This window comes from Microcebus murinus, chromosome 20, assembly GCF_040939455.1.
Source record: "Microcebus murinus isolate Inina chromosome 20, M.murinus_Inina_mat1.0, whole genome shotgun sequence".
Lineage (NCBI taxonomy): Eukaryota > Metazoa > Chordata > Mammalia > Primates > Cheirogaleidae > Microcebus > Microcebus murinus.
The window spans coordinates 1,591,981-1,697,859 of record NC_134123.1 but is presented as its reverse complement, the minus strand read 5'-3'; the positions used below and the strand labels follow the sequence as shown (position 1 = coordinate 1,697,859).

The 105,879-nt window shown below is 61.8% G+C and overlaps 2 long non-coding RNA genes, 1 other non-coding gene and 23 pseudogenes across 15 annotated transcripts; all 26 read left to right on the top strand.

The window, feature by feature from the left end:
- The first annotated feature begins 1,177 nt into the window (after positions 1-1,177).
- LOC142862932 (uncharacterized) lies at positions 1,178-1,296 on the top strand (annotated as a pseudogene).
- Positions 1,297-4,849: 3,553 nt separating this feature from the next.
- On the top strand, positions 4,850-4,968 carry LOC142862931 (uncharacterized; annotated as a pseudogene).
- Positions 4,969-8,521: 3,553 nt separating this feature from the next.
- LOC142862930 (uncharacterized) lies at positions 8,522-8,640 on the top strand (annotated as a pseudogene).
- Positions 8,641-12,187: 3,547 nt separating this feature from the next.
- Positions 12,188-12,306, top strand: LOC142862929 (uncharacterized; annotated as a pseudogene).
- A 3,546-nt stretch (positions 12,307-15,852) lies between these two features.
- LOC142862927 (uncharacterized) lies at positions 15,853-15,971 on the top strand (annotated as a pseudogene).
- A 3,551-nt stretch (positions 15,972-19,522) lies between these two features.
- On the top strand, positions 19,523-19,641 carry LOC142862926 (uncharacterized; annotated as a pseudogene).
- Positions 19,642-23,185: 3,544 nt separating this feature from the next.
- On the top strand, positions 23,186-23,304 carry LOC142862925 (uncharacterized; annotated as a pseudogene).
- Positions 23,305-26,854: 3,550 nt separating this feature from the next.
- LOC142862924 (uncharacterized) lies at positions 26,855-26,973 on the top strand (annotated as a pseudogene).
- A 3,550-nt stretch (positions 26,974-30,523) lies between these two features.
- Positions 30,524-30,642, top strand: LOC142862923 (uncharacterized; annotated as a pseudogene).
- A 3,547-nt stretch (positions 30,643-34,189) lies between these two features.
- On the top strand, positions 34,190-34,308 carry LOC142862922 (uncharacterized; annotated as a pseudogene).
- A 3,550-nt stretch (positions 34,309-37,858) lies between these two features.
- On the top strand, positions 37,859-37,977 carry LOC142862921 (uncharacterized; annotated as a pseudogene).
- Positions 37,978-41,532: 3,555 nt separating this feature from the next.
- On the top strand, positions 41,533-41,651 carry LOC142862920 (uncharacterized; annotated as a pseudogene).
- Positions 41,652-45,201: 3,550 nt separating this feature from the next.
- LOC142862919 (uncharacterized) lies at positions 45,202-45,320 on the top strand (annotated as a pseudogene).
- Positions 45,321-48,869: 3,549 nt separating this feature from the next.
- Positions 48,870-48,988, top strand: LOC142862918 (uncharacterized; annotated as a pseudogene).
- A 3,551-nt stretch (positions 48,989-52,539) lies between these two features.
- Positions 52,540-52,658, top strand: LOC142862916 (uncharacterized; annotated as a pseudogene).
- A 3,553-nt stretch (positions 52,659-56,211) lies between these two features.
- LOC142862915 (uncharacterized) lies at positions 56,212-56,330 on the top strand (annotated as a pseudogene).
- A 3,553-nt stretch (positions 56,331-59,883) lies between these two features.
- LOC142862914 (uncharacterized) lies at positions 59,884-60,002 on the top strand (annotated as a pseudogene).
- A 3,553-nt stretch (positions 60,003-63,555) lies between these two features.
- LOC142862913 (uncharacterized) lies at positions 63,556-63,674 on the top strand (annotated as a pseudogene).
- Positions 63,675-67,229: 3,555 nt separating this feature from the next.
- On the top strand, positions 67,230-67,348 carry LOC142862912 (uncharacterized; annotated as a pseudogene).
- Positions 67,349-70,901: 3,553 nt separating this feature from the next.
- Positions 70,902-71,020, top strand: LOC142862911 (uncharacterized; annotated as a pseudogene).
- A 3,546-nt stretch (positions 71,021-74,566) lies between these two features.
- Positions 74,567-74,685, top strand: LOC142862910 (uncharacterized; annotated as a pseudogene).
- A 3,539-nt stretch (positions 74,686-78,224) lies between these two features.
- LOC142862872 (uncharacterized) lies at positions 78,225-78,343 on the top strand (annotated as a pseudogene).
- A 3,545-nt stretch (positions 78,344-81,888) lies between these two features.
- LOC142862909 (uncharacterized) lies at positions 81,889-82,007 on the top strand (annotated as a pseudogene).
- Positions 82,008-82,059: 52 nt separating this feature from the next.
- On the top strand, positions 82,060-87,637 carry LOC142862597 (uncharacterized). 12 transcript variants are annotated; one of them, XR_012913659.1, is made up of 4 exons: positions 82,060-83,166; positions 83,331-84,169; positions 84,231-86,335; positions 86,470-87,637. It is a non-coding gene; the product is annotated as an uncharacterized LOC142862597 (long non-coding RNA). The 12 variants fall into 12 exon arrangements; XR_012913655.1 differs by having other exon boundaries at positions 83,331-84,911; positions 85,032-86,335; XR_012913661.1 differs by having other exon boundaries at positions 83,331-86,335; positions 86,456-86,547; positions 87,103-87,637.
- A 2,407-nt stretch (positions 87,638-90,044) lies between these two features.
- LOC105881802 (uncharacterized) lies at positions 90,045-98,193 on the top strand. 2 transcript variants are annotated; one of them, XR_012913650.1, is made up of 4 exons: positions 90,045-90,290; positions 92,037-92,192; positions 97,743-97,789; positions 97,897-98,193. It is a non-coding gene; the product is annotated as an uncharacterized LOC105881802 (long non-coding RNA). The 2 variants fall into 2 exon arrangements; XR_012913649.1 differs by lacking the exon at positions 90,045-90,290 and adding an exon at positions 90,357-90,656.
- A 6,103-nt stretch (positions 98,194-104,296) lies between these two features.
- Positions 104,297-104,415, top strand: LOC142862906 (5S ribosomal RNA). Its single transcript, XR_012913847.1, has one exon. It is a non-coding gene; the product is annotated as a 5S ribosomal RNA (ribosomal RNA).
- Positions 104,416-105,879: the final 1,464 nt, after the last annotated feature.

Sequence of the window (105,879 nt, the reverse complement as noted above, 5' to 3'; positions counted from 1 at the left end):
GCTTCGCATTCCCACAGCAGCCAGTCGTGGGCTGAGGACACCTGGGGCCTTGGGAACTCCCTGGCTTCTCTTTGGATTACCATTTGGAGCTGCTCGGGAATCCTGCCGCCACACACACCCGAGTGCAGGTGTCTTCTGCACAGACTGCGGGCCTCGCGCTTCTGAATGCCACTGGCTCGCCACCCACCCACGGGTGAACCTGGTCAGGGTGCTTTCTCTAAGGAGCAGACTCTGATCCGGGCGGGCTACCGGTGTCTCTGTTTGCTCGTTTCTTTCTTCCATTTCGGGAAAGTCTTCCTTACTGGGTGTGGAAATCTCCTATGCCTTTCCTCGCCTATTCTGTCAGCTTTAAAATTCTCTTTCAGTTGCCACCCTCACAGATGGATTAGGAAACTCTTTTCGGTGCATTCATTAGTGAAATGACCTCAAGGAAGCTCGAATCCAATATCTAATCGCCGGCTTTTAGCAAGTCCACACCCGAGGGTGGTTGGGGTCCAATCCAGCCCCGGGCCAGGCCCAGGCCCCTTGGACTGGGCCACAGGAGGACACAGAGCAGGGTCCCGGCCGCCACGGGAGCGGTGCCGGCAGTTCTCCAAGGGCTTGGGGGTTTTCCAGAGGTAGGAGATGGAGGGGACTGATTTCTCCAGCGCCCCCCAAACCACCCCGCCCCGCCCCACCCCAGCCATGGGACACATCCCGAGAGACGCCCCTACACTCGCTCCCCTCCCCCATGCGCTGTGCCCCAGCCCTGGCCCTGGGGAATAGGCGGCAGCCCACCCACAGGGCGGGGGCGCAGCTGACAGGGGTTGTGCGGGAGGGCGGCCCCTGGCTGGGGTCAAAGGGTGAGCGCGCGTGCGCAGTCAGCGGCCGCGCGCTGGGGGTGGGGGCGGGTAGGTGAAGGAGGCGAGGTGAGGAGAGGAGGGGGGCTGGAAGGTCTCCACCTTGGCGGGTCCAGCCGTGGAGGCGCATCGTGTCTGTGTGTGTGTGTGTGTGTGTGTGTGTGTGTGTGTGTGTAGACAGCCCCCCACCCCACCCCGCCCCGCCCCGTCCCTCACCTCAGTCCTCCGGAGTCCGCCCGACCGGGCCGGCGAACTCCACAGGCCCGGCGCGGGTCAGCGCTATCGCGGGGAAGCGCGGTGAGGCTGGCCTCTTGAGCGGGGCAGGGGCGCCCTCCGCGGTCTACGGCCACACCACCCCGAACGCGCCCCATCTCGTCTGCTCTCAGAAGCTAAGCAGCGTCGGGCCTGGTTAGTACTTGGATGGGAGACCGCCTGGGAATCCCGGGTGCCCTAGGCTTTTTTTTTTTTTTTTTTTTTTTGCCTGTTGCTCTGTCCCCTTGCTGGGAGCGCGGCGGCGGGGCGGCCGTCCGGCGGATCACCCCCACCCTCAGCGCCCGCCGCGGTGCCTGCCGCCCCAGCCCGCACCGTGGGGCCTCCTCTTGTCCCAAGCCGGGACACCGCCGCCACGGGGCAGCATGCGTGCCATCTGGACTGTCAGGTCTCAGACCAAAGGTCTGGTCTGTGGGAACCGCCACGCTGGAGGAAACCTCGAGAGTCTGAGAGGGGAGGGGGTTCCGGAAGGATTCCAGGATGTCACTTTGAGCGAGTATGTGACCAGAACTCGTCCCGTTGCTTTTGGGGTTCTATGGGCTACACGCAGGAATCTCTGGTGGTGGCACTGGAGGTTGGGGGATCCGGAGTCACACCCAGACCTGCTCGACAGGCCTCCTTTTACTTTTCTTTTCGGATTCATTTTCTTAGAAAGTGTCTCTTATCTCTATGATTGCATTTTCTTTTCTCTCTCTTTTCAAGCAGATGATGGGAGTACAAGTATTGAGGTGACATGTGTTGCCCGTGCCCCCCTCCCCCCTGTCTCCTTATTTATTTCTCATTTTCTCCCAGCGTATTGTGGGGGTACCAATGTTCAGGTCGGGTGCATTGCTCTTTCCCCGCCTCCCCCCTCGGGTCAGAGCTTCAAGTGCGCCCATCCCCCAGTCGGTGCGCACCCACCCCCTCCCTAATGGATGTGTATGCCCACCCCCTCCCCACGCCCGCCCGACACCCACCCGATGAAGGTGATTCCTCGCTGTCCACTTAGGTGTCCATCCGTTCGTACCAATTTGCCGGTGAGCGCGCGCACGTGGTGCTCGTGTGTCCGTTCTTGGGATACCTGGCCTACTGGAACGGGTTCCAGCTCTGGCCAGGAGAACACGAGAGGCGCCCTCTCACCGCTGCTCCTCATAGCCGAATGGCACTCCGTGGTGTCCACGCGCCGCATGTTATTAATGCACTCCTGGATGGATGGGCACTCGGGTCGCTTCCACATCTTTGCGATTGTGAATTGTGCCCTAACTGTCACCCCACCCCTTACCCAGCCCGTCTCCTCTGCCCCTGCCTGACGCGCTCCTCCCCCGCCAGGCCCGTCACTGTCCTCGGCCCCTGCCCCTGCCTGACCGGCCCCATCCCGCCCCGGCCCGTCACCGTCACCGTCACCGTCACCGTCACCGTCCTCTGCCCCTGCCTGACAGGCTCCTCCCCGCCCGGCCCACCACCTGGGCCACTGCCTGACTCGCTCCTCCCCGGCCAGGCCCGTCACTGTCCTGGGCCCCTGCCTGACCGGCTCCTTCCCGCCCGGCCTGTCACCGTCCTCGGCCCCTGCCTGACACGCTCCTCCCCGCCCGTCACCGTCCTCGGCCCCTGCCTGACCGGCTCCTCCGTCGCCTGGGCCTTCCAGGGGCTTGGTGTGGACCCTGCTTCCAGGAAGCCCTCCAGGAACCCGGCAGCAGGGCGGCCGCAGCAGTCTGGCGCGCAGGCATCGCTAAGTCCCCTGCCGGGGACGGGGACGTGCCCCGCTGTGCCGCGGGGGCCCAGCCTGGTGTCTTCCCTGAGGCCCTGGGGCTGCCGCTCCCCGCAAGGGGAGAGCCTCGGAGGTGGGGACCGCCTCCTGATGGGGACGTCCACGCAGCTCTCCTCGTCGGATTCCGGGGCTCTCTGTCCTGCCTGAAGGCCCAGCTGGCCTGCGGGTCCTTAGAGTGGCAGAAACATCCTCAAACTGATATTGCGAGTCCGGTGGTCGTCTGCACTTTTGTGCTGGGCACCCCAGGGAGGCCCAGGGGCTGGCTGGACAACGCGGTCTGCTCGGGGGCTTTGGAGGAGCACCCGATGCCCTTTGGACTTTGGTAGCAGCGTCTCAGGTGTCTCTGAGCCCTGCGCCATGTCGGGGAGGAGGCGGGAGGGGCCGCGACCTGCAGTCGTGTTCCCGGGGTGGCACGGCATGTGGCTTCTTCCACAGGCTGCTTGGCCTGGGCTCCCTGCACCTGGGCCTTTGGGGGACTGGCCCTGTGCTTGCCAACGCTTCCTGCAGGGACCCGGAGCTGGGAGGTGGCATCTCCCAGCCCTGGGCCGGGCAGAGCCCCAGCGGGCCATGCCCACAACCTCTCTCAGCACGGGTCCCCCAGAAGGCTCCTTTGGGACCAGGATTCTCCTGCGGGTGACTTCTTAAAGTCTGGCCCCTGGATGGAGGGGCACCGGGAGTAGAGGAGCCGGAAGCGGAAGGGGGTGCCCATGCGAGGGGACATTTTCAGGCCAAGTACCAGCTTCAGCCTGATCCTCCTGGGAACCCCGGGGTGTACGTCACACCTCCTGGTTGTCCCGCTCTGAGACAAGGAGCCGGGCTTCGCATTCCCACAGCAGCCAGTCGTGGGCTGAGGACACCTGGGGCCTTGGGAACTCCCTGGCTTCTCTTTGGATTACCATTTGGAGCTGCTCGGGAATCCTGCCGCCACACACACCCGAGTGCAGGTGTCTTCTGCACAGACTGCGGGCCTCGCGCTTCTGAATGCCACTGGCTCGCCACCCACCCACGGGTGAACCTGGTCAGGGTGCTTTCTCTAAGGAGCAGACTCTGATCCGGGCGGGCTACCGGTGTCTCTGTTTGCTCGTTTCTTTCTTCCATTTCGGGAAAGTCTTCCTTACTGGGTGTGGAAATCTCCTATGCCTTTCCTCGCCTATTCTGTCAGCTTTAAAATTCTCTTTCAGTTGCCACCCTCACAGATGGATTAGGAAACTCTTTTCGGTGCATTCATTAGTGAAATGACCTCAAGGAAGCTCGAATCCAATATCTAATCGCCGGCTTTTAGCAAGTCCACACCCGAGGGTGGTTGGGGTCCAATCCAGCCCCGGGCCAGGCCCAGGCCCCTTGGACTGGGCCACAGGAGGACACAGAGCAGGGTCCCGGCCGCCACGGGAGCGGTGCCGGCAGTTCTCCAAGGGCTTGGGGGTTTTCCAGAGGTAGGAGATGGAGGGGACTGATTTCTCCAGCGCCCCCCAAACCACCCCGCCCCGCCCCACCCCAGCCATGGGACACATCCCGAGAGACGCCCCTACACTCGCTCCCCTCCCCCATGCGCTGTGCCCCAGCCCTGGCCCTGGGGAATAGGCGGCAGCCCACCCACAGGGCGGGGGCGCAGCTGACAGGGGTTGTGCGGGAGGGCGGCCCCTGGCTGGGGTCAAAGGGTGAGCGCGCGTGCGCAGTCAGCGGCCGCGCGCTGGGGGTGGGGGCGGGTAGGTGAAGGAGGCGAGGTGAGGAGAGGAGGGGGGCTGGAAGGTCTCCACCTTGGCGGGTCCAGCCGTGGAGGCGCATCGTGTCTGTGTGTGTGTGTGTGTGTGTGTGTGTGTGTGTGTGTGTAGACAGCCCCCCACCCCACCCCGCCCCGCCCCGTCCCTCACCTCAGTCCTCCGGAGTCCGCCCGACCGGGCCGGCGAACTCCACAGGCCCGGCGCGGGTCAGCGCTATCGCGGGGAAGCGCGGTGAGGCTGGCCTCTTGAGCGGGGCAGGGGCGCCCTCCGCGGTCTACGGCCACACCACCCCGAACGCGCCCCATCTCGTCTGCTCTCAGAAGCTAAGCAGCGTCGGGCCTGGTTAGTACTTGGATGGGAGACCGCCTGGGAATCCCGGGTGCCCTAGGCTTTTTTTTTTTTTTTTTTTTTTTGCCTGTTGCTCTGTCCCCTTGCTGGGAGCGCGGCGGCGGGGCGGCCGTCCGGCGGATCACCCCCACCCTCAGCGCCCGCCGCGGTGCCTGCCGCCCCAGCCCGCACCGTGGGGCCTCCTCTTGTCCCAAGCCGGGACACCGCCGCCACGGGGCAGCATGCGTGCCATCTGGACTGTCAGGTCTCAGACCAAAGGTCTGGTCTGTGGGAACCGCCACGCTGGAGGAAACCTCGAGAGTCTGAGAGGGGAGGGGGTTCCGGAAGGATTCCAGGATGTCACTTTGAGCGAGTATGTGACCAGAACTCGTCCCGTTGCTTTTGGGGTTCTATGGGCTACACGCAGGAATCTCTGGTGGTGGCACTGGAGGTTGGGGGATCCGGAGTCACACCCAGACCTGCTCGACAGGCCTCCTTTTACTTTTCTTTTCGGATTCATTTTCTTAGAAAGTGTCTCTTATCTCTATGATTGCATTTTCTTTTCTCTCTCTTTTCAAGCAGATGATGGGAGTACAAGTATTGAGGTGACATGTGTTGCCCGTGCCCCCCTCCCCCCTGTCTCCTTATTTATTTCTCATTTTCTCCCAGCGTATTGTGGGGGTACCAATGTTCAGGTCGGGTGCATTGCTCTTTCCCCGCCTCCCCCCTCGGGTCAGAGCTTCAAGTGCGCCCATCCCCCAGTCGGTGCGCACCCACCCCCTCCCTAATGGATGTGTATGCCCACCCCCTCCCCACGCCCGCCCGACACCCACCCGATGAAGGTGATTCCTCGCTGTCCACTTAGGTGTCCATCCGTTCGTACCAATTTGCCGGTGAGCGCGCGCACGTGGTGCTCGTGTGTCCGTTCTTGGGATACCTGGCCTACTGGAACGGGTTCCAGCTCTGGCCAGGAGAACACGAGAGGCGCCCTCTCACCGCTGCTCCTCATAGCCGAATGGCACTCCGTGGTGTCCACGCGCCGCATGTTATTAATGCACTCCTGGATGGATGGGCACTCGGGTCGCTTCCACATCTTTGCGATTGTGAATTGTGCCCTAACTGTCACCCCACCCCTTACCCAGCCCGTCTCCTCTGCCCCTGCCTGACGCGCTCCTCCCCCGCCAGGCCCGTCACTGTCCTCGGCCCCTGCCCCTGCCTGACCGGCCCCATCCCGCCCCGGCCCGTCACCGTCACCGTCACCGTCACCGTCACCGTCCTCTGCCCCTGCCTGACAGGCTCCTCCCCGCCCGGCCCACCACCTGGGCCACTGCCTGACTCGCTCCTCCCCGGCCAGGCCCGTCACTGTCCTGGGCCCCTGCCTGACCGGCTCCTTCCCGCCCGGCCTGTCACCGTCCTCGGCCCCTGCCTGACACGCTCCTCCCCGCCCGTCACCGTCCTCGGCCCCTGCCTGACCGGCTCCTCCGTCGCCTGGGCCTTCCAGGGGCTTGGTGTGGACCCTGCTTCCAGGAAGCCCTCCAGGAACCCGGCAGCAGGGCGGCCGCAGCAGTCTGGCGCGCAGGCATCGCTAAGTCCCCTGCCGGGGACGGGGACGTGCCCCGCTGTGCCGCGGGGGCCCAGCCTGGTGTCTTCCCTGAGGCCCTGGGGCTGCCGCTCCCCGCAAGGGGAGAGCCTCGGAGGTGGGGACCGCCTCCTGATGGGGACGTCCACGCAGCTCTCCTCGTCGGATTCCGGGGCTCTCTGTCCTGCCTGAAGGCCCAGCTGGCCTGCGGGTCCTTAGAGTGGCAGAAACATCCTCAAACTGATATTGCGAGTCCGGTGGTCGTCTGCACTTTTGTGCTGGGCACCCCAGGGAGGCCCAGGGGCTGGCTGGACAACGCGGTCTGCTCGGGGGCTTTGGAGGAGCACCCGATGCCCTTTGGACTTTGGTAGCAGCGTCTCAGGTGTCTCTGAGCCCTGCGCCATGTCGGGGAGGAGGCGGGAGGGGCCGCGACCTGCAGTCGTGTTCCCGGGGTGGCACGGCATGTGGCTTCTTCCACAGGCTGCTTGGCCTGGGCTCCCTGCACCTGGGCCTTTGGGGGACTGGCCCTGTGCTTGCCAACGCTTCCTGCAGGGACCCGGAGCTGGGAGGTGGCATCTCCCAGCCCTGGGCCGGGCAGAGCCCCAGCGGGCCATGCCCACAACCTCTCTCAGCACGGGTCCCCCAGAAGGCTCCTTTGGGACCAGGATTCTCCTGCGGGTGACTTCTTAAAGTCTGGCCCCTGGATGGAGGGGCACCGGGAGTAGAGGAGCCGGAAGCGGAAGGGGGTGCCCATGCGAGGGGACATTTTCAGGCCAAGTACCAGCTTCAGCCTGATCCTCCTGGGAACCCCGGGGTGTACGTCACACCTCCTGGTTGTCCCGCTCTGAGACAAGGAGCCGGGCTTCGCATTCCCACAGCAGCCAGTCGTGGGCTGAGGACACCTGGGGCCTTGGGAACTCCCTGGCTTCTCTTTGGATTACCATTTGGAGCTGCTCGGGAATCCTGCCGCCACACACACCCGAGTGCAGGTGTCTTCTGCACAGACTGCGGGCCTCGCGCTTCTGAATGCCACTGGCTCGCCACCCACCCACGGGTGAACCTGGTCAGGGTGCTTTCTCTAAGGAGCAGACTCTGATCCGGGCGGGCTACCGGTGTCTCTGTTTGCTCGTTTCTTTCTTCCATTTCGGGAAAGTCTTCCTTACTGGGTGTGGAAATCTCCTATGCCTTTCCTCGCCTATTCTGTCAGCTTTAAAATTCTCTTTCAGTTGCCACCCTCACAGATGGATTAGGAAACTCTTTTCGGTGCATTCATTAGTGAAATGACCTCAAGGAAGCTCGAATCCAATATCTAATCGCCGGCTTTTAGCAAGTCCACACCCGAGGGTGGTTGGGGTCCAATCCAGCCCCGGGCCAGGCCCAGGCCCCTTGGACTGGGCCACAGGAGGACACAGAGCAGGGTCCCGGCCGCCACGGGAGCGGTGCCGGCAGTTCTCCAAGGGCTTGGGGGTTTTCCAGAGGTAGGAGATGGAGGGGACTGATTTCTCCAGCGCCCCCCAAACCACCCCGCCCCGCCCCACCCCAGCCATGGGACACATCCCGAGAGACGCCCCTACACTCGCTCCCCTCCCCCATGCGCTGTGCCCCAGCCCTGGCCCTGGGGAATAGGCGGCAGCCCACCCACAGGGCGGGGGCGCAGCTGACAGGGGTTGTGCGGGAGGGCGGCCCCTGGCTGGGGTCAAAGGGTGAGCGCGCGTGCGCAGTCAGCGGCCGCGCGCTGGGGGTGGGGGCGGGTAGGTGAAGGAGGCGAGGTGAGGAGAGGAGGGGGGCTGGAAGGTCTCCACCTTGGCGGGTCCAGCCGTGGAGGCGCATCGTGTCTGTGTGTGTGTGTGTGTGTGTGTGTGTGTGTGTGTGTGTAGACAGCCCCCCACCCCACCCCGCCCCGCCCCGTCCCTCACCTCAGTCCTCCGGAGTCCGCCCGACCGGGCCGGCGAACTCCACAGGCCCGGCGCGGGTCAGCGCTATCGCGGGGAAGCGCGGTGAGGCTGGCCTCTTGAGCGGGGCAGGGGCGCCCTCCGCGGTCTACGGCCACACCACCCCGAACGCGCCCCATCTCGTCTGCTCTCAGAAGCTAAGCAGCGTCGGGCCTGGTTAGTACTTGGATGGGAGACCGCCTGGGAATCCCGGGTGCCCTAGGCTTTTTTTTTTTTTTTTTTTTTTTGCCTGTTGCTCTGTCCCCTTGCTGGGAGCGCGGCGGCGGGGCGGCCGTCCGGCGGATCACCCCCACCCTCAGCGCCCGCCGCGGTGCCTGCCGCCCCAGCCCGCACCGTGGGGCCTCCTCTTGTCCCAAGCCGGGACACCGCCGCCACGGGGCAGCATGCGTGCCATCTGGACTGTCAGGTCTCAGACCAAAGGTCTGGTCTGTGGGAACCGCCACGCTGGAGGAAACCTCGAGAGTCTGAGAGGGGAGGGGGTTCCGGAAGGATTCCAGGATGTCACTTTGAGCGAGTATGTGACCAGAACTCGTCCCGTTGCTTTTGGGGTTCTATGGGCTACACGCAGGAATCTCTGGTGGTGGCACTGGAGGTTGGGGGATCCGGAGTCACACCCAGACCTGCTCGACAGGCCTCCTTTTACTTTTCTTTTCGGATTCATTTTCTTAGAAAGTGTCTCTTATCTCTATGATTGCATTTTCTTTTCTCTCTCTTTTCAAGCAGATGATGGGAGTACAAGTATTGAGGTGACATGTGTTGCCCGTGCCCCCCTCCCCCCTGTCTCCTTATTTATTTCTCATTTTCTCCCAGCGTATTGTGGGGGTACCAATGTTCAGGTCGGGTGCATTGCTCTTTCCCCGCCTCCCCCCTCGGGTCAGAGCTTCAAGTGCGCCCATCCCCCAGTCGGTGCGCACCCACCCCCTCCCTAATGGATGTGTATGCCCACCCCCTCCCCACGCCCGCCCGACACCCACCCGATGAAGGTGATTCCTCGCTGTCCACTTAGGCGTCCATCCGTTCGTACCAATTTGCCGGTGAGCGCGCGCACGTGGTGCTCGTGTGTCCGTTCTTGGGATACCTGGCCTACTGGAACGGGTTCCAGCTCTGGCCAGGAGAACACGAGAGGCGCCCTCTCACCGCTGCTCCTCATAGCCGAATGGCACTCCGTGGTGTCCACGCGCCGCATGTTATTAATGCACTCCTGGATGGATGGGCACTCGGGTCGCTTCCACATCTTTGCGATTGTGAATTGTGCCCTAACTGTCACCCCACCCCTTACCCAGCCCGTCTCCTCTGCCCCTGCCTGACGCGCTCCTCCCCCGCCAGGCCCGTCACTGTCCTCGGCCCCTGCCCCTGCCTGACCGGCCCCATCCCGCCCCGGCCCGTCACCGTCACCGTCACCGTCACCGTCCTCTGCCCCTGCCTGACAGGCTCCTCCCCGCCCGGCCCACCACCTGGGCCACTGCCTGACTCGCTCCTCCCCGGCCAGGCCCGTCACTGTCCTGGGCCCCTGCCTGACCGGCTCCTTCCCGCCCGGCCTGTCACCGTCCTCGGCCCCTGCCTGACACGCTCCTCCCCGCCCGTCACCGTCCTCGGCCCCTGCCTGACCGGCTCCTCCGTCGCCTGGGCCTTCCAGGGGCTTGGTGTGGACCCTGCTTCCAGGAAGCCCTCCAGGAACCCGGCAGCAGGGCGGCCGCAGCAGTCTGGCGCGCAGGCATCGCTAAGTCCCCTGCCGGGGACGGGGACGTGCCCCGCTGTGCCGCGGGGGCCCAGCCTGGTGTCTTCCCTGAGGCCCTGGGGCTGCCGCTCCCCGCAAGGGGAGAGCCTCGGAGGTGGGGACCGCCTCCTGATGGGGACGTCCACGCAGCTCTCCTCGTCGGATTCCGGGGCTCTCTGTCCTGCCTGAAGGCCCAGCTGGCCTGCGGGTCCTTAGAGTGGCAGAAACATCCTCAAACTGATATTGCGAGTCCGGTGGTCGTCTGCACTTTTGTGCTGGGCACCCCAGGGAGGCCCAGGGGCTGGCTGGACAACGCGGTCTGCTCGGGGGCTTTGGAGGAGCACCCGATGCCCTTTGGACTTTGGTAGCAGCGTCTCAGGTGTCTCTGAGCCCTGCGCCATGTCGGGGAGGAGGCGGGAGGGGCCGCGACCTGCAGTCGTGTTCCCGGGGTGGCACGGCATGTGGCTTCTTCCACAGGCTGCTTGGCCTGGGCTCCCTGCACCTGGGCCTTTGGGGGACTGGCCCTGTGCTTGCCAACGCTTCCTGCAGGGACCCGGAGCTGGGAGGTGGCATCTCCCAGCCCTGGGCCGGGCAGAGCCCCAGCGGGCCATGCCCACAACCTCTCTCAGCACGGGTCCCCCAGAAGGCTCCTTTGGGACCAGGATTCTCCTGCGGGTGACTTCTTAAAGTCTGGCCCCTGGATGGAGGGGCACCGGGAGTAGAGGAGCCGGAAGCGGAAGGGGGTGCCCATGCGAGGGGACATTTTCAGGCCAAGTACCAGCTTCAGCCTGATCCTCCTGGGAACCCCGGGGTGTACGTCACACCTCCTGGTTGTCCCGCTCTGAGACAAGGAGCCGGGCTTCGCATTCCCACAGCAGCCAGTCGTGGGCTGAGGACACCTGGGGCCTTGGGAACTCCCTGGCTTCTCTTTGGATTACCATTTGGAGCTGCTCGGGAATCCTGCCGCCACACACACCCGAGTGCAGGTGTCTTCTGCACAGACTGCGGGCCTCGCGCTTCTGAATGCCACTGGCTCGCCACCCACCCACGGGTGAACCTGGTCAGGGTGCTTTCTCTAAGGAGCAGACTCTGATCCGGGCGGGCTACCGGTGTCTCTGTTTGCTCGTTTCTTTCTTCCATTTCGGGAAAGTCTTCCTTACTGGGTGTGGAAATCTCCTATGCCTTTCCTCGCCTATTCTGTCAGCTTTAAAATTCTCTTTCAGTTGCCACCCTCACAGATGGATTAGGAAACTCTTTTCGGTGCATTCATTAGTGAAATGACCTCAAGGAAGCTCGAATCCAATATCTAATCGCCGGCTTTTAGCAAGTCCACACCCGAGGGTGGTTGGGGTCCAATCCAGCCCCGGGCCAGGCCCAGGCCCCTTGGACTGGGCCACAGGAGGACACAGAGCAGGGTCCCGGCCCCCACGGGAGCGGTGCCGGCAGTTCTCCAAGGGCTTGGGGGTTTTCCAGAGGTAGGAGATGGAGGGGACTGATTTCTTCAGCGCCCCCCAAACCACCCCGCCCCGCCCCACCCCAGCCATGGGACACATCCCGAGAGACGCCCCTACACTCGCTCCCCTCCCCCATGCGCTGTGCCCCAGCCCTGGCCCTGGGGAATAGGCGGCAGCCCACCCACAGGGCGGGGGCGCAGCTGACAGGGGTTGTGCGGGAGGGCGGCCCCTGGCTGGGGTCAAAGGGTGAGCGCGCGTGCGCAGTCAGCGGCCGCGCGCTGGGGGTGGGGGCGGGTAGGTGAAGGAGGCGAGGAGAGGAGAGGAGAGGGGCTGGAAGGTCTCCACCTTGGCGGGTCCAGCCGTGGAGGCGCATCGTGTCTGTGTGTGTGTGTGTGTGTGTGTGTGTGTGTGTGTGTGTAGACAGCCCCCCACCCCACCCCGCCCCGCCCCGTCCCTCACCTCAGTCCTCCGGAGTCCGCCCGACCGGGCCGGCGAACTCCACAGGCCCGGCGCGGGTCAGCGCTATCGCGGGGAAGCGCGGTGAGGCTGGCCTCTTGAGCGGGGCAGGGGCGCCCTCCGCGGTCTACGGCCACACCACCCCGAACGCGCCCCATCTCGTCTGCTCTCAGAAGCTAAGCAGCGTCGGGCCTGGTTAGTACTTGGATGGGAGACCGCCTGGGAATCCCGGGTGCCCTAGGCTTTTTTTTTTTTTTTTTTTTTTGCCTGTTGCTCTGTCCCCTTGCTGGGAGCGCGGCGGCGGGGCGGCCGTCCGGCGGATCACCCCCACCCTCAGCGCCCGCCGCGGTGCCTGCCGCCCCAGCCCGCACCGTGGGGCCTCCTCTTGTCCCAAGCCGGGACACCGCCGCCACGGGGCAGCATGCGTGCCATCTGGACTGTCAGGTCTCAGACCAAAGGTCTGGTCTGTGGGAACCGCCACGCTGGAGGAAACCTCGAGAGTCTGAGAGGGGAGGGGGTTCCGGAAGGATTCCAGGATGTCACTTTGAGCGAGTATGTGACCAGAACTCGTCCCGTTGCTTTTGGGGTTCTATGGGCTACACGCAGGAATCTCTGGTGGTGGCACTGGAGGTTGGGGGATCCGGAGTCACACCCAGACCTGCTCGACAGGCCTCCTTTTACTTTTCTTTTCGGATTCATTTTCTTAGAAAGTGTCTCTTATCTCTATGATTGCATTTTCTTTTCTCTCTCTTTTCAAGCAGATGATGGGAGTACAAGTATTGAGGTGACATGTGTTGCCCGTGCCCCCATCCCCCCTGTCTCCTTATTTATTTCTCATTTTCTCCCAGCGTATTGTGGGGGTACCAATGTTCAGGTCGGGTGCATTGCTCTTTCCCCGCCTCCCCCCTCGGGTCAGAGCTTCAAGTGCGCCCATCCCCCAGTCGGTGCGCACCCACCCCCTCCCTAATGGATGTGTATGCCCACCCCCTCCCCACGCCCGCCCGACACCCACCCGATGAAGGTGATTCCTCGCTGTCCACTTAGGCGTCCATCCGTTCGTACCAATTTGCCGGTGAGCGCGCGCACGTGGTGCTCGTGTGTCCGTTCTTGGGATACCTGGCCTACTGGAACGGGTTCCAGCTCTGGCCAGGAGAACACGAGAGGCGCCCTCTCACCACTGCTCCTCATAGCCGAATGGCACTCCGTGGTGTCCACGCGCCGCATGTTATTAATGCACTCCTGGATGGATGGGCACTCGGGTCGCTTCCACATCTTTGCGATTGTAAATTGTGCCCTAACTGTCACCCTACCCCTTACCCAGCCCGTCTCCTCTGCCCCTGCCTGACGCGCTCCTCCCCCGCCAGGCCCGTCACTGTCCTCGGCCCCTGCCCCTGCCTGACCGGCCCCTTCCCGCCCCGGCCCGTCACCGTCACCGTCACCGTCACCGTCCTCTGCCCCTGCCTGACAGGCTCCTCCCCGCCCGGCCCACCACCTGGGCCACTGCCTGACTCGCTCCTCCCCGGCCAGGCCCGTCACTGTCCTGGGCCCCTGCCTGACCGGCTCCTTCCCGCCCGGCCTGTCACCGTCCTCGGCCCCTGCCTGACACGCTCCTCCCCGCCCGTCACCGTCCTCGGCCCCTGCCTGACCGGCTCCTCCGTCGCCTGGGCCTTCCAGGGGCTTGGTGTGGACGCTGCTTCCAGGAAGCCCTCCAGGAACCCGGCAGCAGGGCGGCCGCAGCAGTCTGGCGCGCAGGCATCGCTAAGTCCCCTGCCGGGGACGGGGACGTGCCCCGCTGTGCCGCGGGGGCCCAGCCTGGTGTCTTCCCTGAGGCCCTGGGGCTGCCGCTCCCCGCAAGGGGAGAGCCTCGGAGGTGGGGACCGCCTCCTGATGGGGACGTCCACGCAGCTCTCCTCGTCGGATTCCGGGGCTCTCTGTCCTGCCTGAAGGCCCAGCTGGCCTGCGGGTCCTTAGAGTGGCAGAAACATCCTCAAACTGATATTGCGAGTCCGGTGGTCGTCTGCACTTTTGTGCTGGGCACCCCAGGGAGGCCCAGGGGCTGGCTGGACAACGCGGTCTGCTCGGGGGCTTTGGAGGAGCACCCGATGCCCTTTGGACTTTGGTAGCAGCGTCTCAGGTGTCTCTGAGCCCTGCGCCATGTCGGGGAGGAGGCGGGAGGGGCCGCGACCTGCAGTCGTGTTCCCGGGGTGGCACGGCATGTGGCTTCTTCCACAGGCTGCTTGGCCTGGGCTCCCTGCACCTGGGCCTTTGGGGGACTGGCCCTGTGCTTGCCAACGCTTCCTGCAGGGACCCGGAGCTGGGAGGTGGCATCTCCCAGCCCTGGGCCGGGCAGAGCCCCAGCGGGCCATGCCCACAACCTCTCTCAGCACGGGTCCCCCAGAAGGCTCCTTTGGGACCAGGATTCTCCTGCGGGTGACTTCTTAAAGTCTGGCCCCTGGATGGAGGGGCACCGGGAGTAGAGGAGCCGGAAGCGGAAGGGGGTGCCCATGCGAGGGGACATTTTCAGGCCAAGTACCAGCTTCAGCCTGATCCTCCTGGGAACCCCGGGGTGTACGTCACACCTCCTGGTTGTCCCGCTCTGAGACAAGGAGCCGGGCTTCGCATTCCCACAGCAGCCAGTCGTGGGCTGAGGACACCTGGGGCCTTGGGAACTCCCTGGCTTCTCTTTGGATTACCATTTGGAGCTGCTCGGGAATCCTGCCGCCACACACACCCGAGTGCAGGTGTCTTCTGCACAGACTGCGGGCCTCGCGCTTCTGAATGCCACTGGCTCGCCACCCACCCACGGGTGAACCTGGTCAGGGTGCTTTCTCTAAGGAGCAGACTCTGATCCGGGCGGGCTACCGGTGTCTCTGTTTGCTCGTTTCTTTCTTCCATTTCGGGAAAGTCTTCCTTACTGGGTGTGGAAATCTCCTATGCCTTTCCTCGCCTATTCTGTCAGCTTTAAAATTCTCTTTCAGTTGCCACCCTCACAGATGGATTAGGAAACTCTTTTCGGTGCATTCATTAGTGAAATGACCTCAAGGAAGCTCGAATCCAATATCTAATCGCCGGCTTTTAGCAAGTCCACACCCGAGGGTGGTTGGGGTCCAATCCAGCCCCGGGCCAGGCCCAGGCCCCTTGGACTGGGCCACAGGAGGACACAGAGCAGGGTCCCGGCCGCCACGGGAGCGGTGCCGGCAGTTCTCCAAGGGCTTGGGGGTTTTCCAGAGGTAGGAGATGGAGGGGACTGATTTCTCCAGCGCCCCCCAAACCACCCCGCCCCGCCCCACCCCAGCCATGGGACACATCCCGAGAGACGCCCCTACACTCGCTCCCCTCCCCCATGCGCTGTGCCCCAGCCCTGGCCCTGGGGAATAGGCGGCAGCCCACCCACAGGGCGGGGGCGCAGCTGACAGGGGTTGTGCGGGAGGGCGGCCCCTGGCTGGGGTCAAAGGGTGAGCGCGCGTGCGCAGTCAGCGGCCGCGCGCTGGGGGTGGGGGCGGGTAGGTGAAGGAGGCGAGGTGAGGAGAGGAGGGGGGCTGGAAGGTCTCCACCTTGGCGGGTCCAGCCGTGGAGGCGCATCGTGTCTGTGTGTGTGTGTGTGTGTGTGTGTGTGTGTGTGTGTGTAGACAGCCCCCCACCCCACCCCGCCCCGCCCCGTCCCTCACCTCAGTCCTCCGGAGTCCGCCCGACCGGGCCGGCGAACTCCACAGGCCCGGCGCGGGTCAGCGCTATCGCGGGGAAGCGCGGTGAGGCTGGCCTCTTGAGCGGGGCAGGGGCGCCCTCCGCGGTCTACGGCCACACCACCCCGAACGCGCCCCATCTCGTCTGCTCTCAGAAGCTAAGCAGCGTCGGGCCTGGTTAGTACTTGGATGGGAGACCGCCTGGGAATCCCGGGTGCCCTAGGCTTTTTTTTTTTTTTTTTTTTTTTGCCTGTTGCTCTGTCCCCTTGCTGGGAGCGCGGCGGCGGGGCGGCCGTCCGGCGGATCACCCCCACCCTCAGCGCCCGCCGCGGTGCCTGCCGCCCCAGCCCGCACCGTGGGGCCTCCTCTTGTCCCAAGCCGGGACACCGCCGCCACGGGGCAGCATGCGTGCCATCTGGACTGTCAGGTCTCAGACCAAAGGTCTGGTCTGTGGGAACCGCCACGCTGGAGGAAACCTCGAGAGTCTGAGAGGGGAGGGGGTTCCGGAAGGATTCCAGGATGTCACTTTGAGCGAGTATGTGACCAGAACTCGTCCCGTTGCTTTTGGGGTTCTATGGGCTACACGCAGGAATCTCTGGTGGTGGCACTGGAGGTTGGGGGATCCGGAGTCACACCCAGACCTGCTCGACAGGCCTCCTTTTACTTTTCTTTTCGGATTCATTTTCTTAGAAAGTGTCTCTTATCTCTATGATTGCATTTTCTTTTCTCTCTCTTTTCAAGCAGATGATGGGAGTACAAGTATTGAGGTGACATGTGTTGCCCGTGCCCCCCTCCCCCCTGTCTCCTTATTTATTTCTCATTTTCTCCCAGCGTATTGTGGGGGTACCAATGTTCAGGTCGGGTGCATTGCTCTTTCCCCGCCTCCCCCCTCGGGTCAGAGCTTCAAGTGCGCCCATCCCCCAGTCGGTGCGCACCCACCCCCTCCCTAATGGATGTGTATGCCCACCCCCTCCCCACGCCCGCCCGACACCCACCCGATGAAGGTGATTCCTCGCTGTCCACTTAGGCGTCCATCCGTTCGTACCAATTTGCCGGTGAGCGCGCGCACGTGGTGCTCGTGTGTCCGTTCTTGGGATACCTGGCCTACTGGAACGGGTTCCAGCTCTGGCCAGGAGAACACGAGAGGCGCCCTCTCACCGCTGCTCCTCATAGCCGAATGGCACTCCGTGGTGTCCACGCGCCGCATGTTATTAATGCACTCCTGGATGGATGGGCACTCGGGTCGCTTCCACATCTTTGCGATTGTGAATTGTGCCCTAACTGTCACCCCACCCCTTACCCAGCCCGTCTCCTCTGCCCCTGCCTGACGCGCTCCTCCCCCGCCAGGCCCGTCACTGTCCTCGGCCCCTGCCCCTGCCTGACCGGCCCCATCCCGCCCCGGCCCGTCACCGTCACCGTCACCGTCACCGTCCTCTGCCCCTGCCTGACAGGCTCCTCCCCGCCCGGCCCACCACCTGGGCCACTGCCTGACTCGCTCCTCCCCGGCCAGGCCCGTCACTGTCCTGGGCCCCTGCCTGACCGGCTCCTTCCCGCCCGGCCTGTCACCGTCCTCGGCCCCTGCCTGACACGCTCCTCCCCGCCCGTCACCGTCCTCGGCCCCTGCCTGACCGGCTCCTCCGTCGCCTGGGCCTTCCAGGGGCTTGGTGTGGACCCTGCTTCCAGGAAGCCCTCCAGGAACCCGGCAGCAGGGCGGCCGCAGCAGTCTGGCGCGCAGGCATCGCTAAGTCCCCTGCCGGGGACGGGGACGTGCCCCGCTGTGCCGCGGGGGCCCAGCCTGGTGTCTTCCCTGAGGCCCTGGGGCTGCCGCTCCCCGCAAGGGGAGAGCCTCGGAGGTGGGGACCGCCTCCTGATGGGGACGTCCACGCAGCTCTCCTCGTCGGATTCCGGGGCTCTCTGTCCTGCCTGAAGGCCCAGCTGGCCTGCGGGTCCTTAGAGTGGCAGAAACATCCTCAAACTGATATTGCGAGTCCGGTGGTCGTCTGCACTTTTGTGCTGGGCACCCCAGGGAGGCCCAGGGGCTGGCTGGACAACGCGGTCTGCTCGGGGGCTTTGGAGGAGCACCCGATGCCCTTTGGACTTTGGTAGCAGCGTCTCAGGTGTCTCTGAGCCCTGCGCCATGTCGGGGAGGAGGCGGGAGGGGCCGCGACCTGCAGTCGTGTTCCCGGGGTGGCACGGCATGTGGCTTCTTCCACAGGCTGCTTGGCCTGGGCTCCCTGCACCTGGGCCTTTGGGGGACTGGCCCTGTGCTTGCCAACGCTTCCTGCAGGGACCCGGAGCTGGGAGGTGGCATCTCCCAGCCCTGGGCCGGGCAGAGCCCCAGCGGGCCATGCCCACAACCTCTCTCAGCACGGGTCCCCCAGAAGGCTCCTTTGGGACCAGGATTCTCCTGCGGGTGACTTCTTAAAGTCTGGCCCCTGGATGGAGGGGCACCGGGAGTAGAGGAGCCGGAAGCGGAAGGGGGTGCCCATGCGAGGGGACATTTTCAGGCCAAGTACCAGCTTCAGCCTGATCCTCCTGGGAACCCCGGGGTGTACGTCACACCTCCTGGTTGTCCCGCTCTGAGACAAGGAGCCGGGCTTCGCATTCCCACAGCAGCCAGTCGTGGGCTGAGGACACCTGGGGCCTTGGGAACTCCCTGGCTTCTCTTTGGATTACCATTTGGAGCTGCTCGGGAATCCTGCCGCCACACACACCCGAGTGCAGGTGTCTTCTGCACAGACTGCGGGCCTCGCGCTTCTGAATGCCACTGGCTCGCCACCCACCCACGGGTGAACCTGGTCAGGGTGCTTTCTCTAAGGAGCAGACTCTGATCCGGGCGGGCTACCGGTGTCTCTGTTTGCTCGTTTCTTTCTTCCATTTCGGGAAAGTCTTCCTTACTGGGTGTGGAAATCTCCTATGCCTTTCCTCGCCTATTCTGTCAGCTTTAAAATTCTCTTTCAGTTGCCACCCTCACAGATGGATTAGGAAACTCTTTTCGGTGCATTCATTAGTGAAATGACCTCAAGGAAGCTCGAATCCAATATCTAATCGCCGGCTTTTAGCAAGTCCACACCCGAGGGTGGTTGGGGTCCAATCCAGCCCCGGGCCAGGCCCAGGCCCCTTGGACTGGACCACAGGAGGACACAGAGCAGGGTCCCGGCCCCCACGGGAGCGGTGCCGGCAGTTCTCCAAGGGCTTGGCGGTTTTCCAGAGGTAGGAGATGGAGGGGACTGATTTCTTCAGCGCCCCCCAAACCACCCCGCCCCGCCCCACCCCACCCATGGGACACATCCCGAGAGACGCCCCTACACTCGCTCCCCTCCCCCATGCGCTGTGCCCCAGCCCTGGCCCTGGGGAATAGGCGGCAGCCCACCCACAGGGCGGGGGCGCAGCTGACAGGGGTTGTGCGGGAGGGCGGCCCCTGGCTGGGGTCAAAGGGTGAGCGCGCGTGCGCAGTCAGCGGCCGCGCGCTGGGGGTGGGGGCGGGTAGGTGAAGGAGGCGAGGTGAGGAGAGGAGGGGGGCTGGAAGGTCTCCACCTTGGCGGGTCCAGCCGTGGAGGCGCATCGTGTCTGTGTGTGTGTGTGTGTGTGTGTGTGTGTGTGTGTGTGTGTGTAGACAGCCCCCCACCCCACCCCGCCCCGCCCCGTCCCTCACCTCAGTCCTCCGGAGTCCGCCCGACCGGGCCGGCGAACTCCACAGGCCCGGCGCGGGTCAGCGCTATCGCGGGGAAGCGCGGTGAGGCTGGCCTCTTGAGCGGGGCAGGGGCGCCCTCCGCGGTCTACGGCCACACCACCCCGAACGCGCCCCATCTCGTCTGCTCTCAGAAGCTAAGCAGCGTCGGGCCTGGTTAGTACTTGGATGGGAGACCGCCTGGGAATCCCGGGTGCCCTAGGCTTTTTTTTTTTTTTTTTTTTTTGCCTGTTGCTCTGTCCCCTTGCTGGGAGCGCGGCGGCGGGGCGGCCGTCCGGCGGATCACCCCCACCCTCAGCGCCCGCCGCGGTGCCTGCCGCCCCAGCCCGCACCGTGGGGCCTCCTCTTGTCCCAAGCCGGGACACCGCCGCCACGGGGCAGCATGCGTGCCATCTGGACTGTCAGGTCTCAGACCAAAGGTCTGGTCTGTGGGAACCGCCACGCTGGAGGAAACCTCGAGAGTCTGAGAGGGGAGGGGGTTCCGGAAGGATTCCAGGATGTCACTTTGAGCGAGTATGTGACCAGAACTCGTCCCGTTGCTTTTGGGGTTCTATGGGCTACACGCAGGAATCTCTGGTGGTGGCACTGGAGGTTGGGGGATCCGGAGTCACACCCAGACCTGCTCGACAGGCCTCCTTTTACTTTTCTTTTCGGATTCATTTTCTTAGAAAGTGTCTCTTATCTCTATGATTGCATTTTCTTTTCTCTCTCTTTTCAAGCAGATGATGGGAGTACAAGTATTGAGGTGACATGTGTTGCCCGTGCCCCCCTCCCCCCTGTCTCCTTATTTATTTCTCATTTTCTCCCAGCGTATTGTGGGGGTACCAATGTTCAGGTCGGGTGCATTGCTCTTTCCCCGCCTCCCCCCTCGGGTCAGAGCTTCAAGTGCGCCCATCCCCCAGTCGGTGCGCACCCACCCCCTCCCTAATGGATGTGTATGCCCACCCCCTCCCCACGCCCGCCCGACACCCACCCGATGAAGGTGATTCCTCGCTGTCCACTTAGGTGTCCATCCGTTCGTACCAATTTGCCGGTGAGCGCGCGCACGTGGTGCTCGTGTGTCCGTTCTTGGGATACCTGGCCTACTGGAACGGGTTCCAGCTCTGGCCAGGAGAACACGAGAGGCGCCCTCTCACCGCTGCTCCTCATAGCCGAATGGCACTCCGTGGTGTCCACGCGCCGCATGTTATTAATGCACTCCTGGATGGATGGGCACTCGGGTCGCTTCCACATCTTTGCGATTGTGAATTGTGCCCTAACTGTCACCCCACCCCTTACCCAGCCCGTCTCCTCTGCCCCTGCCTGACGCGCTCCTCCCCCGCCAGGCCCGTCACTGTCCTCGGCCCCTGCCCCTGCCTGACCGGCCCCATCCCGCCCCGGCCCGTCACCGTCACCGTCACCGTCCTCTGCCCCTGCCTGACAGGCTCCTCCCCGCCCGGCCCACCACCTGGGCCACTGCCTGACTCGCTCCTCCCCGGCCAGGCCCGTCACTGTCCTGGGCCCCTGCCTGACCGGCTCCTTCCCGCCCGGCCTGTCACCGTCCTCGGCCCCTGCCTGACACGCTCCTCCCCGCCCGTCACCGTCCTCGGCCCCTGCCTGACCGGCTCCTCCGTCGCCTGGGCCTTCCAGGGGCTTGGTGTGGACCCTGCTTCCAGGAAGCCCTCCAGGAACCCGGCAGCAGGGCGGCCGCAGCAGTCTGGCGCGCAGGCATCGCTAAGTCCCCTGCCGGGGACGGGGACGTGCCCCGCTGTGCCGCGGGGGCCCAGCCTGGTGTCTTCCCTGAGGCCCTGGGGCTGCCGCTCCCCGCAAGGGGAGAGCCTCGGAGGTGGGGACCGCCTCCTGATGGGGACGTCCACGCAGCTCTCCTCGTCGGATTCCGGGGCTCTCTGTCCTGCCTGAAGGCCCAGCTGGCCTGCGGGTCCTTAGAGTGGCAGAAACATCCTCAAACTGATATTGCGAGTCCGGTGGTCGTCTGCACTTTTGTGCTGGGCACCCCAGGGAGGCCCAGGGGCTGGCTGGACAACGCGGTCTGCTCGGGGGCTTTGGAGGAGCACCCGATGCCCTTTGGACTTTGGTAGCAGCGTCTCAGGTGTCTCTGAGCCCTGCGCCATGTCGGGGAGGAGGCGGGAGGGGCCGCGACCTGCAGTCGTGTTCCCGGGGTGGCACGGCATGTGGCTTCTTCCACAGGCTGCTTGGCCTGGGCTCCCTGCACCTGGGCCTTTGGGGGACTGGCCCTGTGCTTGCCAACGCTTCCTGCAGGGACCCGGAGCTGGGAGGTGGCATCTCCCAGCCCTGGGCCGGGCAGAGCCCCAGCGGGCCATGCCCACAACCTCTCTCAGCACGGGTCCCCCAGAAGGCTCCTTTGGGACCAGGATTCTCCTGCGGGTGACTTCTTAAAGTCTGGCCCCTGGATGGAGGGGCACCGGGAGTAGAGGAGCCGGAAGCGGAAGGGGGTGCCCATGCGAGGGGACATTTTCAGGCCAAGTACCAGCTTCAGCCTGATCCTCCTGGGAACCCCGGGGTGTACGTCACACCTCCTGGTTGTCCCGCTCTGAGACAAGGAGCCGGGCTTCGCATTCCCACAGCAGCCAGTCGTGGGCTGAGGACACCTGGGGCCTTGGGAACTCCCTGGCTTCTCTTTGGATTACCATTTGGAGCTGCTCGGGAATCCTGCCGCCACACACACCCGAGTGCAGGTGTCTTCTGCACAGACTGCGGGCCTCGCGCTTCTGAATGCCACTGGCTCGCCACCCACCCACGGGTGAACCTGGTCAGGGTGCTTTCTCTAAGGAGCAGACTCTGATCCGGGCGGGCTACCGGTGTCTCTGTTTGCTCGTTTCTTTCTTCCATTTCGGGAAAGTCTTCCTTACTGGGTGTGGAAATCTCCTATGCCTTTCCTCGCCTATTCTGTCAGCTTTAAAATTCTCTTTCAGTTGCCACCCTCACAGATGGATTAGGAAACTCTTTTCGGTGCATTCATTAGTGAAATGACCTCAAGGAAGCTCGAATCCAATATCTAATCGCCGGCTTTTAGCAAGTCCACACCCGAGGGTGGTTGGGGTCCAATCCAGCCCCGGGCCAGGCCCAGGCCCCTTGGACTGGGCCACAGGAGGACACAGAGCAGGGTCCCGGCCCCCACGGGAGCGGTGCCAGCAGTTCTCCAAGGGCTTGGGGGTTTTCCAGAGGTAGGAGATGGAGGGGACTGATTTCTTCAGCGCCCCCCAAACCACCCCGCCCCGCCCCACCCCAGCCATGGGACACATCCCGAGAGACGCCCCTACACTCGCTCCCCTCCCCCATGCGCTGTGCCCCAGCCCTGGCCCTGGGGAATAGGCGGCAGCCCACCCACAGGGCGGGGGCGCAGCTGACAGGGGTTGTGCGGGAGGGCGGCCCCTGGCTGGGGTCAAAGGGTGAGCGCGCGTGCGCAGTCAGCGGCCGCGCGCTGGGGGTGGGGGCGGGTAGGTGAAGGAGGCGAGGTGAGGAGAGGAGGGGTGCTGGAAGGTCTCCACCTTGGCGGGTCCAGCCGTGGAGGCGCATCGTGTCTGTGTGTGTGTGTGTGTGTGTGTGTGTGTGTGTGTGTGTGTGTAGACAGCCCCCCACCCCACCCCGCCCCGCCCCGTCCCTCACCTCAGTCCTCCGGAGTCCGCCCGACCGGGCCGGCGAACTCCACAGGCCCGGCGCGGGTCAGCGCTATCGCGGGGAAGCGCGGTGAGGCTGGCCTCTTGAGCGGGGCAGGGGCGCCCTCCGCGGTCTACGGCCACACCACCCCGAACGCGCCCCATCTCGTCTGCTCTCAGAAGCTAAGCAGCGTCGGGCCTGGTTAGTACTTGGATGGGAGACCGCCTGGGAATCCCGGGTGCCCTAGGCTTTTTTTTTTTTTTTTTTTTTTGCCTGTTGCTCTGTCCCCTTGCTGGGAGCGCGGCGGCGGGGCGGCCGTCCGGCGGATCACCCCCACCCTCAGCGCCCGCCGCGGTGCCTGCCGCCCCAGCCCGCACCGTGGGGCCTCCTCTTGTCCCAAGCCGGGACACCGCCGCCACGGGGCAGCATGCGTGCCATCTGGACTGTCAGGTCTCAGACCAAAGGTCTGGTCTGTGGGAACCGCCACGCTGGAGGAAACCTCGAGAGTCTGAGAGGGGAGGGGGTTCCGGAAGGATTCCAGGATGTCACTTTGAGCGAGTATGTGACCAGAACTCGTCCCGTTGCTTTTGGGGTTCTATGGGCTACACGCAGGAATCTCTGGTGGTGGCACTGGAGGTTGGGGGATCCGGAGTCACACCCAGACCTGCTCGACAGGCCTCCTTTTACTTTTCTTTTCGGATTCATTTTCTTAGAAAGTGTCTCTTATCTCTATGATTGCATTTTCTTTTCTCTCTCTTTTCAAGCAGATGATGGGAGTACAAGTATTGAGGTGACATGTGTTGCCCGTGCCCCCCTCCCCCCTGTCTCCTTATTTATTTCTCATTTTCTCCCAGCGTATTGTGGGGGTACCAATGTTCAGGTCGGGTGCATTGCTCTTTCCCCGCCTCCCCCCTCGGGTCAGAGCTTCAAGTGCGCCCATCCCCCAGTCGGTGCGCACCCACCCCCTCCCTAATGGATGTGTATGCCCACCCCCTCCCCACGCCCGCCCGACACCCACCCGATGAAGGTGATTCCTCGCTGTCCACTTAGGTGTCCATCCGTTCGTACCAATTTGCCGGTGAGCGCGCGCACGTGGTGCTCGTGTGTCCGTTCTTGGGATACCTGGCCTACTGGAACGGGTTCCAGCTCTGGCCAGGAGAACACGAGAGGCGCCCTCTCACCGCTGCTCCTCATAGCCGAATGGCACTCCGTGGTGTCCACGCGCCGCATGTTATTAATGCACTCCTGGATGGATGGGCACTCGGGTCGCTTCCACATCTTTGCGATTGTGAATTGTGCCCTAACTGTCACCCTACCCCTTACCCAGCCCGTCTCCTCTGCCCCTGCCTGACGCGCTCCTCCCCCGCCAGGCCCGTCACTGTCCTCGGCCCCTGCCCCTGCCTGACCGGCCCCTTCCCGCCCCGGCCCGTCACCGTCACCGTCACCGTCACCGTCCTCTGCCCCTGCCTGACAGGCTCCTCCCCGCCCGGCCCACCACCTGGGCCACTGCCTGACTCGCTCCTCCCCGGCCAGGCCCGTCACTGTCCTGGGCCCCTGCCTGACCGGCTCCTTCCCGCCCGGCCTGTCACCGTCCTCGGCCCCTGCCTGACACGCTCCTCCCCGCCCGTCACCGTCCTCGGCCCCTGCCTGACCGGCTCCTCCGTCGCCTGGGCCTTCCAGGGGCTTGGTGTGGACCCTGCTTCCAGGAAGCCCTCCAGGAACCCGGCAGCAGGGCGGCCGCAGCAGTCTGGCGCGCAGGCATCGCTAAGTCCCCTGCCGGGGACGGGGACGTGCCCCGCTGTGCCGCGGGGGCCCAGCCTGGTGTCTTCCCTGAGGCCCTGGGGCTGCCGCTCCCCGCAAGGGGAGAGCCTCGGAGGTGGGGACCGCCTCCTGATGGGGACGTCCACGCAGCTCTCCTCGTCGGATTCCGGGGCTCTCTGTCCTGCCTGAAGGCCCAGCTGGCCTGCGGGTCCTTAGAGTGGCAGAAACATCCTCAAACTGATATTGCGAGTCCGGTGGTCGTCTGCACTTTTGTGCTGGGCACCCCAGGGAGGCCCAGGGGCTGGCTGGACAACGCGGTCTGCTCGGGGGCTTTGGAGGAGCACCCGATGCCCTTTGGACTTTGGTAGCAGCGTCTCAGGTGTCTCTGAGCCCTGCGCCATGTCGGGGAGGAGGCGGGAGGGGCCACGACCTGCAGTCGTGTTCCCGGGGTGGCACGGCATGTGGCTTCTTCCACAGGCTGCTTGGCCTGGGCTCCCTGCACCTGGGCCTTTGGGGGACTGGCCCTGTGCTTGCCAACGCTTCCTGCAGGGACCCGGAGCTGGGAGGTGGCATCTCCCAGCCCTGGGCCGGGCAGAGCCCCAGCGGGCCATGCCCACAACCTCTCTCAGCACGGGTCCCCCAGAAGGCTCCTTTGGGACCAGGATTCTCCTGCGGGTGACTTCTTAAAGTCTGGCCCCTGGATGGAGGGGCACCGGGAGTAGAGGAGCCGGAAGCGGAAGGGGGTGCCCATGCGAGGGGACATTTTCAGGCCAAGTACCAGCTTCAGCCTGATCCTCCTGGGAACCCCGGGGTGTACGTCACACCTCCTGGTTGTCCCGCTCTGAGACAAGGAGCCGGGCTTCGCATTCCCACAGCAGCCAGTCGTGGGCTGAGGACACCTGGGGCCTTGGGAACTCCCTGGCTTCTCTTTGGATTACCATTTGGAGCTGCTCGGGAATCCTGCCGCCACACACACCCGAGTGCAGGTGTCTTCTGCACAGACTGCGGGCCTCGCGCTTCTGAATGCCACTGGCTCGCCACCCACCCACGGGTGAACCTGGTCAGGGTGCTTTCTCTAAGGAGCAGACTCTGATCCGGGCGGGCTACCGGTGTCTCTGTTTGCTCGTTTCTTTCTTCCATTTCGGGAAAGTCTTCCTTACTGGGTGTGGAAATCTCCTATGCCTTTCCTCGCCTATTCTGTCAGCTTTAAAATTCTCTTTCAGTTGCCACCCTCACAGATGGATTAGGAAACTCTTTTCGGTGCATTCATTAGTGAAATGACCTCAAGGAAGCTCGAATCCAATATCTAATCGCCGGCTTTTAGCAAGTCCACACCCGAGGGTGGTTGGGGTCCAATCCAGCCCCGGGCCAGGCCCAGGCCCCTTGGACTGGACCACAGGAGGACACAGAGCAGGGTCCCGGCCCCCACGGGAGCGGTGCCGGCAGTTCTCCAAGGGCTTGGCGGTTTTCCAGAGGTAGGAGATGGAGGGGACTGATTTCTTCAGCGCCCCCCAAACCACCCCGCCCCGCCCCACCCCACCCATGGGACACATCCCGAGAGACGCCCCTACACTCGCTCCCCTCCCCCATGCGCTGTGCCCCAGCCCTGGCCCTGGGGAATAGGCGGCAGCCCACCCACAGGGCGGGGGCGCAGCTGACAGGGGTTGTGCGGGAGGGCGGCCCCTGGCTGGGGTCAAAGGGTGAGCGCGCGTGCGCAGTCAGCGGCCGCGCGCTGGGGGTGGGGGCGGGTAGGTGAAGGAGGCGAGGTGAGGAGAGGAGGGGGGCTGGAAGGTCTCCACCTTGGCGGGTCCAGCCGTGGAGGCGCATCGTGTCTGTGTGTGTGTGTGTGTGTGTGTGTGTGTGTGTGTGTGTGTGTAGACAGCCCCCCACCCCACCCCGCCCCGCCCCGTCCCTCACCTCAGTCCTCCGGAGTCCGCCCGACCGGGCCGGCGAACTCCACAGGCCCGGCGCGGGTCAGCGCTATCGCGGGGAAGCGCGGTGAGGCTGGCCTCTTGAGCGGGGCAGGGGCGCCCTCCGCGGTCTACGGCCACACCACCCCGAACGCGCCCCATCTCGTCTGCTCTCAGAAGCTAAGCAGCGTCGGGCCTGGTTAGTACTTGGATGGGAGACCGCCTGGGAATCCCGGGTGCCCTAGGCTTTTTTTTTTTTTTTTTTTTTTGCCTGTTGCTCTGTCCCCTTGCTGGGAGCGCGGCGGCGGGGCGGCCGTCCGGCGGATCACCCCCACCCTCAGCGCCCGCCGCGGTGCCTGCCGCCCCAGCCCGCACCGTGGGGCCTCCTCTTGTCCCAAGCCGGGACACCGCCGCCACGGGGCAGCATGCGTGCCATCTGGACTGTCAGGTCTCAGACCAAAGGTCTGGTCTGTGGGAACCGCCACGCTGGAGGAAACCTCGAGAGTCTGAGAGGGGAGGGGGTTCCGGAAGGATTCCAGGATGTCACTTTGAGCGAGTATGTGACCAGAACTCGTCCCGTTGCTTTTGGGGTTCTATGGGCTACACGCAGGAATCTCTGGTGGTGGCACTGGAGGTTGGGGGATCCGGAGTCACACCCAGACCTGCTCGACAGGCCTCCTTTTACTTTTCTTTTCGGATTCATTTTCTTAGAAAGTGTCTCTTATCTCTATGATTGCATTTTCTTTTCTCTCTCTTTTCAAGCAGATGATGGGAGTACAAGTATTGAGGTGACATGTGTTGCCCGTGCCCCCCTCCCCCCTGTCTCCTTATTTATTTCTCATTTTCTCCCAGCGTATTGTGGGGGTACCAATGTTCAGGTCGGGTGCATTGCTCTTTCCCCGCCTCCCCCCTCGGGTCAGAGCTTCAAGTGCGCCCATCCCCCAGTCGGTGCGCACCCACCCCCTCCCTAATGGATGTGTATGCCCACCCCCTCCCCACGCCCGCCCGACACCCACCCGATGAAGGTGATTCCTCGCTGTCCACTTAGGTGTCCATCCGTTCGTACCAATTTGCCGGTGAGCGCGCGCACGTGGTGCTCGTGTGTCCGTTCTTGGGATACCTGGCCTACTGGAACGGGTTCCAGCTCTGGCCAGGAGAACACGAGAGGCGCCCTCTCACCGCTGCTCCTCATAGCCGAATGGCACTCCGTGGTGTCCACGCGCCGCATGTTATTAATGCACTCCTGGATGGATGGGCACTCGGGTCGCTTCCACATCTTTGCGATTGTGAATTGTGCCCTAACTGTCACCCTACCCCTTACCCAGCCCGTCTCCTCTGCCCCTGCCTGACGCGCTCCTCCCCCGCCAGGCCCGTCACTGTCCTCGGCCCCTGCCCCTGCCTGACCGGCCCCTTCCCGCCCCGGCCCGTCACCGTCACCGTCACCGTCACCGTCCTCTGCCCCTGCCTGACAGGCTCCTCCCCGCCCGGCCCACCACCTGGGCCACTGCCTGACTCGCTCCTCCCCGGCCAGGCCCGTCACTGTCCTGGGCCCCTGCCTGACCGGCTCCTTCCCGCCCGGCCTGTCACCGTCCTCGGCCCCTGCCTGACACGCTCCTCCCCGCCCGTCACCGTCCTCGGCCCCTGCCTGACCGGCTCCTCCGTCGCCTGGGCCTTCCAGGGGCTTGGTGTGGACCCTGCTTCCAGGAAGCCCTCCAGGAACCCGGCAGCAGGGCGGCCGCAGCAGTCTGGCGCGCAGGCATCGCTAAGTCCCCTGCCGGGGACGGGGACGTGCCCCGCTGTGCCGCGGGGGCCCAGCCTGGTGTCTTCCCTGAGGCCCTGGGGCTGCCGCTCCCCGCAAGGGGAGAGCCTCGGAGGTGGGGACCGCCTCCTGATGGGGACGTCCACGCAGCTCTCCTCGTCGGATTCCGGGGCTCTCTGTCCTGCCTGAAGGCCCAGCTGGCCTGCGGGTCCTTAGAGTGGCAGAAACATCCTCAAACTGATATTGCGAGTCCGGTGGTCGTCTGCACTTTTGTGCTGGGCACCCCAGGGAGGCCCAGGGGCTGGCTGGACAACGCGGTCTGCTCGGGGGCTTTGGAGGAGCACCCGATGCCCTTTGGACTTTGGTAGCAGCGTCTCAGGTGTCTCTGAGCCCTGCGCCATGTCGGGGAGGAGGCGGGAGGGGCCGCGACCTGCAGTCGTGTTCCCGGGGTGGCACGGCATGTGGCTTCTTCCACAGGCTGCTTGGCCTGGGCTCCCTGCACCTGGGCCTTTGGGGGACTGGCCCTGTGCTTGCCAACGCTTCCTGCAGGGACCCGGAGCTGGGAGGTGGCATCTCCCAGCCCTGGGCCGGGCAGAGCCCCAGCGGGCCATGCCCACAACCTCTCTCAGCACGGGTCCCCCAGAAGGCTCCTTTGGGACCAGGATTCTCCTGCGGGTGACTTCTTAAAGTCTGGCCCCTGGATGGAGGGGCACCGGGAGTAGAGGAGCCGGAAGCGGAAGGGGGTGCCCATGCGAGGGGACATTTTCAGGCCAAGTACCAGCTTCAGCCTGATCCTCCTGGGAACCCCGGGGTGTACGTCACACCTCCTGGTTGTCCCGCTCTGAGACAAGGAGCCGGGCTTCGCATTCCCACAGCAGCCAGTCGTGGGCTGAGGACACCTGGGGCCTTGGGAACTCCCTGGCTTCTCTTTGGATTACCATTTGGAGCTGCTCGGGAATCCTGCCGCCACACACACCCGAGTGCAGGTGTCTTCTGCACAGACTGCGGGCCTCGCGCTTCTGAATGCCACTGGCTCGCCACCCACCCACGGGTGAACCTGGTCAGGGTGCTTTCTCTAAGGAGCAGACTCTGATCCGGGCGGGCTACCGGTGTCTCTGTTTGCTCGTTTCTTTCTTCCATTTCGGGAAAGTCTTCCTTACTGGGTGTGGAAATCTCCTATGCCTTTCCTCGCCTATTCTGTCAGCTTTAAAATTCTCTTTCAGTTGCCACCCTCACAGATGGATTAGGAAACTCTTTTCGGTGCATTCATTAGTGAAATGACCTCAAGGAAGCTCGAATCCAATATCTAATCGCCGGCTTTTAGCAAGTCCACACCCGAGGGTGGTTGGGGTCCAATCCAGCCCCGGGCCAGGCCCAGGCCCCTTGGACTGGACCACAGGAGGACACAGAGCAGGGTCCCGGCCCCCACGGGAGCGGTGCCGGCAGTTCTCCAAGGGCTTGGCGGTTTTCCAGAGGTAGGAGATGGAGGGGACTGATTTCTTCAGCGCCCCCCAAACCACCCCGCCCCGCCCCACCCCACCCATGGGACACATCCCGAGAGACGCCCCTACACTCGCTCCCCTCCCCCATGCGCTGTGCCCCAGCCCTGGCCCTGGGGAATAGGCGGCAGCCCACCCACAGGGCGGGGGCGCAGCTGACAGGGGTTGTGCGGGAGGGCGGCCCCTGGCTGGGGTCAAAGGGTGAGCGCGCGTGCGCAGTCAGCGGCCGCGCGCTGGGGGTGGGGGCGGGTAGGTGAAGGAGGCGAGGTGAGGAGAGGAGGGGGGCTGGAAGGTCTCCACCTTGGCGGGTCCAGCCGTGGAGGCGCATCGTGTCTGTGTGTGTGTGTGTGTGTGTGTGTGTGTGTGTGTGTGTGTGTAGACAGCCCCCCACCCCACCCCGCCCCGCCCCGTCCCTCACCTCAGTCCTCCGGAGTCCGCCCGACCGGGCCGGCGAACTCCACAGGCCCGGCGCGGGTCAGCGCTATCGCGGGGAAGCGCGGTGAGGCTGGCCTCTTGAGCGGGGCAGGGGCGCCCTCCGCGGTCTACGGCCACACCACCCCGAACGCGCCCCATCTCGTCTGCTCTCAGAAGCTAAGCAGCGTCGGGCCTGGTTAGTACTTGGATGGGAGACCGCCTGGGAATCCCGGGTGCCCTAGGCTTTTTTTTTTTTTTTTTTTTTGCCTGTTGCTCTGTCCCCTTGCTGGGAGCGCGGCGGCGGGGCGGCCGTCCGGCGGATCACCCCCACCCTCAGCGCCCGCCGCGGTGCCTGCCGCCCCAGCCCGCACCGTGGGGCCTCCTCTTGTCCCAAGCCGGGACACCGCCGCCACGGGGCAGCATGCGTGCCATCTGGACTGTCAGGTCTCAGACCAAAGGTCTGGTCTGTGGGAACCGCCACGCTGGAGGAAACCTCGAGAGTCTGAGAGGGGAGGGGGTTCCGGAAGGATTCCAGGATGTCACTTTGAGCGAGTATGTGACCAGAACTCGTCCCGTTGCTTTTGGGGTTCTATGGGCTACACGCAGGAATCTCTGGTGGTGGCACTGGAGGTTGGGGGATCCGGAGTCACACCCAGACCTGCTCGACAGGCCTCCTTTTACTTTTCTTTTCGGATTCATTTTCTTAGAAAGTGTCTCTTATCTCTATGATTGCATTTTCTTTTCTCTCTCTTTTCAAGCAGATGATGGGAGTACAAGTATTGAGGTGACATGTGTTGCCCGTGCCCCCCTCCCCCCTGTCTCCTTATTTATTTCTCATTTTCTCCCAGCGTATTGTGGGGGTACCAATGTTCAGGTCGGGTGCATTGCTCTTTCCCCGCCTCCCCCCTCGGGTCAGAGCTTCAAGTGCGCCCATCCCCCAGTCGGTGCGCACCCACCCCCTCCCTAATGGATGTGTATGCCCACCCCCTCCCCACGCCCGCCCGACACCCACCCGATGAAGGTGATTCCTCGCTGTCCACTTAGGTGTCCATCCGTTCGTACCAATTTGCCGGTGAGCGCGCGCACGTGGTGCTCGTGTGTCCGTTCTTGGGATACCTGGCCTACTGGAACGGGTTCCAGCTCTGGCCAGGAGAACACGAGAGGCGCCCTCTCACCGCTGCTCCTCATAGCCGAATGGCACTCCGTGGTGTCCACGCGCCGCATGTTATTAATGCACTCCTGGATGGATGGGCACTCGGGTCGCTTCCACATCTTTGCGATTGTGAATTGTGCCCTAACTGTCACCCCACCCCTTACCCAGCCCGTCTCCTCTGCCCCTGCCTGACGCGCTCCTCCCCCGCCAGGCCCGTCACTGTCCTCGGCCCCTGCCCCTGCCTGACCGGCCCCATCCCGCCCCGGCCCGTCACCGTCACCGTCACCGTCACCGTCCTCTGCCCCTGCCTGACAGGCTCCTCCCCGCCCGGCCCACCACCTGGGCCACTGCCTGACTCGCTCCTCCCCGGCCAGGCCCGTCACTGTCCTGGGCCCCTGCCTGACCGGCTCCTTCCCGCCCGGCCTGTCACCGTCCTCGGCCCCTGCCTGACACGCTCCTCCCCGCCCGTCACCGTCCTCGGCCCCTGCCTGACCGGCTCCTCCGTCGCCTGGGCCTTCCAGGGGCTTGGTGTGGACCCTGCTTCCAGGAAGCCCTCCAGGAACCCGGCAGCAGGGCGGCCGCAGCAGTCTGGCGCGCAGGCATCGCTAAGTCCCCTGCCGGGGACGGGGACGTGCCCCGCTGTGCCGCGGGGGCCCAGCCTGGTGTCTTCCCTGAGGCCCTGGGGCTGCCGCTCCCCGCAAGGGGAGAGCCTCGGAGGTGGGGACCGCCTCCTGATGGGGACGTCCACGCAGCTCTCCTCGTCGGATTCCGGGGCTCTCTGTCCTGCCTGAAGGCCCAGCTGGCCTGCGGGTCCTTAGAGTGGCAGAAACATCCTCAAACTGATATTGCGAGTCCGGTGGTCGTCTGCACTTTTGTGCTGGGCACCCCAGGGAGGCCCAGGGGCTGGCTGGACAACGCGGTCTGCTCGGGGGCTTTGGAGGAGCACCCGATGCCCTTTGGACTTTGGTAGCAGCGTCTCAGGTGTCTCTGAGCCCTGCGCCATGTCGGGGAGGAGGCGGGAGGGGCCGCGACCTGCAGTCGTGTTCCCGGGGTGGCACGGCATGTGGCTTCTTCCACAGGCTGCTTGGCCTGGGCTCCCTGCACCTGGGCCTTTGGGGGACTGGCCCTGTGCTTGCCAACGCTTCCTGCAGGGACCCGGAGCTGGGAGGTGGCATCTCCCAGCCCTGGGCCGGGCAGAGCCCCAGCGGGCCATGCCCACAACCTCTCTCAGCACGGGTCCCCCAGAAGGCTCCTTTGGGACCAGGATTCTCCTGCGGGTGACTTCTTAAAGTCTGGCCCCTGGATGGAGGGGCACCGGGAGTAGAGGAGCCGGAAGCGGAAGGGGGTGCCCATGCGAGGGGACATTTTCAGGCCAAGTACCAGCTTCAGCCTGATCCTCCTGGGAACCCCGGGGTGTACGTCACACCTCCTGGTTGTCCCGCTCTGAGACAAGGAGCCGGGCTTCGCATTCCCACAGCAGCCAGTCGTGGGCTGAGGACACCTGGGGCCTTGGGAACTCCCTGGCTTCTCTTTGGATTACCATTTGGAGCTGCTCGGGAATCCTGCCGCCACACACACCCGAGTGCAGGTGTCTTCTGCACAGACTGCGGGCCTCGCGCTTCTGAATGCCACTGGCTCGCCACCCACCCACGGGTGAACCTGGTCAGGGTGCTTTCTCTAAGGAGCAGACTCTGATCCGGGCGGGCTACCGGTGTCTCTGTTTGCTCGTTTCTTTCTTCCATTTCGGGAAAGTCTTCCTTACTGGGTGTGGAAATCTCCTATGCCTTTCCTCGCCTATTCTGTCAGCTTTAAAATTCTCTTTCAGTTGCCACCCTCACAGATGGATTAGGAAACTCTTTTCGGTGCATTCATTAGTGAAATGACCTCAAGGAAGCTCGAATCCAATATCTAATCGCCGGCTTTTAGCAAGTCCACACCCGAGGGTGGTTGGGGTCCAATCCAGCCCCGGGCCAGGCCCAGGCCCCTTGGACTGGGCCACAGGAGGACACAGAGCAGGGTCCCGGCCCCCACGGGAGCGGTGCCGGCAGTTCTCCAAGGGCTTGGGGGTTTTCCAGAGGTAGGAGATGGAGGGGACTGATTTCTTCAGCGCCCCCCAAACCACCCCGCCCCGCCCCACCCCAGCCATGGGACACATCCCGAGAGACGCCCCTACACTCGCTCCCCTCCCCCATGCGCTGTGCCCCAGCCCTGGCCCTGGGGAATAGGCGGCAGCCCACCCACAGGGCGGGGGCGCAGCTGACAGGGGTTGTGCGGGAGGGCGGCCCCTGGCTGGGGTCAAAGGGTGAGCGCGCGTGCGCAGTCAGCGGCCGCGCGCTGGGGGTGGGGGCGGGTAGGTGAAGGAGGCGAGGTGAGGAGAGGAGGGGTGCTGGAAGGTCTCCACCTTGGCGGGTCCAGCCGTGGAGGCGCATCGTGTCTGTGTGTGTGTGTGTGTGTGTGTGTGTGTGTGTGTGTGTGTAGACAGCCCCCCACCCCACCCCGCCCCGCCCCGTCCCTCACCTCAGTCCTCCGGAGTCCGCCCGACCGGGCCGGCGAACTCCACAGGCCCGGCGCGGGTCAGCGCTATCGCGGGGAAGCGCGGTGAGGCTGGCCTCTTGAGCGGGGCAGGGGCGCCCTCCGCGGTCTACGGCCACACCACCCCGAACGCGCCCCATCTCGTCTGCTCTCAGAAGCTAAGCAGCGTCGGGCCTGGTTAGTACTTGGATGGGAGACCGCCTGGGAATCCCGGGTGCCCTAGGCTTTTTTTTTTTTTTTTTTTTTTGCCTGTTGCTCTGTCCCCTTGCTGGGAGCGCGGCGGCGGGGCGGCCGTCCGGCGGATCACCCCCACCCTCAGCGCCCGCCGCGGTGCCTGCCGCCCCAGCCCGCACCGTGGGGCCTCCTCTTGTCCCAAGCCGGGACACCGCCGCCACGGGGCAGCATGCGTGCCATCTGGACTGTCAGGTCTCAGACCAAAGGTCTGGTCTGTGGGAACCGCCACGCTGGAGGAAACCTCGAGAGTCTGAGAGGGGAGGGGGTTCCGGAAGGATTCCAGGATGTCACTTTGAGCGAGTATGTGACCAGAACTCGTCCCGTTGCTTTTGGGGTTCTATGGGCTACACGCAGGAATCTCTGGTGGTGGCACTGGAGGTTGGGGGATCCGGAGTCACACCCAGACCTGCTCGACAGGCCTCCTTTTACTTTTCTTTTCGGATTCATTTTCTTAGAAAGTGTCTCTTATCTCTATGATTGCATTTTCTTTTCTCTCTCTTTTCAAGCAGATGATGGGAGTACAAGTATTGAGGTGACATGTGTTGCCCGTGCCCCCCTCCCCCCTGTCTCCTTATTTATTTCTCATTTTCTCCCAGCGTATTGTGGGGGTACCAATGTTCAGGTCGGGTGCATTGCTCTTTCCCCGCCTCCCCCCTCGGGTCAGAGCTTCAAGTGCGCCCATCCCCCAGTCGGTGCGCACCCACCCCCTCCCTAATGGATGTGTATGCCCACCCCCTCCCCACGCCCGCCCGACACCCACCCGATGAAGGTGATTCCTCGCTGTCCACTTAGGTGTCCATCCGTTCGTACCAATTTGCCGGTGAGCGCGCGCACGTGGTGCTCGTGTGTCCGTTCTTGGGATACCTGGCCTACTGGAACGGGTTCCAGCTCTGGCCAGGAGAACACGAGAGGCGCCCTCTCACCGCTGCTCCTCATAGCCGAATGGCACTCCGTGGTGTCCACGCGCCGCATGTTATTAATGCACTCCTGGATGGATGGGCACTCGGGTCGCTTCCACATCTTTGCGATTGTGAATTGTGCCCTAACTGTCACCCTACCCCTTACCCAGCCCGTCTCCTCTGCCCCTGCCTGACGCGCTCCTCCCCCGCCAGGCCCGTCACTGTCCTCGGCCCCTGCCCCTGCCTGACCGGCCCCTTCCCGCCCCGGCCCGTCACCGTCACCGTCACCGTCACCGTCCTCTGCCCCTGCCTGACAGGCTCCTCCCCGCCCGGCCCACCACCTGGGCCACTGCCTGACTCGCTCCTCCCCGGCCAGGCCCGTCACTGTCCTGGGCCCCTGCCTGACCGGCTCCTTCCCGCCCGGCCTGTCACCGTCCTCGGCCCCTGCCTGACACGCTCCTCCCCGCCCGTCACCGTCCTCGGCCCCTGCCTGACCGGCTCCTCCGTCGCCTGGGCCTTCCAGGGGCTTGGTGTGGACCCTGCTTCCAGGAAGCCCTCCAGGAACCCGGCAGCAGGGCGGCCGCAGCAGTCTGGCGCGCAGGCATCGCTAAGTCCCCTGCCGGGGACGGGGACGTGCCCCGCTGTGCCGCGGGGGCCCAGCCTGGTGTCTTCCCTGAGGCCCTGGGGCTGCCGCTCCCCGCAAGGGGAGAGCCTCGGAGGTGGGGACCGCCTCCTGATGGGGACGTCCACGCAGCTCTCCTCGTCGGATTCCGGGGCTCTCTGTCCTGCCTGAAGGCCCAGCTGGCCTGCGGGTCCTTAGAGTGGCAGAAACATCCTCAAACTGATATTGCGAGTCCGGTGGTCGTCTGCACTTTTGTGCTGGGCACCCCAGGGAGGCCCAGGGGCTGGCTGGACAACGCGGTCTGCTCGGGGGCTTTGGAGGAGCACCCGATGCCCTTTGGACTTTGGTAGCAGCGTCTCAGGTGTCTCTGAGCCCTGCGCCATGTCGGGGAGGAGGCGGGAGGGGCCGCGACCTGCAGTCGTGTTCCCGGGGTGGCACGGCATGTGGCTTCTTCCACAGGCTGCTTGGCCTGGGCTCCCTGCACCTGGGCCTTTGGGGGACTGGCCCTGTGCTTGCCAACGCTTCCTGCAGGGACCCGGAGCTGGGAGGTGGCATCTCCCAGCCCTGGGCCGGGCAGAGCCCCAGCGGGCCATGCCCACAACCTCTCTCAGCACGGGTCCCCCAGAAGGCTCCTTTGGGACCAGGATTCTCCTGCGGGTGACTTCTTAAAGTCTGGCCCCTGGATGGAGGGGCACCGGGAGTAGAGGAGCCGGAAGCGGAAGGGGGTGCCCATGCGAGGGGACATTTTCAGGCCAAGTACCAGCTTCAGCCTGATCCTCCTGGGAACCCCGGGGTGTACGTCACACCTCCTGGTTGTCCCGCTCTGAGACAAGGAGCCGGGCTTCGCATTCCCACAGCAGCCAGTCGTGGGCTGAGGACACCTGGGGCCTTGGGAACTCCCTGGCTTCTCTTTGGATTACCATTTGGAGCTGCTCGGGAATCCTGCCGCCACACACACCCGAGTGCAGGTGTCTTCTGCACAGACTGCGGGCCTCGCGCTTCTGAATGCCACTGGCTCGCCACCCACCCACGGGTGAACCTGGTCAGGGTGCTTTCTCTAAGGAGCAGACTCTGATCCGGGCGGGCTACCGGTGTCTCTGTTTGCTCGTTTCTTTCTTCCATTTCGGGAAAGTCTTCCTTACTGGGTGTGGAAATCTCCTATGCCTTTCCTCGCCTATTCTGTCAGCTTTAAAATTCTCTTTCAGTTGCCACCCTCACAGATGGATTAGGAAACTCTTTTCGGTGCATTCATTAGTGAAATGACCTCAAGGAAGCTCGAATCCAATATCTAATCGCCGGCTTTTAGCAAGTCCACACCCGAGGGTGGTTGGGGTCCAATCCAGCCCCGGGCCAGGCCCAGGCCCCTTGGACTGGACCACAGGAGGACACAGAGCAGGGTCCCGGCCCCCACGGGAGCGGTGCCGGCAGTTCTCCAAGGGCTTGGCGGTTTTCCAGAGGTAGGAGATGGAGGGGACTGATTTCTTCAGCGCCCCCCAAACCACCCCGCCCCGCCCCACCCCACCCATGGGACACATCCCGAGAGACGCCCCTACACTCGCTCCCCTCCCCCATGCGCTGTGCCCCAGCCCTGGCCCTGGGGAATAGGCGGCAGCCCACCCACAGGGCGGGGGCGCAGCTGACAGGGGTTGTGCGGGAGGGCGGCCCCTGGCTGGGGTCAAAGGGTGAGCGCGCGTGCGCAGTCAGCGGCCGCGCGCTGGGGGTGGGGGCGGGTAGGTGAAGGAGGCGAGGTGAGGAGAGGAGGGGGGCTGGAAGGTCTCCACCTTGGCGGGTCCAGCCGTGGAGGCGCATCGTGTCTGTGTGTGTGTGTGTGTGTGTGTGTGTGTGTGTGTGTGTGTGTAGACAGCCCCCCACCCCACCCCGCCCCGCCCCGTCCCTCACCTCAGTCCTCCGGAGTCCGCCCGACCGGGCCGGCGAACTCCACAGGCCCGGCGCGGGTCAGCGCTATCGCGGGGAAGCGCGGTGAGGCTGGCCTCTTGAGCGGGGCAGGGGCGCCCTCCGCGGTCTACGGCCACACCACCCCGAACGCGCCCCATCTCGTCTGCTCTCAGAAGCTAAGCAGCGTCGGGCCTGGTTAGTACTTGGATGGGAGACCGCCTGGGAATCCCGGGTGCCCTAGGCTTTTTTTTTTTTTTTTTTTTTGCCTGTTGCTCTGTCCCCTTGCTGGGAGCGCGGCGGCGGGGCGGCCGTCCGGCGGATCACCCCCACCCTCAGCGCCCGCCGCGGTGCCTGCCGCCCCAGCCCGCACCGTGGGGCCTCCTCTTGTCCCAAGCCGGGACACCGCCGCCACGGGGCAGCATGCGTGCCATCTGGACTGTCAGGTCTCAGACCAAAGGTCTGGTCTGTGGGAACCGCCACGCTGGAGGAAACCTCGAGAGTCTGAGAGGGGAGGGGGTTCCGGAAGGATTCCAGGATGTCACTTTGAGCGAGTATGTGACCAGAACTCGTCCCGTTGCTTTTGGGGTTCTATGGGCTACACGCAGGAATCTCTGGTGGTGGCACTGGAGGTTGGGGGATCCGGAGTCACACCCAGACCTGCTCGACAGGCCTCCTTTTACTTTTCTTTTCGGATTCATTTTCTTAGAAAGTGTCTCTTATCTCTATGATTGCATTTTCTTTTCTCTCTCTTTTCAAGCAGATGATGGGAGTACAAGTATTGAGGTGACATGTGTTGCCCGTGCCCCCCTCCCCCCTGTCTCCTTATTTATTTCTCATTTTCTCCCAGCGTATTGTGGGGGTACCAATGTTCAGGTCGGGTGCATTGCTCTTTCCCCGCCTCCCCCCTCGGGTCAGAGCTTCAAGTGCGCCCATCCCCCAGTCGGTGCGCACCCACCCCCTCCCTAATGGATGTGTATGCCCACCCCCTCCCCACGCCCGCCCGACACCCACCCGATGAAGGTGATTCCTCGCTGTCCACTTAGGTGTCCATCCGTTCGTACCAATTTGCCGGTGAGCGCGCGCACGTGGTGCTCGTGTGTCCGTTCTTGGGATACCTGGCCTACTGGAACGGGTTCCAGCTCTGGCCAGGAGAACACGAGAGGCGCCCTCTCACCGCTGCTCCTCATAGCCGAATGGCACTCCGTGGTGTCCACGCGCCGCATGTTATTAATGCACTCCTGGATGGATGGGCACTCGGGTCGCTTCCACATCTTTGCGATTGTGAATTGTGCCCTAACTGTCACCCCACCCCTTACCCAGCCCGTCTCCTCTGCCCCTGCCTGACGCGCTCCTCCCCCGCCAGGCCCGTCACTGTCCTCGGCCCCTGCCCCTGCCTGACCGGCCCCATCCCGCCCCGGCCCGTCACCGTCACCGTCACCGTCACCGTCCTCTGCCCCTGCCTGACAGGCTCCTCCCCGCCCGGCCCACCACCTGGGCCACTGCCTGACTCGCTCCTCCCCGGCCAGGCCCGTCACTGTCCTGGGCCCCTGCCTGACCGGCTCCTTCCCGCCCGGCCTGTCACCGTCCTCGGCCCCTGCCTGACACGCTCCTCCCCGCCCGTCACCGTCCTCGGCCCCTGCCTGACCGGCTCCTCCGTCGCCTGGGCCTTCCAGGGGCTTGGTGTGGACCCTGCTTCCAGGAAGCCCTCCAGGAACCCGGCAGCAGGGCGGCCGCAGCAGTCTGGCGCGCAGGCATCGCTAAGTCCCCTGCCGGGGACGGGGACGTGCCCCGCTGTGCCGCGGGGGCCCAGCCTGGTGTCTTCCCTGAGGCCCTGGGGCTGCCGCTCCCCGCAAGGGGAGAGCCTCGGAGGTGGGGACCGCCTCCTGATGGGGACGTCCACGCAGCTCTCCTCGTCGGATTCCGGGGCTCTCTGTCCTGCCTGAAGGCCCAGCTGGCCTGCGGGTCCTTAGAGTGGCAGAAACATCCTCAAACTGATATTGCGAGTCCGGTGGTCGTCTGCACTTTTGTGCTGGGCACCCCAGGGAGGCCCAGGGGCTGGCTGGACAACGCGGTCTGCTCGGGGGCTTTGGAGGAGCACCCGATGCCCTTTGGACTTTGGTAGCAGCGTCTCAGGTGTCTCTGAGCCCTGCGCCATGTCGGGGAGGAGGCGGGAGGGGCCGCGACCTGCAGTCGTGTTCCCGGGGTGGCACGGCATGTGGCTTCTTCCACAGGCTGCTTGGCCTGGGCTCCCTGCACCTGGGCCTTTGGGGGACTGGCCCTGTGCTTGCCAACGCTTCCTGCAGGGACCCGGAGCTGGGAGGTGGCATCTCCCAGCCCTGGGCCGGGCAGAGCCCCAGCGGGCCATGCCCACAACCTCTCTCAGCACGGGTCCCCCAGAAGGCTCCTTTGGGACCAGGATTCTCCTGCGGGTGACTTCTTAAAGTCTGGCCCCTGGATGGAGGGGCACCGGGAGTAGAGGAGCCGGAAGCGGAAGGGGGTGCCCATGCGAGGGGACATTTTCAGGCCAAGTACCAGCTTCAGCCTGATCCTCCTGGGAACCCCGGGGTGTACGTCACACCTCCTGGTTGTCCCGCTCTGAGACAAGGAGCCGGGCTTCGCATTCCCACAGCAGCCAGTCGTGGGCTGAGGACACCTGGGGCCTTGGGAACTCCCTGGCTTCTCTTTGGATTACCATTTGGAGCTGCTCGGGAATCCTGCCGCCACACACACCCGAGTGCAGGTGTCTTCTGCACAGACTGCGGGCCTCGCGCTTCTGAATGCCACTGGCTCGCCACCCACCCACGGGTGAACCTGGTCAGGGTGCTTTCTCTAAGGAGCAGACTCTGATCCGGGCGGGCTACCGGTGTCTCTGTTTGCTCGTTTCTTTCTTCCATTTCGGGAAAGTCTTCCTTACTGGGTGTGGAAATCTCCTATGCCTTTCCTCGCCTATTCTGTCAGCTTTAAAATTCTCTTTCAGTTGCCACCCTCACAGATGGATTAGGAAACTCTTTTCGGTGCATTCATTAGTGAAATGACCTCAAGGAAGCTCGAATCCAATATCTAATCGCCGGCTTTTAGCAAGTCCACACCCGAGGGTGGTTGGGGTCCAATCCAGCCCCGGGCCAGGCCCAGGCCCCTTGGACTGGGCCACAGGAGGACACAGAGCAGGGTCCCGGCCCCCACGGGAGCGGTGCCGGCAGTTCTCCAAGGGCTTGGGGGTTTTCCAGAGGTAGGAGATGGAGGGGACTGATTTCTTCAGCGCCCCCCAAACCACCCCGCCCCGCCCCACCCCAGCCATGGGACACATCCCGAGAGACGCCCCTACACTCGCTCCCCTCCCCCATGCGCTGTGCCCCAGCCCTGGCCCTGGGGAATAGGCGGCAGCCCACCCACAGGGCGGGGGCGCAGCTGACAGGGGTTGTGCGGGAGGGCGGCCCCTGGCTGGGGTCAAAGGGTGAGCGCGCGTGCGCAGTCAGCGGCCGCGCGCTGGGGGTGGGGGCGGGTAGGTGAAGGAGGCGAGGTGAGGAGAGGAGGGGTGCTGGAAGGTCTCCACCTTGGCGGGTCCAGCCGTGGAGGCGCATCGTGTCTGTGTGTGTGTGTGTGTGTGTGTGTGTGTGTGTGTGTGTGTGTGTGTGTAGACAGCCCCCCACCCCACCCCGCCCCGCCCCGTCCCTCACCTCAGTCCTCCGGAGTCCGCCCGACCGGGCCGGCGAACTCCACAGGCCCGGCGCGGGTCAGCGCTATCGCGGGGAAGCGCGGTGAGGCTGGCCTCTTGAGCGGGGCAGGGGCGCCCTCCGCGGTCTACGGCCACACCACCCCGAACGCGCCCCATCTCGTCTGCTCTCAGAAGCTAAGCAGCGTCGGGCCTGGTTAGTACTTGGATGGGAGACCGCCTGGGAATCCCGGGTGCCCTAGGCTTTTTTTTTTTTTTTTTTTTTTGCCTGTTGCTCTGTCCCCTTGCTGGGAGCGCGGCGGCGGGGCGGCCGTCCGGCGGATCACCCCCACCCTCAGCGCCCGCCGCGGTGCCTGCCGCCCCAGCCCGCACCGTGGGGCCTCCTCTTGTCCCAAGCCGGGACACCGCCGCCACGGGGCAGCATGCGTGCCATCTGGACTGTCAGGTCTCAGACCAAAGGTCTGGTCTGTGGGAACCGCCACGCTGGAGGAAACCTCGAGAGTCTGAGAGGGGAGGGGGTTCCGGAAGGATTCCAGGATGTCACTTTGAGCGAGTATGTGACCAGAACTCGTCCCGTTGCTTTTGGGGTTCTATGGGCTACACGCAGGAATCTCTGGTGGTGGCACTGGAGGTTGGGGGATCCGGAGTCACACCCAGACCTGCTCGACAGGCCTCCTTTTACTTTTCTTTTCGGATTCATTTTCTTAGAAAGTGTCTCTTATCTCTATGATTGCATTTTCTTTTCTCTCTCTTTTCAAGCAGATGATGGGAGTACAAGTATTGAGGTGACATGTGTTGCCCGTGCCCCCCTCCCCCCTGTCTCCTTATTTATTTCTCATTTTCTCCCAGCGTATTGTGGGGGTACCAATGTTCAGGTCGGGTGCATTGCTCTTTCCCCGCCTCCCCCCTCGGGTCAGAGCTTCAAGTGCGCCCATCCCCCAGTCGGTGCGCACCCACCCCCTCCCTAATGGATGTGTATGCCCACCCCCTCCCCACGCCCGCCCGACACCCACCCGATGAAGGTGATTCCTCGCTGTCCACTTAGGTGTCCATCCGTTCGTACCAATTTGCCGGTGAGCGCGCGCACGTGGTGCTCGTGTGTCCGTTCTTGGGATACCTGGCCTACTGGAACGGGTTCCAGCTCTGGCCAGGAGAACACGAGAGGCGCCCTCTCACCGCTGCTCCTCATAGCCGAATGGCACTCCGTGGTGTCCACGCGCCGCATGTTATTAATGCACTCCTGGATGGATGGGCACTCGGGTCGCTTCCACATCTTTGCGATTGTGAATTGTGCCCTAACTGTCACCCTACCCCTTACCCAGCCCGTCTCCTCTGCCCCTGCCTGACGCGCTCCTCCCCCGCCAGGCCCGTCACTGTCCTCGGCCCCTGCCCCTGCCTGACCGGCCCCATCCCGCCCCGGCCCGTCACCGTCACCGTCACCGTCACCGTCACCGTCCTCTGCCCCTGCCTGACAGGCTCCTCCCCGCCCGGCCCACCACCTGGGCCACTGCCTGACTCGCTCCTCCCCGGCCAGGCCCGTCACTGTCCTGGGCCCCTGCCTGACCGGCTCCTTCCCGCCCGGCCTGTCACCGTCCTCGGCCCCTGCCTGACACGCTCCTCCCCGCCCGTCACCGTCCTCGGCCCCTGCCTGACCGGCTCCTCCGTCGCCTGGGCCTTCCAGGGGCTTGGTGTGGACCCTGCTTCCAGGAAGCCCTCCAGGAACCCGGCAGCAGGGCGGCCGCAGCAGTCTGGCGCGCAGGCATCGCTAAGTCCCCTGCCGGGGACGGGGACGTGCCCCGCTGTGCCGCGGGGGCCCAGCCTGGTGTCTTCCCTGAGGCCCTGGGGCTGCCGCTCCCCGCAAGGGGAGAGCCTCGGAGGTGGGGACCGCCTCCTGATGGGGACGTCCACGCAGCTCTCCTCGTCGGATTCCGGGGCTCTCTGTCCTGCCTGAAGGCCCAGCTGGCCTGCGGGTCCTTAGAGTGGCAGAAACATCCTCAAACTGATATTGCGAGTCCGGTGGTCGTCTGCACTTTTGTGCTGGGCACCCCAGGGAGGCCCAGGGGCTGGCTGGACAACGCGGTCTGCTCGGGGGCTTTGGAGGAGCACCCGATGCCCTTTGGCCTTTGGTAGCAGCGTCTCAGGTGTCTCTGAGCCCTGCGCCATGTCGGGGAGGAGGCGGGAGGGGCCGCGACCTGCAGTCGTGTTCCCGGGGTGGCACGGCATGTGGCTTCTTCCACAGGCTGCTTGGCCTGGGCTCCCTGCACCTGGGCCTTTGGGGGACTGGCCCTGTGCTTGCCAACGCTTCCTGCAGGGACCCGGAGCTGGGAGGTGGCATCTCCCAGCCCTGGGCCGGGCAGAGCCCCAGCGGGCCATGCCCACAACCTCTCTCAGCACGGGTCCCCCAGAAGGCTCCTTTGGGACCAGGATTCTCCTGCGGGTGACTTCTTAAAGTCTGGCCCCTGGATGGAGGGGCACCGGGAGTAGAGGAGCCGGAAGCGGAAGGGGGTGCCCATGCGAGGGGATATTTTCAGGCCAAGTACCAGCTTCAGCCTGATCCTCCTGGGAACCCCGGGGTGTACGTCACACCTCCTGGTTGTCCCGCTCTGAGACAAGGAGCCGGGCTTCGCATTCCCACAGCAGCCAGTCGTGGGCTGAGGACACCTGGGGCCTTGGGAACTCCCTGGCTTCTCTTTGGATTACCATTTGGAGCTGCTCGGGAATCCTGCCGCCACACACACCCGAGTGCAGGTGTCTTCTGCACAGACTGCGGGCCTCGCGCTTCTGAATGCCACTGGCTCGCCACCCACCCACGGGTGAACCTGGTCAGGGTGCTTTCTCTAAGGAGCAGACTCTGATCCGGGCGGGCTACCGGTGTCTCTGTTTGCTCGTTTCTTTCTTCCATTTCGGGAAAGTCTTCCTTACTGGGTGTGGAAATCTCCTATGCCTTTCCTCGCCTATTCTGTCAGCTTTAAAATTCTCTTTCAGTTGCCACCCTCACAGATGGATTAGGAAACTCTTTTCGGTGCATTCATTAGTGAAATGACCTCAAGGAAGCTCGAATCCAATATCTAATCGCCGGCTTTTAGCAAGTCCACACCCGAGGGTGGTTGGGGTCCAATCCAGCCCCGGGCCAGGCCCAGGCCCCTTGGACTGGACCACAGGAGGACACAGAGCAGGGTCCCGGCCCCCACGGGAGCGGTGCCGGCAGTTCTCCAAGGGCTTGGCGGTTTTCCAGAGGTAGGAGATGGAGGGGACTGATTTCTTCAGCGCCCCCCAAACCACCCCGCCCCGCCCCACCCCACCCATGGGACACATCCCGAGAGACGCCCCTACACTCGCTCCCCTCCCCCATGCGCTGTGCCCCAGCCCTGGCCCTGGGGAATAGGCGGCAGCCCACCCACAGGGCGGGGGCGCAGCTGACAGGGGTTGTGCGGGAGGGCGGCCCCTGGCTGGGGTCAAAGGGTGAGCGCGCGTGCGCAGTCAGCGGCCGCGCGCTGGGGGTGGGGGCGGGTAGGTGAAGGAGGCGAGGTGAGGAGAGGAGGGGGGCTGGAAGGTCTCCACCTTGGCGGGTCCAGCCGTGGAGGCGCATCGTGTCTGTGTGTGTGTGTGTGTGTGTGTGTGTGTGTGTGTGTAGACAGCCCCCCACCCCACCCCGCCCCGCCCCGTCCCTCACCTCAGTCCTCCGGAGTCCGCCCGACCGGGCCGGCGAACTCCACAGGCCCGGCGCGGGTCAGCGCTATCGCGGGGAAGCGCGGTGAGGCTGGCCTCTTGAGCGGGGCAGGGGCGCCCTCCGCGGTCTACGGCCACACCACCCCGAACGCGCCCCATCTCGTCTGCTCTCAGAAGCTAAGCAGCGTCGGGCCTGGTTAGTACTTGGATGGGAGACCGCCTGGGAATCCCGGGTGCCCTAGGCTTTTTTTTTTTTTTTTTTTTTGCCTGTTGCTCTGTCCCCTTGCTGGGAGCGCGGCGGCGGGGCGGCCGTCCGGCGGATCACCCCCACCCTCAGCGCCCGCCGCGGTGCCTGCCGCCCCAGCCCGCACCGTGGGGCCTCCTCTTGTCCCAAGCCGGGACACCGCCGCCACGGGGCAGCATGCGTGCCATCTGGACTGTCAGGTCTCAGACCAAAGGTCTGGTCTGTGGGAACCGCCACGCTGGAGGAAACCTCGAGAGTCTGAGAGGGGAGGGGGTTCCGGAAGGATTCCAGGATGTCACTTTGAGCGAGTATGTGACCAGAACTCGTCCCGTTGCTTTTGGGGTTCTATGGGCTACACGCAGGAATCTCTGGTGGTGGCACTGGAGGTTGGGGGATCCGGAGTCACACCCAGACCTGCTCGACAGGCCTCCTTTTACTTTTCTTTTCGGATTCATTTTCTTAGAAAGTGTCTCTTATCTCTATGATTGCATTTTCTTTTCTCTCTCTTTTCAAGCAGATGATGGGAGTACAAGTATTGAGGTGACATGTGTTGCCCGTGCCCCCCTCCCCCCTGTCTCCTTATTTATTTCTCATTTTCTCCCAGCGTATTGTGGGGGTACCAATGTTCAGGTCGGGTGCATTGCTCTTTCCCCGCCTCCCCCCTCGGGTCAGAGCTTCAAGTGCGCCCATCCCCCAGTCGGTGCGCACCCACCCCCTCCCTAATGGATGTGTATGCCCACCCCCTCCCCACGCCCGCCCGACACCCACCCGATGAAGGTGATTCCTCGCTGTCCACTTAGGTGTCCATCCGTTCGTACCAATTTGCCGGTGAGCGCGCGCACGTGGTGCTCGTGTGTCCGTTCTTGGGATACCTGGCCTACTGGAACGGGTTCCAGCTCTGGCCAGGAGAACACGAGAGGCGCCCTCTCACCGCTGCTCCTCATAGCCGAATGGCACTCCGTGGTGTCCACGCGCCGCATGTTATTAATGCACTCCTGGATGGATGGGCACTCGGGTCGCTTCCACATCTTTGCGATTGTGAATTGTGCCCTAACTGTCACCCTACCCCTTACCCAGCCCGTCTCCTCTGCCCCTGCCTGACGCGCTCCTCCCCCGCCAGGCCCGTCACTGTCCTCGGCCCCTGCCCCTGCCTGACCGGCCCCATCCCGCCCCGGCCCGTCACCGTCACCGTCACCGTCACCGTCACCGTCCTCTGCCCCTGCCTGACAGGCTCCTCCCCGCCCGGCCCACCACCTGGGCCACTGCCTGACTCGCTCCTCCCCGGCCAGGCCCGTCACTGTCCTGGGCCCCTGCCTGACCGGCTCCTTCCCGCCCGGCCTGTCACCGTCCTCGGCCCCTGCCTGACACGCTCCTCCCCGCCCGTCACCGTCCTCGGCCCCTGCCTGACCGGCTCCTCCGTCGCCTGGGCCTTCCAGGGGCTTGGTGTGGACCCTGCTTCCAGGAAGCCCTCCAGGAACCCGGCAGCAGGGCGGCCGCAGCAGTCTGGCGCGCAGGCATCGCTAAGTCCCCTGCCGGGGACGGGGACGTGCCCCGCTGTGCCGCGGGGGCCCAGCCTGGTGTCTTCCCTGAGGCCCTGGGGCTGCCGCTCCCCGCAAGGGGAGAGCCTCGGAGGTGGGGACCGCCTCCTGATGGGGACGTCCACGCAGCTCTCCTCGTCGGATTCCGGGGCTCTCTGTCCTGCCTGAAGGCCCAGCTGGCCTGCGGGTCCTTAGAGTGGCAGAAACATCCTCAAACTGATATTGCGAGTCCGGTGGTCGTCTGCACTTTTGTGCTGGGCACCCCAGGGAGGCCCAGGGGCTGGCTGGACAACGCGGTCTGCTCGGGGGCTTTGGAGGAGCACCCGATGCCCTTTGGCCTTTGGTAGCAGCGTCTCAGGTGTCTCTGAGCCCTGCGCCATGTCGGGGAGGAGGCGGGAGGGGCCGCGACCTGCAGTCGTGTTCCCGGGGTGGCACGGCATGTGGCTTCTTCCACAGGCTGCTTGGCCTGGGCTCCCTGCACCTGGGCCTTTGGGGGACTGGCCCTGTGCTTGCCAACGCTTCCTGCAGGGACCCGGAGCTGGGAGGTGGCATCTCCCAGCCCTGGGCCGGGCAGAGCCCCAGCGGGCCATGCCCACAACCTCTCTCAGCACGGGTCCCCCAGAAGGCTCCTTTGGGACCAGGATTCTCCTGCGGGTGACTTCTTAAAGTCTGGCCCCTGGATGGAGGGGCACCGGGAGTAGAGGAGCCGGAAGCGGAAGGGGGTGCCCATGCGAGGGGATATTTTCAGGCCAAGTACCAGCTTCAGCCTGATCCTCCTGGGAACCCCGGGGTGTACGTCACACCTCCTGGTTGTCCCGCTCTGAGACAAGGAGCCGGGCTTCGCATTCCCACAGCAGCCAGTCGTGGGCTGAGGACACCTGGGGCCTTGGGAACTCCCTGGCTTCTCTTTGGATTACCATTTGGAGCTGCTCGGGAATCCTGCCGCCACACACACCCGAGTGCAGGTGTCTTCTGCACAGACTGCGGGCCTCGCGCTTCTGAATGCCACTGGCTCGCCACCCACCCACGGGTGAACCTGGTCAGGGTGCTTTCTCTAAGGAGCAGACTCTGATCCGGGCGGGCTACCGGTGTCTCTGTTTGCTCGTTTCTTTCTTCCATTTCGGGAAAGTCTTCCTTACTGGGTGTGGAAATCTCCTATGCCTTTCCTCGCCTATTCTGTCAGCTTTAAAATTCTCTTTCAGTTGCCACCCTCACAGATGGATTAGGAAACTCTTTTCGGTGCATTCATTAGTGAAATGACCTCAAGGAAGCTCGAATCCAATATCTAATCGCCGGCTTTTAGCAAGTCCACACCCGAGGGTGGTTGGGGTCCAATCCAGCCCCGGGCCAGGCCCAGGCCCCTTGGACTGGACCACAGGAGGACACAGAGCAGGGTCCCGGCCCCCACGGGAGCGGTGCCGGCAGTTCTCCAAGGGCTTGGCGGTTTTCCAGAGGTAGGAGATGGAGGGGACTGATTTCTTCAGCGCCCCCCAAACCACCCCGCCCCGCCCCACCCCACCCATGGGACACATCCCGAGAGACGCCCCTACACTCGCTCCCCTCCCCCATGCGCTGTGCCCCAGCCCTGGCCCTGGGGAATAGGCGGCAGCCCACCCACAGGGCGGGGGCGCAGCTGACAGGGGTTGTGCGGGAGGGCGGCCCCTGGCTGGGGTCAAAGGGTGAGCGCGCGTGCGCAGTCAGCGGCCGCGCGCTGGGGGTGGGGGCGGGTAGGTGAAGGAGGCGAGGTGAGGAGAGGAGGGGGGCTGGAAGGTCTCCACCTTGGCGGGTCCAGCCGTGGAGGCGCATCGTGTCTGTGTGTGTGTGTGTGTGTGTGTGTGTGTGTGTGTGTAGACAGCCCCCCACCCCACCCCGCCCCGCCCCGTCCCTCACCTCAGTCCTCCGGAGTCCGCCCGACCGGGCCGGCGAACTCCACAGGCCCGGCGCGGGTCAGCGCTATCGCGGGGAAGCGCGGTGAGGCTGGCCTCTTGAGCGGGGCAGGGGCGCCCTCCGCGGTCTACGGCCACACCACCCCGAACGCGCCCCATCTCGTCTGCTCTCAGAAGCTAAGCAGCGTCGGGCCTGGTTAGTACTTGGATGGGAGACCGCCTGGGAATCCCGGGTGCCCTAGGCTTTTTTTTTTTTTTTTTTTTTGCCTGTTGCTCTGTCCCCTTGCTGGGAGCGCGGCGGCGGGGCGGCCGTCCGGCGGATCACCCCCACCCTCAGCGCCCGCCGCGGTGCCTGCCGCCCCAGCCCGCACCGTGGGGCCTCCTCTTGTCCCAAGCCGGGACACCGCCGCCACGGGGCAGCATGCGTGCCATCTGGACTGTCAGGTCTCAGACCAAAGGTCTGGTCTGTGGGAACCGCCACGCTGGAGGAAACCTCGAGAGTCTGAGAGGGGAGGGGGTTCCGGAAGGATTCCAGGATGTCACTTTGAGCGAGTATGTGACCAGAACTCGTCCCGTTGCTTTTGGGGTTCTATGGGCTACACGCAGGAATCTCTGGTGGTGGCACTGGAGGTTGGGGGATCCGGAGTCACACCCAGACCTGCTCGACAGGCCTCCTTTTACTTTTCTTTTCGGATTCATTTTCTTAGAAAGTGTCTCTTATCTCTATGATTGCATTTTCTTTTCTCTCTCTTTTCAAGCAGATGATGGGAGTACAAGTATTGAGGTGACATGTGTTGCCCGTGCCCCCCTCCCCCCTGTCTCCTTATTTATTTCTCATTTTCTCCCAGCGTATTGTGGGGGTACCAATGTTCAGGTCGGGTGCATTGCTCTTTCCCCGCCTCCCCCCTCGGGTCAGAGCTTCAAGTGCGCCCATCCCCCAGTCGGTGCGCACCCACCCCCTCCCTAATGGATGTGTATGCCCACCCCCTCCCCACGCCCGCCCGACACCCACCCGATGAAGGTGATTCCTCGCTGTCCACTTAGGTGTCCATCCGTTCGTACCAATTTGCCGGTGAGCGCGCGCACGTGGTGCTCGTGTGTCCGTTCTTGGGATACCTGGCCTACTGGAACGGGTTCCAGCTCTGGCCAGGAGAACACGAGAGGCGCCCTCTCACCGCTGCTCCTCATAGCCGAATGGCACTCCGTGGTGTCCACGCGCCGCATGTTATTAATGCACTCCTGGATGGATGGGCACTCGGGTCGCTTCCACATCTTTGCGATTGTGAATTGTGCCCTAACTGTCACCCTACCCCTTACCCAGCCCGTCTCCTCTGCCCCTGCCTGACGCGCTCCTCCCCCGCCAGGCCCGTCACTGTCCTCGGCCCCTGCCCCTGCCTGACCGGCCCCATCCCGCCCCGGCCCGTCACCGTCACCGTCACCGTCACCGTCACCGTCCTCTGCCCCTGCCTGACAGGCTCCTCCCCGCCCGGCCCACCACCTGGGCCACTGCCTGACTCGCTCCTCCCCGGCCAGGCCCGTCACTGTCCTGGGCCCCTGCCTGACCGGCTCCTTCCCGCCCGGCCTGTCACCGTCCTCGGCCCCTGCCTGACACGCTCCTCCCCGCCCGTCACCGTCCTCGGCCCCTGCCTGACCGGCTCCTCCGTCGCCTGGGCCTTCCAGGGGCTTGGTGTGGACCCTGCTTCCAGGAAGCCCTCCAGGAACCCGGCAGCAGGGCGGCCGCAGCAGTCTGGCGCGCAGGCATCGCTAAGTCCCCTGCCGGGGACGGGGACGTGCCCCGCTGTGCCGCGGGGGCCCAGCCTGGTGTCTTCCCTGAGGCCCTGGGGCTGCCGCTCCCCGCAAGGGGAGAGCCTCGGAGGTGGGGACCGCCTCCTGATGGGGACGTCCACGCAGCTCTCCTCGTCGGATTCCGGGGCTCTCTGTCCTGCCTGAAGGCCCAGCTGGCCTGCGGGTCCTTAGAGTGGCAGAAACATCCTCAAACTGATATTGCGAGTCCGGTGGTCGTCTGCACTTTTGTGCTGGGCACCCCAGGGAGGCCCAGGGGCTGGCTGGACAACGCGGTCTGCTCGGGGGCTTTGGAGGAGCACCCGATGCCCTTTGGACTTTGGTAGCAGCGTCTCAGGTGTCTCTGAGCCCTGCGCCATGTCGGGGAGGAGGCGGGAGGGGCCGCGACCTGCAGTCGTGTTCCCGGGGTGGCACGGCATGTGGCTTCTTCCACAGGCTGCTTGGCCTGGGCTCCCTGCACCTGGGCCTTTGGGGGACTGGCCCTGTGCTTGCCAACGCTTCCTGCAGGGACCCGGAGCTGGGAGGTGGCATCTCCCAGCCCTGGGCCGGGCAGAGCCCCAGCGGGCCATGCCCACAACCTCTCTCAGCACGGGTCCCCCAGAAGGCTCCTTTGGGACCAGGATTCTCCTGCGGGTGACTTCTTAAAGTCTGGCCCCTGGATGGAGGGGCACCGGGAGTAGAGGAGCCGGAAGCGGAAGGGGGTGCCCATGCGAGGGGACATTTTCAGGCCAAGTACCAGCTTCAGCCTGATCCTCCTGGGAACCCCGGGGTGTACGTCACACCTCCTGGTTGTCCCGCTCTGAGACAAGGAGCCGGGCTTCGCATTCCCACAGCAGCCAGTCGTGGGCTGAGGACACCTGGGGCCTTGGGAACTCCCTGGCTTCTCTTTGGATTACCATTTGGAGCTGCTCGGGAATCCTGCCGCCACACACACCCGAGTGCAGGTGTCTTCTGCACAGACTGCGGGCCTCGCGCTTCTGAATGCCACTGGCTCGCCACCCACCCACGGGTGAACCTGGTCAGGGTGCTTTCTCTAAGGAGCAGACTCTGATCCGGGCGGGCTACCGGTGTCTCTGTTTGCTCGTTTCTTTCTTCCATTTCGGGAAAGTCTTCCTTACTGGGTGTGGAAATCTCCTATGCCTTTCCTCGCCTATTCTGTCAGCTTTAAAATTCTCTTTCAGTTGCCACCCTCACAGATGGATTAGGAAACTCTTTTCGGTGCATTCATTAGTGAAATGACCTCAAGGAAGCTCGAATCCAATATCTAATCGCCGGCTTTTAGCAAGTCCACACCCGAGGGTGGTTGGGGTCCAATCCAGCCCCGGGCCAGGCCCAGGCCCCTTGGACTGGGCCACAGGAGGACACAGAGCAGGGTCCCGGCCGCCACGGGAGCGGTGCCGGCAGTTCTCCAAGGGCTTGGGGGTTTTCCAGAGGTAGGAGATGGAGGGGACTGATTTCTCCAGCGCCCCCCAAACCACCCCGCCCCGCCCCACCCCAGCCATGGGACACATCCCGAGAGACGCCCCTACACTCGCTCCCCTCCCCCATGCGCTGTGCCCCAGCCCTGGCCCTGGGGAATAGGCGGCAGCCCACCCACAGGGCGGGGGCGCAGCTGACAGGGGTTGTGCGGGAGGGCGGCCCCTGGCTGGGGTCAAAGGGTGAGCGCGCGTGCGCAGTCAGCGGCCGCGCGCTGGGGGTGGGGGCGGGTAGGTGAAGGAGGCGAGGTGAGGAGAGGAGGGGGGCTGGAAGGTCTCCACCTTGGCGGGTCCAGCCGTGGAGGCGCATCGTGTCTGTGTGTGTGTGTGTGTGTGTGTGTGTGTGTGTGTGTGTAGACAGCCCCCCACCCCACCCCGCCCCGCCCCGTCCCTCACCTCAGTCCTCCGGAGTCCGCCCGACCGGGCCGGCGAACTCCACAGGCCCGGCGCGGGTCAGCGCTATCGCGGGGAAGCGCGGTGAGGCTGGCCTCTTGAGCGGGGCAGGGGCGCCCTCCGCGGTCTACGGCCACACCACCCCGAACGCGCCCCATCTCGTCTGCTCTCAGAAGCTAAGCAGCGTCGGGCCTGGTTAGTACTTGGATGGGAGACCGCCTGGGAATCCCGGGTGCCCTAGGCTTTTTTTTTTTTTTTTTTTTTTTGCCTGTTGCTCTGTCCCCTTGCTGGGAGCGCGGCGGCGGGGCGGCCGTCCGGCGGATCACCCCCACCCTCAGCGCCCGCCGCGGTGCCTGCCGCCCCAGCCCGCACCGTGGGGCCTCCTCTTGTCCCAAGCCGGGACACCGCCGCCACGGGGCAGCATGCGTGCCATCTGGACTGTCAGGTCTCAGACCAAAGGTCTGGTCTGTGGGAACCGCCACGCTGGAGGAAACCTCGAGAGTCTGAGAGGGGAGGGGGTTCCGGAAGGATTCCAGGATGTCACTTTGAGCGAGTATGTGACCAGAACTCGTCCCGTTGCTTTTGGGGTTCTATGGGCTACACGCAGGAATCTCTGGTGGTGGCACTGGAGGTTGGGGGATCCGGAGTCACACCCAGACCTGCTCGACAGGCCTCCTTTTACTTTTCTTTTCGGATTCATTTTCTTAGAAAGTGTCTCTTATCTCTATGATTGCATTTTCTTTTCTCTCTCTTTTCAAGCAGATGATGGGAGTACAAGTATTGAGGTGACATGTGTTGCCCGTGCCCCCCTCCCCCCTGTCTCCTTATTTATTTCTCATTTTCTCCCAGCGTATTGTGGGGGTACCAATGTTCAGGTCGGGTGCATTGCTCTTTCCCCGCCTCCCCCCTCGGGTCAGAGCTTCAAGTGCGCCCATCCCCCAGTCGGTGCGCACCCACCCCCTCCCTAATGGATGTGTATGCCCACCCCCTCCCCACGCCCGCCCGACACCCACCCGATGAAGGTGATTCCTCGCTGTCCACTTAGGTGTCCATCCGTTCGTACCAATTTGCCGGTGAGCGCGCGCACGTGGTGCTCGTGTGTCCGTTCTTGGGATACCTGGCCTACTGGAACGGGTTCCAGCTCTGGCCAGGAGAACACGAGAGGCGCCCTCTCACCGCTGCTCCTCATAGCCGAATGGCACTCCGTGGTGTCCACGCGCCGCATGTTATTAATGCACTCCTGGATGGATGGGCACTCGGGTCGCTTCCACATCTTTGCGATTGTGAATTGTGCCCTAACTGTCACCCCACCCCTTACCCAGCCCGTCTCCTCTGCCCCTGCCTGACGCGCTCCTCCCCCGCCAGGCCCGTCACTGTCCTCGGCCCCTGCCCCTGCCTGACCGGCCCCATCCCGCCCCGGCCCGTCACCGTCACCGTCACCGTCACCGTCACCGTCCTCTGCCCCTGCCTGACAGGCTCCTCCCCGCCCGGCCCACCACCTGGGCCACTGCCTGACTCGCTCCTCCCCGGCCAGGCCCGTCACTGTCCTGGGCCCCTGCCTGACCGGCTCCTTCCCGCCCGGCCTGTCACCGTCCTCGGCCCCTGCCTGACACGCTCCTCCCCGCCCGTCACCGTCCTCGGCCCCTGCCTGACCGGCTCCTCCGTCGCCTGGGCCTTCCAGGGGCTTGGTGTGGACCCTGCTTCCAGGAAGCCCTCCAGGAACCCGGCAGCAGGGCGGCCGCAGCAGTCTGGCGCGCAGGCATCGCTAAGTCCCCTGCCGGGGACGGGGACGTGCCCCGCTGTGCCGCGGGGGCCCAGCCTGGTGTCTTCCCTGAGGCCCTGGGGCTGCCGCTCCCCGCAAGGGGAGAGCCTCGGAGGTGGGGACCGCCTCCTGATGGGGACGTCCACGCAGCTCTCCTCGTCGGATTCCGGGGCTCTCTGTCCTGCCTGAAGGCCCAGCTGGCCTGCGGGTCCTTAGAGTGGCAGAAACATCCTCAAACTGATATTGCGAGTCCGGTGGTCGTCTGCACTTTTGTGCTGGGCACCCCAGGGAGGCCCAGGGGCTGGCTGGACAACGCGGTCTGCTCGGGGGCTTTGGAGGAGCACCCGATGCCCTTTGGACTTTGGTAGCAGCGTCTCAGGTGTCTCTGAGCCCTGCGCCATGTCGGGGAGGAGGCGGGAGGGGCCGCGACCTGCAGTCGTGTTCCCGGGGTGGCACGGCATGTGGCTTCTTCCACAGGCTGCTTGGCCTGGGCTCCCTGCACCTGGGCCTTTGGGGGACTGGCCCTGTGCTTGCCAACGCTTCCTGCAGGGACCCGGAGCTGGGAGGTGGCATCTCCCAGCCCTGGGCCGGGCAGAGCCCCAGCGGGCCATGCCCACAACCTCTCTCAGCACGGGTCCCCCAGAAGGCTCCTTTGGGACCAGGATTCTCCTGCGGGTGACTTCTTAAAGTCTGGCCCCTGGATGGAGGGGCACCGGGAGTAGAGGAGCCGGAAGCGGAAGGGGGTGCCCATGCGAGGGGACATTTTCAGGCCAAGTACCAGCTTCAGCCTGATCCTCCTGGGAACCCCGGGGTGTACGTCACACCTCCTGGTTGTCCCGCTCTGAGACAAGGAGCCGGGCTTCGCATTCCCACAGCAGCCAGTCGTGGGCTGAGGACACCTGGGGCCTTGGGAACTCCCTGGCTTCTCTTTGGATTACCATTTGGAGCTGCTCGGGAATCCTGCCGCCACACACACCCGAGTGCAGGTGTCTTCTGCACAGACTGCGGGCCTCGCGCTTCTGAATGCCACTGGCTCGCCACCCACCCACGGGTGAACCTGGTCAGGGTGCTTTCTCTAAGGAGCAGACTCTGATCCGGGCGGGCTACCGGTGTCTCTGTTTGCTCGTTTCTTTCTTCCATTTCGGGAAAGTCTTCCTTACTGGGTGTGGAAATCTCCTATGCCTTTCCTCGCCTATTCTGTCAGCTTTAAAATTCTCTTTCAGTTGCCACCCTCACAGATGGATTAGGAAACTCTTTTCGGTGCATTCATTAGTGAAATGACCTCAAGGAAGCTCGAATCCAATATCTAATCGCCGGCTTTTAGCAAGTCCACACCCGAGGGTGGTTGGGGTCCAATCCAGCCCCGGGCCAGGCCCAGGCCCCTTGGACTGGGCCACAGGAGGACACAGAGCAGGGTCCCGGCCGCCACGGGAGCGGTGCCGGCAGTTCTCCAAGGGCTTGGGGGTTTTCCAGAGGTAGGAGATGGAGGGGACTGATTTCTCCAGCGCCCCCCAAACCACCCCGCCCCGCCCCACCCCAGCCATGGGACACATCCCGAGAGACGCCCCTACACTCGCTCCCCTCCCCCATGCGCTGTGCCCCAGCCCTGGCCCTGGGGAATAGGCGGCAGCCCACCCACAGGGCGGGGGCGCAGCTGACAGGGGTTGTGCGGGAGGGCGGCCCCTGGCTGGGGTCAAAGGGTGAGCGCGCGTGCGCAGTCAGCGGCCGCGCGCTGGGGGTGGGGGCGGGTAGGTGAAGGAGGCGAGGTGAGGAGAGGAGGGGGGCTGGAAGGTCTCCACCTTGGCGGGTCCAGCCGTGGAGGCGCATCGTGTCTGTGTGTGTGTGTGTGTGTGTGTGTGTGTGTGTGTGTGTAGACAGCCCCCCACCCCACCCCGCCCCGCCCCGTCCCTCACCTCAGTCCTCCGGAGTCCGCCCGACCGGGCCGGCGAACTCCACAGGCCCGGCGCGGGTCAGCGCTATCGCGGGGAAGCGCGGTGAGGCTGGCCTCTTGAGCGGGGCAGGGGCGCCCTCCGCGGTCTACGGCCACACCACCCCGAACGCGCCCCATCTCGTCTGCTCTCAGAAGCTAAGCAGCGTCGGGCCTGGTTAGTACTTGGATGGGAGACCGCCTGGGAATCCCGGGTGCCCTAGGCTTTTTTTTTTTTTTTTTTTTTTTGCCTGTTGCTCTGTCCCCTTGCTGGGAGCGCGGCGGCGGGGCGGCCGTCCGGCGGATCACCCCCACCCTCAGCGCCCGCCGCGGTGCCTGCCGCCCCAGCCCGCACCGTGGGGCCTCCTCTTGTCCCAAGCCGGGACACCGCCGCCACGGGGCAGCATGCGTGCCATCTGGACTGTCAGGTCTCAGACCAAAGGTCTGGTCTGTGGGAACCGCCACGCTGGAGGAAACCTCGAGAGTCTGAGAGGGGAGGGGGTTCCGGAAGGATTCCAGGATGTCACTTTGAGCGAGTATGTGACCAGAACTCGTCCCGTTGCTTTTGGGGTTCTATGGGCTACACGCAGGAATCTCTGGTGGTGGCACTGGAGGTTGGGGGATCCGGAGTCACACCCAGACCTGCTCGACAGGCCTCCTTTTACTTTTCTTTTCGGATTCATTTTCTTAGAAAGTGTCTCTTATCTCTATGATTGCATTTTCTTTTCTCTCTCTTTTCAAGCAGATGATGGGAGTACAAGTATTGAGGTGACATGTGTTGCCCGTGCCCCCCTCCCCCCTGTCTCCTTATTTATTTCTCATTTTCTCCCAGCGTATTGTGGGGGTACCAATGTTCAGGTCGGGTGCATTGCTCTTTCCCCGCCTCCCCCCTCGGGTCAGAGCTTCAAGTGCGCCCATCCCCCAGTCGGTGCGCACCCACCCCCTCCCTAATGGATGTGTATGCCCACCCCCTCCCCACGCCCGCCCGACACCCACCCGATGAAGGTGATTCCTCGCTGTCCACTTAGGTGTCCATCCGTTCGTACCAATTTGCCGGTGAGCGCGCGCACGTGGTGCTCGTGTGTCCGTTCTTGGGATACCTGGCCTACTGGAACGGGTTCCAGCTCTGGCCAGGAGAACACGAGAGGCGCCCTCTCACCGCTGCTCCTCATAGCCGAATGGCACTCCGTGGTGTCCACGCGCCGCATGTTATTAATGCACTCCTGGATGGATGGGCACTCGGGTCGCTTCCACATCTTTGCGATTGTGAATTGTGCCCTAACTGTCACCCCACCCCTTACCCAGCCCGTCTCCTCTGCCCCTGCCTGACGCGCTCCTCCCCCGCCAGGCCCGTCACTGTCCTCGGCCCCTGCCCCTGCCTGACCGGCCCCATCCCGCCCCGGCCCGTCACCGTCACCGTCACCGTCACCGTCACCGTCCTCTGCCCCTGCCTGACAGGCTCCTCCCCGCCCGGCCCACCACCTGGGCCACTGCCTGACTCGCTCCTCCCCGGCCAGGCCCGTCACTGTCCTGGGCCCCTGCCTGACCGGCTCCTTCCCGCCCGGCCTGTCACCGTCCTCGGCCCCTGCCTGACACGCTCCTCCCCGCCCGTCACCGTCCTCGGCCCCTGCCTGACCGGCTCCTCCGTCGCCTGGGCCTTCCAGGGGCTTGGTGTGGACCCTGCTTCCAGGAAGCCCTCCAGGAACCCGGCAGCAGGGCGGCCGCAGCAGTCTGGCGCGCAGGCATCGCTAAGTCCCCTGCCGGGGACGGGGACGTGCCCCGCTGTGCCGCGGGGGCCCAGCCTGGTGTCTTCCCTGAGGCCCTGGGGCTGCCGCTCCCCGCAAGGGGAGAGCCTCGGAGGTGGGGACCGCCTCCTGATGGGGACGTCCACGCAGCTCTCCTCGTCGGATTCCGGGGCTCTCTGTCCTGCCTGAAGGCCCAGCTGGCCTGCGGGTCCTTAGAGTGGCAGAAACATCCTCAAACTGATATTGCGAGTCCGGTGGTCGTCTGCACTTTTGTGCTGGGCACCCCAGGGAGGCCCAGGGGCTGGCTGGACAACGCGGTCTGCTCGGGGGCTTTGGAGGAGCACCCGATGCCCTTTGGACTTTGGTAGCAGCGTCTCAGGTGTCTCTGAGCCCTGCGCCATGTCGGGGAGGAGGCGGGAGGGGCCGCGACCTGCAGTCGTGTTCCCGGGGTGGCACGGCATGTGGCTTCTTCCACAGGCTGCTTGGCCTGGGCTCCCTGCACCTGGGCCTTTGGGGGACTGGCCCTGTGCTTGCCAACGCTTCCTGCAGGGACCCGGAGCTGGGAGGTGGCATCTCCCAGCCCTGGGCCGGGCAGAGCCCCAGCGGGCCATGCCCACAACCTCTCTCAGCACGGGTCCCCCAGAAGGCTCCTTTGGGACCAGGATTCTCCTGCGGGTGACTTCTTAAAGTCTGGCCCCTGGATGGAGGGGCACCGGGAGTAGAGGAGCCGGAAGCGGAAGGGGGTGCCCATGCGAGGGGACATTTTCAGGCCAAGTACCAGCTTCAGCCTGATCCTCCTGGGAACCCCGGGGTGTACGTCACACCTCCTGGTTGTCCCGCTCTGAGACAAGGAGCCGGGCTTCGCATTCCCACAGCAGCCAGTCGTGGGCTGAGGACACCTGGGGCCTTGGGAACTCCCTGGCTTCTCTTTGGATTACCATTTGGAGCTGCTCGGGAATCCTGCCGCCACACACACCCGAGTGCAGGTGTCTTCTGCACAGACTGCGGGCCTCGCGCTTCTGAATGCCACTGGCTCGCCACCCACCCACGGGTGAACCTGGTCAGGGTGCTTTCTCTAAGGAGCAGACTCTGATCCGGGCGGGCTACCGGTGTCTCTGTTTGCTCGTTTCTTTCTTCCATTTCGGGAAAGTCTTCCTTACTGGGTGTGGAAATCTCCTATGCCTTTCCTCGCCTATTCTGTCAGCTTTAAAATTCTCTTTCAGTTGCCACCCTCACAGATGGATTAGGAAACTCTTTTCGGTGCATTCATTAGTGAAATGACCTCAAGGAAGCTCGAATCCAATATCTAATCGCCGGCTTTTAGCAAGTCCACACCCGAGGGTGGTTGGGGTCCAATCCAGCCCCGGGCCAGGCCCAGGCCCCTTGGACTGGGCCACAGGAGGACACAGAGCAGGGTCCCGGCCGCCACGGGAGCGGTGCCGGCAGTTCTCCAAGGGCTTGGGGGTTTTCCAGAGGTAGGAGATGGAGGGGACTGATTTCTCCAGCGCCCCCCAAACCACCCCGCCCCGCCCCACCCCAGCCATGGGACACATCCCGAGAGACGCCCCTACACTCGCTCCCCTCCCCCATGCGCTGTGCCCCAGCCCTGGCCCTGGGGAATAGGCGGCAGCCCACCCACAGGGCGGGGGCGCAGCTGACAGGGGTTGTGCGGGAGGGCGGCCCCTGGCTGGGGTCAAAGGGTGAGCGCGCGTGCGCAGTCAGCGGCCGCGCGCTGGGGGTGGGGGCGGGTAGGTGAAGGAGGCGAGGTGAGGAGAGGAGGGGGGCTGGAAGGTCTCCACCTTGGCGGGTCCAGCCGTGGAGGCGCATCGTGTCTGTGTGTGTGTGTGTGTGTGTGTGTGTGTGTGTGTGTGTAGACAGCCCCCCACCCCACCCCGCCCCGCCCCGTCCCTCACCTCAGTCCTCCGGAGTCCGCCCGACCGGGCCGGCGAACTCCACAGGCCCGGCGCGGGTCAGCGCTATCGCGGGGAAGCGCGGTGAGGCTGGCCTCTTGAGCGGGGCAGGGGCGCCCTCCGCGGTCTACGGCCACACCACCCCGAACGCGCCCCATCTCGTCTGCTCTCAGAAGCTAAGCAGCGTCGGGCCTGGTTAGTACTTGGATGGGAGACCGCCTGGGAATCCCGGGTGCCCTAGGCTTTTTTTTTTTTTTTTTTTTTTTGCCTGTTGCTCTGTCCCCTTGCTGGGAGCGCGGCGGCGGGGCGGCCGTCCGGCGGATCACCCCCACCCTCAGCGCCCGCCGCGGTGCCTGCCGCCCCAGCCCGCACCGTGGGGCCTCCTCTTGTCCCAAGCCGGGACACCGCCGCCACGGGGCAGCATGCGTGCCATCTGGACTGTCAGGTCTCAGACCAAAGGTCTGGTCTGTGGGAACCGCCACGCTGGAGGAAACCTCGAGAGTCTGAGAGGGGAGGGGGTTCCGGAAGGATTCCAGGATGTCACTTTGAGCGAGTATGTGACCAGAACTCGTCCCGTTGCTTTTGGGGTTCTATGGGCTACACGCAGGAATCTCTGGTGGTGGCACTGGAGGTTGGGGGATCCGGAGTCACACCCAGACCTGCTCGACAGGCCTCCTTTTACTTTTCTTTTCGGATTCATTTTCTTAGAAAGTGTCTCTTATCTCTATGATTGCATTTTCTTTTCTCTCTCTTTTCAAGCAGATGATGGGAGTACAAGTATTGAGGTGACATGTGTTGCCCGTGCCCCCCTCCCCCCTGTCTCCTTATTTATTTCTCATTTTCTCCCAGCGTATTGTGGGGGTACCAATGTTCAGGTCGGGTGCATTGCTCTTTCCCCGCCTCCCCCCTCGGGTCAGAGCTTCAAGTGCGCCCATCCCCCAGTCGGTGCGCACCCACCCCCTCCCTAATGGATGTGTATGCCCACCCCCTCCCCACGCCCGCCCGACACCCACCCGATGAAGGTGATTCCTCGCTGTCCACTTAGGTGTCCATCCGTTCGTACCAATTTGCCGGTGAGCGCGCGCACGTGGTGCTCGTGTGTCCGTTCTTGGGATACCTGGCCTACTGGAACGGGTTCCAGCTCTGGCCAGGAGAACACGAGAGGCGCCCTCTCACCGCTGCTCCTCATAGCCGAATGGCACTCCGTGGTGTCCACGCGCCGCATGTTATTAATGCACTCCTGGATGGATGGGCACTCGGGTCGCTTCCACATCTTTGCGATTGTGAATTGTGCCCTAACTGTCACCCCACCCCTTACCCAGCCCGTCTCCTCTGCCCCTGCCTGACGCGCTCCTCCCCCGCCAGGCCCGTCACTGTCCTCGGCCCCTGCCCCTGCCTGACCGGCCCCATCCCGCCCCGGCCCGTCACCGTCACCGTCACCGTCACCGTCACCGTCCTCTGCCCCTGCCTGACAGGCTCCTCCCCGCCCGGCCCACCACCTGGGCCACTGCCTGACTCGCTCCTCCCCGGCCAGGCCCGTCACTGTCCTGGGCCCCTGCCTGACCGGCTCCTTCCCGCCCGGCCTGTCACCGTCCTCGGCCCCTGCCTGACACGCTCCTCCCCGCCCGTCACCGTCCTCGGCCCCTGCCTGACCGGCTCCTCCGTCGCCTGGGCCTTCCAGGGGCTTGGTGTGGACCCTGCTTCCAGGAAGCCCTCCAGGAACCCGGCAGCAGGGCGGCCGCAGCAGTCTGGCGCGCAGGCATCGCTAAGTCCCCTGCCGGGGACGGGGACGTGCCCCGCTGTGCCGCGGGGGCCCAGCCTGGTGTCTTCCCTGAGGCCCTGGGGCTGCCGCTCCCCGCAAGGGGAGAGCCTCGGAGGTGGGGACCGCCTCCTGATGGGGACGTCCACGCAGCTCTCCTCGTCGGATTCCGGGGCTCTCTGTCCTGCCTGAAGGCCCAGCTGGCCTGCGGGTCCTTAGAGTGGCAGAAACATCCTCAAACTGATATTGCGAGTCCGGTGGTCGTCTGCACTTTTGTGCTGGGCACCCCAGGGAGGCCCAGGGGCTGGCTGGACAACGCGGTCTGCTCGGGGGCTTTGGAGGAGCACCCGATGCCCTTTGGACTTTGGTAGCAGCGTCTCAGGTGTCTCTGAGCCCTGCGCCATGTCGGGGAGGAGGCGGGAGGGGCCGCGACCTGCAGTCGTGTTCCCGGGGTGGCACGGCATGTGGCTTCTTCCACAGGCTGCTTGGCCTGGGCTCCCTGCACCTGGGCCTTTGGGGGACTGGCCCTGTGCTTGCCAACGCTTCCTGCAGGGACCCGGAGCTGGGAGGTGGCATCTCCCAGCCCTGGGCCGGGCAGAGCCCCAGCGGGCCATGCCCACAACCTCTCTCAGCACGGGTCCCCCAGAAGGCTCCTTTGGGACCAGGATTCTCCTGCGGGTGACTTCTTAAAGTCTGGCCCCTGGATGGAGGGGCACCGGGAGTAGAGGAGCCGGAAGCGGAAGGGGGTGCCCATGCGAGGGGACATTTTCAGGCCAAGTACCAGCTTCAGCCTGATCCTCCTGGGAACCCCGGGGTGTACGTCACACCTCCTGGTTGTCCCGCTCTGAGACAAGGAGCCGGGCTTCGCATTCCCACAGCAGCCAGTCGTGGGCTGAGGACACCTGGGGCCTTGGGAACTCCCTGGCTTCTCTTTGGATTACCATTTGGAGCTGCTCGGGAATCCTGCCGCCACACACACCCGAGTGCAGGTGTCTTCTGCACAGACTGCGGGCCTCGCGCTTCTGAATGCCACTGGCTCGCCACCCACCCACGGGTGAACCTGGTCAGGGTGCTTTCTCTAAGGAGCAGACTCTGATCCGGGCGGGCTACCGGTGTCTCTGTTTGCTCGTTTCTTTCTTCCATTTCGGGAAAGTCTTCCTTACTGGGTGTGGAAATCTCCTATGCCTTTCCTCGCCTATTCTGTCAGCTTTAAAATTCTCTTTCAGTTGCCACCCTCACAGATGGATTAGGAAACTCTTTTCGGTGCATTCATTAGTGAAATGACCTCAAGGAAGCTCGAATCCAATATCTAATCGCCGGCTTTTAGCAAGTCCACACCCGAGGGTGGTTGGGGTCCAATCCAGCCCCGGGCCAGGCCCAGGCCCCTTGGACTGGGCCACAGGAGGACACAGAGCAGGGTCCCGGCCGCCACGGGAGCGGTGCCGGCAGTTCTCCAAGGGCTTGGGGGTTTTCCAGAGGTAGGAGATGGAGGGGACTGATTTCTCCAGCGCCCCCCAAACCACCCCGCCCCGCCCCACCCCAGCCATGGGACACATCCCGAGAGACGCCCCTACACTCGCTCCCCTCCCCCATGCGCTGTGCCCCAGCCCTGGCCCTGGGGAATAGGCGGCAGCCCACCCACAGGGCGGGGGCGCAGCTGACAGGGGTTGTGCGGGAGGGCGGCCCCTGGCTGGGGTCAAAGGGTGAGCGCGCGTGCGCAGTCAGCGGCCGCGCGCTGGGGGTGGGGGCGGGTAGGTGAAGGAGGCGAGGTGAGGAGAGGAGGGGGGCTGGAAGGTCTCCACCTTGGCGGGTCCAGCCGTGGAGGCGCATCGTGTCTGTGTGTGTGTGTGTGTGTGTGTGTGTGTGTGTGTGTGTAGACAGCCCCCCACCCCACCCCGCCCCGCCCCGTCCCTCACCTCAGTCCTCCGGAGTCCGCCCGACCGGGCCGGCGAACTCCACAGGCCCGGCGCGGGTCAGCGCTATCGCGGGGAAGCGCGGTGAGGCTGGCCTCTTGAGCGGGGCAGGGGCGCCCTCCGCGGTCTACGGCCACACCACCCCGAACGCGCCCCATCTCGTCTGCTCTCAGAAGCTAAGCAGCGTCGGGCCTGGTTAGTACTTGGATGGGAGACCGCCTGGGAATCCCGGGTGCCCTAGGCTTTTTTTTTTTTTTTTTTTTTTTGCCTGTTGCTCTGTCCCCTTGCTGGGAGCGCGGCGGCGGGGCGGCCGTCCGGCGGATCACCCCCACCCTCAGCGCCCGCCGCGGTGCCTGCCGCCCCAGCCCGCACCGTGGGGCCTCCTCTTGTCCCAAGCCGGGACACCGCCGCCACGGGGCAGCATGCGTGCCATCTGGACTGTCAGGTCTCAGACCAAAGGTCTGGTCTGTGGGAACCGCCACGCTGGAGGAAACCTCGAGAGTCTGAGAGGGGAGGGGGTTCCGGAAGGATTCCAGGATGTCACTTTGAGCGAGTATGTGACCAGAACTCGTCCCGTTGCTTTTGGGGTTCTATGGGCTACACGCAGGAATCTCTGGTGGTGGCACTGGAGGTTGGGGGATCCGGAGTCACACCCAGACCTGCTCGACAGGCCTCCTTTTACTTTTCTTTTCGGATTCATTTTCTTAGAAAGTGTCTCTTATCTCTATGATTGCATTTTCTTTTCTCTCTCTTTTCAAGCAGATGATGGGAGTACAAGTATTGAGGTGACATGTGTTGCCCGTGCCCCCCTCCCCCCTGTCTCCTTATTTATTTCTCATTTTCTCCCAGCGTATTGTGGGGGTACCAATGTTCAGGTCGGGTGCATTGCTCTTTCCCCGCCTCCCCCCTCGGGTCAGAGCTTCAAGTGCGCCCATCCCCCAGTCGGTGCGCACCCACCCCCTCCCTAATGGATGTGTATGCCCACCCCCTCCCCACGCCCGCCCGACACCCACCCGATGAAGGTGATTCCTCGCTGTCCACTTAGGTGTCCATCCGTTCGTACCAATTTGCCGGTGAGCGCGCGCACGTGGTGCTCGTGTGTCCGTTCTTGGGATACCTGGCCTACTGGAACGGGTTCCAGCTCTGGCCAGGAGAACACGAGAGGCGCCCTCTCACCGCTGCTCCTCATAGCCGAATGGCACTCCGTGGTGTCCACGCGCCGCATGTTATTAATGCACTCCTGGATGGATGGGCACTCGGGTCGCTTCCACATCTTTGCGATTGTGAATTGTGCCCTAACTGTCACCCCACCCCTTACCCAGCCCGTCTCCTCTGCCCCTGCCTGACGCGCTCCTCCCCCGCCAGGCCCGTCACTGTCCTCGGCCCCTGCCCCTGCCTGACCGGCCCCATCCCGCCCCGGCCCGTCACCGTCACCGTCACCGTCACCGTCACCGTCCTCTGCCCCTGCCTGACAGGCTCCTCCCCGCCCGGCCCACCACCTGGGCCACTGCCTGACTCGCTCCTCCCCGGCCAGGCCCGTCACTGTCCTGGGCCCCTGCCTGACCGGCTCCTTCCCGCCCGGCCTGTCACCGTCCTCGGCCCCTGCCTGACACGCTCCTCCCCGCCCGTCACCGTCCTCGGCCCCTGCCTGACCGGCTCCTCCGTCGCCTGGGCCTTCCAGGGGCTTGGTGTGGACCCTGCTTCCAGGAAGCCCTCCAGGAACCCGGCAGCAGGGCGGCCGCAGCAGTCTGGCGCGCAGGCATCGCTAAGTCCCCTGCCGGGGACGGGGACGTGCCCCGCTGTGCCGCGGGGGCCCAGCCTGGTGTCTTCCCTGAGGCCCTGGGGCTGCCGCTCCCCGCAAGGGGAGAGCCTCGGAGGTGGGGACCGCCTCCTGATGGGGACGTCCACGCAGCTCTCCTCGTCGGATTCCGGGGCTCTCTGTCCTGCCTGAAGGCCCAGCTGGCCTGCGGGTCCTTAGAGTGGCAGAAACATCCTCAAACTGATATTGCGAGTCCGGTGGTCGTCTGCACTTTTGTGCTGGGCACCCCAGGGAGGCCCAGGGGCTGGCTGGACAACGCGGTCTGCTCGGGGGCTTTGGAGGAGCACCCGATGCCCTTTGGACTTTGGTAGCAGCGTCTCAGGTGTCTCTGAGCCCTGCGCCATGTCGGGGAGGAGGCGGGAGGGGCCGCGACCTGCAGTCGTGTTCCCGGGGTGGCACGGCATGTGGCTTCTTCCACAGGCTGCTTGGCCTGGGCTCCCTGCACCTGGGCCTTTGGGGGACTGGCCCTGTGCTTGCCAACGCTTCCTGCAGGGACCCGGAGCTGGGAGGTGGCATCTCCCAGCCCTGGGCCGGGCAGAGCCCCAGCGGGCCATGCCCACAACCTCTCTCAGCACGGGTCCCCCAGAAGGCTCCTTTGGGACCAGGATTCTCCTGCGGGTGACTTCTTAAAGTCTGGCCCCTGGATGGAGGGGCACCGGGAGTAGAGGAGCCGGAAGCGGAAGGGGGTGCCCATGCGAGGGGACATTTTCAGGCCAAGTACCAGCTTCAGCCTGATCCTCCTGGGAACCCCGGGGTGTACGTCACACCTCCTGGTTGTCCCGCTCTGAGACAAGGAGCCGGGCTTCGCATTCCCACAGCAGCCAGTCGTGGGCTGAGGACACCTGGGGCCTTGGGAACTCCCTGGCTTCTCTTTGGATTACCATTTGGAGCTGCTCGGGAATCCTGCCGCCACACACACCCGAGTGCAGGTGTCTTCTGCACAGACTGCGGGCCTCGCGCTTCTGAATGCCACTGGCTCGCCACCCACCCACGGGTGAACCTGGTCAGGGTGCTTTCTCTAAGGAGCAGACTCTGATCCGGGCGGGCTACCGGTGTCTCTGTTTGCTCGTTTCTTTCTTCCATTTCGGGAAAGTCTTCCTTACTGGGTGTGGAAATCTCCTATGCCTTTCCTCGCCTATTCTGTCAGCTTTAAAATTCTCTTTCAGTTGCCACCCTCACAGATGGATTAGGAAACTCTTTTCGGTGCATTCATTAGTGAAATGACCTCAAGGAAGCTCGAATCCAATATCTAATCGCCGGCTTTTAGCAAGTCCACACCCGAGGGTGGTTGGGGTCCAATCCAGCCCCGGGCCAGGCCCAGGCCCCTTGGACTGGGCCACAGGAGGACACAGAGCAGGGTCCCGGCCGCCACGGGAGCGGTGCCGGCAGTTCTCCAAGGGCTTGGGGGTTTTCCAGAGGTAGGAGATGGAGGGGACTGATTTCTCCAGCGCCCCCCAAACCACCCCGCCCCGCCCCACCCCAGCCATGGGACACATCCCGAGAGACGCCCCTACACTCGCTCCCCTCCCCCATGCGCTGTGCCCCAGCCCTGGCCCTGGGGAATAGGCGGCAGCCCACCCACAGGGCGGGGGCGCAGCTGACAGGGGTTGTGCGGGAGGGCGGCCCCTGGCTGGGGTCAAAGGGTGAGCGCGCGTGCGCAGTCAGCGGCCGCGCGCTGGGGGTGGGGGCGGGTAGGTGAAGGAGGCGAGGTGAGGAGAGGAGGGGGGCTGGAAGGTCTCCACCTTGGCGGGTCCAGCCGTGGAGGCGCATCGTGTCTGTGTGTGTGTGTGTGTGTGTGTGTGTGTGTGTGTGTGTGTAGACAGCCCCCCACCCCACCCCGCCCCGCCCCGTCCCTCACCTCAGTCCTCCGGAGTCCGCCCGACCGGGCCGGCGAACTCCACAGGCCCGGCGCGGGTCAGCGCTATCGCGGGGAAGCGCGGTGAGGCTGGCCTCTTGAGCGGGGCAGGGGCGCCCTCCGCGGTCTACGGCCACACCACCCCGAACGCGCCCCATCTCGTCTGCTCTCAGAAGCTAAGCAGCGTCGGGCCTGGTTAGTACTTGGATGGGAGACCGCCTGGGAATCCCGGGTGCCCTAGGCTTTTTTTTTTTTTTTTTTTTTTTGCCTGTTGCTCTGTCCCCTTGCTGGGAGCGCGGCGGCGGGGCGGCCGTCCGGCGGATCACCCCCACCCTCAGCGCCCGCCGCGGTGCCTGCCGCCCCAGCCCGCACCGTGGGGCCTCCTCTTGTCCCAAGCCGGGACACCGCCGCCACGGGGCAGCATGCGTGCCATCTGGACTGTCAGGTCTCAGACCAAAGGTCTGGTCTGTGGGAACCGCCACGCTGGAGGAAACCTCGAGAGTCTGAGAGGGGAGGGGGTTCCGGAAGGATTCCAGGATGTCACTTTGAGCGAGTATGTGACCAGAACTCGTCCCGTTGCTTTTGGGGTTCTATGGGCTACACGCAGGAATCTCTGGTGGTGGCACTGGAGGTTGGGGGATCCGGAGTCACACCCAGACCTGCTCGACAGGCCTCCTTTTACTTTTCTTTTCGGATTCATTTTCTTAGAAAGTGTCTCTTATCTCTATGATTGCATTTTCTTTTCTCTCTCTTTTCAAGCAGATGATGGGAGTACAAGTATTGAGGTGACATGTGTTGCCCGTGCCCCCCTCCCCCCTGTCTCCTTATTTATTTCTCATTTTCTCCCAGCGTATTGTGGGGGTACCAATGTTCAGGTCGGGTGCATTGCTCTTTCCCCGCCTCCCCCCTCGGGTCAGAGCTTCAAGTGCGCCCATCCCCCAGTCGGTGCGCACCCACCCCCTCCCTAATGGATGTGTATGCCCACCCCCTCCCCACGCCCGCCCGACACCCACCCGATGAAGGTGATTCCTCGCTGTCCACTTAGGCGTCCATCCGTTCGTACCAATTTGCCGGTGAGCGCGCGCACGTGGTGCTCGTGTGTCCGTTCTTGGGATACCTGGCCTACTGGAACGGGTTCCAGCTCTGGCCAGGAGAACACGAGAGGCGCCCTCTCACCGCTGCTCCTCATAGCCGAATGGCACTCCGTGGTGTCCACGCGCCGCATGTTATTAATGCACTCCTGGATGGATGGGCACTCGGGTCGCTTCCACATCTTTGCGATTGTGAATTGTGCCCTAACTGTCACCCCACCCCTTACCCAGCCCGTCTCCTCTGCCCCTGCCTGACGCGCTCCTCCCCCGCCAGGCCCGTCACTGTCCTCGGCCCCTGCCCCTGCCTGACCGGCCCCATCCCGCCCCGGCCCGTCACCGTCACCGTCACCGTCACCGTCACCGTCCTCTGCCCCTGCCTGACAGGCTCCTCCCCGCCCGGCCCACCACCTGGGCCACTGCCTGACTCGCTCCTCCCCGGCCAGGCCCGTCACTGTCCTGGGCCCCTGCCTGACCGGCTCCTTCCCGCCCGGCCTGTCACCGTCCTCGGCCCCTGCCTGACACGCTCCTCCCCGCCCGTCACCGTCCTCGGCCCCTGCCTGACCGGCTCCTCCGTCGCCTGGGCCTTCCAGGGGCTTGGTGTGGACCCTGCTTCCAGGAAGCCCTCCAGGAACCCGGCAGCAGGGCGGCCGCAGCAGTCTGGCGCGCAGGCATCGCTAAGTCCCCTGCCGGGGACGGGGACGTGCCCCGCTGTGCCGCGGGGGCCCAGCCTGGTGTCTTCCCTGAGGCCCTGGGGCTGCCGCTCCCCGCAAGGGGAGAGCCTCGGAGGTGGGGACCGCCTCCTGATGGGGACGTCCACGCAGCTCTCCTCGTCGGATTCCGGGGCTCTCTGTCCTGCCTGAAGGCCCAGCTGGCCTGCGGGTCCTTAGAGTGGCAGAAACATCCTCAAACTGATATTGCGAGTCCGGTGGTCGTCTGCACTTTTGTGCTGGGCACCCCAGGGAGGCCCAGGGGCTGGCTGGACAACGCGGTCTGCTCGGGGGCTTTGGAGGAGCACCCGATGCCCTTTGGACTTTGGTAGCAGCGTCTCAGGTGTCTCTGAGCCCTGCGCCATGTCGGGGAGGAGGCGGGAGGGGCCGCGACCTGCAGTCGTGTTCCCGGGGTGGCACGGCATGTGGCTTCTTCCACAGGCTGCTTGGCCTGGGCTCCCTGCACCTGGGCCTTTGGGGGACTGGCCCTGTGCTTGCCAACGCTTCCTGCAGGGACCCGGAGCTGGGAGGTGGCATCTCCCAGCCCTGGGCCGGGCAGAGCCCCAGCGGGCCATGCCCACAACCTCTCTCAGCACGGGTCCCCCAGAAGGCTCCTTTGGGACCAGGATTCTCCTGCGGGTGACTTCTTAAAGTCTGGCCCCTGGATGGAGGGGCACCGGGAGTAGAGGAGCCGGAAGCGGAAGGGGGTGCCCATGCGAGGGGACATTTTCAGGCCAAGTACCAGCTTCAGCCTGATCCTCCTGGGAACCCCGGGGTGTACGTCACACCTCCTGGTTGTCCCGCTCTGAGACAAGGAGCCGGGCTTCGCATTCCCACAGCAGCCAGTCGTGGGCTGAGGACACCTGGGGCCTTGGGAACTCCCTGGCTTCTCTTTGGATTACCATTTGGAGCTGCTCGGGAATCCTGCCGCCACACACACCCGAGTGCAGGTGTCTTCTGCACAGACTGCGGGCCTCGCGCTTCTGAATGCCACTGGCTCGCCACCCACCCACGGGTGAACCTGGTCAGGGTGCTTTCTCTAAGGAGCAGACTCTGATCCGGGCGGGCTACCGGTGTCTCTGTTTGCTCGTTTCTTTCTTCCATTTCGGGAAAGTCTTCCTTACTGGGTGTGGAAATCTCCTATGCCTTTCCTCGCCTATTCTGTCAGCTTTAAAATTCTCTTTCAGTTGCCACCCTCACAGATGGATTAGGAAACTCTTTTCGGTGCATTCATTAGTGAAATGACCTCAAGGAAGCTCGAATCCAATATCTAATCGCCGGCTTTTAGCAAGTCCACACCCGAGGGTGGTTGGGGTCCAATCCAGCCCCGGGCCAGGCCCAGGCCCCTTGGACTGGGCCACAGGAGGACACAGAGCAGGGTCCCGGCCCCCACGGGAGCGGTGCCGGCAGTTCTCCAAGGGCTTGGGGGTTTTCCAGAGGTAGGAGATGGAGGGGACTGATTTCTTCAGCGCCCCCCAAACCACCCCGCCCCGCCCCACCCCAGCCATGGGACACATCCCGAGAGACGCCCCTACACTCGCTCCCCTCCCCCATGCGCTGTGCCCCAGCCCTGGCCCTGGGGAATAGGCGGCAGCCCACCCACAGGGCGGGGGCGCAGCTGACAGGGGTTGTGCGGGAGGGCGGCCCCTGGCTGGGGTCAAAGGGTGAGCGCGCGTGCGCAGTCAGCGGCCGCGCGCTGGGGGTGGGGGCGGGTAGGTGAAGGAGGCGAGGAGAGGAGAGGAGAGGGGCTGGAAGGTCTCCACCTTGGCGGGTCCAGCCGTGGAGGCGCATCGTGTCTGTGTGTGTGTGTGTGTGTGTGTGTGTGTGTGTGTGTGTAGACAGCCCCCCACCCCACCCCGCCCCGCCCCGTCCCTCACCTCAGTCCTCCGGAGTCCGCCCGACCGGGCCGGCGAACTCCACAGGCCCGGCGCGGGTCAGCGCTATCGCGGGGAAGCGCGGTGAGGCTGGCCTCTTGAGCGGGGCAGGGGCGCCCTCCGCGGTCTACGGCCACACCACCCCGAACGCGCCCCATCTCGTCTGCTCTCAGAAGCTAAGCAGCGTCGGGCCTGGTTAGTACTTGGATGGGAGACCGCCTGGGAATCCCGGGTGCCCTAGGCTTTTTTTTTTTTTTTTTTTTTTGCCTGTTGCTCTGTCCCCTTGCTGGGAGCGCGGCGGCGGGGCGGCCGTCCGGCGGATCACCCCCACCCTCAGCGCCCGCCGCGGTGCCTGCCGCCCCAGCCCGCACCGTGGGGCCTCCTCTTGTCCCAAGCCGGGACACCGCCGCCACGGGGCAGCATGCGTGCCATCTGGACTGTCAGGTCTCAGACCAAAGGTCTGGTCTGTGGGAACCGCCACGCTGGAGGAAACCTCGAGAGTCTGAGAGGGGAGGGGGTTCCGGAAGGATTCCAGGATGTCACTTTGAGCGAGTATGTGACCAGAACTCGTCCCGTTGCTTTTGGGGTTCTATGGGCTACACGCAGGAATCTCTGGTGGTGGCACTGGAGGTTGGGGGATCCGGAGTCACACCCAGACCTGCTCGACAGGCCTCCTTTTACTTTTCTTTTCGGATTCATTTTCTTAGAAAGTGTCTCTTATCTCTATGATTGCATTTTCTTTTCTCTCTCTTTTCAAGCAGATGATGGGAGTACAAGTATTGAGGTGACATGTGTTGCCCGTGCCCCCATCCCCCCTGTCTCCTTATTTATTTCTCATTTTCTCCCAGCGTATTGTGGGGGTACCAATGTTCAGGTCGGGTGCATTGCTCTTTCCCCGCCTCCCCCCTCGGGTCAGAGCTTCAAGTGCGCCCATCCCCCAGTCGGTGCGCACCCACCCCCTCCCTAATGGATGTGTATGCCCACCCCCTCCCCACGCCCGCCCGACACCCACCCGATGAAGGTGATTCCTCGCTGTCCACTTAGGCGTCCATCCGTTCGTACCAATTTGCCGGTGAGCGCGCGCACGTGGTGCTCGTGTGTCCGTTCTTGGGATACCTGGCCTACTGGAACGGGTTCCAGCTCTGGCCAGGAGAACACGAGAGGCGCCCTCTCACCACTGCTCCTCATAGCCGAATGGCACTCCGTGGTGTCCACGCGCCGCATGTTATTAATGCACTCCTGGATGGATGGGCACTCGGGTCGCTTCCACATCTTTGCGATTGTAAATTGTGCCCTAACTGTCACCCTACCCCTTACCCAGCCCGTCTCCTCTGCCCCTGCCTGACGCGCTCCTCCCCCGCCAGGCCCGTCACTGTCCTCGGCCCCTGCCCCTGCCTGACCGGCCCCTTCCCGCCCCGGCCCGTCACCGTCACCGTCACCGTCACCGTCCTCTGCCCCTGCCTGACAGGCTCCTCCCCGCCCGGCCCACCACCTGGGCCACTGCCTGACTCGCTCCTCCCCGGCCAGGCCCGTCACTGTCCTGGGCCCCTGCCTGACCGGCTCCTTCCCGCCCGGCCTGTCACCGTCCTCGGCCCCTGCCTGACACGCTCCTCCCCGCCCGTCACCGTCCTCGGCCCCTGCCTGACCGGCTCCTCCGTCGCCTGGGCCTTCCAGGGGCTTGGTGTGGACGCTGCTTCCAGGAAGCCCTCCAGGAACCCGGCAGCAGGGCGGCCGCAGCAGTCTGGCGCGCAGGCATCGCTAAGTCCCCTGCCGGGGACGGGGACGTGCCCCGCTGTGCCGCGGGGGCCCAGCCTGGTGTCTTCCCTGAGGCCCTGGGGCTGCCGCTCCCCGCAAGGGGAGAGCCTCGGAGGTGGGGACCGCCTCCTGATGGGGACGTCCAAGCAGCTCTCCTCGTCGGATTCCGGGGCTCTCTGTCCTGCCTGAAGGCCCAGCTGGCCTGCGGGTCCTTAGAGTGGCAGAAACATCCTCAAACTGATATTGCGAGTCCGGTGGTCGTCTGCACTTTTGTGCTGGGCACCCCAGGGAGGCCCAGGGGCTGGCTGGACAACGCGGTCTGCTCGGGGGCTTTGGAGGAGCACCCGATGCCCTTTGGACTTTGGTAGCAGCGTCTCAGGTGTCTCTGAGCCCTGCGCCATGTCGGGGAGGAGGCGGGAGGGGCCGCGACCTGCAGTCGTGTTCCCGGGGTGGCACGGCATGTGGCTTCTTCCACAGGCTGCTTGGCCTGGGCTCCCTGCACCTGGGCCTTTGGGGGACTGGCCCTGTGCTTGCCAACGCTTCCTGCAGGGACCCGGAGCTGGGAGGTGGCATCTCCCAGCCCTGGGCCGGGCAGAGCCCCAGCGGGCCATGCCCACAACCTCTCTCAGCACGGGTCCCCCAGAAGGCTCCTTTGGGACCAGGATTCTCCTGCGGGTGACTTCTTAAAGTCTGGCCCCTGGATGGAGGGGCACCGGGAGTAGAGGAGCCGGAAGCGGAAGGGGGTGCCCATGCGAGGGGACATTTTCAGGCCAAGTACCAGCTTCAGCCTGATCCTCCTGGGAACCCCGGGGTGTACGTCACACCTCCTGGTTGTCCCGCTCTGAGACAAGGAGCCGGGCTTCGCATTCCCACAGCAGCCAGTCGTGGGCTGAGGACACCTGGGGCCTTGGGAACTCCCTGGCTTCTCTTTGGATTACCATTTGGAGCTGCTCGGGAATCCTGCCGCCACACACACCCGAGTGCAGGTGTCTTCTGCACAGACTGCGGGCCTCGCGCTTCTGAATGCCACTGGCTCGCCACCCACCCACGGGTGAACCTGGTCAGGGTGCTTTCTCTAAGGAGCAGACTCTGATCCGGGCGGGCTACCGGTGTCTCTGTTTGCTCGTTTCTTTCTTCCATTTCGGGAAAGTCTTCCTTACTGGGTGTGGAAATCTCCTATGCCTTTCCTCGCCTATTCTGTCAGCTTTAAAATTCTCTTTCAGTTGCCACCCTCACAGATGGATTAGGAAACTCTTTTCGGTGCATTCATTAGTGAAATGACCTCAAGGAAGCTCGAATCCAATATCTAATCGCCGGCTTTTAGCAAGTCCACACCCGAGGGTGGTTGGGGTCCAATCCAGCCCCGGGCCAGGCCCAGGCCCCTTGGACTGGGCCACAGGAGGACACAGAGCAGGGTCCCGGCCCCCACGGGAGCGGTGCCGGCAGTTCTCCAAGGGCTTGGGGGTTTTCCAGAGGTAGGAGATGGAGGGGACTGATTTCTTCAGCGCCCCCCAAACCACCCCGCCCCGCCCCACCCCAGCCATGGGACACATCCCGAGAGACGCCCCTACACTCGCTCCCCTCCCCCATGCGCTGTGCCCCAGCCCTGGCCCTGGGGAATAGGCGGCAGCCCACCCACAGGGCGGGGGCGCAGCTGACAGGGGTTGTGCGGGAGGGCGGCCCCTGGCTGGGGTCAAAGGGTGAGCGCGCGTGCGCAGTCAGCGGCCGCGCGCTGGGGGTGGGGGCGGGTAGGTGAAGGAGGCGAGGAGAGGAGAGGAGAGGGGCTGGAAGGTCTCCACCTTGGCGGGTCCAGCCGTGGAGGCGCATCGTGTCTGTGTGTGTGTGTGTGTGTGTGTGTGTGTGTGTGTGTGTAGACAGCCCCCCACCCCACCCCGCCCCGCCCCGTCCCTCACCTCAGTCCTCCGGAGTCCGCCCGACCGGGCCGGCGAACTCCACAGGCCCGGCGCGGGTCAGCGCTATCGCGGGGAAGCGCGGTGAGGCTGGCCTCTTGAGCGGGGCAGGGGCGCCCTCCGCGGTCTACGGCCACACCACCCCGAACGCGCCCCATCTCGTCTGCTCTCAGAAGCTAAGCAGCGTCGGGCCTGGTTAGTACTTGGATGGGAGACCGCCTGGGAATCCCGGGTGCCCTAGGCTTTTTTTTTTTTTTTTTTTTTTGCCTGTTGCTCTGTCCCCTTGCTGGGAGCGCGGCGGCGGGGCGGCCGTCCGGCGGATCACCCCCACCCTCAGCGCCCGCCGCGGTGCCTGCCGCCCCAGCCCGCACCGTGGGGCCTCCTCTTGTCCCAAGCCGGGACACCGCCGCCACGGGGCAGCATGCGTGCCATCTGGACTGTCAGGTCTCAGACCAAAGGTCTGGTCTGTGGGAACCGCCACGCTGGAGGAAACCTCGAGAGTCTGAGAGGGGAGGGGGTTCCGGAAGGATTCCAGGATGTCACTTTGAGCGAGTATGTGACCAGAACTCGTCCCGTTGCTTTTGGGGTTCTATGGGCTACACGCAGGAATCTCTGGTGGTGGCACTGGAGGTTGGGGGATCCGGAGTCACACCCAGACCTGCTCGACAGGCCTCCTTTTACTTTTCTTTTCGGATTCATTTTCTTAGAAAGTGTCTCTTATCTCTATGATTGCATTTTCTTTTCTCTCTCTTTTCAAGCAGATGATGGGAGTACAAGTATTGAGGTGACATGTGTTGCCCGTGCCCCCATCCCCCCTGTCTCCTTATTTATTTCTCATTTTCTCCCAGCGTATTGTGGGGGTACCAATGTTCAGGTCGGGTGCATTGCTCTTTCCCCGCCTCCCCCCTCGGGTCAGAGCTTCAAGTGCGCCCATCCCCCAGTCGGTGCGCACCCACCCCCTCCCTAATGGATGTGTATGCCCACCCCCTCCCCACGCCCGCCCGACACCCACCCGATGAAGGTGATTCCTCGCTGTCCACTTAGGTGTCCATCCGTTCGTACCAATTTGCCGGTGAGCGCGCGCACGTGGTGCTCGTGTGTCCGTTCTTGGGATACCTGGCCTACTGGAACGGGTTCCAGCTCTGGCCAGGAGAACACGAGAGGCGCCCTCTCACCACTGCTCCTCATAGCCGAATGGCACTCCGTGGTGTCCACGCGCCGCATGTTATTAATGCACTCCTGGATGGATGGGCACTCGGGTCGCTTCCACATCTTTGCGATTGTAAATTGTGCCCTAACTGTCACCCTACCCCTTACCCAGCCCGTCTCCTCTGCCCCTGCCTGACGCGCTCCTCCCCCGCCAGGCCCGTCACTGTCCTCGGCCCCTGCCCCTGCCTGACCGGCCCCTTCCCGCCCCGGCCCGTCACCGTCACCGTCACCGTCCTCTGCCCCTGCCTGACAGGCTCCTCCCCGCCCGGCCCACCACCTGGGCCACTGCCTGACTCGCTCCTCCCCGGCCAGGCCCGTCACTGTCCTGGGCCCCTGCCTGACCGGCTCCTTCCCGCCCGGCCTGTCACCGTCCTCGGCCCCTGCCTGACACGCTCCTCCCCGCCCGTCACCGTCCTCGGCCCCTGCCTGACCGGCTCCTCCGTCGCCTGGGCCTTCCAGGGGCTTGGTGTGGACGCTGCTTCCAGGAAGCCCTCCAGGAACCCGGCAGCAGGGCGGCCGCAGCAGTCTGGCGCGCAGGCATCGCTAAGTCCCCTGCCGGGGACGGGGACGTGCCCCGCTGTGCCGCGGGGGCCCAGCCTGGTGTCTTCCCTGAGGCCCTGGGGCTGCCGCTCCCCGCAAGGGGAGAGCCTCGGAGGTGGGGACCGCCTCCTGATGGGGACGTCCACGCAGCTCTCCTCGTCGGATTCCGGGGCTCTCTGTCCTGCCTGAAGGCCCAGCTGGCCTGCGGGTCCTTAGAGTGGCAGAAACATCCTCAAACTGATATTGCGAGTCCGGTGGTCGTCTGCACTTTTGTGCTGGGCACCCCAGGGAGGCCCAGGGGCTGGCTGGACAACGCGGTCTGCTCGGGGGCTTTGGAGGAGCACCCGATGCCCTTTGGACTTTGGTAGCAGCGTCTCAGGTGTCTCTGAGCCCTGCGCCATGTCGGGGAGGAGGCGGGAGGGGCCGCGACCTGCAGTCGTGTTCCCGGGGTGGCACGGCATGTGGCTTCTTCCACAGGCTGCTTGGCCTGGGCTCCCTGCACCTGGGCCTTTGGGGGACTGGCCCTGTTCTTGCCAACGCTTCCTGCAGGGACCCGGAGCTGGGAGGTGGCATCTCCCAGCCCTGGGCCGGGCAGAGCCCCAGCGGGCCATGCCCACAACCTCTCTCAGCACGGGTCCCCCAGAAGGCTCCTTTGGGACCAGGATTCTCCTGCGGGTGACTTCTTAAAGTCTGGCCCCTGGATGGAGGGGCACCGGGAGTAGAGGAGCCGGAAGCGGAAGGGGGTGCCCATGCGAGGGGACATTTTCAGGCCAAGTACCAGCTTCAGCCTGATCCTCCTGGGAACCCCGGGGTGTACGTCACACCTCCTGGTTGTCCCGCTCTGAGACAAGGAGCCGGGCTTCGCATTCCCACAGCAGCCAGTCGTGGGCTGAGGACACCTGGGGCCTTGGGGACTCCCTGGCGTCTCTTTGGATTACCATTTGGAGCTGCTTGGGAATCGTGCCGCCACACACACCCGAGTGCAGGTGTCTTCTGCACAGACTGCGGGCCTCGCGCTTCTGAATGCCACTGGCTCGCCACCCACCCACGGGTGAACCTGGTCAGGGTGCTTTCTCTGAGGAGCCGACTCTGATCCGGGCGGGCTACCGGTGTCTCTGTTTGCTCGTTCCTTTCTTCCATTTCGGGAAAGTCTTCCTTACTGGGTGTGGAAATCTCCTATGCCTTTCCTCGCCTATTCTGTCAGCTTTAAAATTCTCTTTCAGTTGCCACCCTCACAGATGGATTAGGAAACTCTTTTCGGTGCATTCGTTAGTGAAATGACCTCAAGGAAGCTCGAATCCAATATCTAATCGCCGGCTTTTAGCGAGTCCACACCCGAGGGTGGTTGGGGTCCAATCCAGCCCCGGGCCAGGCCCAGGCCCCTTGGACTGGGCCACAGGAGGACACAGAGCAGGGTCCGGGCCCCCACGGTAGCGGTGCCGGCAGTTCTCCAAGGGGTTGGGGGTTTTCCAGAGGTAGGAGATGGAGGGGACTGATTTCTTCAGCGCCCCCCAAACCACCCCGCCCCACCCCAGCCATGGGACACATCCCGAGAGACGCGCCTACACTCGCTCCCCTCCCCCATGCGCTGTGCCCCAGCCCTGGCCCTGGGGAATAGGCGGCAGCCCACCCACAGGGCGGGGGCCCAGCTGACAGGGGTTGTGCGGGAGGGCGGCCCCTGGCTGGGGTCAAAGGGTGAGCGCGCGTGCGCAGTCAGCGGCGGCGCCCTGGGGGTGGGCGCGGGTAGGTGAAGGAGGCGAGGTGAGGAGAGGAGGGGGGCTGGAAGGTCTCCACCTTGGGGGGTCCAGCCGTGGAGGCGCATCGTGTCTGTGTGTGTGTGTGTGTGTGTGTGTGTGTGTGTGTGTGTGTGTAGACAGCCCCCCACCCCACCCCGCCCCGCCCCGTCCCTCACCTCAGTCCTCCGGAGTCCGCCCGACCGGGCCGGCCAACTCCACAGGCCCGGCGTGTGTCAGCGGTATCGCGGGGAAGCGCGGTGAGGCTGGCCTCTTGAGCGGGGCAGGGGCGCCCTCCGCGGTCTACGGCCACACCACCCCGAACGCGCCCCATCTCGTCTGCTCTCAGAAGCTAAGCAGGGTCGGGCCTGGTTAGTACTTGGATGGGAGACCGCCTGGGAATCCCGGGTGCCCTAGGCTTTTTTTTTTTTTTTTCTTATTGCCTGTTGCTCCGTCCCCTTGCTGGGAGCGCGGAGGGGCGGCCGTCCGGCCGATCACCCCCACCCTCAGCGCCCGCCGCGGTGCCTGCCGCCCCAGCCCGCACCGTGGGGCCTCCTCTTGTCCCAAGCCGGGACACCGCCGCCACGGGGCAGCACGCGTGCCATCTGGACTGTCAGGTCTCAGACCAAAGGTCTGGTCTGTGGGAACCGACACGCTGGAGGAAACCTCGAGAGTCTGAGAGGGGAGGGAGTTCCGGAAGGATTCCAGGATGTCACTTTGAGCGAGTTTGTGACCAGAACTCGTCCCGTTGCTTTTGGGGTTCTGTGGGCTACACGTAGGAATATCTGGTGGTGGCACTGGAGGTTGGGGGATCCGGAGTCACACCCAGACCTGCTCGACAGGCCTCCTTTTACTTTTCTTTTCGGATTCATTTTCTTAGAAAGTGTCTCTTATCTCTATGATTGCATTTTCTTTTCTCTCTCTTTTCAAGCAGATGATGGGAGTACAAGTATTGAGGTGACATGTGTTGCCCGTGCCCCCCTCCCCCCTGTGTCCTTATTTATTTCTCATTTTCTCCCAGCGTATTGTGGGGGTACCAATGTTCAGGTCGGGTGCATTGCTCTTTCCCCGCCTCCCCCCTCGGGTCAGAGCTTCAAGTGCGCCCATCCCCCAGTCGATGCGCACCCACCCCCTCCCTAATGGATGTGTACGCCCATCCCCTCCCCACGCCCGCCCCCCGACACCCACCGGATGAAGGTGATTCCTCTCTGTCCACTTAGGTGTCCATCCGTTCCTACCAATTTGCCGGTGAGCGCGCGCACGTGGTGCTCGTGTGTCCGTTCTTGGGACACCTGGCCTACTGGAACGGGTTCCAGCTCTGGCCAGGAGAACACGAGAGGCGCCCTCTCACCGCTGCTCCTCACAGCCGAATGGCACTCCGTGGTGTCCACGCGCCACATGTTATTAATGCACTCCTGGATGGGTGGGCACTCGGGTCGCTTCCACATCTTTGCGATTGTGAATTGTGCCCTACCTGTCACCCTACCCCTTACCCAGCCCGTCTCCTCTGCCCCTGCCTGACGCGCTCCTCCCCCGCCAGGCCCGTCACTGTCCTCGGCCCCTGCCCCTGCCTGACCGGCCCCTTCCCGCCCCGGCCCGTCACCGTCACCGGCCCGTCACCGTCACCGTCGCTGTCCTCTGCCCCTGCCTGACAGGCTCCTCCCCGCCCGGCCCACCACCTGGGCCACTGCCTGACTCGCTCCTCCCCGGCCAGGCCCGTCACTGTCCTGGGCCCCTGCCTGACCGGCTCCTTCCCGCCCGGCCTGTCACCGTCCTCGGCCCCTGCCTGACACGCTCCTCCCCGCCCGTCACCGTCCTCGGCCCCTGCCTGACCGGCTCCTCCGTCGCCTGGGCCTTCCAGGGGCTTGGTGTGGACGCTGCTTCCAGGAAGCCCTCCAGGAACCCGGCAGCAGGGCGGCCGCAGCAGTCTGGCGCAGGCATCGCTAAGTCGCCTGCCGGGGACGGGGACGTGCCCCGCTGTGCCGCGGGGGCCCAGCCTGGTGTCTTCCCTGAGGCCCTGGGGCTGCCGCTCCCCGCAAGGGGAGAGCCTCGGAGGTGGGGACCGCCTCCTGATGGGGACGTCCACGCAGCTCTCCACGTCGGGTTCCGGGGCTCTCTGTCCTGCCTGAAGGCCCAGCTGGCCTGCGGGTCCTTAGAGTGGCAGAAACATCCTCAAACTGATATTGCGAGTCCGGTGGTCGTCTGCACTTTTGTGCTGGGCACCCCAGGGAGGCCCAGGGGCTGGCTGGACAACGCGGTCTGCTCGCTCGGGGGCTTTGGAGGAGCAACCGATGCCCTTTGGACTTTGGTAGCAGCGTCTCAGGTGTCTCTGAGCCCTGCGCCATGTCGGGCAGGAGGCAGGAGGGGCCGCGACCTGCAGTCGTGTTCCCGGGGTGGCACGGCATGTGGCTTCTTCCACAGGCTGCTTGGCCTGGGCTCCCTGCACCTGGGCCTTTGGGGGACTGGCCCTGTTCTTGCCAACGCTTCCTGCAGGGACCCGGAGCTGGGAGGTGGCATCTCCCAGCCCTGGGCCGGGCAGAGCCCCAGCGGGCCATGCCCACAACCTCTCTCAGCACGGGTCCCCCAGAAGGCTCCTTTGGGACCAGGATTCTCCTGCGGGTGACTTCTTAAAGTCTGGCCCCTGGATGGAGGGGCACCGGGAGTAGAGGAGCCGGAAGCGGAAGGGGGTGCCCATGCGAGGGGACATTTTCAGGCCAAGTACCAGCTTCAGCCTGATCCTCCTGGGAACCCCGGGGTGTACGTCACACCTCCTGGTTGTCCCGCTCTGAGACAAGGAGCCGGGCTTCGCATTCCCACAGCAGCCAGTCGTGGGCTGAGGACACCTGGGGCCTTGGGGACTCCCTGGCGTCTCTTTGGATTACCATTTGGAGCTGCTTGGGAATCGTGCCGCCACACACACCCGAGTGCAGGTGTCTTCTGCACAGACTGCGGGCCTCGCGCTTCTGAATGCCACTGGCTCGCCACCCACCCACGGGTGAACCTGGTCAGGGTGCTTTCTCTGAGGAGCCGACTCTGATCCGGGCGGGCTACCGGTGTCTCTGTTTGCTCGTTCCTTTCTTCCATTTCGGGAAAGTCTTCCTTACTGGCTGTGGAAATCTCCTATGCCTTTCCTCGCCTATTCTGTCAGCTTTAAAATTCTCTTTCAGTTGCCACCCTCACAGAAGGATTAGAAAACTCTTTTCGGTGCATTCATTAGTGAAATGACCTCAAGGAAGCTCGAATCCAATATCTAATCGCCGGCTTTTAGCAAGTCCACACCCGAGGGTGGTTGGGGTCCAATCCAGCCCCGGGCCAGGCCCAGGCCCCTTGGACTGGGCCACAGGAGGACACAGAGCAGGGTCCCGGCCCCCACGGGAGCGGTGCCGGCAGTTCTCCAAGGGCTTGGGGGTTTTCCAGAGGTAGGAGATGGAGGGGACTGATTTCTTCAGCGCCCCCCAAACCACCCCGCCCCGCCCCACCCCAGCCATGGGACACATCCCGAGAGACGCCCCTACACTCGCTCCCCTCCCCCATGCGCTGTGCCCCAGCCCTGGCCCTGGGGAATAGGCGGCAGCCCACCCACAGGGCGGGGGCGCAGCTGACAGGGGTTGTGCGGGAGGGCGGCCCCTGGCTGGGGTCAAAGGGTGAGCGCGCGTGCGCAGTCAGCGGCGGCGCCCTGGGGGTGGGCGCGGGTAGGTGAAGGAGGCGAGGTGAGGAGAGGAGGGGGGCTGGAAGGTCTCCACCTTGGGGGGTCCAGCCGTGGAGGCGCATCGTGTCTGTGTGTGTGTGTGTGTGTGTGTGTGTGTGTGTGTAGACAGCCCCCCACCCCGCCCCGTCCCTCACCTCAGTCCTCCGGAGTCCGCCCGACCGGGCCGGCGAACTCCACAGGCCCGGCGTGGGTCAGCGGTATCGCGGGGAAGCGCGGTGAGGCTGGCCTCTTGAGCGGGGCAGGGGCGCCCTCCGCGGTCTACGGCCACACCACCCCGAACGCGCCCCATCTCGTCTGCTCTCAGAAGCTAAGCAGCGTCGGGCCTGGTTAGTACTTGGATGGGAGACCGCCTGGGAATCCCGGGTGCCCTAGGCTTTTTTTTTTTTTTTTTTTATTGCCTGTTGCTCCGTCCCCTTGCTGGGAGTGCGGAGGGGCGGCCGTCCGGCGGATCACCCCCACCCTCAGCGCCCGCCGCGGTGCCTGCCGCCCCAGCCCGCACCGTGGGGCCTCCTCTTGTCCCAAGCCGGGACACCACCGCCACGGGGCAGCACGCGTGCCATCTGGACTGTCAGGTCTCAGACCAAAGTTCTGGTCTGTGGGAACCGACACGCTGGAGGAAACCTCGAGAGTCTGAGAGGGGAGGGAGTTCCGGAAGGATTCCAGGATGTCACTTTGAGCGAGTTTGTGACCAGAACTCGTCCCGTTGCTTTTGGGGTTCTGTGGGCTACACGTAGGAATCTCTGGTGGTGGCACTGGAGGTTGGGGGATCCGGAGTCACACCCAGACCTGCTCGACAGGCCTCCTTTTACTTTTCTTTTCGGATTCATTTTCTTAGAAAGTGTCTCTTATCTCTATGATTGCATTTTCTTTTCTCTCTCTTTTCAAGCAGATGATGGGAGTACAAGTATCGAGGTGACATGTGTTGCCCGTGCCCCCCTCCCCCCTGTGTCCTTATTTATTTCTCATTTTCTCCCAGCGTATTGTGGGGGTACCAATGTTCAGGTCGGGTGCATTGCTCTTTCCCCGCCTCCCCCCTCGGGTCAGAGCTTCAGGTGCGCCCATCCCCCAGTCGGTGCGCACCCATCCCCTCCCTATTGGATGTGGAGAAGACCGCCTGGGAATCCAGGGTGCTGTAGGCTTTTTTTTTTTTTTTTGCCTGTTGCTCTGTCCCCTTGCTGGGAGCGCGCTGGGGCGGCGGTCCGGCGGATCACCCCCACTCTCAGCGCCGGCCGCGGTGCCTGCCGCCCCAGCCCGCACCGTGGGGCCTCCTCTTGTCCCAAGCCGCGACACCGCCGCCACGCGGCAGCATGCGTGCCATCTGGACTGTCAGGTCTCAGACCAAAGGTCTGGCACCCTGTCTGACCATCCCCCATGTGTGTGTGGACACACCCAGATCGACACAGCGCACGGCCTGCTCGTCTCCCTTGGGTGTGTGGACACAGCTAGATCCACACTGTGCCCTGCCTGCCTGTGTCCCTTTGGTGTGTGGACACAGCCAGTTCCACACTGCGCCCTGACTGCCCGTCTCCCGTCGGTGAGTTTACACAGTCACATCCACACTGCGCCCTGCCCGCCTGTCTCTGGTGGGTGTGTGGACAGAACAAGTTCCACACTGCGCCTTGCCTGCCCTTCTCCCGTGGGTGTGTGGACACGGCAAGATTCACACTGTGCCCTTCCTGCCTGTCTCCCGTGGGTGAGTGGACACAGCCAGTTCCACACTGCGCCCTACCTGCCCGTCGCTTGGGTGATTGGACACAGCCACATCTACACTGCGCCCTGCCTGCCCATCTCCCGTGGGTGTGTGGACACAGCCAGATCCACACGGCGCCCAGCCTGCCCTTCTCCCGTGGGTGAGTGGACACAGCCAAATCCACACTGTGCCCTGCCTGCCCTTCTCCCGTGGGTGAGTGGACACAGCCAAATCCACACTGTGCCCTGCCTGCCCGTCTCCCGTCGGTGAGTGGACACAGCCAGTTCCACACTGTGCCCTGCCTGCCCATCACCTGTGGGTGAGTGGACACAGCCACATCCACACTGCACCCGGCCTGCCTGTCTCCCGTGGGTGTGTGGCCACAGCCAGTTCCACACTGCGCCCTACCTGCGCGTCTCCCGTGGTTGAGTGGACACAGCTAGATCCACATTGTGCCCTGCCTGCCCGTCTCCGTGGGTGAGTGACATAGCCACATCCACACTGCGCCCTGCCTGCCCATCTCCCGTGGGTGAGTGGACACAGCCACATGCACACTGCGACCTGCCTGCCCATCTCCCGTGGGAGAGTGGACACAGCCAGTTCCACACTGCGCCCTGCCTGCCCGTCTCCCGTTGGTCAGTGGACACAGCCACATCCACACTGCGCCCTGAATGACCGTCTCCCGTGAGTGTGTGGACACAGCCAGATCCACACGGCGCCCAGCCTGCCTGTCTCCTGTGGGTGTGTGTACACAGCCACATCCACACAGCACCCTGCCTGACTGTCTCCCATGGGTGTGTATATACAGCCAGTTCCACACTGCGCCCTGCCTGCCTGTCTCCCGTGGGTGTGTGGACACAGCCACATCCACACAGCACCCTGCCTGACTGTCTCCCATGGGTGTGTAGACACAGCCATTTCCACACTGCGCCCTGCCTGCATGTTTCCCGTGGGTTAGTGGACACAGCCAGATCCAAATGGTGCCCAGCCTGCCCATCTCCCGTGGGTGAGTGTACACAGCCCGATCCACACTGCGCCTTGCCTGCCTGTCTCCCGTCTGTGTGTGGACACAGCCAGTTCTACACAGAGCCCTGCCTGCCCGTCTCCGGTGGGTGTGTGGACACAGCCAATTCCACACTGCGCCCTGCCTGCCCGTCTTCCATGGGTGTGTGGACACAGCCAGATCCACACGGCGCCCAGCCTGCTCGTCTCCCGTGGGGGTGTGGACACGGCAAGATCCACACTGCGCCCTGCCTGCCCGTGTCATATGGGTGAGTGGACACAGCCAGATACACACTGCGCCATGCCTGCCCGTCACCCTTGGGTGTGTGGACGCAGCCAGTTCCACACTGCGCCCTACCTGCCCGTCTCCCATGGGTGAGTGCACACAGCCACATCCACACTGCGCTCTGCCTGCCCGTCTCCGGTGGGTGTGTGGACACAGCCAGTTGCACACTTCGCCCTGCCTACCCATCACACATGGGAGAGAGGACACAGCCAGATCCACACAGCGCCCTCCCTGCCCGTCTACCGTGGGTGAGTGGACACAGCCAGATCCACACTGCGGCCTGTCTGCCCATCTTCAATGGGTGAGTGGACACAGCCAGATCCATATGGCGCCCAGCCTGCCCTTCTCCCGTGGATGAGTGGACACAGCCACATCTACATTGCGCCCTGCCTGACCATCTCCCTTGGGTTTGTGGACACAGCCACATCCACACTGCGCCCTGCCTGCCCGTCTCCCGTGAGTAAGTGGACACAGCCAGTTCCACACAGAGCCCTGCCTGCCCATCTCCCATTGGTGAGTGGACACAGCCACATCCATACTGAGCCCTGCATGCCCGTCTCCCATGGGTGAGTGGACACAGCCAGTTCCACACTGCGCCTAGCCTGCCCGTCACCCATGGGTGAGTGGACACAGCCAGATCCACACTACACCCTGCCTGCTCGTCTCCCGTGTTTGTGTGGACACAGCCAGTTCCATACAGACCCCTGCCTGACCATCTCCCGTAGGTGTGTGGACATAGCCAGTTCCACACTGCGCTCTGCCCTCTCGTCACCCATGTGTGAGTGGACACAGCCAGATCCACACTGCGCCCTGCCTGCCCGTCTCTCGTGGGTGAGTGGACACATCCACATCCACACTGCGCTCTGCCTGCATGTCTCCCGTGGGTGAGTGGATACAGCCAGTTCCACACAGAGCCCTTCCTGCCCGGCTCTCGTGGGTGTGTGGACACAGCCATTTCCCCACTGCGCCCTGCCTGCCTGTCTCCCGCGGGTTAGTATACACAGCCACATCCACACTGCGCCCTACCTGCCAGTCTCCCATGGGTGTGTTGACACAGCGAGTTCCACACAGTGCCCAGCCTTCCCGTCTCCCATGGGTGTGTGGACACAGGCAGATCCACATGACCCCAAGCCGGCCTGGTTCCTGTGAGTGTGTGGACACACCAGATCCACACAGCACCCTGCCTGACCGTCTCCCATGTGTGTGTGAACACAGATCCACACAGCGCCCTGCCTGCCTGTCTCCCGTGGGTGAGTGGATACAACCACATCCACACAGCGCCCTTCCTGCCCATCTCCATTGGGTGTGTGGACACAGCAAGTTCCACACTGCGCACTGCCTGACGGCACCCATGGGTGTGTGGACACAGCCCGTTCCACACAGCGCCCTTACTGCCTGTTTCTCGTGGGTGTCTGGACACGGCCAAATCCACACAACACCCTGCCTGACTGTCTCTTATGGGTGTTTGGACACAGCCAGATCCACACAGCACCCTGCCAGCCCGTCTCCCGTGGTTGTGTGGACACGGCAAGATCCACACTGCGCCCTGCCTGTCCGTCAACCATGGGTGAGTGGACACAGCCAGATCCACACTGCACACTGCCTGCCCGTCTCCCGTTGGTGTTTGGACACAGCCAGTTCCACACTGCCCCCGCCTGCCCATCTCCTGTGGGTGAGTGGACACAGCCAGATCCACACAGCGCCCAGCCTGCCCATCTCCTTTGGGTGAGTGGACACAGCCAGATCCACACAGCGCCCAGCCTGCCCATCTCTCGTGGGTGAGTGGACACAGCCACATCCACACTGCGCCCAGCCTGCCCGTCTTCCTTGGGTTTGTGGACACAGCCAAATCCACACAGGACCCTGCCTGAAAGTCTCCCGATGGTGTGTGGACACAGCCAGTTCCACGCAGCGCCCTACTTGCCTGTCTCCCATGGGTGAGTTGACACAGCCAAGTACACACAGCGCCCTACCTGCCATCTGCAGTGGGTGTGTGGACACAGCAAGGTCCACATGCGCCCTCCCTGCCCGTCACCCGTGGGTGTGTGGACACAGCCAATTCCACACTGCGCCCTGCCTGCCCGTCTCCGGTGGGTGTGTGGACACAACCAGTTCCACACAACACCTAGCCTGCCCTTCTCCCATGGATTTATGGACACAGCCAGATCCACACGGCGCCCAGCTTTCCTGTCTCCCATGGGTGTGTGGACACAGCCAGATCCACAGAGCACCCTGGCTGATCGTCTCCCATGGGTGTGTGAACACAGTCATTTCCACACTGCGCCCTACCTGCCAGTCTCCCGTGGGTGTGTTGACACAGCCAGTTCCACACAGCGCCCAGCCTTCCCATCTCCCATGGGTGTGTGGACACAGCCAGGTCCACACGGCGCCCAGCCTGCCTGTGTCCCGTGAGTGTGTGGACACACCAGACCCACACAGCACCCTGCCAGACCGTCTTCCTTGGGATTGAGGACACAGCCACATCCCCACAGGACCCTGCCTGACCGTCTCCCGTGGGTGTGTGGACACAGCCAGTTCCACGCAGTGCCCTACCTGCCTGTCTCCCATGGGTGAGTGGACACAGCCACGTCCACACAGCGCCTTAACTGCACGTCTCCGGTGGGTGTGTGGACACAGCAAGCTCCACACTGCGTCCCGCCTGCCAGTCTCCCGTGGGTGTGTGGACACAGCCAGTTCCACACAGCGCTCTGCCTGCCTGTCTCCCGTGGGTGTGTGGATATGGACAGATCCACACAGCGTCTGCTCTGTGGGAACCGACACGCTGGAGGAAACCTTGAGAGTCTGAGAGGGGAGGGAGTTCCAGAAGAAGGCCAGGATGTCATTTTGAGGGAGTATGTGACCAGAACTCATCTCGTTGCTTTTGGGATTCTATGGGCTACACGTAGGAATCTCTGGTGGTGGCACTGGAGGTTGGGGGATCCGGAGTCACACCCAGACCTGCTCCACAGGCCTCCTTTTACTTTTCTCTTCGGATTCATTATTTTTAAAAAGTGTCTCTTATCTCTATGATTGCATTTTCTTTTCTCTCTCTTTTCAAGCAGATGATGGGAGTACAAGTATTAAGGTGACATGTGTTGCCCTTGCCCCACTCCCCCCTGTGTTCTTATTCATTTACCTCTCATGTTGTTCCAGCGTATTGTGGGGGTACCAATGTTAAGGTCGGGTGCATTGCCCTCTCCCAGCCTCCCCCCTCGGGTCAGAGTTTCAAGTGCGCCCATCCCCCAGTGGGTGCGCACCGACCCCATTCCTAGTGGATGTGTATGCCCATCCCCTCCCCCCACCCGCCCGACACCCACCCGATGAAGGTGATTCCTCTGTGTCCACTTAGGTGTCCATCGGTTCGTACCCATTTGCTGGTGAGCGCGAGCACGTGGTGCTCGTGTGTCCATTCTTGGGATACTTGGCTTACTGGAACGGGTTCCAGCTCTGGCCAGGAGAACCACGAGAGGTGCCCCCTCACCGCTGCTCCTCACAGCCGAATAGCACTCCGTGGTGTCCACGCGCCACATTTTATTTACGCTCTCGTGGGTCGATGGGCACTCGGGTCGCTTCCAGGTCTTTGAGATTGTGACTTGTGCCCTGACTCTAACCCTAACCCTTAACCAGCCCGTCTCCTCCTCGGCCCCTGCCTGACTGACTCCTTCCCGCCCAGCCTGTACCTGTCACCGTCCTCTGCGCCGCCTGACACGCTCCTCCCCGCCTGGGCCGTCACCGTCCTCGGCCCCTGCCTGACGGGGCTCCTCCGTCGCCTGGGCCTTCCAAGGGCTTGGTGTGGACGCTGGTTCCAGGACGCCCTCCCAGGAACCCGGTAGCAGGGCGGCCGCAGTGTCTCGCGCAACCCAACCGTCCGCCTGCCGCCCTCGCTAAGTGGCCTGCGGGGGACGTGCTCCCCCTGTGCCGCAGGGGCCCAGCCTGGTGTCTTATCTGAGGCCCCGCGGCTGCCACTCCCCGCAAGGGGAGAGCCACGGAGGTGGGGACCGCCTCCTGATGGGGACATACACCCAGCTCTCCACGTCGGATTCCGGGGCTCTCTGTCCTGCCAGAAGGCCCAGCTGGCCTGCGGGTCCTTAGAGTGGCAAAAACACCCGAAAACTGAGATTGAGGGTCCGGTGGGTGTCTGCACTTTTGTGCTGGGCACCCCAGGGAGGCCCGGGGGCTGGCTGGACAACGCGGTCTGCTGGGCGGGGGGTTTGGAGGAGCAACGGATGCCCTTTGCACTTTGGGTAGCAAGTGTCAGAGGTGTCTCTGATCCCTGCACCATGTGGGGGGGAGGAGGAGGAGGAGGAGGAGGAGGAGGAGGAGGAGGGAGGGGCCGGGGCTTACAGTCCTGTTCCCGGGGTGGCATGGCATGTGGCATCTTCCACAGGCTACTTGGCCTGGGCTCCCTGCACCTGGGCCTTTGGAGGACTGGCCCTGTGCTTGCCAACGCTTCCGCTGCAGGGACCCAGAGCTGGGAGGTTGCATCTCTCACCCCTGGGTCGGGCAGAGCCCCAGCGGGCCATGCCCACAACCTCTTTCAGCACGGGTCCCCCAGAAGGCTCCTTTGGGACCAGGATTCTCTTGCGGGTGACTCTTTAAGGTCTGGCCCCTGGATGGAGGGGCACCAGGAGTAGAGGAGCAGGAAGGGGAAGGGGGTGGCCATGCGAGCGGACACTTTCAGGCCAAGTCCCAGCTTCAGCCTGATCCTCCTGGGAACCCCGGTGTGTACATCACACCTCCTGGTTGTCCTGCTCTGAAACAAGGAGCCGGGCTTCGCATTCCCACAGCAGCCAGTCTTGGGCTGAGGACAGCTTGGGCGTTGGGAACTCCCTGGCTTCTCCTTGGATTAACATCTGGAGCTGCTTGGGAATCGTGCCGCCACACACCCCCGAGTGCAGGTGTCTTCTGCACAGACTGCGGGCCTCGTGCTTCTGAATGCCGCTGGCTCGCCACCCACCCACGGGTGAACCTGGTCAGGGTGCTTTCTCTCAGGGGCAGACTCTGATCCTTGCGGGCTACCGGTGTCTCTGTTTGCTTGTTTCTTTCTTCCATTTCGGGAAAGTCTTCCTTACTGGGTGTGGAAATCTCCTATGCCTTCCCTCGCCTATTCTGTCAGCTTTAAAATTCTTTTTCAGTTGCCACCCTCACAGATGGATTAGGAAACTCTTTTCGGTGCATTCATTAGTGAAATGACCTCAATGGAGCTCGAATCCAATATCTAATCGCTGGCTTTTAGCAAGTGCACACCCCGGGGTGGTTGGGGCCCAATCCACCCCTGGCCAGGCCCAGGCCCCTTGGACTGGGCCACAGGAGGACACAGAGCAGGGTCCCGGCCCCCACGGTAGCGGTGCCGGCAGTTCTCCAAGGGGTTGGGGGTTTTCCAGAGGTTGGAGATGGAGGGGACTGATTTCTTCAGCGCCCCCCAAACCACCCCGCCCCACCCCAGCCATGGGACACATCCCGAGAGACGCGCCTACACTCGCTCCCCTCCCCCATGCGCTGTGCCCCAGCCCTGGCCCTGGGGAATAGGCGGCAGCTCAGGCACAGGGCGGGGGCGCAGCTGACAGGGCTTGTGCAGGAGGGCGGCCCCTGGCTGGGGGCAAAGGTCGAGCTCCCCGCGCGAGCGCAGTCAGCAGAAGCGGCGCGCTGGGGGTGGGGGCGGGTAGGTGAAGGAGGCGAGGTGAGGAGAGGAGGGGGGCTGGAAGGTCTCCACCTTGGCGGGTCCAGCCGTGGAGGCGCATCGTGTGTGTGTGTGTGTGTGTGTGTGTGTGTGTGTGTGTGTCTGTGTGTGATTGTGTGTTTGTGCGTGTGTGTGGACAGCCCCCCACCGCCCCGCCCCGCCCCCCACGCCCGTCCCGCGGAGCACGCCAGACCCGGCCGGGGAACTCCACATGCCCGGCCCAGTGTGGGTCAGTGCTGGCGGGGGGAAGCGCAGAGAGGCTCGGCTTCTTGAGCGAGGCAGGGGCGCCCTCCGCCGTCTCTGGCCACGCCGCCCTGAACGGGCCCCATCTCGTCTGGTCTCCGAAGCTAAGCAGCGTCGGGCCTGGTTAGTACTTGGATGGGAGACCGCCTGGGAATCCCGGGTGCCCTGGGCTTTTTTTTTTTTTTTGCCTCTTGTTCTGTCCCCTTTCTGGGAGCGCGGCGGCGGCCCGGGGTGGGGATCACCCCCACCCTCAGCGCCCGCCGCGGTGCCTGCCGCCCCAGCCCGCACCGTGGGGCCTCCTCTTGTCCCAAGTCGCGACACCGCAGCCACGCGGCAGCATGCATGCCATCTGGACTGTCAGGTGTCAGACCAAAGCTCTGGTCTGTGGGACCCACATGCTGGAGGAAACCTTGAGAGTCTGAGAGGGGAGGGAGTTGCAGAAGAATTCCCAGGATGTCATTTTGAGCGAGTATGTGACCAGAATGCGTCCCGTTGCTTTGGAGGTTCTATGGGCTACACTGTAGGAATCTTTGGTGGTGGCACTGGATGTTGGGGGATCCGGAGTCACACCCACACCTGCTCGACAGGCCCCATTTTACATTTCTTTTCGGATTCATTTTCTTAAAAAGTGTCTCTTATCTCTATTGTTGCATTTCCTTTTCTCTCTCTTTTCAAGCAGATTATGGGAGTACAAGTATTGAGGTGACATGTACTGCCCGTGCCCCCCTCCCCCCTGTTTTCTGATTCATTTATTTCTCATTTTCCCCCAGCGAACTGTGGGGGTACCAATGTTAAGGTGGGTGTGAGGACTAAACTCTAATTTTTTGCTAAAAACTCCTTCCTAAGGAGGCCAGCTGGGTTAGGCTGGCAAATGGTAAGGAGGCCAGCAGGGTTAGGCTGACAAAGGGTAAATTCCCACAAGGCGGCTTTTGTTAACCAAACGAAGCAGTGGTTTACTTTTTGACCTGATTCTGGTATAGCATTAACATCACCTAAAAGATAAGAAGCCCCTGTCTTAACTCCAGCATCCTGGCAGTTGCCTATCATAAATCTAAAATGTCTTAACTGAGCATCCTAGCAGGTGCGTATTCTTTAATTTAAAGCATCTTAAAACATCCTAGCAGGTGCCTATTGTAAATTTAAAATGTCCTCCTGTCTGGACCTCCCAGAGTGCCCACAACCTTATCTTAAAGTAAGCATATCCTTTCTGGTCTTCTAGATAAAGTCTAACCCTCTCAGCCAATTGCCAGCCAAAGAATCTTTAAACCCACCTATAACCTGTAAGCCCCCGCTTCGAGATGTCCCACCTTTTTGGGCCAAACCAATGTATGCCTCTCATTTATTGATTTGTGACGTTGCCTATAACCTTTGTCTCTCTAAAAATATATAAAACTAAACTGTAACCCAGCTACAGCGAGCCCACTTGCTCAAGGCTACTTGAGAGTGGCTCCGGGTCATGGTCCTCAAATTTGGCTCAGAATAAACTTCTTTCAAATATTTCAGGGCTTGGATTTTTTCCATCCACAATTTTGGCGTAGTCGGCAGGATCTCAGAGAAGACTCGGGACCCCCGAAGGAGTCGCCGGAATCCGGAGCTAAGGTATCAGCACAGGCCCATTGAAGCCCTTCTGACTTCTAGCCACTCCTCCGGCGGGAACCGGTAAGTCCTCCTGAGATCCGGACCTCCCACTCTTGGTCAAAGGTCCCGGTTTATTCTGATCTGTCTGTTCTCTTCCTAAAAATTGTTGTTTGGGATCCTAATTTGATGTAAAAGTGCACTCTTACGGGCTTTCTCTGCTGCCTTTTTCCTCTCAAAGACCAATTTCGATTGGCTTGTCTGCATATTTGCGTAAGGAACCCAACTGTCCTATTCGTAGATAAATGAGAGACTGAGTTTCTCAGCTCCAAAGATAAGGGGCAGCTTACTCCTCCCAGACCTAAGGTAGCCCTGGATGACCAGAGCCCTGATTGGGAGTTGCCTGGGGCGATTCCCCGAGGCGCGAGTAGCCCCACAGGGAACCCCCAACAAATTAATTTAAAAAAAGGCTCGTCCAGAAAACGCGCATAAGAGCTGATCACTTGGCGTTTTGAGCCCTCTCAGAGGTACTAGACCCCCAAAGAGAGTAACTGGGACACATAAGAGGGTGGGACCGACTCAGTGGTGAAACACTGAGGAGCCCCACCCACAAGCAGCACACTCTGATTCACTACACCAAACCCTAGACCACAGTTCGGTTCCTTCTTAAAAAAAAAAAAAAATGGGAAACAAATTATGTAAAAATGAGAAAAGGCAAAAAGAACGACCTCCTTCAGGCACCCCAGCTGGTTTTATGTTTAATAATTATGGCTCCTCTACTTGCAAGTATTTATATAAATGGAAAGATCTTACTAAAGATGACCTAGGTCTGAGGTTTCCAAAATGGGGAACTTTCAATATTCCCAAATTGGTTTTCTTGCGCGCTAAACTAAAAAAACTAGGTTCTCAAATTAAGAAAAATAAATAAAAATCATACTATTGCTGGCACTTGGAATCATCCAAAAGAGAGAATGATAAACTTGCCTCCCTCCAGGAAGTTAATAAAAAAATACTTGAGGCTGTCTCAGAATTAAAGAAACTAGCAGAAGCCGCTTCTAAAATCAGGAACGCTCCAAAAATTGTCTCTCCTTCTGCTCCCCCTAACCCTCTGTTCTCTAAATTTCCTTATCCTGATGATTTCATTTTCCCCCTTCCTTCCCCTATTCCTTTGCCTCAAGCTGTAAAAGGATCAAAAATAGCTAAAAAAGAAGATAAAATAGTTGTTGCTCCCTTTAAAATAAAACCCACTGGCAGAGGGGACCCTAATACATTATATACACCCTGGACCAAGACAGAGTTAAAGGCTCTGGTGTCTGGGTTCCCTGATCCAACTCAAGACCCCCTCAGGTTTGCCAGAGAATTCCAATTAACACTTAACACCCTGGACCAAGACAGAGTTAAAGGCTCTGGTGTCTGGGTTCCCTGATCCAACTCAAGACCCCCTCAGGTTTGCCAGAGAATTCCAATTAACACTTAACACCCTGGACCAAGACAGAGTTAAAGGCTCTGGTGTCTGGGTTCCCTGATCCAACTCAAGACCCCCTCAGGTTTGCCAGAGAATTCCAATTAACACTTAAGACCTATGATCCAGGTTTCTCTGACCTGTATCAGCTAATTGAGTTACTAGTCCCCAAAAACAAAGCTAAAAAATGGTTCAGGGTAGCAGGTTAAAAACAACCTTTAAAAGATTTTGATAAAATAGATGCAAATAAAAAAAAAATGCAGGGAGCTCTGTGACCGCCTCTATAAAAACTTACCACAAATTTTCCCTAAAGTTATAGATTGGGCAAAAGTGCAACAATGTAAAATACGCCCAAATAAAACCATACCTGACTTTTATAACAGGTTTTAAAAAACATTCAAACAATATTCAGGGATACCTCCTAAAAATTTTGAGCATGGTAAAAGTGACACTTTACTAAATTCTGGATTTGTACAAGGCTTAGACGACAAATTAGTGACCCTGATAAAAAAAAATAATGTGGCCTGGGCTTCTCTGCCCACTAGCAGCCTGGTCATCCTAGCCGACCAGTTGTCATAAACAATAGTTAAGAAGCAAAAGAAAATGGCCTCCAAGATTATGAGTTGCTAAAGCAACTTAGTAACCAAGTCAAAAGGTCGGAGGGGTTCCGTCCCCTACAGAGATCACAGCTGGCCACCGAGAAAGTGATTTATTATTACTGCAAAAAAAAGGGACACCTTAAAAAAGATTGTAAAAAACTTAAATGGGTGCTTGCACAAAAGGAGCAAAAGGCCTTAGAGGGAGGCACCAAAAAAACTTTAAAACTAGAATAGGGAGGCTCCGAGGGAATAGAGAGGATTTTCCCCTTACTTCTAACAAACACTCTAGGGGAAATAGAAATATCCATAAATAAAAAAGACACCAGAGCCCTTGTGGACACTGGTGCCACGCTGTCAGTCCTCAACCCTACCTTAATTAAAAACCCTCTCCCTCAAAGTAAAAATTCAAATGGTAGGGGTTTCAAACTCCCCAATTGTTGCCTTTAAATCTGATCCACTCCAATTTCAATTGGGAGAGCTTATAGGACAGCATGTTTTCCTTTTAATAGATAGTGCTCCTATACACCTGCTGGGACGGGATTTCTTAGAGACCCATAATGCCCACATCTCATTTTCACAGAAGGGAGAAATGATTCTCAATTTGGGAGACACAGAAGACTTACAAAACCCTACATGCAGTATCGTGCTTGCTGAGGTTAATGGAGATTTTGAACAGGGGGACGTAGAGCCTTTCTTATCCAAAATACCAGATTCTCTATGGGCAAACTCTTCCACGGATATTGGACAAATTAAGCCAGCAGTTCCCATAGAGATCACCATAGATGAGTCTAAACCCCTGCCAAACATTAAACAATACCCCCTTAGGCCTGAAGCCTTACTAGGAATCAAGCCAATCATTCAGGACCACTTAGATAAAGGACTCATAATACCGTGCACCAGGATTGTAACACACCAATCCTCCCAGTCAGAAAACCAAATGGGAAAGGCTGGCGGTTTGTTCAGGACCTAAGAGCCATAAATAAAACAGTGGTTCTGAGGCATCCTGTCGTCCCTAACCCCCACACCTTACTGTCCAATATTCCTATCACTGCCAGCCACTTCTCTGTCGTTGACTTGTGCAGTGCTTTCTTTAGCACACCTGTAGATCAGGACAGTCAATATCTTTTTGCCTTCACTTGGGAAAATCGCCAGTGTACATGGACAGTCTTGCCCCAGGGTTACTCTGAAAGTCCTACATATTTTTCTCAAATATTAAAGGCAGATTTAGATGATATTGTATTCCAAAATGAATCTACTCTGATTCAGTATGTGGATGATTTGCTGTTGTGTTCACCCTCCCTGAGTGAATGCAGAGAAGACACTATATACCTGCTGCAACAGCTTGCCTTGAAGGGACACAAAGTGTCCAGAGATAAATTACAATTTAGGCTCCCCCAAGTTAAATACTTAGGGCACACAATTTCCCCAAAGGGACTTCTTATAAACCCAGAAAGAATCTCTACCATCATGGCCTTTCCTTTGCCCAAAACAAAAAAACAATTAAGAGGGTTCTTAGGGCTAACAGGCTACTGCAGAAGTTGGATTCCAAACTACTCATTAATGGCCCAGCCCTTATACAAAAAACTAAAGCATCACCAACCAGACCCAATATGCTGGGGGGAAGTGAAAAGCAATATATAGAGGATTTAAAACAGGCTCTTACCCAGGCACCTGCTTTAGGACACCCAAACTATAGCCTTCCTTTTTTCCTTTTTATACATGAAGTAGATGGAAATGCACTTGGAGTATTAACTCAAAAGCATGGCAACAGTCACAGGCCAGTTGGTTATTTCAGCCAACAGTTAGACCCAGTAGCAAATGGACACCCCCCTTATATGAGAGCCATATCAGCTGCAGCCATTTTATATAAAAAAAATTGAGAAATTTGTCCTGGGGTCCCCACTAATAATTTATGCCCCTCATTCTGTGGACTCTCTCCTAAACTCTCACCACACTCAACACTGTTCTGTAAGTCGCCTTGCCTCCTATGAAGTGCTTTTGCTTTCTGCCCCTAACATCACTTTGAAGCGCTGCAATATTCTTAACCCTGCAACTCTTCTCCCTCTTCCAGGTGAGCAAGAGGAAAAACATGACTGCAGTCTACTAACTGATATCTTACTCTCTCCTAGAGCAGATTTGCAGGAAACTCCTATCGAGAATGCTGAGTTAATTTGGTTTACAGATGGTTCTTATTTAAAGGACCATCAGGGACATTATCAGGCGGGATATGCTGTCACTTCCATGGTAGACATAATAAAAAGCGCCCAACTCAAAGGAGTAAAATCGGCCCAAATGGCTAAATTAATAGAATTAACTAGAGCTTATATTTTGGCTGAAGGGAAGGTAGCTAATATATACACTGATAGCCGCTATGCCTTTAAAATAGCCCATGATTTTGGCATGCTATGGAAACAGAGAGGATTTCTTACCTCCTCTGGACAACCTATAAGAAATGGGCACCAAGTCTCAGAGCTATTAAAAGCAATTCAAATGCCTAAACAACTGGCAATCATAAAAATTCCTGGGCATTCCAAAGATAACACTAAAAAAGCTAAGGGAAACAATCTAGCTGATGCTGCAGCAAAGAATGCTGCCCTAGAAAAGATGACCTGTCCTGTACGAGAATGCCCTTTCTGACCCACCGACACTCTCACTAACATTCTTTTACAGTACCAACAGGCATCAACCCCTAAAAAAAAAACAAATCTGGCAGCAAAAGGGAGGTGTATTTGACCCAAATAGGGAGTTGTGGCTGGGTCCCAACAAAAAACCTATAGTTCCTTTAGGTGCACAATTTCCTCTCCTTCAATTCATTCATAAAATGACTCACTGGGCCCCTGAAAAAATGATATTATGAAAAAAACAATATTTCTAAAAACCATCCCCCACAATAGCCCAAAAGGTATATTTTCGTTATACTATATGTCCAGAACATAACCCTGGCAAGCCTTTGCATGGCTCCCAAGGCCACTTTCCTTTGCCTGCAGGACCATTTAAAGTTTGGCAACTGGATTTTATCCAGATGCCACCATCCCAGAATTACAAATATGTATTGGTCCTGGTTTGCATGTTCTCCCATTGGGTAGAAGCATTTCCTTGTCGGAGGGCTACTGCCTTAACAGTAGGCAAAATACTGCTGGAAAAAATCATTCCAGTTTGGGAAATCCCTTCTGAGTTACACAGTGATCGTGGAACTCACTTTACTGGACAAATTATCCAATCCATCTGCAAAATTTGGCCCATAATACAACATTTCCATTGTGCCCATCATCCTCAGTCGTCTGGGTTGGTAAAACAAACAAATGGCACAATAAAAACTCAATTAGCTAAATTAACTGAGGCCTTTAACCTCCCCTGGCCAAAAGCCCTCCCACTGGTTTTGCTTAACCTTAGATCCTCTCCCTTTGGGAAGCACTGTCTATCACCTTATGAAATAATAACAGGGAGACCTATGAGGCTGGACGAGGGCTTATATGAGCCAGCCTTACTTAAAGGAGAAATACTACATTATTGTCAGGGACTACTTAAAGCTCTAACAAATAATGCAAAGATGATAACAGAGTCTTTCCACAGTGAGCTTACGGGAGCCAAAGACCCCAAGGATCATGGATTACAGCCAGGTGACTTTGTTTATTGGAAAAGGCACCAACTCAAAGACTCCTTACAACCTCGCTAAAAAAGACCTTACCAGGTACTCTTAACTAACTCTTGTGCTGCAAAATTAAAGGGGGTCGCCTCTTGGATTCATGTCTCACATCTAAAACGAGTGCCTGACCACGCTCCCGACCACACCTGGACTTCTAAATTAATCTCTGACACCCGCCTACGACTTCAGAAAACATCTGAGTCTCAATCGGCCTCCAAAGCGACGTCCAAAGCAACAACCGAAGCGGACAGTCTTCCCAAGACATTGGACCAGGCCAGTCCTCATGAACCCTAAAATAACTCTCATTCTTACTTTACTTGCTATAGAGTATATTGCTGCAAACCCTAAATGCCTTAACCAAGACCCCCAAGAGGTTGTTTGGGATTTTTAAAATCTCCCTTGGTATAACTTTCTAAATGGATATGGTTATGAATTTCCTTGTTAAGATTAAAAAAATATTTCACCTGATTATCCTCCTTCCCATAATTTCCCCTATCTGCCTACCCCACACTCCTGTTCTCTTTAAACCTAAAGATTTTTCCTGGCTTCCTGCAAATCTCACTACCTTCCCTGCCGGTAAAAATCATATCATTTGGTATGACATAGATCAGGATGAAATGAAGGCCACTGAATGGAACAGTTCCACTGTAAATCTCCCTAGAGGGGCCCCCTTTGCAGGTTACCTCTATTATAAAGCCTTAACCAAGTATAATGCCCTGCAGGAATATTTACCGAATAATGCCTCAGGACGATTATTGAGGAGATCTAATCAGATAAAATACTGTGTCACAATAGACATGGGTGATGACAAACTCAGACAACTGCCTGGGTATGATGGGAGAAACCTAGCAGCTTCCTGTGTAAACTGTCGCAGCATAAGCTGCCCAGACAACCACCAGCCCTGTGCTTGTGGCTGGATGCCCTTGTCCAGCACCAACCACACTGACACTGCCCATAAAAAACTATTTATGGGAGTCAGTTGGTGGACAGAAGTCCCTGACAGTACAAATTCCACCCTAAGACAAGGGCGCCTCTGGGAAGCCTCATGGCACACTCAGACAAAGGCATACTTAGGAGTAACCTCCACCCGTCTGACAATTGTCTGGGATACCCAGCGGTTCTGGGTTAACTCCATTTATCCGAATTGCACTGAGGGCATTAGTATACAATGGCAACAGCATTCCTGGTGGATACACCAAAATTGGCCATCCAAAAGACTAAAACGCGATCTCACGGAAAAAATTGGAGCTGGGTTAGGTATATTGGGGCAAGCTAAATTCGCAGCTAATGAGGAGAGACATTCCCTAAAAAAAGATTCCCTCTCAAAAATAGAACACATAAAAAAAAATGCTGTTCCAAAAAAAATGCTGTTCCAAAAAAAAGAAAAGGGATGGAAAGCTGCCCTAAAAGATAATGCAGGTCTAATAAAGTAGATAGAAGAGACCAGACAAACCCTAAAGACATACGCCCAAACCCAGAGGTGGGAGCGAGCATGTGCTCTGACCCAACAAGGACTCATGTCCATGTTATTACAAATAGAATCTAAAGGGGCTATAAAACAATGGCCTACAATACTCAGTGCTAAGGCTCAATCTATGCACCTATGGAAAATATATGGTTCCCCAAATCTATAAAAATTTTTAGATGGTAGATGTAATCTTAAACATTATATTTTAAAAATTCTGGCACCAAAGTTAAATGAGGCTCAACAATATCCTGTAGTTCAACTAGCTGGCATTAAAACCATTGTCAATAATACCAAAATACTTCCCATAAAAAGTCGATGGGCTATTTTAGCTGATAAAAACACCTGGCATCCCATTTCCCTCTCAGATTGTAAAAATAAAAAAGGAAAATGGCTATGCCCTCAAAACACTTAAAACCCTGATTTCTCCCAGATTTGGCCCCTAGTATCCACCCCCATAGAACATAACATCTGGTATATGAAAAAGGGCCATTTTTGCTGGGAGAAAAAACAAAATGACATTATAGAATTATATGATTTCTTTTGTAACAAAGCCTCCTTTTCCCTCCTAAATACTAGTATATGGTGTAACACAAAGGTGGTGAGAAAAATAAATTTGCTAACTGTAAACAAGTCCTATAATAATTTAAATATTAAAGATCAAATGTTTCTCAAATTCAATTTATACCCTCCTCAGGATGTTATACCTATGGAGACTAATTGGCCAGAGGAAAAATTAAACTTATTAGACTCCAAATTGGTATCAGTTTTACAATCCTCAAATAAAATTTACCATAAAGTTCAATTGACTGTTGATAAAAAAGATAAACATATTATAAGTCTGATTAAAAAATATGATGATGCATGCAGAGGATTTTTTGGCTGGTTAGGCTGCTTGCTACCTTCTCATTCTACCTATGACTTTCCTGGGCACCTTCTGTTTAGTACTTTTATGACACTCATTGCCATATTATTATTATATGTTTCTTGTAAATGCTATACCAGATACAGAAAAAGGAAAAAAAAATCAATCAAAGGCCCAGATCATGATAGCTTGCAAAATAGATCTGGTCCAAGATGTGTTTTTAGACTAAGACCCAGGCCTGACTCTATCTGGCCCCTTTTAACAATTGGCTACTAAATCAAGTAGAGTCAAGTCCCTCCCCTAAGATATAACACCGCCTATTCTACAGCACCCTGGGACCAGATAGACAACCCTAAAAATGAGCCTTCCTAGCGCCGTGGGACCTCATGCTGGTTGTTGGCCTACACATGCATTCCATGGAATGATCTTTGGCCAACAGGGGGAACTGAGGACTAAACTCTAATTTTTTGCTAAAAACTCCTTCCTAAGGAGGCCAGCTGGGTTAGGCTGGCAAATGGTAAGGAGGCCAGCAGGGTTAGGCTGACAAATGGTAAATTCCCACAAAGCGGCTTTTGTTAACCAAACGAAGCAGTGGTTTACTTCCTGACCTGATTCTGGTATAGCATTAACATCACCTAAAAGATAAGAAGCCCCTGTCTTAACTCAAGCATCCTGGCAGATGCCTATCATAAATCTAAAATATCTTAACTGAGCATCCTAGCAGGTGCGTATTCTTTAATTTAAAGCATCTTAAAACATCCTAGCAGGCGCCTATTGTAAATTTAAAATGCCCTCCTGTCTGGATCTCCCAGAGTGCCCACAACCTTATCTTAAAGTAAGCATATCCTTTCTGGTCTTCTAGATAAAGTCTAACCCTCTCAGCCAATTGCCAGCCAAAGAATCTTTAAACCCACCTATAACCTGTAAGCCCCCGCTTCGAGATGTCCCACCTTTTCGGGCCAAACCAATGTATGCCTCTCATGTATTGATTTGTGACCTTGCCTATAACCTTTGTCCCTCTAAAAATATATAAAACTAAACTATAACCCAGCTATAGCGAGCCCACTTGCTCAAGGCTACTTGAGAGTGGCTTCAGGGCATGGTCCTCAAATTTGGCTCAAAATGAACTTCTTTCAAATATTTCAGGGCTTGGATTTTTTCCGTCGACAGGTGCATCGCCCTTTCCCCGCCCCCCCCCCCCCCCCCCCCGCTCGGGTCAGGTCAGAGCTTCAAGTGCGCCCATCCCCCAGTCGGTGCGCACCCACCCCATTCCTAATGGATGTGTACGCCCATCCCCTCCCCACGCCCGCCCCCCGACACCCACCGGATGAAGGTGATTCCTCTCTGTCCACTTAGGTGTCCATCCGTTCCTACCAATTTGCCGGTGAGCGCGCGCACGTGGTGCTCGTGTGTCCGTTCTTGGGACACCTGGCCTACTGGAACGGGTTCCAGCTCTGGCCAGGAGAACACAAGAGGTGCCCACTCACCGCTGCTCCTCACAGCCGAATGGCACTCCGTGGTGTCCACGCGCCACACTTTATCAATGCACTCCTGGATGGATGGGCACTCGGGTCGCTTCCACATCTTTGCGATTGTGAATTGTGCCCTAACTGTAACCCTAACCCTTACCCAGCCCGTCTCCTCTGCCCCTGCCTGACGCACTCCTCCCCGGCCAGGCCCGTCACTGTCCTGGGCCCCGGCCTGACCGGATCCTTCCCGCCCGGCCTGTCACCATCCTCTGCCCCTGCCTGACACCCTCCTCCCCGGCCGGGCCATCACATCGGCCCCTGCCTGACTGGCTCCTCCCCACCCGGCCCGTCACTGTCCTTGTCCTCGGCCCCTGCCTGACCGGCTCCTTCCGCCCGGCCTGTTACCATCCTCTGCCCCTGCCTGACATGCTCCTTCCCGCCCGGCCTCTCACCGTCCTCGGCCCCTGCCTGACCGGCTGCTCCGTAGCCTGGGCCTTCCAAGGGCATGGTGTGGACACTGCTTCCAGGAAGCCCTCCAGAAACCCAGCAGCAGGGTGGCCTCAGCAGTCTCCAGCAGCCCTCCCTAAGTCGCCTGCAGGGGATGTGCCCCCGCTATGCCGCAGGGGCCCAGCCTGGTGTCTTCCCTGAGGCCCTGGGGCTGCCGCTCCCCGCAAGGGGAGAGCCGTGGAGGTGGGGACCGCCTCCTGATGGGGACATACACGCAGCTCTCCACGTCGGATTCCGGGGCTCTCTGACCTGCCCGAAGGCCCAGCTGGCCTGCGGGTCCTTAGAGTGGCAAAAACATCCGAAACTGAGATTGTGGGTCCGGTGGGTGTCTGCACTTTTGTGCTGGGCACCCCAGGGAGGCCCGGGTCTGGCTGGACAACGTGGTCTGCTGGGCGGGGGGTTTGGAGGAGAAACTGATGCTCTTTGCACTTTGGGTAGCAAGAGTCTGAGGTGTCCCTGAGCCCTGCGACATGTCGGGGGGTGGGAGGCCGGGGGGTGGAGGAGCAGGAGGAAGAGGAGGAGGAGGAGGAGGAGGAGGTGTGAAGGGCCGGGCCTGCAGTCCTGTTCCCGGGGTGGCACGGCATGTGGCTTCTTCCACAGGCTGCTTGGCCTGGGCTCCCTGCACCTGGGCATTTGGAGGACTGGCCCTGTGCTTGCCAACACTTCCTGCAGGGACCCAGAGCTGGGAGGTGGCATCTCTCAGCCCTGGGTCGGGCAGAGCCCCAGCGGGCCATGCCCACAACCTCTCTCAGCACGGGTCCCCCAGAAGGCTCCTTTGGGACCAGGATTCTCTTGCGGTGACTCTTTAAGGTCTGGCCCCTGGATGGAGGGGCACCAGAAGTAGAGGAGCAGGAAGGGGAAGGGGGTGGCCATGCGAGGGGACACTTTGAGGCCAAGTCCCAGCTTCAGCCTGATCCTCCTGGGAACCCCGCTCTGAGACAAGGAGCCGGGCTTCGCATTCCCACAGCAGCCAGTCGTGGGCTGAGGACACCTGGGGCGTTGGGAACTCCCTGGCTTCTCCTTGGTTTAACATCTAGAGCTGCTTGTGAATTGTGCCGCCACACACATCCGAGTGCAGGTGTCTTCCGCACAGACTGCGGGCCTCGCTCTTCTGAATGCCACTGGCTCGCCACCCACCCACGGGTGAACCTGGTCAGGGTGCTTTCTCTCAGGGGCAGACTCTTTTCCGGGCGGGCTACCGGTGTTTCTGTTTGCTCGTTTCTTTCTTCCATTTCGGGAAAGTCTTCCTTGCTGGGTGTGGAAATCTCCTATGCCTTCCCTCGCCTATTCTGTCAGCTTTAAAATTCTCTTTCAGTTGCCACCCTCACAGATGGATTAGGAAACTCTTTCCGGTGCACTCATTAGTGAAATGACCTCAAGGAAGCTCGAATCCAATATCTAATCGCCGATTTTTAGCGAGTCCACACGCCAGGGTGGTCGGGGTCCAATGCAGCCCCGGCCAGGCCCGGGCCCCTTGGACTTGGCCACAGGTGGACACAGAGCAGTGTCCCGGCCCCCAGGGTAGCGGTGCCGGCAGTTCTCCAAGGGCTTGGGCGTTTTCCAGAGGTAGGAGATGGAGGGGACTGATTTCTTCAGCGCCCCACAAACCATGCCACCCCACCCCACCCCACCCATGGGACACATCCCCAGAGAGAGACGTCCCATAAACTGGCTCCCCTCCCCCTTGCACTGTGCCAGAGCCCTGGCCTGAGGGAATAGGCGGCAGCCCACCCACAGGGCAGGGGGCACAGCTGAAAGGGGTTTTGGGGGAGGGCGGCCCCTGGCTGGGGTCAAAGGGCGAGTGGCCGGCACGTGTGCAGTCAGCGGCGGCGGTGGAGGCGGTGCCGGCAGCAGCGGTGACGCTCTAGGGGTGGGCAGCGGGTAGGTGAAGGAGGCCAGGCGAGGAGAGGAGGAGGGCTGGAAGTTCTCCACCTTGGCGGGTCCAGCTGGGGTGGTTCATCTTGGTGAGTGTGAGTGAGTGTGTGTGTGTGTGTGTGTATAGAGAGACAGCCCCCCGCCCCGCCCCGCCCGTCACCCCCGTCCCTCGGAGCCCGCCGGACCCGGCCGGCGAACTCAACAGGCCCGGCCTGGCGCGGGGCCTGGGGCGGGAGGAGGAGGCGGGGAAGCGCAGAGAGGCTCGGCTTCTCGAGCGGGGCAGGGGCGCCCTCCGCCGCCGTCTAGGGCCACACCACCCTGAACGCGCCCGATCTCGTCTGGTCTCGGAAGCTAAGCAGGGTCGGGCCTGGTTAGTACTTGGATGGGAGACCGCCTGGGAATACCGGGTGCCACAGGCTGCTGCTTTTTTTTTTTTTTCTTGCCTCTTGTTCTGTCCCCTTTCTGGAAGCGAGGCGGCGGCCCGGGGTGGGGGTCACCCCCACCCTCAGCGCCCGCCGCGGTGCCTGGCGCCCCAGCCCGCACCGTGGGGCCTCCTCTTGTCCCAAGCCGCGACACCCCCGCCACGCGGCAGCATGCGTGCCATCTGGACTGTCAGGTCTCAGACCAAAGGTCTGCTCTGTGGGAACCGACATGCTGGAGGAAGTGCGGGCTAGGGATTCTGCAAAGAACCCAACAGACAGGATTCCTGCTCTCCTTCTGGTAACAACATCCGGGGTTCCAGAGGTGGTTGCCAGGGGAAGGGCTCTCTGAGGAGGTGACAACGGAGTAGAGACCTGGATGGAGCCTTCTTGGAGGATGGTGCAGACCCGAATCTGTTGCAGGATGCTGCAGTGTCACCATGTCCTGGGCGCAGGTTAGAAATGCAAAGTCTCCAAGCCCTGACCCTGGAGCGACTGGATCAGAACCTGATCTTTAAGGAGATCCCCAGCTGATTCGTGTACCCTTGAAAGATTGAGAGGCCCCGAGTTCAATCGCGTTTCCCCCCTCTGGGGCTTCCTACATGGGAGGAGAGATCCCCAAGCTCCCTCAAAGTCTTGTAGATTTCATGGGGATTTCACCATCCGCGCCCCCCAGTTTGGTTGTCACCCACACCTTTAGCCCTTTGCACCCGCTTGCCTTCTTCTCGATTCCTTTATTCTACTCGGGATTTAATTTTTTTAAACACCCCAGTTTTTTACAAAGCACGGCAGTAGAGTAAAAAACTGGAGTTTCTTTTCATACGAACTTATTTATTTGGGATTTTTTTTAATATTTCAAATTATTGATACATTCAAAGAGTCATTTTAATCTCTATAAATTTTTCATGATGGGATGTTTGTTGAAGCATTCACCCACACGAAGACCTGGTTTACATGCACATGTTTTGCAAATATAGATCGTCTCTCTTCTTCCTCCTTTGATTTTTCTGTTAGAACAAATGTCACAAGCTTTGTGTGTTTTTTTGTTAGGGTGAGGTGAGATTGTATGGAGCTTTCCATCTACACGTTGCTCTAACTTAGTGGATAATAATCCACCGCTGGGAGTTAGCGGACCATCTCTGAATTCTCCTACAAGATCATGTACTAGTTTCCTAATACATTTCACACGCGTTATCGGTTTTTCATTTTTTCTTTTTTTGGCGTTCTTTGTACGATATATGAATTTACAACACTGGCCTCAAGCCCCCAGAAAAACAACGTACACCACCATTTCAGAGTCTTCCTCATAAAACATTGCAGTGATCAGCTATCTCAACACCCCCCATACGCTTTGTATAGTTGGTCATGACCTTGGGTTTGAGAACTATGTGGCCCGACGTACGAGCTGCCCCCATGCTAACCGTGTCGAGTCACACTCGACATCCGAGTGCAAAGGGTTAGGTG